This window comes from Ranitomeya variabilis, chromosome 7 (assembly GCF_051348905.1).
Source record: "Ranitomeya variabilis isolate aRanVar5 chromosome 7, aRanVar5.hap1, whole genome shotgun sequence".
In the NCBI taxonomy this organism is placed as follows: Eukaryota; Metazoa; Chordata; class Amphibia; order Anura; family Dendrobatidae; genus Ranitomeya; species Ranitomeya variabilis.
In genome coordinates, this window is record NC_135238.1 from 165,782,160 (window position 1) to 165,926,338 (window position 144,179).

The 144,179-nt window shown below is 46.0% G+C and overlaps 2 long non-coding RNA genes across 3 annotated transcripts in view; both read left to right on the top strand.

The window, feature by feature from the left end:
- The first annotated feature begins 32,025 nt into the window (after nt 1-32,025).
- On the top strand, nt 32,026-96,237 carry LOC143784235 (uncharacterized). Its single transcript, XR_013217745.1, has 3 exons — nt 32,026-32,119; nt 84,168-84,300; nt 92,561-96,237. It is a non-coding gene; the product is annotated as an uncharacterized LOC143784235 (long non-coding RNA).
- A 42,216-nt stretch (nt 96,238-138,453) lies between these two features.
- LOC143784236 (uncharacterized) overlaps nt 138,454-144,179 on the top strand; it is a 15,460-nt gene continuing 9,734 nt past the window's right edge. The window contains exon 1 of one of the 2 annotated variants that reach the window (XR_013217746.1): nt 138,454-138,550. This is a non-coding gene — a long non-coding RNA (uncharacterized LOC143784236). Of the gene's footprint in view, nt 138,551-140,763; nt 140,887-144,179 lie in introns of those variants that run through there. The other variant, XR_013217747.1, reaches the window with a different exon arrangement.

A 144,179-nucleotide genomic window follows, 5' to 3' on the forward strand; every position in this document is an offset into this window, starting at 1 on the left:
GGGTGAGTGATCCAACGTCTATTGTAATCCCACCAAAAACAGAAATGCTGGTATGGTGTAGAGCGGCCATTGGTACTAAAGGACGAGACTATCAAGCCTTAATAGAACCAGCGTACACCGACAGCAGGCCCACTATACTCACGGCACGAGGGGTGGTCGAGGTACACCGGGGACGGGTGCCGGTACGACTTTTGAACTGTGGAGAGGAAGAGGTCACTTTGCCAAGGTATGCTACAGTGGCAAAGTTATATACTGTTGACAACAATGCCATCACAACCGTTGAACCCTTAGAATCGACCTGTCAGGTGGAAAATAACGGCTCAGATGGAGAATCGGAGGATTGGTGCCAACAGCTAGATGTGGGTGTAGATTCAACACCTACCCATCAAAGACAAGGGGTGTATAGATTAGTGACGGAATATGAACAGGTCTTCAGTAAACACCCATTAGACTTCGGACGGATAGAAGGGGTGGAACATACAATCCCCACCGGTGACCATCCCCCGATAAAAGAAAGATATAGACCCATACCGCCCGCTCACTATCAATGCGCGAAGGACATGCTGAGAGAGATGAAACAGGCCGGGGTAATAAGAGATAGTTGTAGCCCTTGGGCGGCCCCTCTGGTGATTGTCAAAAAAAAGGACAGAACCATGAGAATGTGCGTAGACTACCGGCGGATTAATAATATCACCCATAAAGACGCCTATCCCTTGCCTAGGATAGAAGAGTCCTTGACTGCTTTGAAATCTGCTAATTATTTTTCCACCTTAGAATTAACAAGCGGGTATTGGCAAGTCCCTGTGGCTGAGAGAGATAAAGAAAAAACGGCATTCACCACACCAATGGGTCTAAGCGAATTTAATCGCATGCTGTTCGGACTCTGCAACGCATCCGGTACTTTCCAGCGACTGATGGAATGTTGCCTCGGACACAAGAACTTCGAGACCGTCCTCCTGTACCTAGATGACGTGATCGTCTACTCAAAGACTTACGAACAGCACTTAACAGACCTGGCAGAGGTGTTCGAAGCCTTATCCAAGTATGGTATGAAAATCAAACCATCCAAATGTCACCTTCTCAAGCCAAAGGTACAATACTTAGGGCACATCGTGAGTTCGGAGGGAGGAGCACCGGATCCCGAGAAAATAACTGCCATAAGGGATTGGCCAAGACCTACCAACGTAAAAGAAGTGAGGCAATTCTTGGGATTAGTGGGTTACTATCGTAGATTTATAAAAGGATTTACCAAATTGGCAGCGCCCTTGCAAGATACTTTGATAGGGCAGACGAAGAAACCTTCAAACCGAAACCCTCCTTTTCAGTGGAACGACGAAAGAGAAGACTCCTTTGAACAACTAAAGAAGGCACTAACCGGAGAAGAAGTTCTGGCGTACCCGGATTACCATCATCCTTTCATCCTCTACACCGATGCCAGTAATGTGGGATTGGGAGCGGTGTTGTCACAAAAGCAAGAAGGTCGGGAGAAAGTCATCGCCTTTGCAAGTAGAAAACTCCGGCCTACTGAAAGAAATTCTGAAAATTATAGCCCTTTCAAATTGGAGCTACTGGCAGTAGTTTGGGCTGTGACTGAACGTTTCAAACACTATTTGACCGGTGCAGAATTTATTGTCTATACTGACAACAATCCACTGACCCACTTAGACACGGCTAAATTAGGTGCGTTAGAACAGCGATGGATAGCCCGGTTATCTAATTACAACTTCGTGATCAAGTATCGAGCAGGTCGCAAAAATGGAAATGCCGATGCCCTATCCCGGATGCCACACTTGAGAGATGTAGAAGAAGAAACGGGGGAGCTTGAAGAAATTGAACTACCAGCCTTTCATTAGCCCAAGGTAAAACATTGTCAGTCAAATACCTATCAGAAACAACAAGAAGTGAATTTTAATCCGTTAGCACACCATAGATGGGCGGACACCCAAGATAGCAATCCGGCTGTGAAGCTAGTGAAGGAAATATTGACTGAGCAAAGTGCATATCCCGATGAGGATGCCCCAGAAGAGACGCATCAACTCTGGAAAGAGAGAGGCAAAATGTTCCTGTATCAAGGGAAACTCTGTAGAAGATACACCAATCCGAAAACACATGAATTGGTTTGGCAGATTATCGTACCTAAACAAGATGTGAGGATGGTCCTCGAGGCTTACCACAATGGTGCTGGTCACTTTGGTTGGAAAAAGCTAGAAGTACTTCTGAGAGAAAGATTTTATTGAGTCGGGATGAGAAAATCAATCGAACAGTGGTGTAGAAACTGTGGCCCGTGCAACCTCAGAAGGAACGATCAAAAGAGCACCACTGCAGCCCATAATCACCAAACAACCACTTGAACTGGTAGCCATGGACCACGTGAAGTTGACACCGAGCCGGTCACGTCTATGCCTTGACCATTGTGGATCATTATTCGCGCTTCTTGGTAGTAGTACCTGTAAAAGATCTGACTGCAAAAACAGCAGCCAAAGCGTTCCAAACGTACTTTTGTAGACCCCATGGATATCCGGAACAGGTTCTCACTGACCAGGGTACAGCCTTTGAATCAAAGATCTTCAGAGAATTCTGTAATATGTATGGTTGCAAAAAGATCCGGACGACGGCCTATCATCCGCAAACAAACGGCTTATGTGAGAAGATGAACCATATTGTGATAGACCTACTAAAGACTTTACCTGAAACGGAAAGGAATCAATGGCCAGAGAAATTGCCTGACTTGGTGGATCTGTATAATCATGTCCCGGTGAGCTCTACCAACTGCACCTCAGCTTATCTTATGCGTGCAAGACCCGGCCAATTGCCAATCGATCTAGAAATGGGAATTCTGAAACCAGACGCAGAAGTTCAAGACTCCAATTGGGATGTCGTACGGCAAAAGCAGTATCGCCAAGTACAAGAGAGTGTGGAAAGAAGCCTCCAGCAAACCAGAGAAAGACAAGAGCGAACTTTCAACCAGAATGCTCTAGCAACTCCATTAAGACCGGGTGACCAAGTACTCAAGAGGAATCGTCGAACCAATAAACTGGATAATCAGTGGGAAGCCGTACCCTACACAGTTTTACCAACAAGAATGGATAATCCTAAAATGTGTCTCATTAGCAAAAATGGAGGTTTAACATCTGTACTAGTGTCAAGAGACAATCTTAAATTATGTCCGGAAACGTTGAAAGAGCCAGAAGTTGTCCAGCCAGAATCAGAAGTTATTCAACCTATACAGGTTCAACCAGTAAAGGAAAAAGAAGAGGAAATGTATCACACCTGTATAGGAGACTTTCCCAAAACCCTACTAACATACCATGGTGCAGTAGTGGTTCCCATGGTGGCCTTTTATCCAACACCGAATCCAATATTAGAAGTCCCAAGACAGGAAGAGGCTGACCCCGTACTACAAGAGGTTCCAGGTCAGGAAGAACAGATTCCTGATCAGAGTGATCCCATTCACGGTGGACTTGCCAACCCCATAGTGGTGGAATTATCTTTAGCAGAGAGGGCAGATACTATATCCGCAGTAGACAGTAGTACACCACATAAAGAGACACCGCTATTACGTAGATCCCAGCGTAGTACCCAGGGTCAATTGCCGGCCAGGTATGCGGATTACCAACTATAAGACTATAGTCATTGTTATCGTTTTGGAACGTTTAAGCCCAGTACCTACAGAGACTTACCTGTATGAACTTCTTGCATATTCTTGAACTTTTATCAGCCCGGAAACACTAAATCAAAGCTCCGGAAAGACTGCTTTGTGAAATTTGCTTCCTAATACCTTCAAGGATAAAACTGTATTAATGGACGCTATTTGAAGTGACTTTTTACAGAATTCCATTTTTTTTTTTTCTTTGAGTTGTTTTTGTAACTTTTCATTTTTAAGACTCTGTACATATCAATTGTTATTTCAAAATGTTATCATCCCACAGTCCCGGAGTACTGTTCTTAACTAAGGGGGGATGTGGCGCCCCTAGGGGTATTTGCCACAAAAATAGTTATTGATACCAAATACAAATACTAGAATAGCAAGACTGCACTACCATCTCCGGCCAGAAGGGGGAGATCCAGAGACTCCCCTTGATCTATTCTGGTCTGAGAAAAAGACTGACAGTTGGGTTAAGGAGCTGAAAGTGAGAGGTCGTATAACTGAACTCCTAACAGCCCTATGACGGATTATAGGCCCGTAATACCCATAGTAGGAAAAGAGGAATAGAGAAAAAGGACATTGTGAGAACCGGGTAGCAATAACCTCTACCCAGAATAGGCGCAGAGACGGATACCGGATCCGTGGCTATATTCATTACATATAATACAGCAACCGGAAGGAAGTGAGGTGATATCAGCTTCACCAGGGTAAGACGCAGCAACAGACACAGAGTTCAGCGGTACTCCCAGAGGGGGTAAGCCGACAAAAAGGACTCGGGTTGTCCGTCGAACCAGAGCATAGAGACAGATTGGGTCGGCAGCCAGTTCACAAACAGCAGCAGGGCCATACAGAAACTGCGCATAATAAGAGGTGGAAATCCTAACAGGGTCAAAGTAATTTCAGAGTTCTTATACAGACTCCGGTGACAGTGTTGGTCACAAATCCCTTTTTGTTGAAGTAAACTGGTTAAATGTTTCAGCGCCTCAGTCTTTCATTTGGACAATAGCCATCAATCCAGGATCGGGGTCATCACAGCTGAGAGGACCTGCTGCTGATCAAGTAAGTGTCTGTTCCTTCATGATACCCCTTATACTGTGCATCGCCTGAGGCCACAACACCTGGTCAAGCCACTAGTGACATCCCCCTCAAGAGACGGACCTCATTGATCTGGTGCTGGGTACCTCGGTCTCCTGGGCGTCACACGTTATATAGGTATACATATATTATATTCTTAAACTGATCTCGATGTATAGCCTATCAAAAAAATAAAATAGAAAATATGCAAAAATAGTCTCTCCGGGTTCAATAAAGTAGCAAGCTGAAATTCTTCTTCTCCTCCTTCGCGGATCACGGGGTATGGCTGGCCAAAGCGGTGTGACAAGACCCAATTAAATAAGACCTGCTGAGTTGGTGTGAATTGCAGGAAGTCACACATGTTGCCCAAGTGCCACCAAAACACCTACACAAGCACAGCAACAAAATGGCCATATGGGAGAGTTTCAGCTGTTGTAGAGGCCTTAAATAGGATTATGCTGAAGATTCAAATTCTGTTCAGGCCTCAAAACCGTTAAAATGTCCATTTTGTTAGGTTGCGTGAAAAAAATGCAATATGGATGCCATACGGAGGTTAACATGTGTAAAATACGCAGACACACCCTGCCTACGGATGACATACGGAACACTGTTTTGGGATCATTTCTGCGTATTACGCCTGTAAAATATGGACCGTATTTCCCTACGCTGAGTGTGAAACTGGCCTAAAGCTGTTTCATGCCTATGTGTTTGCTTGTGAGCAACAAAGAAATAGAGAAAGACAGAAAAGAACACGGCTTCAGCGTTATTGGAGACACCCCATTATTGAAGTCTGGGAGAGCCATGGAGCCTACCATACCCTATACAGTGAGCTTAATGCCAACCCGGAGAAATTTCCGAAATATACCAGGATGACTCAAGAGTCAAAAGACCTTTCGGGATTTGCTTGGTTGTGTCCAAGGAGCCTGCAGAGGAACGTCTCATGGTCACATTAAGGTATGTAATAATTCTAACCAAACGCCTGTCATAATTATTATTGTTCTGCCTTGTATTAATTTTTTTTCTCCTTTATCTGTTTAGCTTCTTAATTTTTTTCTTTCTCTGTTTGGCAGATTCCTGGCTACCAGAGAGACCCTATCATAGCTCCATTTTTAGTACCGGCTAGGAATTTCCACCCTGGAATTGTTGCGGACACCTGCCGGCTTTGCGGAACGTTCTCCGGGATGAATTTATCCCCCTACCCACCGCGGAAATGTGGCTGGAAATTGCCGACAAATTCTGGTGAGTGTGTAATTTCCCCAACTGTTTGGGAGCAGTGGATGGAAAGCACATACGGATTACCAAACCCGCCAGATCTGGATCGGAGTACCTTAACTATAAGAAATATTTTTGTAGTGCTCATGGCAATAGCAGATGCGGACTGTCGCTTTAATCGCCATGGACATTGGAGTTTTTGGCCGTGGCAATGACTCCTCTCCTAGACTTTTAAGAACTCGGATATGGGCCGAAGTTTGTATGGAAAAAAATTTAATTTACCCCTGCCACGACCTCTCCCCAACACTCAAGGCTCACCGATGCAATTTGTTATGGTTGGGATGAGGCCTTTTAGATGTGTGAAAACCTGAAGCCATATTCCAGTCGGGACTTGAACCACACTGACCACCCCTCAGGGGGTGGCGTGTGGAGCGTGGTGAGACATCCAGACTGATGGGTAAGCTGCGATACATGGCAATAGCTGATTAGCCTAGTTGGTACTGTGGCACTTTAGTTATTGATGTAGTTTGCACTGTTGCACCTTAACCAGCGATGTAGCTATGAGGATTAGGGTAATTGCCATATAGTGTCCCTAAACTATGGACCTTATAGTAGCAGCCCCTGTGATGTGATAGGTTCTCCACCTGATCTGCCACTATCATTTGTTTCCTCCTTCACTTATCCTGTCATATATGTATTTGTATTTACTACTGTTAATTTATTTGAGATATACTTTTTGATAATATAAGTAAAATTATATATATTTTAAAGTAAAATGTGTATTGGGATTTATATACTCCGTTCTTTGGTTTCTTATATATTGGGGAGTTTCCTATACTGTCCCGGTGGTGTGGACAGAAATATTGGGAGAGACATAATAATTCTTTGCTCTCGGCCACAAGTGTATAATAATAATTTTTGTGAGTTTTGTGTTGAGTCACATAGATTAAGCAGACTGAAGAGATTCTGGAGAAAATACAAGTCATATTAGTTTTTGACAACTCATAGCTCCATACCAAACACAAGAAGCAAAGCTGCAGTGTTCTACTTGTCTCACTCCTGGAGCTATGAGGTGGCAAAAACACAAAGTGTACGCCGCAGTGTGTGTAGTCGGCGCACGGTGTGTGTTGCCGGCGGCGAAATACTCAAAGAACCAAACAGTATTAGGGGGAAAAAAATAATAATTTATTTTATACACAAATAAAAAATTAACTGCAGCGGCTTGAGGTACAGTGACGGAACTGGGGGGTGTTGAGCTGTGACGCCTGGCTGGCTAAAGACGACACAGGGGGTGCAAGATAAGGGGCGATTAAACTAGTGGGGTCAGGGAGTTCAGGGATGGTACTGGAGGCATGGGATGGGAGAGACACACTGGAAGGGCGAGACAAACCTGACATCACAGACACATTGAGAGGTGAGGGGGAGGAAGTGCGCGGTTTTTTTCCCCATTGTTGGGATCTGCGATGCTGTCTGGGGAGCCTCCGTGGTGGTGTGTTCCTGCGGCCCGGTGATGGTGGCCGGCCTGTCATGGTCCGGGTGCTGCTGCATGCTGGTGGTGAAGGGCATGCCAGGATCCGGGTGCTGCTGCTGCTGCTGCAGCTGGGACCTGGTGATGGTGGCCGGCATGTCAAGGTCCGGGTGCTGCTGCTGCATGCTGGTGGCAGTAGAGGATGTCCAAGCAGGAGCAGCACTTGGCATTGTATTGGCGCTGTAATGGTGTCCAGCAGGGCTTGGAATGGTGATGGCCGTGCAGCGGTATGTAGCAGAGCTCGGCATTGAGGTCAAGCATGCCAGTGTTGGCACTGTTGGAAATGCCACCACTGGCTGCTGAAAATACCGAGTCTGCTGCATAGCCTGCACGTAAGCAGCATTCCAGGCCTGCATGACATTCAGCTGGAGATCAGGAGTAAGGTGTTCCAACATACTCTGTTCAATTTGATTGAAAAAAATGATGTGCTGGCCTCTGGAGGTCAGCTTTCACTTGGTCAAGGCTTTGGGTGACATCCTGGATAAGTGTTCATAAGGATGAAGCCACTATCCAGTCTGTCTCCCATCGCCTTGAGTCCATCATGAAAGATCAAGCGCAAGTGCAAAAGTTTGGGCATAAGTGACCTGTCCGAGGCCTTCTGCCCTTGACAGGAAGAGCCCCCAAAAAAGGCAGAGGACTGGGACAGGGGAACACCTGATGGAGCTGGTCTCCAGTCTGTGTTGCAGGCCCACTTGCTGCTGCGCTGGTGGATGGCTGGGATGGGTCCGTGGTTGTTCGATGAAGGACCGCTCCAGAACCAGGCTCAAGGGTGCTGCACCAGGTGCTGTGAAAAGAAAAACATTAGTACCAAACATTTACAGTAGTAAAAGCGCCACCTCCTGTGGAATAAAAAAATAAGATTAGGCAATTCAACACAATTCAATACACCACAAAAATCCTTACATTCTCTGGGCAAGGACTGGTCTCAAAAATGCCAGCATGCTGTGATGTTTATATTTTCTGATCCTTATTCCAGAACCACTGGGAACCCGGCTATCTTGACGAAGGTCCTTGCTGAAGCGATCCTTCATCGAACGCCAACGTGTTCTGACTTTGAGCACTGTTTAAAAAAAACCTGGTTACACAATGCACTTTTGGCTGGGATCATACAACTGTGTGTGATGACAGAAACTCTCAGGGAAAATAAAAAAACAACAATATCCCATACCTGTCCGCCATACAGTCATGTCCCACGATGTAAATCCATCTGAAGGGGTTAAATAATTTTACAACCAGGAGCCTGCTAATGCAGCTGCCCCTGGCTGTAAAAACTGGGGAATGAATGGAATGCTGGAGAACGTAGCTTCGTAGACTTGCGGTGATGCGCCCCCTGGTGGCATAAACTCATATGAACTCTAGCGTGGGAATTTTTCTGAATATTTTCCCACGCTAGAGTTCATATGAGTTTATGCCACCAGGGGGCGCATGCACCGCTTATGTGAAACCAGCCTAAGAATGTTAATCCAAATTTTGGTTCCTTAGTGATGCCAACGTTTTAATATAGTTATTTTATTCTGGGAATTGCAATCATATGTAGAAATAGATGATAACCTCTGTCCTATCTTTTTCGTTTCAACTATTCTGGCGTCCCCATTTTACTTGAATAAACAGCAGACTCTCTGAAAGGGGTTTTCCAATTTCAGGAAAAGCCTTGTATCCTGGCTGCAGTGTGGTCCAGTGATGAGACTCTGGTGCTGCTCCCACTGTTCATTATTGTCTGCAACTCTGATGTCTCTTCGACAGCGCAGCAGCCAAACTGTCAGCTCAGTGGCTCATCTTAAGTTGCTGGCACAAGCTGTTTGGAGTCATAAAGGTGTATTCCCATCTTCAAGACACTATCCCAATATGTAGTTGATGTAATAATAATAATAGAAAATCTCTTCTATTTCATTATGTAGTATTGTTCTACTAATAACTTTTGGCGCTTACCTCATGTGCAAGCCATTGTAGTGGCTTAGATATCCATGATTACAACCACTTATATACTGACAGCTACTAGTGCTTGTAACCATGAATAACTAAGCTACAGCAATGTCTGCACATGGAATAAGTGGAATAGCAAATCAGAAGAACTATATTACATTTCTAATTAGAGGTATTTGCTAATATTATTTTTATTACACTTACTACATACTGTATTGGGATAGAATGTTGGAGATGGGAATACCCCTTTAAAGGGAATCTGTCACCCTCTGGGACGTATATGACCTATCAATATGGGCATACAGGTAATAGAAATGTTACACTAATCCTACCTGTCTGCCTCATATTAGCCTTCTTGTTGTTGAGAAATGTTATATTCTTTTATGTTAATGATTTCTTCTAGGGTCGGGGGTGTGTGGTGCCTGGAAGAAATCCCTGCCACCTGTTTTCATTATAATACTATCCCTACCCCGCCCCAATGCATGGGAATCCTGCGCCTTCACTCCCTCCACAATACGTACCTCTTCCTCCCTTCTGTGGGCACTCCATTCTGAGATCTTCCGCTCCACTGACCTCTGGTGTGCGCGCCCATAAGGTGCTCTCCCCACTTCCTCCCTGCATAGTTATCAGCATGTACACATGGTTCCTAGCAATGACTGTGTAGGGAGGAAGTGGGGAGAGCATATTATCGGGGCGCACACCGGAGGTCACAGTGACTCTCCGGCACCTGCACAGAAGATCCCTGAATGCAGTGCCCACAAAAGGGAGGAAGAGGTATGTATTGTTGAGAGGGCGCAGGCGCAGGATTCCTTGGCTGTAACTGGCGCTGATGGGAGGGGGTAAGAATTACAATGAAGACAGGAGGCAGGGATTTCTACAGGCAACGCACGCTTAAGAGCCTGGAAGAAATCATTAACATAAGGAAAGAATATAACATTTCTCCACAACAAGACTGCTAATACGAAGCCTACAGGTAGGTCTAGTGTAACATTTTATTACCTGTATGCCCATATTAATAGGTCGTATACATCTCCAAGAGTGACAGATTCCCTTTAATGCAAGAAAAGATTTTCCTGCAGGGTAGACCTGGTCAAAATGCATTCTGTGGGCCTCATGTGCCCCCTTGTCATCCTCAGAACTCATATACTGGTGAATACAGTGATAGAACATCTGTGAGAGCAGCAGGCGCTAAGAAGTCACTATATCGCGTGGCGTGCTCTGTGCCTGAGTGCAGTGCGCAAATTGGAGCAGTGCATTTGAGAGGACGCGATGAGTAGTTTTATTTTATTTTTTTTTTAATGATCAGCCGCTATGTAACGCTTGCGCCCAGACTGGTTGGCACGGGCGTGCGGGGGTGTGGGCCCACTGGACCACAAACCAGACTTCCCTGGAAGGGGCATAACTAAGTAGCTTCCTAGGTGTTCGCTGGAGCCTCTGATGGTGAGGTCAGACTTGTGCAATAGGTAGCTACCAGGTACCACTCAATGGTTGAAGTCGACTCCAGGGTGGAGTCTGACTGTGGATGCTGATCCCACCGGGGGACAAGATGCAGGCAGGCACGGCTGTGACAGTGGCTGACAGATGGGTACGGCAGAGGCCCTGATGGGCCGACTGGCTTGACGGAGATACAGGCAGAGGCGGGCATGGCTGGAACTCTGGCGGACAGACAGGTGTATGGAGACTGGTAAGATCCTGTACGGCAAGTTGCAGAACAGAGATAGAGCAAGGCCACAAGAGCGGATGCTAAGCAGAACCACAGGAGGTGGAGTTAGGAGCAGAAGGTGGAGCCAAGAACAGAAACGCAGGAAAGAGCAGAGAAAGAGAAGACTGAGCTAGGAGCAGAGAAGAGGAAGGCGGAGCTAAAAGTAAAGAGGAAGAAGGCAGAGACATAGAGAGAGGAGCTAAGGACAGAGACGCTAGCGGTGGAGCCAAGAGCGGAGACGCTGGAAGCAGAGCCAAGAGCGAAGATGCTGGAGGCGGAGCCAAGAGCGGAGACGGGAAGGCATAGAGCCACAGGTTGTGGTGAGCAAAACAAAGAGGCACAGAGCCACAGGTAGTGGTGAGCAAAGCAGAGAGACAGCGCAGAGATACACACAGCCGAGTGGGAATAGCAACAACCAAAGCAGTAAAAGGAACAGACATAAACCAGAGTTTAGACAGGAATGGACATGGACCGGAGTTCAGACACAGAAGTAACAGAACACAGATTCAGACCAGGGTACGACACCCCACTGGAAGGTGAACACAGACCAGGGTACTACGCCACTCTGGGTGGCGGACACAGAGACCGAACCTGACACCTCAGCAGCAAAGTACTGACTGAGGAAGTAAGTTTGCTCCGGCGTCCTCCAATGGGTGAGGACGCCTTAAGAATCAGAGGCCTCTAGGCTCTTGGCCAGAGACACCTTAAGGAGGTGCACACAGACTGAATAAGAAACAGGAGTTGCTGGCGCCACCCCCCTATGCACACAGACAGAAGTGTACACAGAGCAAGTGGCCATGAAGCACACGGCATGGAGCCGGCAGCAGACAGATCTCACAGCATGGCACAGGATGAGTGAGTTGATGTAACAGGCAGATGGAGGATGGAAGGCCATGCAGTGACACCGGCAGGGTTGTTTCACTCTACTTATGTAAAGGGCATAATACAGTGTGAGGGACCACATACTGATTTGCTGTGGGGACGTCATAATTGTATGAGGGACTGTAGGGACATCATTCTGTGTGAGGGGCTGTAGGGACATCATACTGTGTGAGGGGCTGTAGGGACATCATACTGTGTGAGGGTCTGTAGGGACATCCTACTGTGTGAGGGGCTGTAGGGATATCATACTGTGTGATTTGCTGTGGGGACATCATAATTGTATGAGGGCTGTAGGGACATCATACTGTGATTTGCTGTGGGGACATCATAATTGTGTGAGGGGCTGTAGGGACATCATACTGTATGATTGGCTGCGGGGACATACTGTCGGAGTTGCTGTGACGACGTCATACTTGTATGAAGGGCTGTAGGGACATCATACTGTGTGAGGGGCTGTAGGGATATCATATTCGTATGATTGGCTGCAGGCACATCATACTGTGTGAGGTGCTGTGAGTGAGGGGATGTCGGGACATCATAGTTGCCTGTGGTGACATCATACTGCGACAGAGACTGTATCAACATCATACTATGTGATTGGGAACATCATATTGTATAATTGCTATGGAGACATCATAGTGCATCTTTGGCAGTGGAGACATACTGTGCGATTGGCTCTGGGGACATCATACTGTGTGTGAGGTTGCTGTGATGGATCATACTGCCTGTGTGAGGGCTGTGAAGACTTCATACTGCATGTTTGGGGGCTGTGGAGACATCATACTATGTGGGGGGATGTGGAGAAATCATAGTGCTTGTGACATTGCTGTTGACCAAGATACATCTATACTTATTATATATACATAACATGGGGGTTAATAGTCGCAGAAGGTGCGACCGGGCTCGCTTTTGAGGGGGGTCCGCTGATGCCTTCCTCAGCTGGATTTGCCTCACACACATTCAGCTTAAGTGTAGACCCTCTGGCTCCTTGTGCTGCAATACAAGCTGCCAGCCAATCAAAGGCCGGCAGCTGACATCAGTGTGCCAGTTACGAGCTGCGCATGTCAGTGACATCATCAGTGGCGTATCCAGGGAGGGGCAGCTGGGGCATGTGCCCCGGGCGCAGCCGACAGGGGGGCGCCAGCGGGCCGCCTGATGATGCGGCGGTCCAAGGAGGCTCCTCGTCGAGTCATACCTGTTATGATCTGGTGGCCTAGGAGCAGCATGAGACGTAGTCTGGAGAAGGTGGTACCTGTACTGACCGCAGACCCTGAACTTAACACCGCAACTAGAAGTAGCCGTGGGATGTACCTAACACTCCCTAGACATCTCAACACAGCCGGAGGACTAAATACCCCTAGAGATAGAAAAGGGAAAACTATCTTGCCTCAGAGAAAATCCCCAAAGGATAGACATCCCCCCATAAATATTGACTGTGAGAGGAGAGGAAAATAACATACGCAGACTTTAGGATTTAGCAAAGGAGGCCACTCTAGCTAAATAGAAAGGATAGGACAGAGTACTATGCGGTCAGTATTAAAACACTAGAAAATATCCACCACAGTAAATACAAAATCTCCACATCTAACTAAAGATATGGAGGGTATATCTGCATCTCCAGAGATACCAGCTTGGCTGAACAAATCCATATACAGACCAAGCTGGACAAGACAAAACATGGAAATGAACTGAACTATAAGGCCCACAGCATGTGGACAGCAAAAAACAAAGACAGAACTTATCTTTGTTGAAATGAACAGCAAAGCAGGAGAGACCAAGCAGGGATGTGAATCCTCCAGGAACAATGGACAACTGGCACTGACTAAAGGGTCAAGCAAGACTAAATAGCCCAGTCAGGATTGCAATAAGTGGACACAGCTGATGAATGCTGCGATCCAAAGACAGCAGCGCTACCACTTATAACCACCGGAGGGAGCCCAAGAGCAGAATTCACAACACATACCCAGGGGTGAGCAGGGCCAGGGAGGGGGAGCGGGGGCTGTCTAATAATACTCACCTGCTCCTGGCGCGGTCCCTGCTGGTCCCCGGCTCCCCAGCTTCTTCCTGTACTGAGCGGTCACATGGTACCGCTCATTACAGTAATGAATATGCGGCTCCACCTCCCATAGGGCTATTTTTAACAGCACTACCTGTGCCTCCGAATAGAGTCCTCCCATTGGGCTGCTTCTGTGAAGGAGCATACTACATAGATCGCTGTTTGCCCATGGGGTGCTCCATATCATGCTCACTATTTGAGGCATTTAGTTGCTTCCTCGAATGTGTCGTCATGGACGTTTGTAAGGCGGCACATATTATCCATTACCTCGACGACTTCTTATGCCTGGGCCCAAAAGATTCGCCACAGTGAGAAAACACGTGGTAGTTCACCTGTGAGAAGGAGAGAGCTGGAGGGAGAGTGGACACCCCAGAGCCGAGGGGTTAGATTGAGAAAGAAAGAAGGCGGTGTAGCTTGCTTCATGGGTGGGGTACTCTGCTGAGTAGCAGAAATTGCTACTAGGCCCAAAAGCATTTCCTTGGCCAAATGCCATTAAAAAATAGTAGTTAGGTAAACAGGCGGTATAGCTTGCTTCATAGGTGGGGTACTCTGCTGAGTAGCACAAAATGCTATTAGGTACAAAACGATTTCCTGGGCTAGATCAGTTAAAAATTAGTAATTAGATCAACAGGTGATGTAGCTTGCTTCATGGGTGGGGTACGCTGCTGAGTAGCACTAAATTCTACTAGGCCCAAAAGGATTTCCTGGGCTAGATGCCGTTACAAAATAGTAGTTAGGTAAACAGTTGGTGTAGCTTGCTTCATGGGTGGGGTACGTTGCTGAGTTGCACCAAATTCTACTAGGCCCAAAAGGATTTCCTGGGCTAGATGCCGTTACAAAATAGTAGTTAGGTAAACAGGCGGTGTAGCTTGCTTCATGGGTGGGGTACGCTGCTGAGTTGCACCAAATTCTACTAGGCCCAAAAGGATTTCCTGGGCTAGATGCCGTTACAAAATAGTAGTTAGGTAAACAGGCGGTGTAGCTTGCTTCATGGGTGGGATACGCTGCTGAGTAGCACTAAATTCTACTAGGCCCAAAAGGATTTCCTGGGCTAGATGCCGTTACAAAATAGTAGTTAGGTAAACAGGCGGTGTAGCTTGCTTCATGGGTGGGGTACGCTGCTGAGTAGCACTAATTTCTACTAGGCCCAAAAGGATTTCCTGGGCTAGATGCCGTTACAAAATAGTAGTTAGGTAAACAGGCGGTGTAGCTTGCTTCATGGGTGAAGTACGCTGCTGAGTAGCACCAAATTCTACTAGGCCCCAAAGGATTTCCTGGGCCAGATGCTGTTAAAAATTGTACTTAGGTAAACAGGCGGTGGGTGGCTTGGCTACTCTGCTGACTAGCAGACAGACACTGAAGCGCAGACCTCTGAATCCCAGGCCATAGTATGAGTAAACAACTCTGCAGATGACCCCACCCACCTGGAATTGATGATGGCAACGTCATGTAAAACTCAGCAAGGAGACTGTTATGACCCCAATGGCGAGGGTCTCAGAGGAACGTGGAAGTCTGCAGAATACAAAAATCCAGCTCATAGGGCAGTGGTAACTGGGTTGACCATATATCTACTCCTAACGCCAACACTAGAAGTAGCCGGGGATCATTCCTACGTTGATTCTAGATGACACGCGCCAGCCGGAGAATCTAGCTACCCCTAGTAGAGGAAAACAAAGACCTTTCTTGCCTCCAGAGAAGGGGACCCCAAAGCTGGATAGAAGCCCCCCACAAATAATGACGGTGAGGTAAGAGGAAATGACAAACACAGAAATGAACCAGGTTTAGCACAGAGAGGCCCGCTTACTGATAGCAGAAATAAAGAAAGGTAACTTATATGGTCAACAAAAACCCTATCAAAATCCACACTGGAAATTCAAGAACCCCCGAACCGTCTAACGGTCCGGGGGGAGAACACCAGCCCCCTAGAGCTTCCAGCAAAGGTCAGGATATAGATTTGGAACAAGCTGGACAAAAATACAAAACCAAAACAAATAGCAAAAAGCAAAAGGCAGACTTAGCTGATATAACTGGAACCAGGATCAGTAGACAAGAGCACAGCAGACTAGCTCTGATAACTACGTTGCCAGGCATAGAACTGAAGGTCCAGGGAGCTTATATAGCAACACCCCTAACTAACGACCCAGGTGCGGATAAAAGGAATGACAGAAAAACCAGAGTCAAAAAACTAGTAACCACTAGAGGGAGCAAAAAGCAAATTCACAACAGTACCCCCCCCTTAGTGAGGGGTCACCGAACCCTCACCACGACCACCAGGGCGATCAGGATGAGCGGCATGAAAGGCACGAACTAAATCGGCCGCATGAACATCAGAGGCGACCACCCAGGAATTATCCTCCTGACCATAGCCCTTCCACTTGACCAGGTACTGAAGCCTCCGCCTGGAGAGGCGAGAATCCAAGATCTTCTCCACCACGTACTCCAACTCGCCCTCAACCAACACCGGAGCAGGAGGCTCAGCAGAAGGAACTACAGGCACAATGTACCGCCGCAACAAGGACCTATGAAATACATTGTGAATAGCAAACGACACAGGAAGATCCAGACGAAAAGATACAGGATTAAGGATTTCCAATATCTTGTAAGGCCCAATAAAACGAGGTTTAAATTTGGGAGAGGAGACCTTCATAGGAACAAAGCGGGAAGAAAGCCACACCAAATCCCCAACGCGTAGTCGGGGACCCACACCGCGGCGGCGGTTGGCAAAGCGCTGAGCCTTCTCCTGTGACAACTTCAAGTTGTCCACCACATGATTCCAGATCTGCTGCAACCTATCCACCACAGAATCCACCCCAGGACAGTCAGAAGGCTCCACATGACCCGAAGAAAAGCGAGGATGGAAACCAGAGTTGCAGAAAAAAGGCGAAACCAAGGTGGCGGAACTAGCCCGATTATTAAGGGCAAACTCAGCCAACGGCAAGAATGTCACCCAATCGTCCTGATCAGCAGAGACAAAACACCTCAAATAAGCCTCCAAAGTCTGATTGGTTCGCTCCGTCTGTCCATTAGTCTGAGGATGGAAAGCAGACGAAAACGACAAATCAATGCCCATCCTACTACAAAAGGATCGCCAGAACCTGGAAACGAACTGGGATCCTCTGTCTGACACAATATTCTCAGGGATGCCGTGCAAACGAACCACGTTCTGGAAAAACACAGGAACCAGATCGGAAGAGGAAGGCAGCTTAGGCAAAGGAACCAAATGGACCATCTTGGAGAAGCGATCACATATCACCCAGATAACGGACATGCCCTGAGATAGCGGAAGATCAGAAATGAAATCCATGGAGATATGTGTCCAAGGTCTCTTCGGGACAGGCAAGGGCAAGAGCAAACCGCTGGCACGAGAACAGCAAGGCTTAGCTCGAGCACAAGTCCCACAGGACTGCACAAATGACCGCACATCCCTTGACAAGGAAGGCCACCAAAAGGACCTGGCCACCAGATCTCTGGTGCCAAAAATTCCCGGGTGACCTGCCAACACCGAGGAATGAACCTCGGAAATGACTCTGCTGGTCCACTTATCCAGGACAAACAGTCTGTCAGGTGGACAAGACTCAGGCCTATCAGCCTGAAATCTCTGCAACACACGTCGCAGATCCGGAGAAATAGCTGACAAGATAACTCCATCTTTAAGAATACCAACAGGATCAGCGACTCCAGGAGCATCAGGCACAAAGCTCCTAGAAAGAGCATCGGCCTTCACATTCTTTGAACCTGGTAAATACGAGACAACAAAATCAAAGCGGGAGAAAAACAATGACCAGCGGGCCTGTCTCGGATTAAGGCGTTTAGCAGACTCGAGATACATCAGATTTTTGTGATCAGTCAAGACCACCACACGATGCTTAGCACCCTCGAGCCAATGACGCCACTCCTCAAATGCCCATTTCATGGCCAACAACTCCCGATTGCCCACATCATAATTTCGCTCGGCAGGCGAAAACTTCCTAGAGAAAAAGGCACAAGGTTTCATAACAGAGCAACCAGGGCCTCTCTGCGACAAAACGGCCCCTGCCCCAATCTCCGAAGCATCCACCTCAACCTGAAAGGGAAGTGAGACGTCAGGCTGGCACAAAACAGGCGCCGAAGTAAACCGGCGTTTCAACTCCTGGAAAGCCTCCACGGCAGCAGGAGCCCAGTTAGCTACATCGGAGCCCTTCTTGGTCATATCCGTCAAAGGTTTCACAATGCTAGAAAAATTAGCGATAAAACGACGGTAGAAGTTAGCGAAGCCCAAGAACTTCTGAAGACTCTTAACTGACGAGGGCTGAGTCCAATCAAGAATAGCTCGGACCTTGACTGGGTCCATCTCCACAGCAGAAGGGGAAAAAATGAACCCCAAAAAGGGAACCTTCTGTACACCAAAGAGACACTTTGAGCCCTTGACAAACAAAGAATTTTCACGCAAAATTTTAAAGACCAACCTGACCTGCTCCACATGCGAATCCCAATTATCAGAAAAAAACAAAATATCATCCAGATAAACAATCAAAAATTTATCCAGATACTTCCGGAAAATGTCATGCATAAAGGACTGAAAAACTGAAGGCGCATTGGAGAGCCCAAAAGGCATCACCAAGTACTCAAAATGACCTTCGGGCGTATTGAATGCGGTTTTCCATTCATCACCTTGCTTAATGCGCACAAGGTTGTACGCACCACGAAGGTCTATCTTGGTGAACCACTTGGCACCCTTAATCCGGGCAAACAAGTCAGACAACAGCGGTAAAGGATACTGAAATTTGACAGTGATCTTATTTAAAAGCCGATAATCAATACAAGGTCTCAAAGATCCGTCCTTTTTTGCCACAAAAAAGAATCCCGCACCAAGAGGGGAAGAAGACGGACGAATATGTCCTTTTTCCAGAGACTCCTTGATATATGAACGCATAGCGGTATGTTCAGGTACCGACAGATTAAACAGTCTTCCCTTAGGAAATTTACTGCCTGGGATCAAATCTATAGCACAGTCACAGTCCCTATGAGGAGGCAGTGCACTGGACTCAGACTCACTGAAGACATCCTGATAATCAGACAAATACTCCGGAACTTCCGAAGGCGTAGAAGAAGCAATAGACACAGGCAGGGAATCCTCATGAATACCACGACAGCCCCAACTTGAGACTGACATAGCCTTCCAGTCCAGGACTGGATTATGGGTCTGTAACCATGGCAGCCCTAAAACGACCAAATCATGCATTTTATGTAAAACCAGGAAACGTATCACCTCGCGGTGTTCAGGAGTCATGCACATGGTAACCTGAGTCCAATACTGCGGTTTATTTGCTGCCAATGGTGTAGCATCAATACCCCTAAGAGGAATAGGATTTTCTAATGGTTCAAGAGTAAATCCACAGCGCTTAGCAAATGAGAGATCCATGAGACTCAGGGCAGCACCTGAATCTACAAACGCCATGACAGGATAAGATGACAGTGAGCAAATCAAAGTTACAGACAGAATAAATTTAGGTTGCAAATTACCAACGGTGACAGGACTAACAACCTTAGCTATACGTTTAGAGCATGCTGAGATAACATGTGTAGAATCACCACAGTAGTAGCACAAGCCATTCCGGCGTCTATGAATTTTCCGCTCATTTCTAGTCAGGATTCTATCACATTGCATTAAATCAGGTGTCATGATCTCTGCAGGCAGAGATCATAGCAAGCCTATAGAGGGACAAGCTCTCGGAAGATGGAACTATACTGACCATGAACTAAGCCTGCCGCGCAACTAGAAATAGCCAGGTAGCATTTCCTATTTATCGCTAGATGCCCAGCTCTGGCCTAAGACCTAAATAGCTAGCAGAGGGAAATATAAGACCTGGCTCACCTCTAGAGAAATATTCCAAAGAAGACAGTAGCCCCCCACATATAATGACGGTGAGTTCAGATGAAACAACAAACGCAGCAGGAAAATAGTCTTAGCAAATTTGAGGTCCGCTTACTAGATAGCAGAAGACAGATAGCATACTTTCATGGTCAGCAGAAAAACACTAACAAAACACCATCCAGAGATTACCTTAAACTCTGGCATTAACTCATAACGCCAGAGTAGCAATCCCTGATCAACGAGAGCTTTCCAGACACAGTAACAAAACTTCAGCTGTGAACTGGAACAAATAGGCAAAACAAAACATGGACAAAAGTCCAACTTATCTAGTAGTAGTCTAGAAGCAGGAACAAGCACTGAGAGGCATCAGATAACATTGTTGACCGGCAAGAAACCACCAGAGAAATGAGCTTAAATAGCGACACCCACTACTGATGGAATCAGGTGAAACAGGAAAGAGGATGACAAGTCCAATTCCACAAGCGGCCACCGGGGGAGCCCAGAATCCAAATTCACAACAGTACCCCCCCCTCAAGGAGGGGGCACCGAACCCTCACCAGATCCACCAGGGCGACCAGGATGAGCCCTATGGAAGGCACGAACAAGATCAGAAGCATGAACATCAGATGCATTGACCCAAGAATTATCCTCCTGGCCGTAACCCTTCCAGTTGACCAGATACTGGAGTTTCCGTCTGGAAACACGAGAGTCCAAAATTTTCTCCACAACGTACTCCAACTCACCCTCAACCAACACCGGAGCAGGAGGCTCAACTGAAGGTACAACAGGTACCTCATACCTGCGCAATAACGACCGATGAAAAACGTTATGAATGGAAAAGGACGCAGGGAGGTCCAAACGGAAAGAAACAGGATTAAGAATCTCCAATATTCTATAAGGGCCGATGAACCGAGGTTTAAACTTAGGAGAAGAGACCCTCATAGGGACAAAACGAGAAGACAACCACACTAAATCTCCAACACAAAGCCGAGAACCAACACGACGATGACGGTTGGCAAAACGCTGAGTCTTCTCCTGGGACAACTTCAAATTGTCCATAACCTGCCCCCAAATGTGATGCAATCTCTCTACCACCGCATCCACTCCAGGACAATCCGAGGATTCCACCTGACCGGAGGAAAATCGAGGGTGAAACCCCGAATTACAGAAAAACGGGGACACCAAGGTGGAAGAACTGGCCCGATTATTGAGGGCGAACTCTGCCAATGGCAAAAAGGCAACCCAATCATCCTGGTCAGCAGAGACAAAACACCTCAGATATGTCTCAAGGGTCTGATTAGTCCGCTCGGTCTGGCCATTAGTCTGAGGGTGAAAAGCAGACGAAAAAGACAAATCTATGCCCATCCTAGCACAGAATGCCCGCCAAAATCTAGACACAAATTGGGTACCTCTGTCAGAAACAATATTCTCAGGAATACCGTGCAATCGGACAACATTCTGAAAAAACAGAGGAACCAACTCAGAAGAAGAAGGCAACTTGGGCAGAGGAACCAAATGGACCATTTTAGAAAAACGGTCACAGACCACCCAGATGACAGACATCTTCTGGGAAACAGGCAGATCTGAAATAAAATCCATCGAGATGTGTGTCCAAGGCCTCTTAGGAATAGGCAAGGGCAACAGCAGTCCGCTAGCCCGAGAACTACAAGACTTGGCCCGAGCACAAACGTCACATGACTGCACAAAGACTCGCACATCTCGTGACAGAGAAGGCCACCAGAAGGATCTTGCCACCAAATCCCTGGTACCAAAAATTCCGGGATGACCTGCCAATGCAGAAGAATGTACCTCAGAGATGACTCTGCTGGTCCAATCATCCGGAACAAACAGTCTATCAGGCGGACAACGATCCGGTCTATCCGCCTGAAACTCTTGCAAGGACCGCCGCAGATCAGGAGAAACGGCCGACAAAATTACTCCCTCCCTAAGGATACCTGTGGGTTCAGAATTACCAGGAGAGTCCGGGTCAAAACTCCTAGAAAGGGCATCTGCCTTAACATTCTTAGAACCCGGTAGGTATGACACCACAAAATTAAAGCGAGAAAAAAATAAAGACCAGCGCGCCTGTCTAGGATTCAGGCGTCTGGCAGTCTCAAGATAAATCAAATTTTTGTGGTCAGTCAATACCACCACCTGATGTCTAGCCCCCTCGAGCCAATGGCGCCACTCCTCAAACGCCCACTTCATGGCCAAAAGCTCCCGATTCCCAACATCATAATTCCGCTCTGCGGGCGAAAATTTGCGAGAAAAGAAGGCACAAGGCCTAATGACGGAGCAGTCGGAACCTTTCTGCGACAACACTGCCCCAGCTCCGATCTCCGAAGCGTCAACCTCAACCTGAAAAGGCAGATTCACATCAGGCTGACGCAACACAGGGGCAGAGGCAAAACGGCGCTTAAGCTCCTGAAAGGCCTCTACAGCATGAGGGGACCAATTAGCAACATCAGCGCCTTGTCTGGTCAAATCAGTCAGTGGTTTAACGACATCCGAAAAACCAGCAATAAATCGGCGGTAAAAGTTGGCAAAGCCCAAAAATCTCTGAAGACCCTTAAGAGAGGAGGGCTGAGTCCAGTCACAAATAGCTTGCACCTTGACGGGATCCATCTCAATGGAAGAGGGAGAAAAAATATACCCCAAAAAGGAAATTTTCTGGACCCCAAAAACGCACTTAGACCCCTTCACACATAAAGAATTAGACCGCAGAACCTGAAAAACTCTCCTGACCTGCTGGACATGAGAGTCCCAGTCATCAGAAAAAATCAGAATATCATCCAGATATATTATCATAAATTTATCCAGAAAATCGCGGAAAATATCATGCATAAAAGACTGGAAAACTGAAGGGGCATTAGAAAGACCAAAAGGCATGACCAAATACTCAAAGTGGCCCTCGGGCGTATTAAATGCGGTCTTCCACTCATCCCCCTGCCTGATCCGCACCAAATTATACGCCCCACGAAGATCAATTTTAGAGAACCACTTAGCACCCTCTATACGAGCAAACAAATCAGTAAGCAATGGCAATGGGTATTGATACTTAACAGTGATCTTATTCAGAAGCCGATAATCAATACATGGTCTCAAAGAGCCGTCTTTTTTTGAGACAAAGAAAAACCCAGCTCCCAAGGGAGAAGAGGATGGACGAATATGTCCCTTTTCCAAAGACTCCTTTATATATTCCCGCATAGCAGCATGTTCCGGCACAGACAAATTAAACAAACGACCCTTTGGATATTTACAACCCGGTATCAAATCTATGGCACAATCGCACTCACGGTGCGGAGGTAACGACCCAAGCTTGGGTTCGTCAAAGACGTCTTGATAATCAGAGAGGAACTCAGGGACTTCAGAGGGAATGGACGACGAAATAGAAACCAAAGGTACGTCCCCATGAATACCCTTACATCCCCAGCTCAACACAGACATTGCTCTCCAGTCCAAGACTGGGTTGTGAGACTGCAACCATGGCAATCCCAGTACCAAATCGTCATGTAAATTATACAGCACCAGGAAACGAATAATCTCCTGGTGATCCGGATTGATACGCATGGTTACTTGTGTCCAGTATTGTGGTTTATTATTAGCCAATGGGGTGGAGTCAATCCCCTTCAGAGGAATAAGAGTCTCCAAAGGCTCTAAATCAAAACCACAACGATTGGCAAAGGACCAATCCATAAGACTCAGAGCGGCGCCAGAGTCAACATAGGCGTCCGTGGCAATGGATGACAAAGAGCAAATCAGGGTTACAGACAAAATAAACTTAGACTGAATGGTGCTAATGGAAACAGACTTATCAAGCTTCTTTGTACGCCTAGAGCATGCTGATATAACATGAGTAGAATCCCCACAATAGAAACACAATCCATTCTTCCGTCTAAAATTCTGTCGCTCGCTCCTGGACAGAATTCTATCACACTGCATACTTTCTGGCGTCTTTTCCATAGACACCGCCAGATGGTGCACCGGTTTGCGCTCCCGCAGACGCCTATCAATCTGAATAGCCATTGTCATGGACTCATTCAGACCTGCAGGCAAAGGGAACCCCACCATAACATCCTTAACGGCATCAGAGAGACCTTCTCTGAAAGTTGCCGCCAAGGCGCACTCATTCCACTGAGTAAGCACAGACCATTTACGGAATTTTTGGCAGAAAACTTCAGCTTCGTCTTGTCCCTGAGATAGTGCCATCAAAGTTTTTTCTGCCTGAAGTTCCAAATGAGGTTCCTCATAAAGCAAGCCCAAGGCCAGAAAAAACGCATCCACATCGCGTAACGCAGGATCCCCTGCTGGCAATGAGAAGGCCCAATCTTGAGGGTCACCCCTGAGCAAGGAAATCACAATCCTAACCTGCTGAGCAGGGTCTCCAGCTGAACGAGACTTCAGGGACAAATAAAGCTTACAATTATTTCGGAAATTCTGGAAGCTAGCTCTATTCCCTGTGAAGAACTCCGGCAAAGGAATTCTCGGCTCAGATACCGGAGCATGTACCACAAAATCTTGTAAATTTTGTACTTTCGTGATGAGATTATTCAAACCCGCAGTTACACTCTGGAGATCCATTATTGTCAGGTGCACACAGAGCATACAGAGATTAGGAGGAGAGAGAGAGAAAAGACTGCAGCAAGGCAGACTGGAGGAAAAAAAAAAAAAAAAAAAAAAAAATTTCAGCAGACTTCTTATAACTCTCCTTTCTCAACCTGGGTCTTTAACACTTTACTGGCCGGTCAAACTGTCATGATCTCTGCAGGCAGAGATCATAGCAAGCCTATAGAGGGACAAGCTCTCGGAAGATGGAACTATACTGACCATGAACTAAGCCTGCCGCGCAACTAGAAATAGCCAGGTAGCATTTCCTATTTATCGCTAGATGCCCAGCTCTGGCCTAAGACCTAAATAGCTAGCAGAGGGAAATATAAGACCTGGCTCACCTCTAGAGAAATATTCCAAAGAAGACAGTAGCCCCCCACATATAATGACGGTGAGTTCAGATGAAACAACAAACGCAGCAGGAAAATAGTCTTAGCAAATTTGAGGTCCGCTTACTAGATAGCAGAAGACAGATAGCATACTTTCATGGTCAGCAGAAAAACACTAACAAAACACCATCCAGAGATTACCTTAAACTCTGGCATTAACTCATAACGCCAGAGTAGCAATCCCTGATCAACGAGAGCTTTCCAGACACAGTAACAAAACTTCAGCTGTGAACTGGAACAAATAGGCAAAACAAAACATGGACAAAAGTCCAACTTATCTAGTAGTAGTCTAGAAGCAGGAACAAGCACTGAGAGGCATCAGATAACATTGTTGACCGGCAAGAAACCACCAGAGAAATGAGCTTAAATAGCGACACCCACTACTGATGGAATCAGGTGAAACAGGAAAGAGGATGACAAGTCCAATTCCACAAGCGGCCACCGGGGGAGCCCAGAATCCAAATTCACAACAATCAGGTGTCTGTTCAGACAACACCATGAGGGAATTTGCGGTTTTTCTATCACATTGCACCGAATTAGGTGTCTGTTCAGACAACACTATGAGGGAATTTGCGGTTTTGCGCTCCCGCAACCGCCGGTCAATTTGAATAGCCAGTGCCATAGTATCATTCAGACCTGTGGGAATGGGAAAACCCACCATAACATTCTTAATGGCTTCAGAAAGGCCATTTCTAAAATTAGCGGCCAGTGCACACTCGTTCCAATGTGTCAGCACGGACCATTTCCGAAATTTTTGGCAATACACTTCAGCCTCATCCTGCCCCTGAGACATAGACAGCAAGGCCTTTTCTGCCTGAATCTCAAGATTGGGTTCCTCATAAAGTAAACCGAGCGCCAGAAAAAACGCATCAAGATCAGCCAATGCCGGATCTCCTGGCGCCAGCGAAAAAGCCCAATCCTGAGGGTCGCCCCGTAAGAACGAAATAACAATTTTTACTTGCTGAGCAGAATCTCCTGATGAACAGGGTCTCAGGGACAAAAACAATTTACAATTATTCACGAAATTCCTAAACTTAAACCTGTCTCCGGAAAACAGTTCAGGAATCGGTATTTTAGGTTCTGACCTAGGATTTCTGATAACATAGTCTTGTATGCCCTGCACACGAGTAGCCAGCTGGTCCACACTTGTAATCAAGGTCTGGACATTCATGTCTGCAGCAAGCATAGCCACTCTGAGGTAAAGGGGAAGGAGAAGAAAAAAAAAAAAACTCAGAATCTTCTTTCTTATAATCCCTCTTCTGCAATGCATTAAACATTTAATACGGGCCTGGCAAACTGTTATGACCCCAATGGCGAGGGTCTCAGAGGAACGTGGAAGTCTGCAGAATACAAAAATCCAGCTCATAGGGCAGTGGTAACTGGGTTGACCATATATCTACTCCTAACGCCAACACTAGAAGTAGCCGGGGATCATTCCTACGTTGATTCTAGATGACACGCGCCAGCCGGAGAATCTAGCTACCCCTAGTAGAGGAAAACAAAGACCTTTCTTGCCTCCAGAGAAGGGGACCCCAAAGCTGGATAGAAGCCCCCCACAAATAATGACGGTGAGGTAAGAGGAAATGACAAACACAGAAATGAACCAGGTTTAGCACAGAGAGGCCCGCTTACTGATAGCAGAAATAAAGAAAGGTAACTTATATGGTCAACAAAAACCCTATCAAAATCCACACTGGAAATTCAAGAACCCCCGAACCGTCTAACGGTCTGGGGGGAGAACACCAGCCCCCTAGAGCTTCCAGCAAAGGTCAGGATATAGATTTGGAACAAGCTGGACAAAAATACAAAACCAAAACAAATAGCAAGAAGCAAAAGGCAGACTTAGCTGATATAACTGGAACCAGGATCAGTAGACAAGAGCACAGCAGACTAGCTCTGATAACTACGTTGCCAGGCATAGAACTGAAGGTCCAGGGAGCTTATATAGCAACACCCCTAACTAACGACCCAGGTGCGGATAAAAGGAATGACAGAAAAACCAGAGTCAAAAAACTAGTAACCACTAGAGGGAGCAAAAAGCAAATTCACAACAGGAGACTAAATCAAAGAGTCTCCATCTTTTCCAAAAATTCGGCCACAGACACCACTTAAGTGGCATCAATTTCGCCAGAGTTTTTTTAAAACGGTTGGTGAGGTGATTTTCAAAAATCATCAAGCTTTTAGTCTCCCCAAGATGACAAAGGGGTAGAAAAGTCCTTGCGGATCCAGGATTTGTTCATCTTGATGAACGTTACTCTGTCTACATTGTCACTGGACAGCCGCGTGTGCTTATCTGTACACCACCAGCAGCGCTGAACACACGTTCAGAGAGAACGCTGGCTGCGGGGCACGACAAGATCTCCAAGGCGTGAGTGGCGAGCTCAGGCCATTTTTCAAGATTGGAAGCCCAAAATGAGCAAGGGTCCAGTTCCACAGTCATGGCATCGATGTTATCTTGGAGATACTCTTGTACCATCCTCTCTAGGCATTGGCTGTGCGTCAGACTTCTTGTCTCCTGTGGCCTTGCAAAGGATGGTCTAAAAAAATCTTGAAACGATTGGAAAAAATTGCTGTTACCACTAGATACGATGTTACTGTTACGGTTTGAGTGATGACTCGATAGTCCTACGGTTGGCAAGTTAGAACTCAGAGATTCACTACGTGCACCACTGGTGTTTTGTGGAAAAGCAGATGTTAGATTCTGTAACAGTCTCTGCTGATACTCCTGCATGCGTGAATCCCTTTCTATGGCAGGAATTATTTCGCCACATTTGCTTTTGTACCGGGGATCTAAGAGTGTGGCAACCCAGTAGTCGGCATTACTTCGGATTCTGACAATCCGAGGGTCATGTTGTAGGTAGTGCAGCAAGAAGGCACTCATGTGCGCATCCAGGAGGACCAAGTCCTTGTTGTCTTGGTGGTGGCGAGGTGAGAATCATGCTTCCATCGTCTGCCCTCTCCCCCCAACCTCGCACAACAGAAATTTGATCAAGGTCTCCCTCATCTGATGAGTCTTCCATGCCCAGCGCGAGTTCGTCCTCCACTTCTTCCTCGCCTCCTGCACCTTCCTCAACAGTTTGGCTGCTACCATGCGCCCTCGGTAATCCCTCTCCCCCAGCCTCCAATGCCAGCCGCCTTGGTGCTGCCAGCCTTCTTGACCTTGGAGATATGATCCCTTCCGCATACGACTTCTCCTGTTCCTCCTCCTCTTGTTCCACCACCTGACTCCGAACACTGTGTAAGGTGTGCTCCAGCATGTAAATCACCGGAATGGTCATGCTGATAATGGCATCGTCAGCACTAAACATCTTCGTTGCTATTTCAAAACTGTGCAGAAGGGTGCATAGGTCCCTGATCTGAGACCACTCCTGCAGCGTGATTTGCCCCACCTCTTGATCTCGTTGGCCCAGGCTATACGTCATAACGTATTGCACCAGGGCTCATCGGACAGTGCAGACACTGCTCCTAGGCCAAAACTATTAACTGGATTAGATGCAGTGAAAATAGAGATACACAGGCGGTGTAGTTAGTTTCACAGGCGGGCCACTCTGCTGACGTGCAGACACTGCTACTAAGCCCAAAGCCCCAAAACGATTTACTGGGTTAGATGCCGTAAAAATTGAGATACATAGGCGGTGTAGCTAGCTTCACAGGCGGGCTACTCTGCTGACGTGCAGACAATGCTACTAGGCCCAAAACTATCAACTGGATTAGATGCAGTGAAAATAGAGATACACAGGCGGTATAGTTTGTTTCATAGGCGGGCTACTCTGCTGACATGCAGACAATGCTACTAGGCCCAAAACTATCAACTGGTTTAGATGCAGTGAAAATAGAGAAACACAGGCGGTATAGTTTGTTTCACAGGCGGGCTACTCTGCTGACGTGCAGACACTGCTCCTAGGCCCAAAACTATTAACTGGATTAGATGCAGTGAAAATAGAGATACACAGGCGGTATAGTTAGTTTAGCAGGCGGGCTACTCTGCTGACGTGCAGACACTGCTCCTAGGCCCAAAACTATTAACTGGATTAGATGCAGTGAAAATAGAGATACACAGGCGGTATAGTTAGTTTTGCAGGCGGGCTACTCTGCTGACGTGCAGACACTGCTCCTAGGCCCAAAACTATTAACTGGATTAGATGCAGTGAAAATAGAGATACACAGGCGGTATAGTTAGTTTCACAGGCGGGCTACTCTGCTGACGTGCAGACACTGCTCCTAGGCCCAAAACCCCAAAACGATTTACTGGGTTAGATGCAGTAAAAATTGAGATACACAGGTGGTATAGCTAGCTTCACAGGCGGGCTACTCTGCTGACGTGCAGACACTGCTACTAAGCCCCAAACCCCAAAATGATTTACTGGGTTAGATGCCGTAAAAATTGAGATACACTGGCGGTGTAGCTAGCTTCACAGGCGGGCTACTCAGATGACTATCAGACAATGCTACTAGCCCAAAAGGATTGGCTGAGCTAGATTACACCAAATGCTGTGACTAAGGGTACCGTCACACAGTGAAATTTCCATCGCTACGACGGCACGATTCGTGACGTTCTAGCGATATCGTTACGATATCGCAGTGTCTGACACGCAGCAGCGATCAGGGATCCTGCTGAGAATCGTACGTCGTAGCAGATCGTTTGGAACTTTCTTTCATTGCTTGATCACCCGCTGACATCGCTGGATCGTTGTGTGTGACAGTGATCCAGCGATGTGTTTGCTTGTAACCAGGGTAAACATCGGGTAACTAAGCGCAGGGCCGCGCTTAGTAACCCGATGTTTACCCTGGTTACAAGCGTAAACGTAAAAAAAACAAACAGTACATACTTACATTCCGGTGTCTGTCCTCCGGCATCTCAGCTTCTCTGCACTGTGAGCGCCTGCCGGCCGGAAAGCGAGCACAGCGGTGACGTCACCGCTCTGCTTTCCGGCTATGGCGCTTACACAGTGGAGAGAAGCAGAACGCCGGGGACAGACACCGGAATGTGAGTATGTACTGTTTGTTTTTTTTACGTTAACGCTGGTAACCAGGGTAAACATCGGGTTACTAAGCGCGGCCCTGCGCTTAGTAACCCGATGTTTACCCTGGTTACCCGGGGACTTCGGCATCGCTCCAGCGCCCTGATTGCAAAGTGTGACCGCAGTCTACGACGCTGGAGCGATATTCATACGACGCTGCGACGTCACGAATCGTGCCGTCGCAGCGATGGAAATTTCACTGTGTGACGGTACCCTAACACTTGCACAGCACTGGCTCAGACCTGCCTGGCAAACAGTGCTATGAACTGCTGTAACCTACCCTGAAAAGGGCTGATATTACAACTAGTCCTAACTCCCGACTCCCTAAACCTATCTCTCAGAAAATTCGCTGGCAAAAAAAGACTCCTTGACTGTATAGCGCCCACATCAGCAGCGGTGCCGTCTAACACTAAGCTGCAGCAGAGAGGAAATGGTGACGACGGGGCAAATCGCTGGTTCTCATTGGGCAAGGAGTGACATGTGACATACACAGCCAATGACACATGCCCTTGCTTGTCTGCATCACATGCACATTGCTGTGTGTGTGCGCACTGCTGATAGGCTGAGAGACTGCACCGCCCCTCTGTAAATGTGGGAAAGAAAAAAAAAATGGAGATCGGCATTATTTCAACCCACTATACACTGAAACAGTCCATTAACAATGCTAAACAGTTTTAATGTGCAAATCAAGCTAGGCTTTTGGTGAACGAACAGTTATCGGACAGAAACTCGAACAGCCGAATTTTAAGCAAATTGTTCGGGTTCGTCGAACGACTCGAACACCGCCCAAAACAGCTCGAATTTGAAACTTGAACACCGCTCATCTCTACTAGTGACTTACAAGTGACACCAGCAGTGTTACAGGACAGCGCAAACGCTGCTATGTTCGCCTCGATCGAAAGACAAAAAGACGAGATTTGTTTGCAATGACTGCAAGAAGTTCATTTGTGAAGAACATGGCACCATGACGTGCAGTGAATGCAAGGGCTAAATGTACTGCCAGATCATTCGTTGTCATTATGTTTTTACTAAAATCCACACAGTTGCAGTTATTGTGCTTTTTTTTTTAATTGAATTTGAATACTTTTAGTTATTAGTAAACCATTTTGGTATACATTTCAGTTTGTGTTTGATGATGATAAATAAATCACTTCAAAGTTTGATTTCATAACTGTGTTCTGAAATGATGACAGAATAAAACCTGATTATTCTGAACAGCCAGCACATTCATTTTAGTGAAATATGATGATTTTGAGCCTGGGTTCATTTAGACCCCATGGTACCAAAGCAGTGATCTTTTTCATGGTTCCACAGCAGGGTTAAGGCAGAATTACAGGAGCAGTATGATTTGCTAATTATTATAAACTTTATAAGCAGTAAATTTCTTGATTTTAATTAGCTGCTACAGGAAAGAATAGCGTTACAATAAGCCCTATTGTGGCCTGTATTAGCAGTAGCAGCTGGTCAATAGACTTAATTCTGCTCAATAAAAAGTGATAAAAATACTAATAACAATAATGATAAGCAAAATTTTGTTCAGCCATTTAGTTCTGCTCTCCACAACAATCAGGATCCCTAAGGTGGCTGTATAGGAAAATGAATTGCCCATTCCTGCTGTAGGGTATGTGCACACAATGTATTTTAGGTGCTGGCGTACTCGTTGAGTTTTTCAAGCCAAAAATGCTTAAAAAAACATTGCTGTTCACTTTCCTTAAAGGGGTTGTCCAGTCAAAACCGATAAGTCTGCAGTTTCTCTGCGTGACTGCAGACTTATGAATCCCCCCCTTTAAGTGTCTTTTTTGGCGAATTTGCTTTCGTACTTTGTAGTTGCTTTGCTGCTGACATTTTCATTGTAAATCCCTAATGAGATGACTGCTGAAAAGTGATCTCTATAGAACAAGAGTTGTCAGATTACTATGAGGCTCATTGGTAAAAGTAACATGGTAAATTAAAGAAAAATAATCCCAAAAATATGCATTTAGCATAAATCCCAGGTTTAAACTTTGTCCTTAGCTGATGGCGCCTTCTCTTTAAGTGTCTTTTGTACAATGCACTGCCTTCTTTGAAGAGTCAGCCTGTACTATAGGAAACCTTTTGTAATGTTTACCTTTATTTCCTTCCCATTTTCAAGCAATTGAACTATGACCATGAAGATTACTACTTGCTTTCTGCAGAGCAGCTCAGCAGTGTGACTCTGAAGAAAGTAAAGTCCTTGTAAGACCCGGTAAGTGTTGTATTCACTTATGTTATTGTGCTATAATCTATTCTTATTTCAATGTAGATTTTTTTTCCCTAAAATCTAATATACTTGGTGTGCAGAAACACAGTTGAATTGAAGCTGCAGCAGCAAATCATGACCTCTCTATAGAACCTGATCAAAAAAGGCTTATTCTCCAGTCTTATTTATAACACTGGTCAACAGCATTTTTGGTGCCAAAGATATTTCATCGAATTTAGGGTATTTTTGGGGTGCTGATTCTGAATATGTCATCAGTTTTGCCAGATTGGCTCAAGTTTTTGAGATTTTTGGTATCTTATTTATAGCACTTGTTGGTAAATGCGACGCATCATCTCATTAATTTCTTTGGATTAGTACTTGAACTGAGCAGTTCTCAATATAGTTTTGTGTTAATTAGTGTTCTAAAAGTTTGTTCATAGCTTGATTTTTGCACTAACTTTATGTTGTTGTCTGTTTTCCAGTGAAAAGCATGAACTCATCAAGAAGAAGTTGTCTTAACGATCCAGACTCATTCTGTTACATTTGTGGTGAATACACACTGCCAAAACATAGAAGAAACATAACAGACTTCGTAAAAAAAGTGTATTTTGCCTATTTTGGGGTTATGCTTGGGGACCAAGACAAGTTTTGGGCACCACACATAGTGTGCAAAGCATGTATCGAATTATTACGAAAATGGAGCAAAGGACAAAGAAAAAGCTTCAAATTTGGTGTTCCAATGGTGTGGAGAGAGCCAAAAAATCATCATGATGACTGTTATTTATGGTAAACACAGGTACAGGCACATCTTCACAATGAGGGACAGGCCTTCTTGCAGATTCCATGTTACTCCCATTTTCGTTTCTTATGCTTATTGAATCCTTGCACTTGCACTGCACAGAAATAACAGTCATCATGATGATTTTTTGGCTCTCTCCACACCATTGGAACACCAAATTTGAAGCTTTTTCTTTGTCCTTTGCCCCATTTTCGTAATAATTCGATACATGCTTTGCACACTATGTGTGGTGCCCAAAACTTGTCTTGGTCCCCAAGCATAACCCCAAAATTGGCAAAATACACTTTTTTTACGAAGTCTGTTATGTTTCTTCTATGTTTTGGCAGTGTGTATTCACCACAAATGTAACAGAATGAGTCTGGATCGTTAAGACAACTTCTTCTTGATGAGTTCATGCTTTTCACTGGAAAACAGACAACAACATAAAGTTAGTGCAAAAATCAAGCTATGAACAAACTTTTAGAACACTAATTAACACAAAACTATATTGAGAACTGCTCAGTTCAAGTACTAATCCAAAGAAATTAATGAGATGATGCGTCGCATTTACCAACAAGTGCTATAAATAAGATACCAAAAATCTCAAAAACTTGAGCCAATCTGGCAAAACTGATAGCATATTCAGAATCAGCACCCCAAAAATACCCCAAATTCATTAAAATATTTTGGACACCAGAAAAAAAATTTTTTTTTGTTGACCTGTGTAATCATCCAGATGGTTTTTTTTACAGATGGTGTCAGTAATCCCTGGATGCCAGACAGGATTACTGTAGACCATCTCCACAATGCTGGAATCCCCAGCACATCTTCTGATCTGTAGGGTCAGAGTGATATTGTTGCAGCCGAACCTACTAATCAGTAAATAAACAAATAAACAAAAACAGCCGCACAAGTTATGCTTTGCAGAAGTAGCAGTGTATTTATTCACATGTGTTGAAAAATGTATCATACAGCAGGATAATATTAGCGAAGTAACGTTTCGACCCAGCTTAGGGTCTTTCTCAAACTTCGCTGAAAAATAAATATACAAAAAAAAATTAGTGTTCTGTTCAAAATTTCACATGTTCAAAAAAACATAAAACATATATGTACACATGTACAGGAAAAAGTCAAATAGAAATCCCAAGGCAAGCAATTTTGCAGAGTATAACAAATTCGGTCGGATCCTGACTGCGGTCTTACATAGGCTAGACATTGTAATAAAAATGTTTATTTGGGTAAGGAATAGTGTTGAGCATTCCGATGCTGCAAGTATCGGGTATCGGCCGATACTTGCTGTATCGGAATTCCGATACCGGGATTCCGATACTCTTGTGGTATCGGGTATCGGGTATCGCAACAACATTAATGTTAAAATGTGTAAAAGAGAGAATTAAAATAAAAAATATCGCTATACTCACCTCTCCGACGCAGCCGGGACTTCAGCGAGGGAACCGGCAGCGTTGTTTGTTTAAAATTCGCGCTATTACTTGGTTACGTGAATTCCCGGCTTGTGATTGGTCAGGTCGGCCACGTTGCCGGGACGCGGACCAATCACAGCAAGCCGTGACGAAATTACGTCACGGCTTGCTGTGATTGGTCCGCGTCCCGGCAATATGGCCGCCCTGACCAATCACAAGCCGTGACGTCACGGGAGGCTGGACACGCGCCCATTTTAAAATGAGCGCGTCCAGCCTCCCGGCTTGTGATTGGTTGACCGCGGCGCAACCAATCACAAGCCGTGACGTCACGGGAGGCTGGACACGCGCCCATTTTAAAATGAGCGCGTCCAGCCTCCCGGCTTGTGATTGGTTGACCGCGGCGCAACCAATCACAAGCCGTGACGTCACGGGAGGCTGGACACGCGCCCATTTTAAAATGAGCGCGTCCAGCCTCCCGGCTTGTGATTGGTTGACCGCGGCGCAACCAATCACAAGCCGTGACGTCACGGGAGGCTGGACACGCGCCCATTTTAAAATGAGCGCGTCCAGCCTCCCGGCTTGTGATTGGTTGACCGCGGCGCAACCAATCACAAGCCGTGACGTCACGGGAGGCTGGACACGCGCCCATTTTAAAATGAGCGCGTGTCCAGCCTCCCGTGACGTCACGGCTTGTGATTGGTCAGGGCGGCCATATTGCCGGGACGCGGACCAATCACAGCAAGCCGTGACGTAATTTCGTCACGGCTTGCTGTGATTGGTCCGCGTCCCGGCAACATGGCCGACCTGACCAATCACAAGCCGGGAATTCACGTAACCAAGTAATAGCGCGAATTTTAAACAAACAACGCTGCCGGTTCCCTCGCTGAAGTCCCGGCTGCGTCGGAGAGGTGAGTATAGCGATATTTTTTATTTTAATTCTTTCTTTTACACATTTATATGGTTCCCAGGGCCTGAAGGAGAGTTTCCTCTCCTTCAGACCCTGGGAACCATCAGGAATACCGTCCGATACATGAGTCCCATTGACTTGTATTGGTATCGGGTATCGGTATCGGATTGGATCCGATATTTTGCCGGTATCGGCCGATACTTTCCGATACCGATACTTTCAAGTATCGGACGGTATCGCTCAACACTAGTAAGGAACGAATACATGGACAGAACCTAAGTCCATATACTGTGGTGGATAGTGCGAGCCTTAATAGTGATATATATAATATATATACAGTAAATAGTAACCTGACCTGAGGTGTTGTGTAGGTAAAAAGTGGGTATGGTCCCTTTAAGGGCTGTAGAGAGAAAGGTCCCTGTTAAAGTGTGTGCAAACCAAGGAAGAAGCAATATAGCAAGGGGTGCAAGTAAATCCTAAGGTAAGGTACGGACCTCCGTATAGTGCAGTGGTAGGGTATCCTGCTTCTGGACTTGTGTCTGCCTCTATTGGTGACAGTGATTATTTTATAGCGCACAGTCACAGTGAGGCTGGGGCTGTCAAAGCGAGGTGTGGAGAGCGGGGTGGCAGCGTGTGCGCAGTGCAGTTACTAAGGATGAGGTTTGGAGTCTTATGTGTCATAGCTTCTAAGCCGTGCCACTGCGCATGCGCGGTGCGCACTATAGAGAGCTGTGTATAACGGTATGTTTCCACGTTCAGGATTGCATCAGGATTTGATCAGGAATTGACGCAGGTAAAATCTGCACCAAATCTGCACCTGAGGTCACCTGCGTTTTTCATGCGTTTTTGATGCGGATTTGTGTGTGTTTTTGTAAGCTCAATAAAGATATACCAAAAAAAAAGGGTGATGTCATTTCTTGTCCAACCTCTTCATTTACATACTCCATTGAAGAATAATGTTTACACACACAGACAGATAGATGATAGATAACAGATAGATCGATAGATATCGTATCGTATCTGTCATATCTATCATATCTATTATCTATCTATAAATATACCTATCGATAGATATATCTATAGATAGCTAGATAGATATATCGATAGATAGATAATAGATAAATACAGTAGATGATAGATAGACAATAGATAGATACGATAGATAGATAGATAGATAATACCAAGCACGATGTTTAGTATATCTATGTATCTATTGATATATCTATCTATAAATATATAAGTAAAAAAAGAAAAGCGCACAAAAAATAGAAAAAAAGTGGACTTTATTGCCTATTGGCGTGGCAACGTTTCGGATATAAAATCCTTTCTTTATTGCCGTTCAGGCAATAAAGTCCACTTTTTTTCTATTTTTTGTGCTGCTTTTCTTTTTTTGCTTATATTGTTGGAGGCCATTGGACTACTGGCTGGAAGAGCTTTGCACTGCGGTTGAGGTATTTCTGGATGCTGTTCCAATTTTTGCTCTTATCTATAAATATATCTATAGATAGATTATCCATCTATCTTTATAGTCATCTAAGGCCTCTTTCACACTTCCGTTTTTTGCCATCCGTCGCAATCCGTCATTTTGGTAAAAAAACAGATCTTGCAAATGTGCCCGCAGGATGCGTTTTTTTGCCATAGACTTTTATTGACGACGGATTGCGACGGATGACCACACGTCGCATCCGTCGTACAAAGGATGCAACGTGTTTTTGCGGACCGTCATGGTGAAAAAACGATCAAGGGAAAGTTTTTTCGTCTGTCGGATCCGTCATTTCCGACCGCGCATGCGTGGCCAGAACTCCGCCCCCTCCTACCCGGCTTCATAATGGGCAGCGGATGCGTCGGAAAACAGCATCCGTCGCCCACATTGTGCACAATTTTGCACAATGTCCGTCGGTACGTCGGGCCGACGGTTTGCGACTGCCCCGTACCGACGGAAATGTGAAAGAGGCCTAAGGGGTACTTCCGTCTGTTTGTCTGTCTGTAACAGAAATCCCGAGTCGCTGATTGGTCGCGGCCGACAGGCTTAGTCCGGCCGTGAATTGGCCCCTCCCTACTCCCCTCCAGTCAGTTCCAGTGTGTCACCCTATCCAGGACCAACTTTTTACTATTGATGCTGGCTATGCAGCATCAATAGTAAAAACATATAATGTTAAAAATAATTAAAAAAATAAAAAATCATGCTATTCTGACCTTCCATAGCCTCCGCAGCTTTCCCGCTCCTCCCGTTGCTCTCAACAGCTTCCGTTCCCAGAGATGCATTGCGAAATTACCCAGATGAGTTAGCGGTCTCGCGAGACCGCTAAGTCATCTGGGTAATTTTGTAATGCATCTCTGGGAACGGAAGCTGCCGGCCACATCGCGAGGAGCCGGACAGCTTCGGTGGACGACGGAAGGTGAGTATATAACTATTTTTTATTTTAATTCTTTTTTTCACAGGGATATGGTGCCCACACTGCTGTATACTACGTGGGCTGTGTTATATACTACATGGGCTGTTATATACTGCATGGGCTGTGCTATATACTACGTGGCCTGTGTTATATACTACATGGGCTGTGTTATATACTACGTGGCTGCTATATACTACGTGGCTGCTATATATAACGTGGCTGCTATATACTACGTGGCTGTACTATCTACTGCGTGGGCTGTGCTATATACTACGTGGCTGTGTTATATACTACGTGGGCTGTGCTATATACTACATCGCTGTGCTATATACTACGTGGCTGCTATATACTACGTGGCTGTCCTATATACTACGCGGCTGGCCGCAACAAATCAGCGATATTGGCGCGGAATTTAACCCCCACTCACAGCGCGATGTACATACATATTCTAGAATACCCAATGCGTTAGAATTAGTGTTGAGCATTCCGATACCGCAAGTATCGGGTATCGGCCGATACTTGCGGGTATCGGAATTCCGATACCGAGATCCGATACTTTTGTGGTATCGGGTATCGGTATCGAAACAACATTAATGTGTAAAAGAAAGAATTAAAATAAAAAATATTGCTATACTCACCTCTCCGACGCAGCCTGGACCTCACCGAGGGAACCGGCAGCGTTCTTTGCTTAAAATGCGCGCATTTACTTCCTTCCGTGACGTCACGGCTTGTGATTGGTCGCGTGCCGCCCATGTGGCCGTGACGCGACCAATCACAGCAAGCCGTGACATAATTTTCAGGTCCTCAATGCCTAATTCTAGGTATTCAGGATTTTAAAATTATGTTCCGGCTTGTGATTGGTCGCGTCGCGGTCACATGGGCGACGCGACCAATCACAAGCCATGACGTCACGGGAGGCAGGAAACGCGCGCATTTTAAAATTACGTCACGGCTTGTGATTGGTTGCGTGCCGCCCATGTGACCGCGACGCGACCAATCACAGCAAGCCGTGACGTAATTTCAGGTCCTGAATGCCTAATTCTGCCGTGACGTAATTTTAAAATGCGCGCGTTTCCTGCCTCCCGTGACGTCACGGCTTGTGATTGGTCGCGTCGCCCATGTGACCGCGACGCGACCAATCACAAGCCGGAACGTAATTTTAAAATCCTGAATGCCTAGAATTAGGCATTGAGGACCTGAAAATTACGTCACGGCTTGCTGTGATTGGTCGCGTCGCGGCCACATGGGCGGCACGCGACCAATCACAAGCCGTGACGTCACGGAAGGAAGTAAACGCGCGCATTTTAAGCAAAGAACGCTGCCGGTTCCCTCGGTGAGGTCCAGGCTGCGTCGGAGAGGTGAGTATAGCAATATTTTTTATTTTAATTCTTTCTTTTACACATTAATATGGATCCCAGGGCCTGAAGGAGAGTTTCCTCTCCTTCAGACCCTGGGAACCATCAGGGATACCGTCCGATACTTGAGTCCCATTGACTTGTATTGGTATCGGGTATCGGTATCGGATTAGATCCGATACTTTGCCGGTATCGGCCGATACTTTCCGATACCGATACTTTCAAGTATCGGACGGTATCGCTCAACACTAGTTAGAATCAGGCCACCATCTAGTAGATATGTAATAGCAAGGCCAATGTTTATGAATGAACAATAAAAAAAAAAAAAAACGGGAAAAAAAATGACGTGGGCTCACGCGCAATTTTCTGCGCCAGAGGGGGAAAGCCGACGGCTGGGGGCCAATATTTGTAGCCTGGGAAGGGGGTAATACCCATGGCTCCTCTCTAGGCTATGAATATCAGCCCGCAGCTGTCTGCGTAGCCTTTACTGGCTATTAAATTAAGGGGACCCCCCAAAAAAATGACGTGGGGTCCCCATATATGTTATAGCCAGAAAGGCTATGCAAACATCTGCGGGCTGATATTCATAGCCTAGAGAGGGGCCATGGTTATTGCCCCCCCCCACGGCTTCAAATAGCAGCCCGCAGCTGCCCCAGAAATGGCGCGTCTGTAAGATGCGCCAATTCTGGCACTTAGCCCCTCTCTTCCCACTCCCCTGTAGAGGTGGGATATGGGGTAATAAGGGGTTAATGTCACCTTGCTATTGTAAGGTGACATTAAGCCTGGTTAATAATGGAGAGGCATCAATGTGATGGTGCCGCTCAGTGCCGCCGCTCCTGCTGCTCCGCCCCCCCGCTCGCCGACATACTTACCTGTTGTGAATTCCGTTCTCGGACTCCCTCCTGTGGTCATGAATGGTACTTTGGTGAGTTCTGTTCTTGAACTCCCTCTGGTGGCTTTGAGTGGAACTGCTGGTCCTTGAGGTTGGCTTTCTCAGCTGCCCTCGTTTATTGCTAGGCTGGCTTCCCTATTTAACTCCACTCAGATCATTACTTCATGCCAGCTGTCAATGTCTCAGTATTGGTTCAGATCTCTCTTGGATTTCTCTGATGACCTGTCTACTCCAGCAGAAGCGAAGTCCTTGCGAGTTCATTTGTTGTTACTGCTGCTTGAATATATTTCTTAGTACTGCTAAATTCTAGTCCAGCTTACTATCATATTTCCTTGCTAGCTGGAAGCTCTGGGGGTGCAGAGTTGCACCTCCATACCGTGAGTCGGTGTGGAGGTCTTTTTGCATACTCTGCGTGGTTTTTGTAGTTTTTTGTGCTGACCGCATAGTTCCCTTTTCTATCCTCTGACTATTTAGTGAAGACTGGCCTCCTTTGCTAAAACCTGTTTCATTCCTGTGTTTGTGACTTTCCTCTTAACTCACAGTCAATATATGTGGGGGCTGCCTTTTCCTTTGGGGAATTTCTCTGAGGCAAGGTAAGGCTTCTATTTCTATCTTAAGGGGTAGTTAGCTCTTAGGCTGTGAAGAGGCGTCTAGGGAGAGTTAGGTACGTTCCACGGCTATTTCTAGTGTGTGTGATAGGAGTAGGGTTTGCGGTCAGCAGAGTTCCCACTTCCCCAGAGCTTGTCCTTATTGCTTGTTTAACCATCAGGTCATTCCGGATGCTCCTAACCACCAGGTCCATAACAGTACAGCTGGACCAAAAGTGTTAATGCATCTCAAAAGAGGGATAAGAGAAGTTCTGAACCCATTTTTTTTTCTTTGTACTGTGTTTTGTTTCTCTTTTCCCCTTAATCTCTGGGTGGTTCAGGACTCAGGTGTAGATATGGATATTCAAGGTCTGTCCTCTTGTGTGGATCAACTCGCTGCAAGGGTGCAAAGCATTCAAGATTATGTAGTTCAGAATCCTATGTTGGAACCTAGAATTCCAATTCCTGATTTGTTTTCTGGAAATAGATCTAAGTTTCTGAATTTCAAAAATAATTGTAGACTGTTTCTTGCTTTGAAACCCTGCTCCTCTGGTGACCCCATTCAGCAAGTAAAAATTATTATTTCTTTGTTGCGTGGCGACCCTCAAGACTGGGCATTCTCCCTTGCGCCAGGAGATCCTGCATTGCTTAATGTGGATGCGTTTTTTCTGGTGCTTAGATTGCTTTATGACGAACCGGATTCAGTGGATCAGGCAGAGAAAATCTTGCTGGCTTTGTGTCAGGGTCAGGATGAAGCAGAGGTATATTGCCAGAAGTTTAGAAAATGGTCTGTGCTTATTCAATGGAATGAGTGTGCCCTGGCAGCAATTTTTAGAAAGGGTCTTTCTGAAGCCCTTAAGGATGTTATGGTGGTGTTCCCTGCGCCTGCTGGTCTGAATGAATCAATGTTCTTGGCCATTCAAATTGATCGGCGTTTGCGCGAGCGCAAAGTTGTGCACCATTTGGCGGTGTCCTCTGAGCAGAGGCATGAGCTTATGCAATGTAATAGGACTTTGACAGAACTGAACGGCAAAAACACAGATGTCAGAATGGGCTGTGTTTCTACTGTGGTGACTCCACTCATGCTATCTCTGATTGTCCTAAGCGCACTAAGCGGTTCGCTAGGTCTGTCACCATTGGTACTGTACAGCCTAAATTTCTTTTGTCTGTTACTCTGATTTGCTCTTTGTCCTCCTACTCTGTTATGGCATTTGTGGACTCAGGCGCTGCCCTGAATTTGATGGACTTGGAGTTTGCCAGGCGCTGTGGTTTTTCCTTGGAGCCTTTGCAGTATCCTATTCCATTAAGGGGAATTGATGCTACGCCTTTGGCCAAGAATAAACCTCAGTACTGGACTCAGTTGACCATGTGCATGGCTCCTGCACATCAGGAAGATATTCGCTTTTTGGTGTTGCATAAATTGCATGATGTGGTCGTATTGGGTTTGCCATGGCTACAGGTTCATAATCCAGTATTGGATTGGAAATCAATGTCTGTGTCAAGTTGGGGTTGTCAAGGGGTACATGGCGATGTTCCGTTGATGTCAATTTCTTCTTCCACTCCTTCTGAAGTCCCTGAGTTTTTGTCAGATTACCGGGATGTATTTGATGAAACCAAATCCAGTGTTCTACCTCCTCATAGGGATTGTGATTGTGCTATTAATTTGATTCCTGGTAGTAAGTTTCCTAAGGGCCAACTTTTCAATTTATCTGTGCCAGAGCACGCTGCTATGCGGAGTTATATAAAGGAGTCCTTGGAGAAAGGGCATATTCGCCCGTCTTCGTCACCGTTGGGAGCAGGGTTCTTTTTTGTGGCCAAGAAGGATGGTTCTCTGAGACCCTGTATAGATTACTGTCTTCTTAATAAAATCACGGTCAAATTTCAGTACCCTTTGCCTCTGCTGTCTGATTTGTTTGCTCGGATTAAGGGGGCTAGTTGGTTCACCAAGATAGATCTTCGAGGGGCGTATAATCTTGTGCGTATTAAACAGGGCAATGAATGGAAAACAGCATTTAATACGCCCGAGGGCCATTTTGAGTATCTGGTGATGCCATTCGGGCTTTCTAATGCTCCACATGTGTTTCAATCCTTTATGCATGACATCTTCCGAAAGTATCTGGATAGATTCATGATTGTATATTTGGATGATATTTTGGTCTTTTCGGATGATTGGCAGTCTCATGTGAAACAGGTCAGAATGGTATTCCAGGTCCTTCGTGCTAATTCCTTGTTTGTGAAGGGGTCTAAATGTCTCTTCGGAGTTCAGAAGGTTTCCTTTTTGGGCTTCATTTTTTCCCCTTCTACTATTGAGATGGATCCTGTTAACGTTCAGGCCATTTATGATTGGACTCAACCTACATCTGTGAAGAGCCTTCAGAAATTCCTGGGCTTTGCTAATTTTTACCGTCGCTTCATCGCTAATTTTTCTTGTGTGGTTAAACCTTTGACTGATTTGACAAAGAAAGGTGCTGATGTGGTGAATTGGTCCCCTGCGGCCGTTGAGGCTTTTCAAGAGCTGAAACGTCGTTTTTCTTTGGCCCCTGTGCTGCGTCAGCCAGATGTTTCGCTCCCTTTTCGGGTCGAGGTGGATGCTTCTGAGATTGGAGCAGGGGCTGTTTTGTCTCAAAGAAGTTCTGATGGCTCTGTGATGAAGCCATGTGCTTTCTTTTCTAGAAAGTTTTCACCTGCTGAGCGTAATTATGATGTTGGCAATCGGGAGTTGCTGGCTATGAAGTGGGCATTCGAGGAATGGCGACATTGGCTTGAGGGAGCCAAGCACCGCGTGGTGGTCTTGACGGATCACAAGAATCTGACTTATCTCGAGTCTGCCAAGCGGTTGAATCCTAGGCAGGCTCGATGGTCGCTGTTTTTCTCCTGTTTCGATTTTGTGGTCTCATACCTTCCTGGTTTTAAGAATGTGAAGGCTGATGCCCTTTCTAGGAGTTTTGTGCCTGATTCTCCGGGAGTCCCTGAGCCGGCTGGTATTCTCAAAGAGGGGGTAATTCTGTCTGCCATCTCCCCTGATTTGCGGCGGGTGCTGCAGGAGTTTCAGGCTGATAGACCTGAACGATGTCCAGCGGAGAGACTGTTTGTCCCCGATAGATGGACTAGTAGAGTTATTTCTGAGGTTCATTGTTCGGTGTTGGCTGGTCATCCTGGGATTTTTGGTACCAGAGATTTGGTGGCTAGGTCCTTTTGGTGGCTTTCCTTGTCACGGGATGTGCGTTCTTTTGTGCAGTCCTGTGGGACTTGTGCTCGGGCCAAGCCCTGCTGTTCTCGTGCCAGTGGGTTGCTTTTGCCCTTGTCGGTCCCAAAAAGGCCTTGGACGCATGTTTCCATGGATTTTATTTCAGATCTTCCTGTCTCTCAAAGGATGTCTGTCATCTGTGTGGTTTGTGATCGCTTCTCTAAGATGGTCCATTTGGTACCCTTGCCTAAATTACCTTCCTCCTCTTATTTGGTTCCACTATTTTTTCAGCATGTGGTTCGTTTGCATGGCATTCCGGAGAACATTGTGTCTGACAGAGGTTCCCAGTTTGTCTCTAGGTTTTGGCGGTCCTTTTGTGCTAAGATGGGCATTGATTTTTTTTTTCTTCGGCTTTCCATCCTCAGACAAATGTCCAAACCGAACGAACCAATCAGACTTTGGAAACCTATCTGAGATGCTTTGTTTCTGCCGATCAGGATGATTGGGTGACCTTCTTGCCTTTGGCTGAGTTCGCCCTTAATAATCGGGCTAGTTCGGCTACTTTGGTTTCGCCTTTCTTTTTGCAATTCTGGTTTTCATCCTCGTTTTTCTTCGGGGCAGGTTGAGCCTTCTGACTGTCCTGGTGTGGATTCTGTGGTGGACAGGTTGCAGCAAATTTGGACTCACGTAGTGGACAATTTGACGTTGTCCCAGGAGAAGGCTCAACATTTCGCTAACCGCCGTCGCTGTGTTGGTCCCCGACTTCGTGTTGGGGATTTGGTTTGGTTGTCTTCTCGTTATGTCCCTATGAAGGTTTCTTCTCCTAAGTTTAAGCCTCGTTTCATTGGTCCTTATAAGATTTCTGAAATTCTCAATCCTGTGTCATTTCGTTTGGACCTTCCAGCCTCTTTTGCCATCCATAATGTGTTCCATAGGTCCTTGTTGCGGAGATATGTGGCGCCTATGGTTCCCTCCGTTGATCCTCCTGCTCCGGTGTTGGTCGAGGGGGAGTTGGAGTATGTGGTGGAAAAAATTTTGGATTCTCGTATTTCGAGACGGAAGCTTCTGTACCTGGTTAAATGGAAGGGCTATGGTCAGGAGGATAATTCCTGGGTTGTTGCCTCCGATGTCCATGCTGCCGATTTAGTTCGTGCCTTTCATTTGGCTCATCCTGATCGGCCTGGGGGCCCTGGTGAGGGTTCGGTGACCCCTCCTCAAGGGGGGGGGTACTGTTGTGAATTCCGTTCTCGGACTCCCTCCTGTGGTCATGAATGGTACTTTGGTGAGTTCTGTTCTTGAACTCCCTCTGGTGGCTTTGTGTGGAACTGCTGGTCCTTGAGGTTGGCTTTCTCAGCTGCCCTCGTTTATTGCTAGGCTAGCTTCCCTATTTAACTCCACTCAGATCGTTACTTCATGCCAGCTGTCAATGTCTCAGTATTGGTTCAGATCTCTCTTGGATTTCTCTGATGACCTGTCTACTCCAGCAGAAGCTAAGTCCTTGCGAGTTCATTTGTTGTTACTGCTGCTTGAATATATTTCTTAGTACTGCTAAATTCTAGTCCAGCTTGCTATCATGATATTTCCTTGCTAGCTGGAAGCTCTGGGGGTGCAGAGTTGCACCTCCACACCGTGAGTCAGTGTGGAGGTCTTTTTGCATACTCTGCGTGGTTTTTGTAGTTTTTTGTGCTGACCGCATAGTTCCCTTTTCTATCCTCTGACTATTTAGTGAAGACTGGCCTCCTTTGCTAAAACCTGTTTCATTCCTGTGTTTGTGACTTTCCTCTTAACTCACAATCAATATATGTGGGGGCTGCCTTTTCCTTTGGGGAATTTCTCTGAGGCAAGGTAAGGCTTCTATTTCTATCTTAAGGGGTAGTTAGCTCTTAGGCTGTGAAGAGGCGTCTAGGGAGAGTTAGGTACGCTCCACGGCTATTTCTAGTGTGTGTGATAGGAGTAGGGTTTGCGGTCAGCAGAGTTCCCACTTCCCCAGAGCTTGTCCTTATTGCTTGTTTAACCATCAGGTCATTCCGGGTGCTCCTAACCACCAGGTCCATAACACTTACCCTCTCCGGCGCGCTCCTCCTGCAGGCATGCGTTCTTCCTTCTTCTCCTCCTGATTCACCAAAGCTTCCTGGTGTCCGTCGGGTGCGCGTGTGCACTCCATCTCCCTCTGCGCACGCGCACTTCCTCTTTGATATACTGGCGCGTCGCTTCTCCTCTCTTTGACCCTGGAGGACTCTGACTCGGAAGTCCTTCTGTGTTTCTTCTATTTAAGGTAACTCTTCCTCTGCCTCCTTGCCTGATTGTCATTTGTCCTCATTTGATCCAGGTCCCTTCATACCTTGCTCTGTCCTGTGTTTCCGCCATACCCTGCCTGCCCTGTGCTTCCACCATAACTTGCTCTGTCCTGTGCGTCCGTCATACCCTGCCTGTCCTGTGTTTCCGCCATATCCTGCCTGTCCTGTGTTTCCACCATACCTTGCTCTGTCCTGTGCATCCGTCATACCCTGCTTGTCCTGTGTTTCCACCATACCCCGCCTGTCCTGTGTTTCCACCATACCCTGCCTGACCTGTGTTTCCGCCATATCCAGTCCGTCTTGGGCGTCCACCATATCCAGTCTGTCCTGGGCATCCGCCATATCCTGTCTATTCTTTGTCTCAGTCATTGTCAGTCTGTCCTGTGTCTCCGTCATAGCCAGTTCAGCGTCTTTTCCGCTCCTACTTCCTGTCCCCGGGTATCAGCTTCTGTGGCAATATTCTCCCTAGGGCCTGCCCCTAACAGTCCCTGTATTGGGGGTGGTCCACCAGGCCAGCTCACCCTTGGGAGGTTCATTGTCCTGGATCTGCGGGTTCAGTTTAGTAGTTCCAAAAGATCTGACAGTCAATAAGACGCCTATCCATTATTAATCCTAGAGTAGTGAAATGGTTAAAAAAAACTAAAGACACAGCCAGAAAAAAGTATTTTAATATTCTTAATATTACCATACTTACTATACTCAATCGCCTGCATAAAAAATTAAAATAATAAGCCAACCGTATACTACCTCGCATGGTGCATGTCATATGTTGTATGTTGCATGTTGTATGTTGCATGTCGCATGGTACATGTTGTATGTCGCATGCTGCATGTTGTATGGTGCATGTTGCATGTCTCATGGTGCATGTTGCATTGTGTATGTTGTATGTTGCATGTCACATGTTGTATGTCGCATGGTGCATGTTGTATGTCGTATGGTGCATGTCGCATGGTACATGTTGTATGTCGCATTGTGCATGTTGTATGTCACATGGTACATGTTGTATGTCGCATGGTGCATGTCGCATGGTGCATGTTGTATGTCGCATGTTGCATGTCACATGTTGCATGTCGCATGGTATATGTATGTCACATGTTGCATGTTGCATGTTGTATGTCGCATGGTACATGTTGTATGTCGCATGGTGCATGTCACATGGTGCATGTTGCATGGTGCATGTCGCATGGTGCATGTTGTATGTCGCATGTTGCATGTCGCATGTTGCATGTCGCATGGTACATGTATGTCACATGTTGCATGTCGCATGTTGTATGTCGCATGGTACATGTTGTATGTCGCATGGTGCATGTCACATGGTGCATGTTGCATGGTGCATGTCGTATGTCGCATGGTGCATGTTGTATGTCGCATGGTACATGTTGTATGTCGTATGTTGCATGGTGTATGGTGTATATTGCATGGTGTATGTTGTATGGTGTATGTTGTATGGTGTATGGTATATGTTGTGTGTTGTATGTGCACACAGTGTAGACGAGTCCAGCTCTGCTACATCTGGATGCCTGACATCCAGATCTAGCAGAGCCTGTAGATGATCACCGGAGATAACTCTCCAGCGATCACCTACACTGCAGTGTTCTCACAATCAGCTGATCAGTTGTTTGTGAGAACCAGACTAGTGACCGGAGATAAGTCCCGATCACGTACACGGCAGTTCTCGCGATAAGATAAGCTATCGCGAGAACTGCAGTGGACGAGGGACTTCCGGCGGCGGGACAGGTGAGCTGGCAGACATGCGTAGTAAGCTGCATTTACGCAGTTTCTACGCATGTGACTAATCATTAGATGTGGTTTTACCGCATCTAATGATAGTCTATGGTAAACAGACATGCTGCGTTCTGAAAAGACGCGCCACATGTCCGTTTACACGGGTCTGCCGCCTGCGTGTTTTACCGCATAGTGGAGACGGGATTTCATGAAATCCCCTCCACTAAGCTGTAACATCTGGATGCTGCATGTTTCACGCTGCAGCTCTAAGCAGCGTCAAACACGCAGCGTTTCCTGAACATGGAAACATACCCTAACAGCACAGAAATAAGCTTATCAGTGCTGCCAACTACCTACAATAATGTAGAATGGATAATGGGGACAGAGTGATAATGTTATGGTAGTACAGTGATAAGAATAATGAGCCGAAAGGGAAGTAATTGCTGCAAACCCAAGAAAGGGGGGGAGGGAAAATGTCACTGGAAAAAATAGGAGAAAATATAGGAAAACAGGAAAAAAGGAAAGAAAAAAGGAAAAAAAGGGGGGGGGGAAAGGGGGAAAACAAAGGGGGGAAAATTGAAAAAAAAAATAAGAATAAATGGAAAAAATAGTAATAAATAATACATGGAAAATTTAAACAAAAATAAATATAAATATAAAAGTAAAAATGTGTTATCTGTCAATGGTATGAGAAACCCATGGTTTCTTGGGGTCAAAGAAGGGAAATGCAATGACAAAAGGTGAATGCAGGCCCAGACAAATCTAGGTAAGAGTACATTTAAATAATGGTTCAAAATAATGTAAAAAATGGTAAAAAAAAAACCTAATCAGTACACGCACTGCAAATTCAGGCAGATATGGGGCAGCTTTGGGGCCATGGAGCACTGATGAGGCCACTGAATCAAGGCTCTGTGAATCAATTCATCCTTCTCTCCTATATGTAGCGGCTGCTCAATGCACACGATTACACAGCAGCGTGCGACCGCTATGCACATCAGAGTGAGATGAGAGCGCGCACACACTGACATTGTGCATGTTCTCATCCCTCCTCCTGTCAGCATCGGCTACCGCTGCAGTGTGATCCTGTGTGTAGTGGGCACTGACACTGTGTATGCAGACGCACAGTTGCTCCATTGTTAATATATGCATGGCTGGGGAGATAGATTCGACAGTGCTCCAAAGTGAGCGCTGACAGTCACCATGAGAGGAGAGGTGGAAAAGCGCATCAAGCCCTTCACATCAGAGGAGACCAAAATTAAATGGAAAATCAGCCTTTTTTTTTGCGGTCGCCGTTATAACGTTAAGGCCGGGGATACACACAACGTATAAAAAAGGTCCGTATTTTACGGCCGTAATACGCAGAAAAGTCCCCAAAATAGTGATCCGTATGTCACCCGTAGGCAGGGTGTGTCAGCGTATTTTGCGCATGGCATCCTCCGTATGTAATCCGTATGGCATCCGTACTGCGAGATTTTCTCGCAGGCTTGCAAAACCGACATCTAATGGATTTATGTGCTCAAATGTTCGGTAAAACATATATACAGCATATATATATATATACAGTTAGGTCCATATATATTTGGACAGAGACAACATTTTTCTAATTTTGGTTATAGACATTACCACAATGAATTTTAAGCAAAACCGTTCAGATGCAGTTGAAGTTCAGACTTTCAGCTTTCATTTGAGGGTATCCACAATAAAATTGGATGAAGGGTTTAGGAGTTTCAGCTCTTTAACATGTGCCACCCTGTTTTTAAAGGGACCAAAAGTAATTGGACAATTGACTCCAAGGCTATTTCATGGACAGTTGTGGGCAATCCCTTCGTCATGTCATTCTCAATTAAGCAGATAAAAGGCCTGGAGTTGATTTGAGGTGTGGTGCTTGCATTTGGAAGGTTTTGCTGTGAAGTAAACATGCGGTCAAAGGAGCTCTCCGTGCAGGTGAAACAAGCCATCCTTAAGCTGTGAAAACAGAAAAAACCCATCCGAGAAATTGCTACAGTATTAGGAGTGGCAAAATCTACAGTTTGGTACAACCTGAGAAAGAAAGAAAGCACTGGTGATCTCATCAATGCAAAAAGACCTGGGCACCCACGGAAGACAACAGTGGTGGATGATCGCAGAATAATCTTCATGGTGAAGAGAAACCCCTTCACAACAGCCAACCAAGAGAACAACACTCTCCAGGAGGTCGGCGTATCAATATCCAAATCTACCATAAAGAGAAAACTGCATGAAAGTAACTACAGAGGGTTCACTGCACGGTGCAAGCCACTCATAAGCATCAAGAATAAAAAGGCTAGACTGGGGTTTGCTAAAAAACATCTAAAAAAGCCAGCACAGTTCTGGAAGAACATTCTTTGGACAGATGAAACCAAGATCAACCTCTACCAGAATGATGGAAAGAGAAAAGTATGGCGAAGGCGTGGTGCAGCTCATGATCCAAAGCATACCACATCATCTGTAAAACACGGCGGAGGCAGTGTGATGGTTTGGGCATGCATGGCTGCCAGTGGCACTGGGTCACTAGTGTTTATTGATGATGTGACACAGGACAGAAGCACCCGAATGAATTCTGAGGTATTCAGAGCCATACTGTGTGCTCAGATCCAGCCAAATGCAGCCAAACTGATTGGTCGTCGTTTCATACTACAGATGGACAATGACCCAAAGCATAAAGCCAAAGCAACCCAGGAGTTTATTAAAGCAAAGAAGTGGAATATTCTTCAATGGCCAAGTCAGTCACCTGATCTCAACCCAATTGAGCATGCATTTCACTTGTTAAAGACTAAACTTCAGACAGAAAGGCCCACAAACAAACAGCAACTGAAGACCACCGCAGTGAAGGCCTGGCAGAGCATCAAAAAGGAGGAAACACAGAGACTGATGATGTCCATGAGTTCAAGACTTCCGGCAGTTATTGCCAACAAAGGGTTTTCAACCAAGTACTAAAAATGAACATTTTATTTTTAATTATTGAATCTGTCCAATTACTTTTGGTCCCTTTAAAAACAGCGTGGCACATGTTAAGGAGCTGAAACTCCTAAAATCTTCATCCAATTTTAATGTGGATACCCTCAAATGAAAGCTGAAAGTCTGAACTTCAACTGTATCTGAATTGTTTTGTTTAAAATTCACTGTGGTAATGTCTATAACCAAAATTAGAAAAATGTTGTCTCTGTCCAAATATATATGGACCTAACTGTATATATATATATATATATATATATATATATATATATATATATATATATATATATATATATATATATATATGTTATTGAGACACATATATATATATATATATTCTGTATTTATATTTCATTCAGCGCGATATATGTGAAAAGCCGGTAATTCAATTGCCGGCTTTTAATTTCTCCTACCTAAACCCGACATGATATGAGACATGGTTTTCATACAGTAAACCATCTCATATCTGTTGTGAATTCCGTTCTTGGGCTCCCTCCTGTGGTTATGAATGGTACTTTTGGGAGTTCTGCTCTTGGGCTCCCTCTGGTGGTTTCGAGTGGAACTGCTGCTCCTGGAGTTTGGCCTTGCTATTTAACAGGGCTTTGGTCTGTAATTCATGCCAGTCCTCTCCTTGGATTTCCCTGATGGCCTGTCCATGTCAGCATAAGATAAGTTCTTGCTAGTTCTTGTACTTACTGTTCAGTTTAAAGTTATGTCTCTTTTTGTCCAGCTTGTCATTATGAAATATTCAGGCTAGCTGGAAGCTCTGGGGAAGCAGAATTGCCCCTCCACACCGTGAGTCGGTGTGGAGGTTATTTTTGTAATCTCTGCGTGGATTTTTAGGTTTTATATCCTGACCGCACAGTGCCCTTTCCTATTTATGTCTATCTAGTCAGAGTTGGCCTCCTTTGCTAAAATCTGTTTTCATCCCTGTGTTTGTCATTTCCCTCTTCACTCACAGTCAATATATGTGGGGGGCTATCTTTCCTTTTGGGAATTTCTCTGAGGCGAGATAGTTTTCTATTTCCATCTTCAGGGTTAGTTAGTTCTTAGGCTGTGAAGAGGCGTCTAGGGAGTGACAGGAACGTCCCAAGGCTATTTCTAGTGTTTGTGTTAGGATTAGGGATTGCGGTCAGTAAAGCTACCACCTCCTCAGAGCTTGTCCATGATCTATTTTACCCACCAGGTCATATCAGTGCTGTTCCGTACCCACCAGGTCATATCAGCCCTGCTCCGTTCCCACCTGGTCATATCAGTGCTGCTCCGTTACCACCAGGTCATAACAGTACAGCTGGCCCACAATGTGTTAAGTACATCTCTAAAGAGGAAAAAGAAAGTTCTGAGTCATTTTTTTTTTTTTTTTTGTAGCTTGTTTTGTCTTTTTTTCCCCCTTAATCTTTGGGTGGTTCAGGATTTGGGTACTGATATGGAGGTTCAGGGTTTGTCCTCCCGTGTTGATCATCTCGCTGCAAGGGTACAGAGTATCCAAGATTATGTTGTCCAGACTCCGGTTTCTGAGCCTAGAATTCCTATTCCTGATTTGTTTTCTGGGGATAGATCTAAATTTTTGAACTTCAAAAATAATTGCAGATTGTTTTTTGCTCTGAGACCCCGTTCCTCTGGTGACTCCGTTCAGCAGGTGAAGATTGTTATTTCTCTGCTCCGTGGAGACCCGCAAGACTGGGCATTCTCCCTTGAGCCAGGGAATCCTGCATTGCTCAATGTAGATGCATTTTTTCAAGCACTCGGACTGCTTTATGATGAACCTAATTCTGTGGATCAGGCAGAAAAAATCTTGCTGGCTCTATGTCAGGGTCAGGAAGCAGCAGAAATTTACTGCCAGAAATTTAGAAAGTGGTCTGTGCTTACAAAATGGAATGAGGATGCCCTGGCAGCTATTTACAGAAAGGGTCTTTCTGAAGCCCTTAAGGATGTTATGGTGGGGTTCCCCACACCTGCTGGTTTGAACGAATCAATGTCTCTGGCCATTCAGATTGATCGGCGCCTGCGTGAGCGTAAGGCTGTGCACCATATGGCGGTGTCCTCTGGGCAGAGTTCTGAGCCTATGCAATGTGATGGGACTTTGACTGGAGCAGAACGGCAGGAATTCAGACATCAGAATGGGCTATGTTTTTACTGTGGTGATTGAAGGCCATTTTGAATATCTGGTGATGCCTTTCGGGCTCTCTAATGCCCCATCTGTGTTTCAGTCCTTTATGCATGATATTTTCCGGGAGTATCTGGATAAATTTATGATTGTATATTTGGATGATATCTTGGTTTTCTCCGATGATTGGGAGTCTCATGTGAATCAGGTCAAGATGGTATTTCAGATCCTTCGTGCTAATGCACTGTTTGTGAAGGGGTCTAAGTGCCTTTTTGGAATTCAGAAGGTTTCTTTTTTGGGTTTCATTTTTTCACCATCGGCTATTGAAATGGACCCTGTTAAGGTCCAGGCCATCTATGATTGGACTCAACCTACATCTGTGAAGAGCCTTCAGAAATTTTTGGGCTTTGCTAATTTTTATCGCCGCTTCATTGCTAATTTTTCTACTGTGGTTAAACCTCTGACCGATTTGACCAAGAAAGGTGCTGATGTGGTGAATTGGTCCTCTGCGGCTGTGGAGGCCTTTCAGGAGCTTAAGCGTCGTTTTACTTCTGCCCCTGTGTTGCGTCAGCCAGATGTTTCTCTCCCTTTTCAGGTTGAGGTTGACGCTTCTGAGATTGGTGCAGGAGCCGTTTTGTCTCAGAGAAGTTCTGATGGCTCTTTGATGAAACCGTGTGCTTTCTTTTCTAGAAAGTTTTCGCCTGCTGAGCGTAATTATGATGTCGGCAATCAAGAGTTGTTGGCTATGAAGTGGGCATTTGAGGAGTGGCGTCATTGGCTTGAGGGAGCTAAGCATCGCATTGTGGTCTTGACCAATCACAAGAATCTGATTTACCTCGAGTCTGCCAAGCGGTTGAATCCTAGACAGGCTCGATGGTCTTTGTTTTTCTCCCGTTTTGATTTTGTGGTCTCGTATCTTCCGGGATCTAAGAATGTGAAGGCGGATGCCCTTTCTAGGAGTTTTTTGCCTGATTCTCCGGGAGTCCTTGAGCCGGCTGGTATTCTCAAGGAGGGGGTGATTCTTTCTGCCATCTCCCCTGATTTGCGGCGGGTGCTTCAGGAGTTTCAGGCTGATAGACCTGACCGCTGTCCTGTGGGGAAACTGTTTGTTCCTGATAGATGGACTAGTAAGGTAATTTCTGAGATTCATTGTTCTGTATTGGCTGGTCATCCGGGGATTTTTGGTACCAGAGATTTGGTTGCCAAGTCCTTTTGGTGGCCTTCCTTGTCGCGGGATGTGTGTTCTTTTGTGCAGTCCTGTGGGACCTGTGCCCGGGCCAAGCCCTGCTGTTCTCGTGCTAGTGGGTTGCTTTTGCCTTTGCCGGTTCCTGAGAGGCCCTGGACGCATATTTCCATGGATTTTATTTCTGATCTTCCTGTCTCTCAGAAGATGTCTGTCATCTGGGTGGTTTGTGACCGGTTTTCTAAAATGGTCCATTTGGTACCTTTGCCTAAGTTGCCTTCCTCCTCTGATTTGGTTCCATTATTTTTCCAGCATGTGGTTCGTTTGCATGGCATTCCGGAGAATATTGTGTCTGATAGAGGTTCCCAGTTTGTGTCTAGGTTTTGGCGGTCCTTTTGTGCTAGAATGGGCATTGAGTTGTCTTTTTCTTCGGCATTTCATCCTCAGACAAATGGCCAAACTGAGCGAACCAATCAGACCTTGGAGACCTATTTGAGATGCTTTGTGTCTGCGGATCAGGATGATTGGGTGGCCTTCTTGCCGTTGGCCGAGTTTGCCCTTAATAATCGGGCCAGTTCGGCTACCTTGGTTTCGCCTTTTTTTGTAACTTCGGTTTTCATCCTCATTTTTCTTCCCCTAAGTTCAAGCCTCGTTTTATTGGTCCTTATAAGATTTCTGAAATTATTAATCCGGTGTCTTTTCGTTTGGCCCTTCCTGCTTCTTTTTCCATTCATAATGTGTTCCATAGATCTTTGTTGCGGAGATATGTGGTGCCCATGGTTCCCTCCGATGACCCTCCTGCTCCGGTGTTGGTTGACGGGGAGTTGGAATATGTGGTGGAGAAGATTTTGGATTCTCGTCTTTCGAGGCGGAAACTTCAGTATCTGGTCAAGTGGAAGGGTTATGGCCAGGAGGATAATTCTTGGGTTTTGGCCTCCGATGTCCATGCGGCCGATTTGGTTCGTGCTTTTCATCTGGCTCGTCCTGATCGGCCTGGGGGCTCTGGTGAGGGTTCGGTGACCCCTCCTCAAGGGGAGGGGTACTGTTGTGAATTCCGTTCTTGGGCTCCCTCCTGTGGTTATGAATGGTACTTTTGGGAGTTCTGCCCTTGGGCTCCCTCTGGTGGTTTCGAGTGGAACTGCTGCTCCTGGAGTTTGGCCTGGCAGCTGACTTCATTAATCGGCTCCCTTGGCCTTGCTATTTAACAGGGCTCTGGTCTGTAATTCATGCCAGCTGTCAATGTTTTTCTAGGTTAGATTCAGTCCTCTCCTTGGATTTCCCTGATGGCCTGTCCATGTCAGCATAAGATAAGTTCTTGCTAGTTCTTGTACTTACTGTTCAGTTTAAAGTTATGTCTCTTTTTGTCCAGCTTGTCATTATGAAATATTCAGGCTAGCTGGAAGCTCTGGGGAAGCAGAATTGCCCCTCTACACCGTGAGTCGGTGTGGAGGTTATTTTTGTAATCTCTGCGTGGATTTTTAGGTTTTATATACTGACCGCACAGTGCCCTTTCCTATTTCTGTCTATATAGTCAGAGTTGGCCTCCTTTGCTAAAATCTGTTTTCATCCCTGCGTTTGTCATTTCCCTCTTCACTCACAGTCAATATATGTGGGGGGCTATCTTTCCTTTTGGGAATTTCTCTGAGGCAAGATAGTTTTCTATTTCCATCTTCAGGGGTAGTTAGTTCTTAGGCTGTGAAGAGGCATCTAGGGAGTGACAGGAACGTCCCACGGCTATTTCTAGTGTTTGTGTTAGGATTAGGGATTGCGGTCAGTAAAGCTACCACCTCCTCAGAGCTTGTCCATGATCTATTTTACCCACCAGGTCATATCAGTGCTGTTCCGTACCCACCAGGTCATATCAGCGCTGCTCCATTCCCACCAGGTCATATCAGTGCTGCTCCGTTACCACCAGGTCATAACACATATCCCCTTTTTTTTGCATATTCCACACTACTAATGTTAGTAGTGTGTATGTGCAATATTTGGGCGCTGTAGCTGCTAAAATAAAGAGTTAAATGGCGGAAACAATTGGCGTGGGCTCCCGCGCAATTTTCTCCACCAGAGTGGTAAAGCAAGTGACTGAGGGCAGATATTAATAGCCAGGAGAGGGTCCATGGTTATTGGCCCCCCTGGCTACAAACATCTGCCCCCAGCCACCCCAGAAAAGGCACATCTGGAAGATGCGCCTATTCTGGCACTTGGCCACTCTCTTCCCACTCCCGTGTAGTGGTGGGATATGGGGTAATGATGAAGAGTTAATGTCACCTTGCTATTGTAAGATGACATTAAGCCAGATTAATAATGGAGAGGCGTCAATTATGACACCTATCCATTATTAATCCAATTGTCTGAAAGGGTTAAAAAACACACACACATTATTAAAAATTATTTTAATGAAATAAACACACAGGTTGTTTTAGTATTTTATTGTTCTCTCAATCCATCAGAAGACCGTCGCTTGGCAAAATAATAAACCCACAAGATACATACCCTCTGATGACCTGTCACGTCCAACGAGGTAATCCATCTGAAGGGGTTAATTATTTTACAGCCAGGAGCAGTGCTAAAGCACTCGCTCGTGTCTGTAATCCCCCGGGTGCTGAAAGGAAATCTGAGTGATCTTTACTTACATTGAGTTGCAGTGAGGCGCCCTCTGGTGGATGAACTCATATGAACTCGAGCGTGGGAACTTTTCCAAGGCTCAAGTTCATGAGAACATCCACCAGAGGGCGCCTCAGCGCAACTCAATGTAAGTAAAGATCACTCAGCTTTCCTTTCATTACCCGGGGGATTACAGACACGAGCGAGTGCTTTAGCGCAGCTCCTGGCTGTAAAATAATTAACCCCTTCAGATGGATTACCTCGTTGGACGTGACAGGTCATCAGAGGGTATGTATCTTGTGGGTTTATTATTTTGCCAAGCGAGGGTCTTCTGATGGATTGAGAGAACAATAAAATACTAAAACAACCTGTGTGTTTATTTCATTAAAATAATTTTTAATAATGTGTGTGTGTGTTTTTTAACCCTTTCAGACAATTGGATTAATAATAGATAGGTGTCATAATTGACGCCTCTCCATTATTAATCTGGCTTAATGTCACCTTACAATAGCAAGGTGGCATTAACCCTTCATTACCCCATATCCCACTGCTACACGGGAGTGGGAAGAGAGTGGCCAAGTGCCAGAACAGGCGCATCTTCCAGATGTGCCTTTTTTGGGGTGGCTGGGGGCAGATGTTTGTAGCCAGGGGGGGGCCAATAACCATGGACCCTCTCCTGGCTGTTAATATCTGCCCTCAGTCACTGGCTTTACCACTCTGGCGGAGAAAATTGCGCGGGAGCCCACGCCAATTTTTTCCACCATTTAACCCTTTATTTTAGCAGCTACAGCGCCCAAATTTTGCACATACACACTACTAACATTAGTAGTGTGGAATATGCAAAAAAAGGGGGATATGAGATGGTTTACTGTATGTAAACCATGTCTCATATCCTGTCGGGTTTGTGAAGGAGAAATGAAAAGCCGGCAATTGAATTACCGGCTTTTCTATAGAACACCGCTGCGTATTTCTCGCAATGCACACGCATGGTCCGTGTGTAATCCGATTTATTCTCGCCCCCATAGACTTTCATTGGCGATTCTCGGCCGAGATACGCTGACAATCGCAGCATGCTGCGATTTCACTCGGATCCTGAATACGGTGGAGAAAATATCGGATGATGGGAGCTGCACCATAGGTTAACATTGGGCCGAGTGCTATGCGATTTTTTTATCGCATAGCACTCGTCCGTATTACGGTCTAGTGTGACCCCGGCCTAATAACGGCGATCGCAACACTGGGGTCAGTAAAAGCCAAGCTGAATCATGTTCTCTGGGGTCTCAGATACCCCAGGTAGCCAAGCCCCCGAGAAATTCCAACTCTGGGGGGTGGTATACACTAATTTCTCCGCACCATTAAAAAGCGGCGCTGAGGCATAAGTACCCTTAATTGCTGCCGTTGAATGGCGTGTTGGCGGTCGTTAAAGGGTTAAGTTAACAGCCGAAAAAAATAAAAATCAAAACTCAAGGATTGCAGTTTTTGGATTACTGCACTGCCAGTAGAAATGCAATAAAAAAGGTAAAATGGTATGAATAAAAAATCCATAAAACAATAGTTTTGCTTTTTTGTCTTCTTCACCATTTTACTTCACATATGCTGACAAGAAAAGATGTAATGAGATTTATTATTACCCATGACAGCACCATGGAGAAAATTACAGAGAAAGGGGGGTGACCACAGCCTGCAGAACCCCTCTCCCATATGTGTGGTCAGAAGAGGAAGTCAGATCCAGCCTATAAGGTATATAGAAAGTAGAGGTAGAGGACCCGTTTGACCTCTCTGCCCAGGAGGTTGCTAGTGCTGTTGTAGAGCGAGTCTCTAACCCTTCCAGAACAAAACTACCACTCACAGAATAAGCTAAACTGATGGCCTCCCTAATCCATCTAGCTAATGTACACTTTTTTGCTTTAAGCCCCTTCCTAGGCCCAGGGCCGATTTTAGACAAAGTCGGGCCTTGGGCAAAAGTTTAAAGTGAGGCCCCAAATGCTCACATATTGCACGTTCACACAAACATTTCGGCTGTCTTTACATGCGCTGATTTTAGGCCATTAAATGAGCATGATCAACATTATTTAATTTGTTCGACACTTGTTTCCTGGCCTCTTTTTTTGAGGAACAATGATGGGGACAGAGTGATCCCTAATAGATCGATCTGTCCACATAGAATATCATGTTATGAGCAGCACATCTCCAGTTTTCATCGGGCGATGTGCTGCTGAGAACAATGATTTTTGTTCCAGCATGAATAATCCAATTACTTGATGAATAGGCAGAATTTTGCTTGTTTAGTATAATGCACACCCCATAATGGTTCCTATAGTACAATGCATACCGCATAGTCCTCCATACAGTACAATGCATACCCCATAGTCCTCCGTATAGTACATTTTACACCCCATAGTTCTCCATATAGTACAATGCACACCCTTTAGTCATCCATATAGTACAATGTACACCATAGTCCTCCATATTAGTACAATGCAGCCCACACAGGAGTATAATGCAGCCCCAATACAATACTCATCTCACCTCGTTCCTCCGCTGCAGCGCATCTCGCCACCTCAACAGTTCTACTGCCCATCACAGCATGAAGCGCATTAAAGTGACGTCATCGATCGCACCTGCTGTGTCAGAGACAGAGGGGGGATAATGGGAGAGGGAGTATCACTTGATGCTCTCTTTAGTGGCATGCCACTGGCTGGGGACCCCTGGGATAGTGGGGGCTCTTGGGGGATGCCAAGTCTGGATGGCCCAACGCTGGCCCTGCCTAGGCCCCTGAAAGGAAACAAATAATGAACTATCCTTTCTCAAGGCCTCTGTAACTGGCAAGTTATTTAATCAGATATCTCCTAATCTCTAATCTATGAAGTTTTTCCTCTTTGAAATTCTTGGGATTAGCACAAAAAGATGGAAGAAATACTTCTTGAGACCTACAGAAAAGAGAAGCTACTTTAGGCAGATAGGGTCATTTTAAAGACAGACCCGGAGTATCTTCCAGTATTTGTCTGAAAGGAGGAATTACTGACAGGGTTTGGATGTCGCTAGCCTTGCAAGCTGATGTTAAAGTTTCCAGGATAATCTTTATCAAGAGAATCTTAACCGATACTGATGCTAAAGGTTTAAAGACCAAATCTGTTAGGGCCATTAGGACCAGATTCGGATCTCACGGAGGTAAATTTTGCCTAGGAATTGGTCTTGATCTAGAGCAAGCCTTGATAAAACGGGAAGCCCCACGATTACCTGCCAGGGCCCAATTGTATCGAGCCTCAATTGCCGACATTTTAACCATAAAGATGCTGGTGGAAAGACCCTACTCAAGATCCCTTTGCAGGAACTCTAAAATAGAACTAACTGGTAGTCTGTCTTTCAGCTGTGCTCCTGAATTGGGCAGAAATTTCCTGCAGGTCCTACTATAAATTTTCATGGTGACTGTCTTCGTACTCTGGAGCATGGTATAAATTAAGTTAAAACACAAAGATTGAGCTTGAATTAAGTTGATATACATGCAGCACATAAACGCATGTTCACATTGACCATAATGTGTTATGACCTGGTGGTTAAGGAGCAACACTGATATGACCTGGTAGTTAAAAGGAAACATGGGACAAGCTCTGAGGAGGTGGTAGCTTTACTGACCGCAGTTCCTAATCCTAACACCAACACTAGAAATAGCCGTGGGATGTTCCTGTCACTCCCTAGACACCTCGTCACAGCCTGAGAACTAACTACCCCTAAAGATGGAAACAGAAAGCTATCTTGCCTCAGAGAAAACCCCAAAGGAAAGATAGCCCCCCACAAATATTGACTGTGAGTGGAGAGGGAAATGACATACACAGAAATGAAAACAGATTTTAGCAAAGGAGGCCAATTCTAATCTAGATAGACAGAAATAGAAAAGGATACTGTGCGGTCAGTATTAAAAAATAAAAATCCATGCAGAGTTTACAAAAATGATCTCCACACCGACTCATGGTGTGGAGGGGCAAATCTGCTTCCCCAGAGCTTCCAGCTAGCCTGAATATATCATAATGACAAGCTGGACAAAAAGAAACATAACATGAGCTGAGCAATAAAGTCCAAAGCAAATGGACAACCCAAAGAACTAGCAAGAACTTATCTTTTGCTGAAATGGATAGGCCATCAGAGAAATCCAAGGAGAGATCTGAATCCAACCCAGAAAACATTGACAGCTGGCATGAACTGAAGACCAGAGCCAGGTTAAATAGCAAAGCCATGAGAGGCGATCAGTGAAAGCAGCTGCTACAGCCAAACTCAAGGAGCAGCAGTTCCACTCGAAACCACCAGAGGGAGTCCAAGAGCAGAACTCCCAAAAGTACCATTCACAACCACAGGAGGGAGCCCAAAAACGGAATTCACAACAGTACCCCCCCCCTTGAGGAGGGGTCACCGAACCCTCACCAGAGCCCCCAGGCCGATCAGGACGAGCCAAATGAAAAGCACGAACCAAATCGGCAGCATGGACATCGGAGGCAACAACCCAAGAATTATCCTCCTGGCCATAACCCTTCCACTTGACCAGATACTGAAGCTTCCGCCTCGAAAAATGAGAATCCAAAATCTTCTCCACCACATATTCCAACTCCCCCTCAACCAACACCGGAGCAGGAGGATCAACACAGGGAACCATGGGCACCACATATCTCCGCAACAACGATCTATGGAAAACATTATGGATGGAAAAAGAAGCTGGAAGGGCCAAACGAAAAGACACCGAATTGATAATTTCAGAAATCTTATAAGGACCAATAAAGCGAGGCTTGAACTTAGGGGAAGAAACCTTCATAGGAACATGACGACAAGACAACCAGACCAAATCCCCAACACGAAGCCGGGGACCAACACACCGACGACGGTTAGCAAAACGTTGAGCCTTTTCCTGAGACAACGTTAAATTGTCCACCACATGAGTCCAAATATGCTGCAACCTGTCCACCACAGAATCCACACCAGGACAGTCAGAAGGCTCAACCTGCCCCGAAGAAAAACGAGGATGAAAACCAAAGTTACAAAAGAAAGGCGAAACCAAGGAAGCCGAACTAGCCCGATTATTAAGGGCAAACTCGGCCAACGGCAAGAAGGTCACCCAATCATCCTGATCAGCAGACACAAAGCATCTCAAATAGGTTTCCAAGGTCTGATTGGTTCGCTCCGTTTGGCCATTTGTCTGAGGATGAAATGCCGAAGAAAAAGACAAATCAATGCCCATTCTAGAACAAAAGGACCGCCAAAACCTAGAAACAAACTGGGAACCTCTGTCAGACACAATATTCTCCGGAATGCCATGCAAACGAACCACATGCTGAAAAAATAATGGAACCAAATCAGAGGAGGAAGGCAACTTAGGCAAAGGTACCAAATGGACCATCTTAGAAAACCGGTCACAAACCACCCAGATAACAGACATCTTCTGGGAAACAGGAAGATCCGAAATAAAATCCATGGAAATATGCGTCCAGGGCCTCTCAGGGACCGGCAAAGGCAAAAGCAACACACTAGCACGGGAACAGCAAGGCTTGGCCCGGGCAAAAGTCCCACAGGACTGCACAAAAGAACACACATCCCGCGACAAGGAAGGCCACCAAAAGGACCTAGCAACCAACTCTCTGGTACCAAAAATCCCAGGATGACCAGCCAATACTGAACAATGAACCTCAGAAATTACCTTACTAGTCCATCTATCAGGAACAAACAGTTTCCCCACTGGACAGCGGTCAGGTTTATCAGCCTGAAACTCCCGAAGCACCCGCCGTAAATCAGGAGAGATGGCAGAAAGAATCACCCCCTCCTTGAGAATACCAGCCGGCTCAAGGACTCCCGGAGAATCAGGCAAAAAACTCCTAGAAAGGGCATCAGCCTTCACATTCTTAGATCCCGGAAGATACGAGACCACAAAATCAAAACGGGAGAAAAACAGAGACCATCGAGCTTGTCTAGGATTCAACCGCTTGGCAGACTCAAGGTAAATCAGATTCTTATGATCAGTCAAGACCACAATGCGATGTTTGGCTCCCTCAAGCCAATGTCGCCACTCCTCAAATGCCCACTTCATAGCCAACAACTCCCGATTGCCGACATCATAATTACGCTCAGCAGGCGAAAACTTTCTGGAGAAGAAAGCACACGGTTTCATCAAAGAGCCATCAGAACTTCTCTGCGACAAAACGGCCCCTGCCCCTATCTCAGAAGCGAAAATCTCAACCTGAAAAGGGAGAGAAACATCTGGCTGACGCAACACAGGGGCAGAAGTAAAATGACGTTTAAGCTCCTGAAAGGCCTCCACAGCCACAGAGGACCAATTCATCACATCAGCGCCTTTCTTCGTCAAATCGGTCAGAGGCTTAACCACACTGGAAAAATTAGCAATGAAGCGGCGATAAAAATTAGCAAAGCCCAAAAATTTCTGAAGGCTCTTCACAGATGTGGGTTGAGTCCAATCATGAATGGCCTGGACCTTAACAGGGTCCATTTCAATAGCCGAGGGAGAAAAAATGAAACCCAAAAAAGAAACCTTCTGAACTCCAAAGAGGCACTTAGACCCCTTCACAAACAACGCATTAGCACGAAGGATCTGAAATACCATCCTGACCTGCTTCACATGAGACTCCCAATGATCGGAAAAAACAAAATATCATCCAAATATACAATCATGAATTTATCCAGATAATTCTGGAAGATATCATGCATAAAGGACTGAAACACAGATGGAGCATTAGAGAGCCCGAATGGCATCACAAGGTATTCAAAATGGCCTTCGGTCGTATTAAATGCTGTTTTCCATTCATCACCCTGTTTAATACGAACAAGATTATACGCCCCTCGAAGGTCGATCTTGGTGAACCAACTAGCCCCCTTATTCCGAGCAAACAAATCAGAAAGCAAAGGTAAAGGGTACTGGAACTTGACCGTGATTTTATTGAGAAGGCGATAATCTATACAGGGCCTCAAGGAGCCATCCTTCTTGGCAACAAAAAAGAACCCCGCTCCCAATGGTGACAAAGACGGGCGAATATGCCCCTTCTCCAAAGACTCCTTTACATAACTCCGCATAGCGGCATGCTCTGGCACAGACAGATTGAAAAGTCGGCCCTTAGGGAACTTACAGCCAGGAATCAAGTTAATAGAACAATCGCAGTCCCTATGAGGAAGTAGGGAACTGGACTTGGGCTCATCAAATATATCCTGGAAATCCGACAAAAACTCAGGAACTTCAGAAGAGGGGGAAGAGGAAATTCACATCAAAGGAACATCACTATGTATCCCTTGACAACCCCAACTAGTCACAGACATAGATTTCCAATCCAGCACTGGATTATGTACCTGTAACCATGGAAAACCCAGCACAACAACATCATGCAAATTATGCAACACCAAAAAGCATATATTTTCCTGATGTGCTGGAGCCATGTACATGGTCAACTGTGTCCAGTACTGAGGTTTATTCTTGGCCAATGGCGTAGCATCAATCCCCCTTAAGGGAATAGGGCTCTGCAAAGGCTCCAAGGAAAAACCACAGCGTTTGGCAAATTCTAAGTCCATTAAGTTCAGGGCTGCGCCTGAATCCACAAATGCCATAACAGAAAAGGACGACAATGAGCAAATCAGGGTAATAGACAAGAGAAATTTAGGCTGTACAGTACTAATGGTAACAGGCCTAGCGACCCTCTTACTACGCTTAGGGCAATCAGAAATAGCATGAGTAGAGTCACCACAGTAAAAACACAGCCCATTCTGACGTCTGAATTCCTGCCGTTCTGCTCTAGTCAAAATCCTATCACATTGCATAGGCTCAGGACTCTGCCCAGAGGACACCGCCATATGGTGCACCACCTTGCGCTCGCACAGGCGCCGATCAATCTGAATGGCCAAAGACATTGAATCATTCAAACCAGCAGGTGTGGGGAACCCCACCATAACATCTTTAAGGGCTTCAGAAAGACCCTTTCTGAAAATTGCTGCCAGGGCATACTCATTCCATTTTGTGAGCACAGACCATCTTCTAAATTTCTGGCAGTACACCTCTGCCGCTTCCTGACCCTGACACAGAGCCAGCAAGGTTTTTTCTGCCTGATCCACAGAATTAGGTTCATCATACAGCAATCCGAGCGCTTGAAAAAATGCGTCTACATTGAGCAATGCAGGATTCCCTGGCTCAAGAGAGAATGCCCAGTCCTGCGGGTCTCCAGAGGAACGGGGTCACGGAGCAAAAAACAATCTGCAGTTATTTTTAAAGTTCAAAAATTTAGATCTATCCCCAGAAAACAAATCAGGAATAGGAATTCTAGGCTCTAAAACTGGAGTCTGAACAACATAATCTTGGATACTCTGTACCCTTGCAGCGAGTTGATCCACACGCGAGAACAGACCCTGAACCTCCATGTCTGCACCAGAATCCTGAACCACCCAGAGAAAAAGGGGAAAAAAAAGACAAAACAAGCTGCAAAGGAAAAAAAATGGCTCAGAACTTTTTTTTCCCTCTTTTGAGATGCATTCAACACATTGCGGGCCAGCTGTACTGTTATGACCTGGTGGATAAGGAGCAACACTGATATGACCTGGTGGTTAAAAGGAAACATGGGACAAACTCTGAGGAGGTGGTAGCTTTACTGACCGCAGTTCCTAATCCTAACACCAACACTAGAAATAGCCGTGGGATGTTCCTGTCACTCCCTAGACACCTCGTCACAGCCTGAGAACTAACTACCCCTAAAGATGGAAACAGAAAGCTATCTTGCCTCAGAGAAAACCCCAAAGGAAAGATAGCCCCCCACAAATATTGACTGTGAGTGGAGAGGGAAATAACATACACAGAAATGTAAACAGATTTTAGCAAAGGAGGCCAATTCTAATCTAGATAGACAGAAATAGAAAAGGATACTGTGCGGTCAGTATTAAAAAATAAAAATCCACGCAGAGTTTACAAAAATGATCTCCACACCGACTCACGGTGTGGAGGGGCAAATCTGCTTCCCCAGAGCTTCCAGCTAGCCTGAATATATCATAATGACAAGCTGGACAAAAAGAAACATAACATGAGCTGAGCAATAAAGTCCAAAGCAAATGGACAACCCAAAGAACTAGCAAGAACTTATCTTTTGCTGAAATGGACAGGCCATCAGAGAAATCCAAGGAGAGATCTGAATCCAACCCAGAAAACATTGACAGCTGGCATGAACTGAAGACCAGAGCCAGGTTAAATAGCAAAGCCATGAGAGGCGATCAGTGAAAGCAGCTGCTACAGCCAAACTCAAGGAGCATGTAAACCAATAGAGAACAACAGAAGGTACACATGTATAAATAAATGTATAAATTTATTAAATACCCATCTGAAATATGCAACATATAAAAATATCAACATACAACATGAAAGATAACAATACCCTATACCTAGGGGAGGAAATGGGATCGGCTATGTACTATAGAGAAAACCGATGGGGCCACAATAGACCACCCAAACACCAGACACCACGTCCGCAGTTAGAGCACAATAAGCAAGCTATAGTACTAAAAAGTCCCAGGGTTTGTGTGTTATAGAGCGGTAAAAAATTGTGGCACACCCAAAGATATGGGAGCCCACATAAAGTGCATATGAGAATAACAATGTGGGTAAATGCCACCAGTAATTATATGCCATCCACATAAAATACCGCCAAAAAATGCAAAGCCAATTGCTAGAAAAACTCACCCTGAAATATATATAGCACTATTTGCCTGATGGTAAGATAATAGTGATGTCCCCAAGTGAAATAATAAACATAAATGGGGGATATCATAATACATGCATCATATACCTGCAGCCATGGTGAAGTATGGGCGGTATCAGTGGTCCCGTAGCGCACCTCAAGGAGCAGCAAACTCAAGGAGCAGCAGTTCCACTCGAAACCACCAGAGGGAGCCCAAGAGCAGAACTCCCAAAAGTACCATTCACAACCACAGGAGGGAGCCCAAAAACGGAATTCACAACAATAATGTATTCAAAGGGGATTCGTGGTCAAAAATACTCCGAACTGCAGCCAGGATACATTTCAGGAGAATGTCGTAGATTCACAGTGGTTTTATTCAACGCGTTTCAGGGGTCTCATGCCCCCTTCATCAGGAAACACCACCTGTGGTTGGCTCTGCCAAAGAGCGTTCTGATCGAAACGCGTTGCCTCTGTCTGTGTTTTGGCAATTGTCTGGGGAGAGCATGCACAACATGTGTATTTTAATATGATCGAATAAAGAGGAATTTATTCTAAGGAGCTGGAACCGTCTACTTTTCTCAGAGATTTTTCTAAATTAAATTCTCACTGCACAATCAGTATCAAACTCGAAAAGAAGGAATAAATGGGAGCATTTAAAGAGACCAGGATGGATAAACACAGAACTTAAACACTTGCTAAAAAGGAAAAAAGAAAATGTATGTTAAATGGAAAGGGGGGTGCATATCTAAAGAAGAATATAATGCAATTTGCAGGGAATGGAAACAAAAAAAAACGGAGTATAGGGTCCACAATCATTGTAAAAAGTATAATTTTAATGACAATACAATAAATACAACAAACATTAAATTACAAAAGTATGCAAAATCACAAAATTAAAGCAAAGAGACACAGACAATGAAGGATCAGGTAGAAAAATGGCTAGTGTGTCCTGACCAAAAACCAATTGGGGTATAATGTAAAGTGCTAGTGCATGACCGCACCTTGATAAAGCTCATGCGAAATACGTGTCGGTGGCGGAGAGGCGTGTGTTCCTGCCCGATCACCAGTATGGGTAACTACTTTGGGGAGAGGGCACAGTAGTTTTAAGCATAATATATGCATTGAGCAATAGGATGAGCTGCTTCATACATTGATTTTTACCCCCTTGATTCCCTTGTGGGAAGTATAAAGCACTAGCACTTTACATTATACCCCTATTGGTTTTTGGTCAGGACACACTAGCCATTTTTATACCTGATCCTTCATTGTCTGTGTCTCTTTAATTTAATTTTGTTATTTTGCATACTTTTGTAATTTAATGTTTGTTGTATTGAATGCAGGCCAAACATTAAAGGAAAGGTGCCGCATTTTATTTTTTGTATTAAAAATTATTGTTTATATAAACAATTATTTTTAATACAAATTTACATTTTTTAACTTTAACATTTTTTTTATTATTAATTTTTTTTTCAGCCACTGGGCGCCGCCATTTTGCTTTGCAGGAGTGTAAGTGTAGCTGCACGGCACTTTCACTCTGCATTTACGGCAGCCCAGGGCATAGAGATCTGCAGTCGGGAGCCGACTCTATACCTACCATTCTAAGCTGCTTTCTGCTGTGTCTGGCCACGCCCCCTGAGCCGTCCACAGCACGGCAGAGGCAGGAGACCAGCGCCATCTTCCTGGAGCTCACACTGCCTCTGTGGGCTCCATGCCAGCTTTCCAGGATGATCGCAGGAGCCCTGCAGTCATAGGAGGAGGAGGAGACCATGGACGGGAGGGAGAAGGACTCAGCAGGCAGCCGTGAGTATCAGTGGGGAGGGGGAGAGGGAATCTAATCCTCTCCTTTGTGGTGCTGACTCTGAGCAGTTATCTCCTCCCATGTATGTTACTGAGCTGTGTATCTACTCCTCTCCTGTGTGATACTGTCTGCTTAGCCATGCATCTAATCATCTCCTGTGTGATACTAACTGAGCTGTGTACCTAATCCTCTACTGTGTGCTGAGCCATGCATCTAATCCTATACTGTGTGATACTATGCTGAGCCATGCATCTAATCCTATACTGTGTGATACTATGCTGAGCCATGCATCTAATCCTATACTGTGTGATACTATGCTGAGCCATGCATCTAATCCTATACTGTGTGATACTTTGCTGAGCTGTGTACCTAATCCTATCCTGTGTGATACTGTGTGTTGAGCCATGTATCTAATCCTATACTATGTGATACTGTATGCTGACCTGTGTATCTAATCCTATCCTGTGTGATACTATGTTGAGCTGTATATCTAATCCTATACTGTGTGATACTGTCTGCTGAGCCGTGTATCTAATCCTATCCTGTGTGATACTGTCTGCTGCGCCGTGTATCTAATCCTGTGTGATACTGTGTTGAGCCATGCATCTAATCCTATACTGTGTGATACTATGCTGAGCCGTGCATCTAATCCTCTCCTGTGTGATACTAACTGAGCCGTGTATCTAATCCTATCCTGTATGATACTGTCTGCTGCGCAGTGTATCTAATCCTCTCCTGTGTGATACTATGTTGAGCCGTGCATCTAATCCTATACTGTGTGATACTGTGTGCTGAGCCATGCATCTAATCCTATACTGTGTGATACTATGCTGAGCCGTGTATCTAATCCTATCCTGTGTGATACTGTGTTGAGCCATGTATCTAATCCTATACTGTGTGATACTGTATGCTGACCTGTGTATCTAATCCTATCCTGTGTGATACTATGTTGAGCTGTATATCTAATCCTATAGTGTGTGATACTGTCTGCTGAGCCATGCATCTAATCCTATACTGTGTGATACTATGTTGAGCCGTGTATCTAATCCTATCGTGTGTGATACTATGTTGAGCCGTTTATCTAATCCTCTCCTGTGTCATACTGTCTGCTGAGCCGTGTATCTAATCCTATCCTGTGTGATACTATGCTGAGCCACTATGCTGAGCCGTGTATCTAATCCTATCCTGTGTGATACTGTGTTGAGCCATGTATCTAATCCTATACTGTGTGATACTGTATGCTGACCTGTGTATCTAATCCTATCCTGTGTGATACTATGTTGAGCTGTATATCTAATCCTATACTGTGTGATACTGTCTGCTGAGCCGTGTATCTAATCCTATCCTGTGTGATACTGTCTGCTGCGCCGTGTATCTAATCCTGTGTGATACTGTGTTGAGCCATGCATCTAATCCTATACTGTGTGATACTATGCTGAGCCGTGTATCTAATCCTATCCTGTGATACTATGTTGAGCCGTGTATCTAATCCTCTCCTGTGTCATACTGTCTGCTGAGCCGTGTATCTAATCCTATCCTGTGTGATACTATGTTGAGCCGTGTATCTAATCCTATCCTGTATGATACTGTTTGCTGAGCCGTGTATCTAATCCTGTCCTGTGTGATACTGACTGCTGAGCTGTGTATCTAATCCTCTCCTGTGTGATACTCTCTGCTGAGCCGTGTATCTTATCCTATCCTGTGTGATACTATTACAGAGCCGTGTATCTAATCCTATCCTGTATGATACTGGCTGCTGAGCTGTATATCTAATCCTATCCTGTGTGATACTGTCTGGTGAACAGTGTATCTAATCCTCTCCTATGCATTCCTTTCCCCCCTGCATGTCTTTCCCCATTGCACACACAACTCTATGCGTGCGATAACAGGAGCTGCAGGGGTCATGCTGTATTATGGCATTATGTGAGATCTATATGACGGTATTATGTGATCTGTATGGTGGTATTATGCTTGATCAGAATTGTGAGAATTATATGGTGGTATTGTGTGTGATCTATATGGCGGTATTATGTGAGATCTATATGGCGGCATTGTGAGAAGTATGTGGCGGTATTGTGTGATCTATATGGCGGTATGCGAGAACACTGGCGGTATGTGTGATCTATATGGTGGTATTATGTGAACTGTATGACAGTATTGTGTGATCTATTTGATAGTATTGTGTGTGATCTATATGGCGGTATTATGTGTGATCTATATGGCGGTATTATGTGAGAACACTATGGCAGTATTATCTTCAGAAAGCGGACCCATTCTATGGTGGTTCTGGCTGAGCACCTGCACGCGGGTCTGGGGTAATAGAGGGGGCAGCATGACCTCCAGTTAGGTGCAGTCAGGGCTGGTGAGGCAGCTTTAGAGAGGGGTCTCATTTTTATCGTTACTATATGGCTACATTTCCCCCCAGCGTCACCCCAGACTGCGCCTGTCGTCTCACTTTCACACATCGCCAAGACAGGATCTGAGGAGCCCGACGTACCGACGCATGCTGTGAAAGAAATGCCCGACGTGGGCAGCGGAAGCAGTCTTACAACGCTTCCGCTGCCCCATTGTAAGGTCTGGGTAGGAGGGGGCGGAGTTTCGGCCGTGCATGCGCGGTCGAAAATGGTGGGACTCGACAAACAAAAAAAGTTACATGTAACTTTTTTTGTGGCGGCGGTCGCACGACTGTTGCGACATGTGGCAATACATCGCAATGCGTCGGTAATGTTAGTCTATGGGGAAAAAACGCATCCTGCAGACAACTTTGCAGGATGCGGTTTTTCTCCTAAACGACGCATTGCGACGTATTGCAAACAACGCTAGTGTGAAAGTAGCCTAAGGCTGCAGTCCCACTATCAGTATTTGGTCAGTATTTTACCTCAGTATTTGTAAGCCAAAACCAGGAGTGGGTGATAAATACAGAAGTGGTGCATATGTTTCTATTATACTTCTCTAAGTGTTCCACTCCTGGTTTTGGCTTACAAATACTGAGGTAAAATACTGACCAAATACTGCTAGTGTGACGGCAGCCTTACTCTGCAGTCACCAACAAAATGGCTGCTCACTGGGTTCCTAAATATCATCCTCATCCCTTAGCAGACACCCAGAAGGGAAGGAGAGGAGTGACATCACACACATGTCAGCAGACTCCGCCCATAATTACTGCAGTGCAGTAATGTGAGCTAGTTGTACACGAGGTTTTTCTGAAATTTCAGCAGCTGCTCCCCCTAGTGTTTAAAAGTGGAGATTCCAAAACTTTTTAAATTATTTTTCATATTTTACTAAATTATAAACAAATGATAATATTTTTTAAGAAAATGTAAACATTAATTCTTTACATTTTTACAATTGCTGTAAAAAAATTTTTTTTGATGGCACCTTCCCTTTAAAAGAGCCGAAGCCAGTACTGAAGTGAGGCTTGCAAGGGAGACCAAAAGCAATAGAAAAGATTTGGGGGTACGTCAAAAGAAAAAGAAAAGTCAAAGATGCTATAGGATTTTTACAGGATAAAATGGGTGAAGTGGTTAAAAATGATGTTGAGAAGGCTGAACTTTTAAATTGCTTTTTTGCATCTGTGTTCTTTAAACCCTTTACCCCCAAGGGTGGTTTGCACGTTTATGACATGGCCAATTTTTACCATTCTGACCACTGTCCCTTTATGAGGTTATAACTCTGGAACGCTTCAACAGATCCTGATGATTCTGACAATGTTTTCTTGTGACATATTGTACTTCATGGTAATGGTAAAATTTCTTTGATATTACCTGCGTTTACTTGTGAAAAAAAACAGAAACTTGGTGAAAATTTTGAACATTTCTCAATTTTCCAACTTTGAATTTTTATGCCCTTAAATCACAGAGATATGTCACACAAAATACTTAATAAGTAACATTTTCCACATATCTACTTTACATCTGAATAATTTTGGAAACAAAATTTGTTTTTGTTAGGGAGTTATAAGGGTTAAAAGTTGACCAGCAATTTCTCATTTTTACAACACCTTTTTTTAGGGACCACATCACATTTGAAGTCATTTTGAGGGGTCTATATGATAGAAAATACCCAAGTGTGACGCCATTCTAAAAACTGCACATCTCAAGGTTCTCAAAACCACATTCAAGAAGTTTATTAACCCTTCAGGTGTTTCACAGGAATTTTTGGAATGTTTAAAAAAAAATGAACATTTCACTTTTTTTCACAAAAAATTTACTTCAGCTCCAATTTGTTTTATTTTACCAAGGGTAACAGGAGAAATTGGACCACAAAAGTTGTTGTCCAATTTGTCCTGAGTGCGCTGATGCCTTATAGGTGGGGTACACCACTGTTTGGGCGCATGGCAGAGCACGGAAGGGAAGGAGCGCCATTTGACTTTTCAATGCAAAATTGACTGGAATTAAGATGGGACGCCATGTCGCGTTTGGAGAGCCCCTGATATGCCTAAACATTGAAACCCCCCACAAGTGACACCATTTTGGAAAGAAGACCCCATAAGGAACTTATCTAGATGTGTTGTAAAAACTTTGAACCTCCAAGTGTTTCACTACAGTTTATAACGCAGAGCCGTAAAAATAAAAATTCCTTTTTTTTCCGCAAAAATTATTTTTTAGCCCCCAGTTTTGTATTTTCCCAAGGGTAACAGGAGAAATTGGACCCCAAATAATAATAATAATAACCTTTATTTTTATATAGCGCTAACATATTCCGCAGCGCTTTACAGTTTGCACACATTGCACAAATTGTTGTCCAATTTGTCCTGAGTACGCTGATACCCCATATGTGGGGGGGAACCACCGTTTGGGTGCATGGCAGAGCTTGGAAGGGAAGACGCGCCGTTTGGAATGCAGACTTAGATGGATTGGTCTGCAGGCGTCACGTTGCATTTGCAGAGCCCCTGATGAACCTAAACAGTAGAAACCCCCGACAATTGACCCCATATTGGATACTAGACCCCCCAAGGAACTTATCTAGATGTGTTGTGAGAACTTTGCACCCCCAATTGTTTCACTACAGTTTATAACGCAGAGCCGTGAAAATAAAAATCCTTTTTTTTCCACAAAAATTATTTTTTAGCCCCCGGTTTTGTATTTTCCCAAGGGTAGCAGGAGAAATTGGACCACAAACCTTGTTGTCCAATTTGTCCTGAGTACGCTGATACCCCATATGTTGGGGTAAACCCCTGTTTGGGCACACGGGAGAGCTTGGAAGGGAAGGAGCACTGTTTTACTTTTTCAACGCAGAATTGGCTGGAATCGAGATCGGACGCCATGTCACGTTTGGAGAGCCCCTGATGTGCCTAAACAGTGGAAACCCCCCAATTCTAACTGAAACCCTAACCCAAACACACCCCTAACCCTAATCCCAACTATAACCCTAACCACACCCCAGTAGGGTAGCTACTGGGGGGGCAGAGGGGGCCATTGCCCCGGGCCCTGTCCTATGAAGGGGCCCACCTGGAGCCAGGGCCACTTCTGTGACGAGGCAGAACTCAGCATAGGAGCAGAGCAGTATAATGTCTGCTCCCGTCTGAGGAAGACTCTGCAAGCTGCTAGCACAGTGGCGGCTGCAGTCTCCCTCCTGCAGTGAATGGTTTCGCCTGTCTGACCTGATCTTGAAGCTTTTCCTGGCTGCAGTTTTCTTCACTCTGTGCACGCTGGGATTGGCTCAGGCACGCTGGGTCCTAGTGCCCACATCTTGAATTTCACCTAGACACTAGTGATGGGCAGTCCGGCTCTTTTTGGTGATCCGGCTCTTTCGGCTCCGCTCACTATAAAGAGCCGGCTCTTTCGGCTCGTGAACCGGCTCTTTTTTTAAATAAAACTAGATTTTACACTGTCATCGTTCCCAGTCTTTGCCTGTAAAGTGACAGCCTCATGATACACCTGTATAAGTATGTAGTGGAGCAGTAAAGACTGTTTTTTAGCATTGCTGTTTCTGCAGATTGTTGGCTCTTGTGAACAGAGCCCGCGCTACTCGGTTGTAGTCCTAAGGCCGGGTTCACACTGCGTTAGCAGCAGCCTGTTCAGCACATACGCTAACGGGCTGCTGTTAACGCAAGTGCCGACGTTTACATTGCGCTAGCGCAGATAGATCATCTTCTAGCTCTATCTGCGCTAGCAGTGACGGACCCGGAAACGCTGCAGCCCTCGTCCCAGGGTCCGTCACTCAATGACGGCATATCCCTAGTGCACGCCCATTGTGGGTGTGCGCTACTGATGCGTCTGACATTGGAGTCAATGGCGGCCATAACGGACTGCGTTACACCGCGTTTATGCCGCTGTGTAACGTAGTTCGTCTAACAGATGCCACTAACGCAATGTGAACCCAGCCTAACCTGTATTACTGTGTAATATGTGCCGTTTTTTGTACACGTCCTTTCTGAATTAGTAAGTGCTGTGCTATATGTTGGTGCTGTATAAGATTGTAATTCATAAAAATAACGGCGTGCTGCAAGCACTGTGCTAAGGCTACTTTCACACTAGCGTCGGTACGGGGCCGTCGCCATGCGTCAGCCCGATGTACCGACGCACGTTGTGAAAGAAATGAACAACGAGGGCAGCGGATGCAGTTTTTCAACGCATCCGCTGCCCCATTGTAAGGTCCGGGGAGGAGGGGGCGCGGTCGAAAATGGCGGACGTGACGCACAAAAAAAGTTACATGGAACTTTTTTTGTGCCGACGGTCCACCAAAACAACGCATCCATCGCACGACGGATGCGACGTGTGGCCATACATCGCAATGCGTCGCTAATGAAAGTCTATGGAGAAAAAAAGCATCATATGCAGATAATTCTGCAGGATGCGTTTTTTCTCCAAAAGAATGCATTGCGACGTGCACCAAACAACGCTAGTGTGAAAGTAGCCTTACACGCACACTGTATACGCACACTGTACACACACATACACTGTGCAAAGCATACGGAATAGTAAACTCAGTTTATTTCAACACAAAGTGGAACAGAAATGTATAAATGCTACTATACCATGGTATCAACTTCTCCTGCTGGTGGTGCACAGCACTACAAATCCCAGCAAGTCAAACAGAATATGGCACTGCAACCCTAGTTACATACCAACTTTATTAACAGTTAAGTTACAGTAAATATGATTGAGGTAGTATTACAGATAGAACAAGTTTAAAGAGATTGTCCATGACTAACATTGATGGCCTGGCCTTAGGGTACCGTTACACTAAATGATTTACCAACGATCACGACCAGCGATACGACCTGGCTGTGATCGTTGGTAAGTCGTTGTGTGGTCGCTGGGGAGCTGTCACACAGACCGCTCTCCAGCGACCAACGATGCCGAGGTCCCCGGGTAACCAGGGTAAACATCGGGTTACTAAGCGCAGGGCCGCACTTAGTAACCCGATATTTACCCTGGTTACCATTGTAAATGTAAAAAAAACAAATACTACATACTCACATTCTGATGTCTGTCACGTCCCCCACCGGCGGCTTCCCGCACTGACTGTGTCAGTGCCGGCCGTAAAGCACAGCACAGCGGTGACGTCACCGCTGTGCTCTGCTTTTACTTTACGGCCGGCGCTCACAGTCAGAGCGGGAAGCAGACGCCGGGGGACGTGACAGACACCGGAATCTGAGTATGTACGGTTTTGGTTTTTTTTAACTTTTACGCTGGTAACCAGGGTAAACATCGGGTTACTAAGCGCGGCCTTGCGCTTAGTAACCCGATGTTTACCCTGGTTACAAGCGAACGCATCGCTGGATCGGTGTCACACACAACGATCCAGCGATGACAGCGGGAGATCCAGCGACGAAAGAAAGTTCCAAACGATCTGCTACGACGTACGATTCTCAGCGGGGTCCCTGATCGCTGCTGCGTGTCAGACACAGCGATATCGTATGGATATCGCTGGAACGTCACGGATCGTACCGTCGTAGCGATCAAAGTGCCACTGTGAGACGGTACCCTTACTGTAGGTGATCAATGTGGCGAGACGCTGTAGAGATGCGAGTGCAGCCCCAGCCTCCTGTGATGCCACGTGTGAGACCACCTCAAATGAAACCGCGCACTCTGAACTATGCAAAACAAATTCCCCAAACTATACGGTGGAATTGCTTCCCCACCTTCATTTTACCTCACTGTGAACTTTTTTTTTCCTGGTTTTTCAGGACATTATATGGTAAAATGGGCTCATTCAGAACTAAAACTTGTCCTGCAAAAAAAGAAACACAAAACCCCAAGCCCTTACAAAGGCTCCTGAAAGGTGTGGCAGAAAAAGAACAATAGCTGCAACATGAAGGGGTTAATCACCATGATTTGCAGATATTTTGGGTGCATTAAAAAGGTTGCAAAAGTGTAAAGACAAGAAGAGCTGCAGAGTGTCAGATAATTGGAGATGGCACAGAACTGCAGCCGTTATTAGAGGGAGGCAGGGAGCTGATACTAACAGCATGGCCACCTCTCCAGCACAAGCCTGGCCTGACGGGAGGCTACAGGCTGCACAGCTGCGGTACCTGTGTGAGGGGAATGCCCGGGTGCTGAGGGGAACAATACAGCGACACTTCAACCGCACCGGCTGTGCCTTCCTGGGGACTGATTTTGTGATCACATCACTGGACTCACAGGCATTTCTTTACACTCTCCACAGACTCACATCTCCCTCTCTGCTGTCTGCTCCTCCCACATGAGTCACAGTCACACTCACTGAGCTGCTGAATCTGATAAGCTGCAGGCGCCAGACAAGGAAGGAAAGAAAAAAAAAGAGTCGGTTCACTCAGGCTGCAGAGCCGGCTCCCATCGTTCACAGCAGGGAGCCGGCTCTTTGTGTCCGCTCGTTCACGAACGACACATCACTACTAGACACTTCCTGGTCCTGCCTGCAGTCAGTGCAAACTTTATCAGTAAGTGGGGATGGAACATTTTAGGTTTATTAAATTCAGGTGTGTCACTGTGATGTGAATGTGAGACCATTGGGGTATTGTGGGGGCTGAAAGTGGGTGAGGGGGGACAGGGGGGGGTGGATGTGAGACCATGGGGGTGTTGTGGGGGCCAAAGGTGGGTGAAGTGGGACAGGGCCCTGAGGGGGTGGATGTGAGATGATGGGGGTGTTGGGGCTGAAGTGGGGGAGGGGGGACAGGGCACTGGGGGCTGAATATAATGTTTTGTTATGATATATGTACTCCATCATGTAATATTTGCTGTCTGGGGAGGCTGGAGATTGGGGGTGGGGGCCTTTGATACGTACCACCTGGGTCTTTTATGAGTATTGGTATATGAAGCCCCCATACAGTAACCAAGAGCTGCACCACATTTACAGCACCACTCCAGTATTTTCTTTTCTTTCATTGCTGGAGCAGTGCTCACAATCCACGTCCCCTGCCCCCTGTCTGATACTCACCTTCTGGCGTTTTCATCTGTTTTTGTCTCCGCTCGTCTCCGTCTCCTGCAGTTTGTGGCCTGTCCGCTGCTCCAGTGTTTCATGTGAGTCTGTGGGAGCCTCGTTCTGGCCTCTCTCTCACTCTCAGGCTATGTGCACACGGCGCAGATTTGGCTGCGGATTCACAGCAGTTTTCCATGCATTGTACAGTACCATGTAAACCTATGGAAAACCAAATCCGCAGTGCCCATGGTGCGGAAAATACCGCGCGGAAAAGCTGCATTGTATTTTCCGCAGCATGTCGGTTCTTTGTGCGGATTTCATAGCGTTTTACACCTGTTCCTGTATAGGAATCCGCAGGTGAAATCCGCACAAAAAACACTGGAAATCCATGGTAAATCCACAGGTAAAACGCAGCATGTTTTACCTGTGGATTTTGCAAAAATGGTGCGGAAAAATCCGCACACGAATCCGCAACCTGGTCACATATCCTCATAGTCTTACATTGAGCGCTGGCGACATAGCTTCTCACTTCTGGTCTGTCAGAAGCTGCGCTCACAAGTTTGAGCCGTGAGACTGCAGCAGTGCCACAAAATAGTGAATACGCCGGAGGATGAGTAAATGACCGGGGCAGGGGACTTGCGCTTAAAACACCACTCCAGCGGTGGAAAAAAAAAAACCCTGCTAGAGTGGTGCTTTAATAAATTAATAATAAGCAATTTAATACTATAAAGTTGATAAAGGCTTGGAATAAATGTCTGCAGTCACTTTATGTGACTGCAGACTGCCAAATCATGACAGGGAGCTGCGGGCCCATGATACTGTGATAAGGGAGCTGCGGGCCCATCATACTGTGTATAAGGGAGCTGCGGGCCCATCATACTGTGTATAAGGGAGCTGCGGGCCCATCATACTGTGTATAAGGGAGCTGCGGGCCCATCATACTGTGTATAAGGGAGCTGCGGGCCCATCATACTGTGTATAAGGGAGCTGCGGGTCCATCATACTGTGTATAAGGGAGCTGCGGGCCCATCATACTGTGTATAAGGGAGCTGTGGGCTCATACTGTGTATAAGGGAGCTGCTTGCCCATCATGCTGTGTATAAGGGAGCTGCGGGCCCACCATACTGTGTATAAGGGAGCTGCGGGTCCATCATACTGTGTATAAGGGAGCTGCGGGCCCATCATACTGTGTATAAGGGAGCTGTGGGCTCATACTGTGTATAAGGGAGGTGCTTGCCCATCATGCTGTGTATAAGGGAGCTGCGGGCCCATCATGCTGTGTATAAGGGAGCTGCGGGCCCATCATACTGTGTATAAGGGAGCTGCGGGCCCATCATACTGTGTATAAGGGAGCTGCGGGCCCATCATACTGTGTATAAGGGAGCTGCGGGCCCATCATACTGTGTATAAGGGAGCTGCGGGCCCATCATACTGTGTATAAGGGAGCTGTGGGCTCATACTGTGTATAAGGGAGCTGCTTGCCCATCATGCTGTGTATAAGGGAGCTGCTTGCCCATCATGCTGTGTATAAGGGAGCTGCTTGCCCATCATGCTGTGTATAAGGGAGCTGCGGGCCCACCATACTGTGTATAAGGGAGCTGTGGGCCCATCATACTGTGTATAAGGGAGCTGTGGGCTCATCATACTGTGTATAAGGGAGCTGTGGGCCCATCATACTGTGATAAGGGAGCTGTGGGCTCATACTGTGTATAGGGGAGCTGTGGGCTCATACTGTGTATAAGGGAGCTGCGGGCCCATCATACTGTGTATAAGGGAGCTGCGGGCCCATCATACTGTGTATAAGGGAGCTGTGGGCTCATACTGTGTATAAGGGAGCTGCTTGCCCATCATGCTGTGTATAAGGGAGCTGCGGGCCCACCATACTGTGTATAAGGGAGCTGTGGGCCCATCATACTGTGTATAAGGGAGCTGTGGGCTCATCATACTGTGTATAAGGGAGCTGTGGGCCCATCATACTGTGATAAGGGAGCTGTGGGCTCATACTGTGTATAGGGGAGCTGTGGGCTCATACTGTGTATAAGGGAGCTGCGGGCCCATCATACTGTGTATAAGGGAGCTGTGGGCCCATCATACTGTGATAAGTGAGCTGTGGGCTCATATTGTGTATAAGGGATCTGTGGGCTCATCATACTGTGTATAAGGGAGCTGTGGGCTCATACTGTGTATAAGGGAGCTGTGGGCTCATACTGTGTATAAGGGAGCTGCGGGCCCATCATACTGTGCATAAGGGAGCTGCGGGCCCATCATACTGTGCATAAGGGAGCTGTGGGCTCATACTGTGTATAGGGGAGCTGCGGGCCCATCATACTGTGATAAGGGAGCTGTGGGTCCATCATACTGTGTATAGGGGAGCTGTGGGGGCCTTATACTGTGTATAGGGAAGCTTTGAGCTCACCATACTGTGTATAATAAAGCAGTACATGAGGGAACTTAGGGGACATTATTAAATGTAAAGTGGGCACTTAAGCATTACTGTGTTGTTATAGGGGCACTCAGAGTATTGCGACCATCAAAGTTGCATATTGTCACAATATGGCGGTAAAATCAATGTTCGTTTTTGTATATAGATTTATTTTCAATAACAGAGAGGTCATATCCTGAGGTTCCCCTATATTTACAGTTACGGTTGCACACTCTAATTGTGATCAGGGTTAGCTGGTTAGGGGCCCACTCAGATGTTTCGCCCCCCCAAGTTGAAACCCTAGCTACGCCTCTGCCACACCCCTAACCCTAATCCCAACCCTAATCCCAACCGTAAATGTAATCCAAACCCTAACTTTAGCCCCAACCCTAACCCTGACTTTAGCCCCAACCCTAACTTTAGCCCCAACCTTTTTTGGCAGATTTTTATGATTGGCAGCCGTCACACACTAAAAAAAATAGTTTTTGTGTCTCAACATTTTGAGAGCTATAATTTTTCCATATTTTGGTTCACAGAGTCATGTGAGGTCTTGTTTTTTGCAGGACGAGTTGACGTTTTTATTGGTTCCATTTTCGGGCACGTGACATTTTTTGATCACTTTTTATTCCTATTTTTGTGATGTAGAATGAACAAAAACCAGCTATTCATGAATTTCTTTTGGGGGGGGGGGAATGCTAATACCGTTCCACGTTTGGTAAAATTGATAAACTAGTTTTATTCTTCAGGTCGGTACAATTACAGCGATACCTTATTTATATTATTTTTTTATGTTTTGGCGCTTTTATATGATAAGAACTATTTTATATGTAAAATAATTATTTTTGCATCGCATTATTCTGAGGACTATAACTTTTTTTTTTCGTTGATGACGCTGTGTGGTGACTCGTTTTCAGCGGTACCATGGTTATTTATATCCATCTTTTTGATCGCGTGTTATTCCACATTTTGTTTGGCGGTATGATAATAAAGCGTCTTTTTTTGTTTTTTGCCTCTTTTTTTTAATGGTGATCACTGAAGGGGTTAACTAGGGGAATAGTTTTATAGGTCGGGTCGTTACGGACGCGGCGATACTAAATTTGGGTACTTTTATTGTTTGTTTTTTTTATATTTAGATTAAGAAATGTATTTATTGGAACAATATATATATATTTTTTCTTTATTTAGGATTTTTTTTTTTTTTACACATGTAAATATTTTTTTAAACTTTTTTACTTTGTCCCAGGGGGGGACATCACATTATAGTGACAGATCGCTGATCTGACACTTTGCTGTGCACTGTGTCAGATCAGCGATCTGACAGGCACTGCATGGAGGCTTCCCGGCGCCTGCTCTGAGCAGCGCTTGAAAGCCACCTCCCTGCAGGACCCGGAAGGCCCTCCGTGGCCATTTTGGCTCCGGGCCTGCATGGAGGAGGAGGTAAGAGACTCTCGGAGCAACGCGATCACTTCGCGTTGCTCAGAGGGTCTCAGGGAAGCACGCAGGGAGCCCCCTCCCTGCGCGATGCTACCCTATGCTGCCGGAACGCTGCGATCATGTTTGACCACTCCTGGCACATAGTGCCGGATGTCAGCTGCGATAGTGAGCGCGGCTGATCAGTGATGACGTACTATCCCGGCGGTGGTCATTCTGACCATACCACCTCGACGAGATAGTATGTCCGATGTCAGAAAGGGGTTAAGAAAGCAGAGGAAATTGCAAAACCACTAGCCAGAATCTTTGAAAAATCCTGGAGAACAGGAGAAGTCTCAGAACATTGGAGAAGGGCAAATGTCCCTATCTTCAAAAATTGAAAGAAGATAGAGCCAGGAAATTAAAGGCCAGTGAGCCTTACTTCCATACCAGGAAAGATCTTTGAACAAATTATTAAACAGCATGTATGTAAGTACTTGGATACAAATACAGTAATTAACCAGAGCCAGCGTGGGTTTGTAGCAAATAAGTTATGCCAGACTATTCTAATTTTCTTATATGATGGAATCACTGACTGGGTGCATCAGGGAAATGCAGTAGATATAGTATATAAAAGAATATATATAGTATATATAAGAATCTCATACTATCCTTATTGAAAAAATGACCAACTATGGGATTGACAAGGCTACAGTTAGGTTCATAACAAACTCAGTGACCGTACTCAAAGATTGGTAATAAATGTTTACACATCCAAATGGAAGAGTGTTTCAAGTGGAGTACCACAAGGCTCTTTTTTGGCCCTAGTGTTGTTCAACATTTTTATCAATGGTCTAGATAAGGGAACTGAAAATAAACTAATCAAATTTGTAGACAATGCAAAGCTAAGAGGGATAGCTAACATTAGAGAAGACAGAGAAAGGGTTCAGAAGGTTCTAGATAAGCTTGAACAATGGGCAGCGATTAAAAGACTTAAGGGTACTGTCACACAGTGGCACTTTGATCGCTCCGACGGCACGATCCGTGACGTTGCAGCGTCGCTTGATTATCGCTCCAGCGTCGTAGACTGCGGTCACACTTTGCAATGCACGGCGCTGGAGCGATAATTTCATGATGTAGTTGCGATGTAGAAGTCATACGGGACATTGGGAATATCGTGCACACCTTTGTTACACGCTGCGATCATGCCGCCACAGCGAGACACTTGACGACGAAATAAAGTTTCAAACGATCTGCTACGACGTACGATTCTCAGCGGGGTCCCTGATCGCAGTAGCGTGTCAGACACAGCGATATCGTAACTATATCGCTGGAACGTCACGGATTGTGCCGTTGTAGCGACCAAAGTGCCACTGTGTGACAGTACCCTAAGGCTTCTTTCACACCTCCGTTGGCAGGCGGCTATCAGAATGTGTTGATGCGATGTATCGACGGATGTCTTAAAAATAGTGCAAAACGGATGCAACGCATCCTGTGTCCTGACGGATGCGTTGAAGTTGGTGCTGCCTGAATTTCAATGTATAAAATTCTGGAGAGAGAAAGAGAGAGAGTCCCCTGACTAGAAACTAGAAAATCCTTCCATGCTCAGAAGAGAAAAACGGGATATGTCACTGGGTTCCTGTTTTTGACGGTCAGCGATGGATCCTGCGCCCATAGGCTTGCATTACAGCCGCCGACGGACAGCTCAGGACCCGTTGCTGAGAGATTTTCCGACGTGCAGGAAAAACGTTCCTCTGAACGTTTTCTTCGCCCGACGGACAGTTATTTGTTATGACCCCAGTGGACAGGGTCTCAGAGGAACGTGTAAGTCTGCAAGATACAAAAATCCAGCTCATAGGGCTGTGGTAACTGGGTTGACCAAATAGCTACTCCTAACGCCAACACTAGAAGTAGCCGGGGATCATGCCTACGGTGATCGCTAGATGACACGCGCCAGCCGGAGAATCTAACTACCCCTAGGAGAAGAAAACAAAGACCTCTCTTGCCTCCAGAGAAAGGGACCCCAAAGCAAGATACAAGCCCCCCACAAATAATAACGGTGAGGTAAGAGGAAATGACAAACACAGAAATGAACTAGGTTCAGCAAAGAGAGGCCAGCTTACTAATAGCAGAATATAGCAAGATAACTTATCTGGTCAACAAAAACCCTATAAAAATCCACGCTGGAGATTCAAGAACCCCCGAACCGTCTAACGGTCCGGGGGGAGAACACCAGCCCCCTAGAGCTTCCAGCAAAGGTCAGGATACAGATAGGAACAAGCTGGACAAAAATACCAAACAAAACAAAAGCAAAAAGCAAAGAAGCAGACTTAGCTTGGAAAACAGGAACCAGGATCAGAGGACAAGAGCACAACAGATTAGCTCTGATTTCAACGATGCCAGGCATTGAACTGAAGGTCCAGGGAGCTTATATAGCAACGCCCCTGAACTAACGGCCCAGGTGAGGATATAGAAAAAGACAGACGCTCCAGAGTCAAATCACTAATGACCACTAGAGGGAGCAAAAAGCAAAATCACAACAGTTATTGTCCAACGGATCCAGTGCACGACGGATGAAACGGATGGCCATCCGTCACAATCCGTCGCTAATACAAGTCTATGGGAAAAAACATGATCCTGCAGAAAAATTAGCAGGATCCTGTTTTTTCAAAAATCGACGGATTATGACAGGAGGTAAAAGACGGAAGTGTGAAAGAGGCCTAACAGGGAGAGATGTAAGATTCTACATGTGGACAAAAAAGAAAAATACATCTACAGAATGGGAGGAATAGAATTAAGCAGCAGCACATGTGAAAATGACTTGGGTATACTAATAGATCACAGACTTCGCATAAGTCAACAGTGTGATGGAGCAGCAAAAAAGGCAAACACAGTTCTAGGATGTATTAAGAGAAGCATAGAGTCTAGATTACGTTAAGTAATTATGCCCCTCTACTGTTCCTTAGTCAGGCCTCATGTGGAATACTGTGACCAGTTCTGGGCACCACATTTTAAAAAAGACATTGAAAACTGGAGCAAGTTCAGAGAAGAGCTACCAGGCATCTGAGTGGACTGCAAAGTATGTCCTACAAGGAACGGGTAAAGGCTATGGGAATGTTCAGATTGTAAAAAAGAAGGTTAAGAGGAGACTTAATAGCTGTCTACAAATATCTGAAAGGATGTCACACTGTAGAGGGATCATCCTTATTGTCATTTGCACATGGAAAACGAGAAGCAATGGAATAAAACTAAAAGCGAGGAAATACAGATTCGATATTAGAAAACACTTTTTGACAGGGAGATCAATGAGTGGAACAGTCTGCCACAAGAGGTGGTGAGTACTTCTAGAATGGAGTTCTTCAAACAGAGACTGGACAGAAATCTGTCTCAGATGGTTTAGTGAATCCTGTATTGAGCAGGGGGTTGGACACGATGACCCTGAAGGTCCCTTCCAACTCTAACATTCTATGATCTCATACTTTGCACTGACGAGAGCAATGCCCTGAAACATCCTGTTTGTAAGTAGAGATTCTGGTTTGGCTTTTATCCTAAAGGCCCCGTCTCACATAGCGAGATCGCTAGCGAGATCGCTGCTGAGTCACAAGTTTTGTGACGCAACAGCGACCTCAGTACCGATCTCGCTATGTGTGACACGTACCAGCGACCAGGCCCCTGCTGCGAGATCGCTGGCCGTGTCGGAATGGCCTGGACCTTTTTTTGGTCGTTGAGGTCCCGCTGACATCGCTGAATCGGTGTGTGTGACACGGATTCAGCGATGTCTTCACTGGTAACCAGGGTAAACATCGGGTTACTAAGCGCAGGGCCGCGCTTAGTAACCCGATGTTTACCCTGGTTACCAGCGTAAAAGTAAAAAAAAAAAACACTACATACTTACATTCCGGTGTCTGTCCCCCGGCGCTGTGCTTCTCTGCACTGTGAGCGCCGGTCAGCCGGAAAACACAGCACAGCGGTGACATCACCGCTCTGCTTTCCGGCCCCTGTGCTTACACAGTGCAGAGAAGCAGAACGCCGGGGGACAGACAGCGGAATGTAAGTATGTACTGTTTGTTTTTTTTTACTTTTACGCTGGTAACCAGGGTAAACATCGGGTTACTAAGCGCGGCCCTGCGCTTAGTAACCCGATGTTTAACCTGGTTACCTGGGAACTCGGCATCGTTGGTCGCTGGAGAGCTGTCTGTGTGACAACTCCCCAGCGACCACACAGCGACAAAACAGCGACTGTAACAACTCTGCTGGCATCACGGCATGGCCTCGCATTTCTCACACTATCTTACCAGGGTGGATTGATTTAAATCACGCCGATTTAAATCATGATTTAAATCACGATTTAAATCAAAAGATTTTTTTCTATTTAAATCGGATCGATTTAAATCATGATTTTAATCATGATTTAAATCACTGATTTAAATCAAAAGGTTTTTTTTAATATAAATCACGATTAAAATGAGAAGTGAGAGCAGTGCGCATGTGCGCCCATAGTTTCACGGACGAAACTAGGGGCAACGATCTAACGCCAGGGTGAGGGGGGGACCCCAAAGTAAGTAAAAATCTTTTTTGTTTTACTATATGGCAATAGGTAGGTGTTTAAAAGCAGCATGTCTTAATTGTATAAACTATTAATAGCCTCCACATTTTGTTCATACTGCCCCTTTAATTCCACACTTCTAGCTTGGTTTCACTTTTGGTTTAGTTTCTTTTTCCATTCAGTTGACATGCCCAAACTTGTTGGATAGTCAGCATCCTACAGAAACCTCTGGAAGAGCATGGCATTGTGAATGTTACACATATACAGCCTTTATTCTACTGAGTTAAACAACTCAGCTTTATCTCATGATGGAAGAACCTTTGGATGGTAAAATATTTTCCTCAAAAAGCAGTTTATTGAAAAAAATCTGATTTAAATCAAAAAAATCCGATTTAAATCAAAAAAATCCGATTTTTTTGATTTTTTTTAAAAAAACATTGATTTTTATCCACCCTGTATCTTACCCACTGCTCCAGGCCATGATGTGGTTTCTGTTTCTTGCCAGCTCCATGTTCTGTGTCTCTGCTCTCTGCATGCTTCATAGTTCTGTGTATAGAGGGGCGGCGCCTGAACTCTCTGGTTCTTATAGGAATCAGGTGCATCTGTCTAATCTGTCCCTGACCAATTGCCAGGAGACCTCCAGTATTTAGTTCAGCTCCACCCAGTGGTCTGGGCCTGTGCAATGTGTTAGCTCAGTTAGTGTCTTGCTTCTGAGTTTGCCTGGCCTTTCTCTGAGTTACTCCCTCTCTGGAGGATTCTCTGTGTTATTTCCTTGGTCTTGTTGTCCGCCCACCAGGAGGCAGTATATCCTGGTCCCAGTGTCTTTGTCCTTGTGTCTTGTTCCATTGCCTTGTCTGTACTTAGTCTTATCTCTGTCTCCTAGTCTTTGGCTTCCTTCCCTGTTGTCTTTCCTTGTATTCTCAGTCTGCTTTCACTCCGCACTCTTGCAGCACTGCCTGCTCTGAACCTTTGTGACTTTACCTCTGCTCCTCACTTCTGCGTTTCTGCTCCTTTCTACTCAGCTTATTTTCTGCTGTTGCAGTTATCCCTTGCTGCAGCTTCTCTCCACATTCTTTGTGGCTCTGCTCAGCTTTGCTGCAGAGACCCCTCCCGCAGCACCTCTCCGCTCCTTGCGGTTCTACCTGGCTCCGCTCCTTGCGGTTCTACCTGGCTCCGCTCCTTGCGGTTCTACCTGGCTCCGCTCCTTGCGGTTCTACCTGGCTCCGCTCCTTGCGGTTCTACCTGGCTCCGCTCCTTGCGGTTCTACCTGGCTCCGCTCCTTGCGGTTCTACCTGGCTCCGCTCCTTGCGGTTCTACCTGGCTCCGCTCCTTGCGGTTCTACCTGGCTCCGCTCCTTGCGGTTCTACCTGGCTCCGCTCCTTGCGGTTCTACCTGGCTCCGCTCCTTGCGGTTCTACCTGGCTCCGCTCCTTGCGGTTCTACCTGGCTCCGCTCCTTGCGGTTCTACCTGGCTCCGCTCCTTGCGGTTCTACCTGGCTCCGCTCCTTGCGGTTCTACCTGGCTCCGCTCCTTGCGGTTCTACCTGGCTCCGCTCCTTGCGGTTCTACCTGGCTCCGCTCCTTGCGGTTCTACCTGGCTCCGCTCCTTGCGGTTCTACCTGGCTCCGCTCTTTGCAGATCTACTTCTCCTGCACTTGGCTCCGCCGCCAGCTCTTGGCTCCGTCTCCTGCCTGTCTGCACTTGGCTCCGCCTCCAGCTATTGGCTCCGCCTCCTGCTGTTTTGCACTTGGCTCCGCCTCCTGCTCTTGGCTCCGCCTCCTGCATTTCTGTTCTTGGCTCTAGCTCCTGTGCTTTCGCTCTGCATCCGCTCTTGCGGTCTTTATCTACTTATTCCTAGGTCCTCGTGTCTGAACAGGTTCTTACCCGTTCTACATACCTGCCTGCAGACCGTCTCTTCAAGCAACTTCAGGCCTATGAGGAGGAGCACTACCCAGCTGACCCACCTAGGTTCTATGGGAATCCTGAAGAATGCCAGGGGTTCCTGAAGCAATGCTTACGCTACATCCTGCAGAATGCAGCTTGTTTCCCCTCTGACTGGGTCAAGGTGGGTTACATCATGTCCTACCTGGCCGAAGATGCTCTAATATGGATAACTCCCCTCTGGGAAGCAGGGGATCCTATTGTCATGAACCTGGGGGCCTTCCTGGTGGCCTTCCGTAAAGTCTTTGACAAGCCTTGTCCTGCTGCTCCTGTTAAGTCTTCCCCATCTAGATCCGAGAGGCGCTCCAGACGGGCGAAACCCGTGAAGAAACCCCCACGTCAAGCCATGACCATCTGTGACCCTCCTGTTCCTCTACCCGTTAAAGCAGCAACCTGTGTGAAGCCTAAGAAGGTTGATGAGAGTGGGCTGGCAAAGCAGCAGCCTGAAATCAGCCATAAGAAGGGCATACAATGTCGCTGCTGTTGTGAGGAACACCTGGATGGCCTCTGTCCAGGGGATCTTAAGCTCCAAAACCTCGGGCCAGTTGGAGAGGCTGCCCCTGGTGAGAGTACTTCCTCTCCATCTAAGTTAATGACTGTTTCTCTGCCTTCTGGGAGCTTTGGTGTGTCTAAGCCGCCTGTCATACGGAGTCGGTGTATGGTCTCCGTTCTTCAGCTCCAGAACCCAGTGTGGGCGTTGCCTGATAATGGCCGAACCCTGCTAAAGAGCAGTCTAGTCCTGCAAGGACAACTACAGCTCCAAGTTGGAGCCTTATACACGAAGAAGTTTGTTTTCCGTATGCTGTCTGTTATGCCCATGGGTCATTCTAAGCCAAGGACTCTACCACCCGCTCTGGTCAAGAGTTGCAGTAAGGTGCTTCGTTTGAACTTACCCAGTCTTGAGAAGTGTCTGGTTCCCATGCGTCAAAGACACTCAGCAGTGACATCTTCTGCTGGTCTGCTAGTCGTCGAGTCAAGCTGTGCTGACGTCACCGAAGATGGGGAAACGGTGACTATGTCTCCACACATCTCCAGCGACTATACCAGTAAACACTTAGTCGTCGAGTCAAGATGTGCTAATGTCACCGAAGATGGGGAAGCGGTGACTATCTCTCCACACATCTCCAACGACTTTACCTGTATTCCGTTCCTAGGAACATCCCCGCCGCTTGGACGATTTCTTCTGGATAACGGGCAGAAGATGGTTCCTATGTTTATACCTTCTGCGTCCTTGTGGCCGGCTGGTGAAGATTTCAAAACAGAAGTTTGTTCACCTCAAATTTTCTCTGACCCGGTGAGCTGATGCTCTCCACACTCATCTCTAGTGACTTTTCCTGTGTTCAGTATCCGGGAGCTTCTCTACTACCTGTTGGGCAAAATTTGAATCCTATGAGACGGTTTCCAGTTTCCAAGTGTCTGGCTGGTGAAGATATTAAGACGGCAGCATTCAAGTCCCTGTTACCTATGTACCTGGAGGTGAAGATGTCATGTTGGCCTGGACTATGTGTGCTCCCATCCTTCTTCTACAAGTTATTCTGGCGGGCTTGAAGAAGAGGGGCCGTAAAGGGGGGGTACTGTAACAACTCTGCTGGCATCACGGCATGGCCTCGCATTTCTCACACTATCTTACCCACTGCTCCAGGCCATGATGTGGTTTCTGTTTCTTGCCAGCTCCATGTTCTGTGTCTCTGCTCTCTGCATGCTTCATAGTTCTGTGTATAGAGGGGCGGCGCCTGAACTCTCTGGTTCTTATAGGAATCAGGTGCATCTGTCTAATCTGTCCCTGACCAATTGCCAGGAGACCTCCAGTATTTAGTTCAGCTCCACCCAGTGGTCTGGGCCTGTGCAATGTGTTAGCTCAGTTAGTGTCTTGCTTCTGAGTTTGCCTGGCCTTTCTCTGAGTTACTCCCTCTCTGGAGGATTCTCTGTGTTATTTCCTTGGTCTTGTTGTCCGCCCACCAGGAGGCAGTATATCCTGGTCCCAGTGTCTTTGTCCTTGTGTCTTGTTCCGTTGCCTTGTCTGTACTTAGTCTTATCTCTGTCTCCTAGTCTTTGGCTTCCTTCCCTGTTGTCTTTCCTTGTATTCTCAGTCTGCTTTCACTCCGCACTCTTGCAGCACTGCCTGCTCTGAACCTTTGTGACTTTACCTCTGCTCCTCACTTCTGCGTTTCTGCTCCTTTCTACTCAGCTTATCTTCTGCTGTTGCAGTTATCCCTTGCTGCAGCTTCTCTCCACATTCTTTGTGGCTCTGCTCAGCTTTGCTGCAGAGACCCCTCCCGCAGCACCTCTCCGCTCCTTGCGGTTCTACCTGGCTCCGCTCCTTGCGGTTCTACCTGGCTCCGCTCCTTGCGGTTCTACCTGGCTCCGCTCCTTGCGGTTCTACCTGGCTCCGCTCCTTGCGGTTCTACCTGGCTCCGCTCCTTGCGGTTCTACCTGGCTCCGCTCCTTGCGGTTCTACCTGGCTCCGCTCCTTGCGGTTCTACCTGGCTCCGCTCCTTGCGGTTCTACCTGGCTCCGCTCCTTGCGGTTCTACCTGGCTCCGCTCCTTGCGGTTCTACCTGGCTCAGCTCCTTGCGGTTCTACCTGGCTCTGCTCTTTGCAGTTCTACTTCTCCTGCACTTGGCTCCGCCGCCAGCTCTTGGCCCCGCCTCCTGCCTGTCTGCACTTGGCCCCGCCTCCAGCTCTTGGCTCCGCCTCCTGCGGTTTGCACTTGGCTCCGCCTCCTGCTCTTGGCTCCGCCTCCTGCATTTCTGTTCTTGGCTCTAGCTCCTATGCTTTCGCTCTGCATCCGCTCTTGCGGTCTTTATCTACTTATTCCTAGGTCCTCGTGTCTGAACAGGTTCTTACCCGTTCTACATACCTGCCTGCAGACCGGTCCCTACCGGTTCTTCCAGTGTACCAGTCTTGTCCACCAGTCCTGCCAGAGAGCCAGCCGTGCCCGCCTGCCTACCAGAGAGCCAGCCGTGCCCGCCTGCCTGACAGTGTTCCTGTTGTACCCGTCTGCCTGCCTATGTGCCAGCCGTGCCCGCTTGCTTGTCTATGTTCCGTTCCCCGGTGGGATCAGCAGCCACAACCAGACTCCACTCTGGAGTGGTACCTGGTAGCTTCCTATTGCACAAGTCTGACCTCACCATCAGAGGCTCCAGCGAACACCTAGGAAGCTACTTAGTTACGCCCCTTCCAGGGAGGTTTGGTCTGTGGTCCAGTGGGGCCACTCCCCCGCACGCCCGCGCCAACCAGTCTGGGCGCGAGCATGACAGCGACGCTGCAGTGATCAGCATCGTTGTCTGTATCGCTGCAGCGTCGCTGTGTGTGACGGGGCCTTAAGTCACATGGCAAGGCACGTTCTACACAAGGAGAAACGTTACCCCTTAGATCATGTTCAAATAGGGAATAATAAATAAATACACATGGCCTAATTTACATTTAAATAATCCCTTCCCTGCCTCTTTCTCTTGCAAGATGCAAAATAAGATCGCAGTAATTTAATTCCAATGATAACCCCACAATAGAAGTATGATATGGTAAAATAATTCAAGCTTAACACATGAAGAATGTAAGCACTCAAATATATATATATATATATATATATATATATATATATATATATATATATATATATATATATATATATATATATATATATATATATATATATATATATTGTAGTGTGGCTAAAGGTTGTATAGTCGACGGGAGGTATGTATCACAGAGAAGGCTTGTCGCTGTGATGTAACCCGGAGTGTTTTCTTTAATGCACATAAAGCAATAAGGAATTGTTTAGTATATTTGGGTCCGGGTTACGGGTAGCTATGAGAGATGGGAGGGTCTGGCTACCCATATACCTCACCCCTGGGTAAGGGGCATAACCATGCCTATCTATGTGTGTGTTCAGGACCTGTGGTGATGTCATAACCACATGTCTAATCATGTGATGTTACCTCACCAATGGGTGTGGTTTCAGGCTACATAATGGAGGTGTGTTTGGCACATGGGAGTGAGTGTTTGGGAGTCTGTCAGTGTGGACAGATTTCCATGTGCCCAGGGTGGACACTACAGACAGGAATCTGTGTGTGTGGAGGAGAAAGCCTCCACAGTGTGTTAAGGCTTCAGGACTGAGCCTGAAGGACTGGACATTTGTATTTTCCTTTCCTGAGCTAAAGGCTATTTGTTTTCTCTGCTTACTATGTGGCTTATGGAGCAGTAGGCCTGTGAACTTTTAATGAAACGTGCCTCCAGAGTGTCACCCGCCGCACCTGAGCGAGTATAACCCCTACGATATATATATATATATATATATATATATATATATATATATATATATATATATATATATATATATATATATATATATATATATATATATATATGTATATATATATATATATATATATATATATATATATATATATATTTAAATACACTTATAAACCTGGTCCTATAGGTTCACTTTCCAGACTTCTCATACTTACTGCACTCTTATGGGGTAATCATGCTTCCTGAATGACAGCTTCTCATGGAAACCATTGACTAAGATCTTAATCTATTTGGCACCAGTGCATGAGCTATTTACTACTTTTGATTTAGGTAATATTGTATACTTTAGTGCAATGCCCACATGTTTGCCTTTTCAGGAGCACTTTCCTTTATGATGAAACAACAAAGATTGTACCACACACATTCTCTACTAGGGGAACACAGAAGTTCTTATAATAGCTACTGATGATGACTAGACAGCTCCTACTTTATATATCTTGTTTGAAAGAACTGCAGAATGTGATAGTCAATCATGTAGTGGTGCAAGTATGGAAAAAATAGCTGGAATGCTTAATTAATTTTTTTTTCCCACACATGCTTTATCCATTCCAATTTAGAATTTTGATACTGTACTTCTTAAGACTTTCCTGAAAGAAGACATCAGTAATCAATTCAGAGATGGATTTGACACTGTTGGCGTCACCTGAGGCATGTTGGCCAATGATGTTGATATGGGAGAGAATTAACCAAGCGTTTACATCGGATTCTCCCCCAAAGACCTCTGGGTTTCGAAAAGGGGACTATGGATACCAAATATGGATTTTTAACTCCTGTAATGAAAAATATTCTGTGTTCTGGGACACTTATTTCTCCTACTGGAAAATAGTTACTCCATTCGGCCCTGTTTTATATTTTGTTGGGCCTTTGTTTATTGATAAAACAAATACAGGATTACATGTACCGCCATCACTTACTGTCATTTCACCAGATGCAAATATTTTAATGCCAGCCCAAGCTTCAATAGTGGTTAAGCAAATAATAAAAATTGCCAGCTTTGTTCTAAACGCTACAGTGCTTTAAATAAAAAAAAAAACAAATTTGATGTGTAAAAATAATTTGTTGTGATTCACAATTTCTCTGAATGTCTGTGTATTCTTATCTCTTATGTAGGTTTTCATGTTTGAAAAAAATAAATAGTTACTAGGATTTATATACATTTACATGTTGCTAAAGAGGCATTTACTTCATTTATATTTTATGGCATTGTCTTATGTTCAAAGTTTATGTCAATGTGCAGGTCCATCTAACGTGCTGAGTGATGGTCATCACGTATGCTCTGTCTCTTTCCTCTGTTTACTGTAGAGAAGCCAATGACTTTCTGCAATGCTTGTAAGGGAAAAATGAGAGCTTCCATAGTATCATTACACTATAACTGATAAAACTCCATGTACAAGGGAAGCAAAATAGGCCAATACTGTCTGCTGTCAGAAGGGGACGGAGACTGATTCTCTCTCTAAAAAGCCTCCTGCAGCACAGATTAGCAGCAGCAAAGCTACAGTGACATTGAAACAAAAAATTTTATTAAAAGATTATTATGTTATTCTAGAAAAGTTCTAAGTTACTTTAAAACAGCTATAAATGGCATTTCAGGGCTATTGGTATGAAAATGATTTTACCACGTAGAAGAGTAAAGAGGCACCAACTTTTTGATCTGCAAATATTAGTATGGATAGCCATACAACTTCTTATAGGACATATCTGGGTGGTGCACAGCTCAACGTATAGCATGAATTCAAAAAGTAGGAATATATATGCAGCACTCACCCATATCCTTTGCATTAAAAGTCCTTTATGCCACACTTATGGACATCATTCTTTGCAGCGAGCTGGTAAAAACGGGTTAAAGCAGAGGAGAGTAGAAACAATGGACTATGGCCGTTTCGCCTCTTCAATAAAGCAAAGAATTAATTAAAAGAACGACTGACAGAAAATCAACAAAAGACATTTCTTAATAAATTAAATACAAAATTGATGCCATTACAAGGTGAAATAAAACAAAAAAAAGAAAGAAAATTTCCTGAGTGCCAAAAGGGACTATAAAACGAAAAATGTATTCAATTGAAACAGAATTCAAAAGAAAAAATACAGAAACAATGGAGAATAAGTGGAAAAAAAATCATCCTGCTAATAATTACAGAAAGAAAAGATGCACAAACAAGGAAGGATGGACTACAGATTTGGAGTCTAGTTGTTCTGAAGACTCCAAGGAAAATTCTGTTTCAATTAGAGAAAATTAAATGAACCTCATCCCTTTAGAAAACTAACATCAACGACTCATTGCGACGCAGTACCACATGTTGTAACCGTCGTGCGACGGTTGCATCGTGTTTTGGCGCACTGCCGCCACAAAAAAAGTTTCATGTAACTTTTTTTGTGCGTTGGGACCGCCATTTTCGACCGCGCATGCGCGGCTGAAACTCCGCCCCCTCCTCCCCGGACCTTACAATGAAGCAGCGGAAGTGTCTTAAGACAGCTTTCGCTGCCAACGTCGGGCATTTTCTTCACAGTATGCGTCGGTACGTCGGGCCGACACCGCGCAACGGCCCCGTACCAACGCTAGTGTGAAAGCAGTCTAACCTGGACGTAATAGCAGGGGTTACACCAAAGTCAGCTGAGTCTCCTCAGTAAAGGACTGATTTTTTGTCTGCCGGAGGAGTTTCATTTGACCGAGTTCAAGATGGACTTAATTAAGGCCAATTGGAAATTACATCTTCATAAAATCTTTAATAAAAGTGAAACTGAACAAGAGATAAGTAATAAAGAAAATGAACCAGAAAAAAATCCACCGTTTAGGTTTTATAACATCAATCCCAGGTGATAAGACAGCTATATCTAATGCAGGGCTTCTATTAACCCCTTAGTGACGAAGCCAAATTTTTGAAATCTGACCAGTGTCCCTTTATGTGGTAATAACTCTGGAATGCTTCAACAAATCCCAGTGATTTTGAAACTGTTTTTTCTTGGCACATTGTAATTTATGGTAATGGTAAATTTAGATCTGTATGTTTTGTGTTTATTTATAAAAAATATCAGAAATTTGAGACAAATGTTAAAAAATTAGAAATTTTCAAACTTTGAATGAGTATCCCTTTAATCTAGATAGTCATACCACAGTAAAACATTAATAAATAACATTTCCCACATGTCTGCTTTACATCAGCACTATTTGTAAAATGTTCTTTTATTTTCTTAGCATTTTAGGAGGTTTACAAATGTAGTAGCAATTTTTCATTTTTTCAAGGAAATTTACTAAATTTATTTTTTACGGACCTATCCATGTTTGAAGTGCCTTTAGGGGTCCCATATATTGGGAAACCCCCAAAACTTATACCATTTTATAAACAGCACCCCCTGACATATTGAAAACTGCTGTAAGGTAGTTTATTAACCCTTCAGGTGCTTTTCAGGAATTAATGCAAAGTGGTATGACAGAAATGAAAATGTGTATTTTTACCACCTAAATGTCTCTAACTTCTGAACAGATTACAACAGCCGACAGACTCTTAGGCCACTATTTGGTCATGAATTGCCAATCGCAAACATCAGGACCACAAAATCATGATCTGAGGGCACCAATTGGGATTAGGAGGAAGCCCCCACAGTCTGTTAACCATTTATAATGATGTAGTCACTATTGACAGCAGCATCTAAGACAGAACAGATATGGATGGTGCAAACACCGATCGTGGCTGATGCAGCAAGTTGTCAGCTATAGTGTACAGCCAACATCTGCTGGATTGTCACCTGTATGGGGAGGCTATTCTCTTTTATCTCAGGTCAGTTAAAACCTGCATTACCTAGGTTAATACGATTAATCCCCAATCCCCACAGTTTTAAGCGTGCCCTAAAAACTCATTTGTTCAGACTGGCCTACCGCCTCAATACATTAACCTAACCATCCCTGTGTGGCCCATTCAAAAAAAAACTAATTAAAGAAAAAAAAAAACATAATCAGGTTCCTCGCATCGTGTTCTCATACACTTTATGCAGTTAATAGCACTCTTTGTCTGTACTGCTACATACTTAGGCAGTTAACTGGTTCATGCAGCTTTACATGAACACCCGAGCCTTACACTATGGCTGGTCCAAATAACTAAAGCAATTGTTACCATCCACCTCTCGTGTCTCCCCTTTTCCTCATAGTTTGCAAGCTTGCGAGCAGGGCCCTCATTCCTCCTGGTATCTGTTTTGAACTGTGATTTCTGTTATGCTGTAATGTCTATTGTCTGTACTAGTCCCCTCTATAATTTGTAAAGCAATATGTTGGCGCTATATAAATAAAAATTATTATTATTATTATTATTATTATTAAAAGACGTATCGGCGGTCATTAAGGGGTTAAGCATTAATGACAAGACAACTGAGTTATTAAGTGAGTTTAATAACATTGAAACATCTACTCCTTTCACAAGAGGAATAAAATCTACATACATGCCACCTGTAAATCTAGAGAATATAGTAGATCTGTAGTTACAGAAATCTCAGATATACGATAAAACAGGGGATAACTTGACTAGTAGAGAACAAGCAGCCCTGGATGAAATGAGAAACTGGAAAGACTCTGAAGTGCGTAAATGAGAAAAGGGAAATAATATAGCTTTATTATCCACAGATTATTATAAAGAGTCATTAAGACAACTTTCAGATGTGCATACCTACAAAGAATTATAACAAGATCCAACGCGTAAATATGTGGAACAATTGAGAACATTATTAAGAACATGAGTAGAAAATGGCATCATGCCTAAAAGACATCAGAAAAATTATTGTTCTAATGTGTCTGGAATAGGGTCAGTCACAGAACCACTTTCTAAATATTTAGACTGGCGATTAAAACCTTTTTTAAAAACAATTCCAGCATATGTGAAAGAGACTGGTGATTTCCTAACAATGGTGGCAGGAATAGAAAGGAATAGAATGGCAGCAAGGTTTCCACCTAGCCTGAGTAGATGGGGAGAGCTTATACACCCACATCCCACAATGCAAGTGTGGAAGCCATAAAAAATCTATTAGAAAAAACTAACACCAGTGTAAAAGAAATACACTTTCTAACATAGGGTTTAAAATTCATACTAACACATAATGCATTCACTTTTGATGGTAAATGGTTTGTCCGGACCACTGGAACAGCTATGGGGACGCCAGTAGCTTGTACCTTTGCAAATTTATTTTTAGCAGACTTTGAAAATCGATTTATTTACAGTATCGGCAATCCATGCATTTAATATCTCTGTACTGTGAGGCAGATTTAAGAAAACCTGCTCTGGGCTTTTATTTTTGAAATGGACTACAGGATGGTAGTGGGGCAGTCCATTTCCTTTCCGGATGGGTTTTCTATGTGGCCTATGGCCACAGGTTCCTTGTAAAAACCCCTGTAGCAGAGGGTTGGGTAGGGTTGGGTGTGTCAGTTTGGTTTTGCAAGTGTGCAGAGCAGATGGCTCTGCAGAGCTCCACCTGTGTGAGGCAACACAGGCAAGCAGAGCTGAAAAGCCTGGCACCCACAGCGTACACGGCAGTGCAGTTGCACACGGCAACCGGTCTCGGAGGTGGACTGTCATCTTTCCCGGCTGCAATCCGGAGGATATTGTGTGCTGGGAATTTCTGTCAGTTGGACATTAAAACATGTTTTGCTTTGAACTTTGCTGGGTCACTGCCTCACAGTGTGGATACCACTGCACTACAGTACATACCTTTGGTACTTGGATGATATATTTGTTGTGTGGATTGGTAGTAAGGAAGAGTTTGATGAATTTGTAACATATCTGAATGCGACCAATAAAATGAACATGAAGTTCATATAACAATTTCTAATTGACACCCTGCAATTTTTAGATGTAAAAATGAGGATAGAAGAAGGGAAAATTATTACAGAAACATTAAAAAAAATGACAGCTAATAACACAGTACTGCTGTTACGCCGCTTCCTCATACTTACCTGTCCGGCTGGCGCGCTCCCGATGCTCCCTCCTGCTCTCCGTCTTCCAGCTTCTCCGGCGCTCATCCCTCCTGTGGTCCGCGCATGCGCAGACGCACTCCTTTTGTCGCTGGGGCTTCTGGGAGGTCGTGACCTGGCGGCTCCACCCATGCTATTGGTCAGTACTTAGTCCTTGCTGCCTCCATCTGTCCAGTTCCTCTGCCATTCTAGTCTCTTCAGTAGCTCCGTCTTTCCCCATCTTCCGTTGTCTCTTTGTTCTTTCTTCAGTCGTCTCTTTGGCTCTGGCAGTTGCGGCTTCACCCTCCTTGGGCCTGTCCCTAACTCTCCCTGTATACGGGGTGGCATCATCTGGTTCACTCGTCCTCGGGGGCTTTGAAGCCGTGACCCAGAGGGTCCACTTCCTTAGTCCTAATAACTGCATTATAATAGTGCACACCCAGGGTACACATAAAGAGGCATAACATACAGCCAATATTTAAGGTTAAGGAAAACTAACAATAGCATTAAAGGACTGTCACGGGTGTGTCAGAGGCTGCAGACCGTCGCTCTGCATTTGACTGCAGAAGGTCTCAGCAGTTTGCTTTGCAGACTTCTTCCTGGTCTTTCCTCTAGTTGAGACACCTGGACCAGAGTATTTCCATTTTCCTGTTGAGACTTGGAGCTATAGCAGTCGGCTATTTTCATCTTTGGTGTTTGGAGGATGTCTGTGTTCCTCTCTGAGTCTACTCAAGCTAAGTGTTCCCCTTGTTTTTGTATCCCATCTGTCTTTAGTGGTATTGGGGATTGACAAGTGCTCAACCTGTCCTTCCCTATGCAGGGCTTATCGCCAGGGTTAGGCAGGAGTTAGGTATTCTGCTCAGCGATATGTGTGGAACCTATGTAGGGATGCTTAGGGCAGACAGGGAGATGTTAGAGCTGCCTAGGGGTCTCTACTTCCCCCTTACCTAGTGTTGGGTTCCCTCCCCCTTATCCCTTCGTGTTGCACTTAGTCTTTCCTACACTGTGGGTGACAAGGACTTCAAAAACAAGCTGAAGAATTAACAGATCGTTTCCTAAAACGAGGGTATCCTCTCCCTATCCTAAAGGAAGCCTAAAGTAAAGAAGAAATTAAAACACAATAAGAGCTACTTAAAAAAACGCCCTAAAAAGGAATGGAAAAATTGAAAGTAATAGAAAACAAAAGATTAATTTTTAGCTTCAAACAAAATTCCATCGTGCAGCTGATCCAGAATTCAATTAGACGTAATTGGCATCTTATTGAAAGTGACAAAGATTTTATGGATGTAGCACAAAATAAACCTCGTTTCTCCTACCAAAGGAGTAAAAATTTGGGAGATGTGTTGGTACGCAGAAGATGTTTTTCAGATAAAAAAATAACCTGGTTGGACCAAAATAATCCAACAGGGAACTATAAATGCAGCAGTTGTTTCTTTTGCTAAGTACAGCTCACTGGATAAACAATTAAAATTGGGACAATAAATCATAAAATAAAAAAAGAATTTATAATATGGTGTTCTAAATATATGGTGTGTCATTTTTTGCCCATGCCAGTTCATTTATATTGGTGAGACGATACGACCATTATTTATTACATTTAGAGAACACTATCATTAAATGTTAATAGTGATAAGCGAGTATACTCTTTACTCAGGTTTTCCCGAGCATGCTCAGGTGGTCTCCAAGTATTTTGGTGTGCTCGGAGATTTAGTTTATGTCGACGCAGCTGCATGATTTGCGGCTGTTAGATAGCTTGAATACATGTTGGGGTTCCTGAACAAACATGGAACCCCCCCCCGCTGTCTACCAGCCTCAAATCATGCAGCTCCGTCGACATAAACTAAGTCTCCGAGCATGTCAAAATACTCGGAGATCACCCGAGCGTGCTCGGAGAAACTCGAGTAATGAGTATACGCACTCACCACTAAATATTAACAAAAAAGGCTCTCCTAAACTCATAAAACACATACATGAGCACCACAATGCTGATCCAGACACACTCAGATTTGCAGGTATTAAACAGGTGTAATATCCCCCACAAGGAGGAGACCACCACAGATTATTTTTAAAGAAAGAGGCAAAGTGGATATTAGACACAAATGCCCTAGGTCCTCGAGGTTTGAATGAAAAACTTGTCATGTCTATAATGTTATGAAGCTGTGAACACTAAACTTATTTTATGGGTTTTTTTTTAACTTTTTTTTAAATAAAATGATGGTCTCCCCCACCTTAGAAGAAAGTGGATACATGTCAGCTGAAAACATAGACCCATGGAAGCGTCAATTAAGAATCTAAATGGCTATAGTCCGTTGTTCCTCCTCTCCCCCGTTTTCACCTGCTCGTTGCGAAGAATGATGTCCATGTGTGTGAAATAAATGACTTTCAATTCAAAGGATATGAGTGAGTGCTGCATTTTTATTCCTGCTTTTTGAAAGTGATTCTAACCTCCTTAGGTTTCTGGTTTAGGTGGAAAATAAATGTAGATAATAAAAAAATTCAGATTCATTTTGACTGTCAGAGACTGTTTTTCACAAAAGGGTCAATTCATGACAGTTATGATACGTTCTTGGGTTATGTATAAATGGGTTGACAGCTTTCAGATAATATCTGCCACGGCAGCAGATTGTTAGAAAATATCAAACCTTGCCGTACTCTCTTTCCCTTGGGTCCACCAGTGAATTTCCTCTGCTGCTCCTGGTGTCTGGCATTAGCTGCTGTGTTCACGTGATGGCACCACGGCAGGAAATCAGTGAGTTAAGCGGCTCTGGAGCAGGCGTCCATTCTACATTTGTAGTACAGCTCTAGCTCACGGATTGGCTGCCTTGCTGTCGACGTCAGTACCGCAGCCAATGCCAGATTCTTGTAGCAGCGCTGGTAACTCTCCGTTGGACCCAGGAAGTTGAGTACAGTGTGGTTTGTTATTTTTTAACAAATTAGGATCATGGCAGAACATTGCTATCGATTTTCAAACTATCAAGGAAGCAAATGGATACAAACTGCACATTTGTATGCACCTCTTCATTCACCGCTGTGAAGGATGGGGCCCAATTCTTACAATAGAGGTGGGATGTGTCAATCACTCAGACTGCAGAGACCCGTGTGTCGTAACCAGTGCCTTCCCCCGTCCCACCATTCCGTAATAAAAGACACCAACAATCCTGGATGGGTTGAACAGGTCGGTCACAGTTTTATTATTTGCAAAGTAGAGAAGGGCAATTACACATCGCGACGCACTCATTGCTGAAGGCCCCAGCCGACGACCGCTGGGCCAGCAAGCCGATGAGAGGTTATGAACCTTTGCCCCCCTCTACCTATCGCTGTGACGTATATAAACAAAACAATGAAACTTTTTTTTTTTTTTTTTTTTTAATTTAAAATTCAAAACATTTTAACAGTAACTGCACAGTACATTTACCAGTTTATAAGGGAGGGAGGGTGGGACAACAGCTTCCAAGGGTCAGCCGGGGAGAAAGAGGGAGAACCTGGCCCGGTCACTAGAATTTAACCCCTGAGGGTGTGGCCTGACTCACCTCTTCTCCCCGGTTGGTCCGCTGGGCGTCCCAATCATAACCTCACCTGGGGAGGTAGTGGGAGGGGGGAATTGGGCACTGCACAGATTTCCCCTCTAACTGTCCCTTAGGGGCTCTGCAGTCAGAGGCACGTTCCTTATACAGTGCCGTGCCTACCAGACTGCAGAGACCCGTGTGTCGTAACCAGTGCCTTCCCCCGTCCCACCATTCCGTAATAAAAGACACCAACAATCCTGGATGGGTTGAACAGGTCGGTCACAGTTTTATTATTTGCAAAGTAGAGAAGGGCAATTACACATCGCGACGCACTCATTGCTGAAGGCCCCAGCCGACGACCGCTGGGCCAGCAAGCCGATGAGAGGTTACGAACCTTTGCCCCCCTCTACCTATCGCCACGGAGGATCATGTGTATGACCTACACAAGACTCCGACCCCCACACAACATCATTAGAGCCTGTTCAACACCATCCCGCAAACCCTCCAAAAATATGTCGAGCCCGATGTCTGTGAGGTGGATGCCATCCGTTCTCAGCAAAGCAAAATTGTTCCCTTCTAACTCTTGGTGTCGAACCACAATGCCGTACTTTTCTCTCACAAACTTCGACATCTTTGTGTTAATCCTTTTTCTTGCGTTTTCGATGGCTTTTACGTCCTTATCTCCGTGCCAGACCGCTCGAGGTATTATCTCGGACCACACCACCACCATATCTGGTAATAAACAGACAAACCGATCGATGTCTGTTGACATTACTGTGTACAGCTCGGCCCCTTTCCGCTTGCCCAAATCATTGCCTCCGGCATGTAGCACCAGAACCACCGGCCCCTTGGCCTTCTTAGCGATGTCCACCAGCTCCGGGAAGATCTGACGCCACCGGAGCCCTCTGATGCCTCTCCAGTTGACTTCCAAATTCGGGAAGCCAAAATTGGTTCCACCCGTCCTGAGTTTGGCCCTTTTGCATGCCCAGTGGACAAAAGAATGCCCCACTACCCAGACTGTGGGCCTACAGCTGCCTGTAATAGACAAAAAATTGTTAAAGCAGGTCTGGTCTTATGTATCTTGCAAAGCATGCGGATTTCCAGCGGCCCATTCTCTGCACCTCGACTTCCGATACCCCCGCTCTGGCTGCTTCGGTAGCCGCCCCTATTCGGAAGGAATGTGTCCCGTATTCCTTTGGAGCCACGCCGACTGCCTCTAGGCACTGTCTAAAGATCGCTTGAAATTGATATTTAGTAAGAGGGGACCCGTCGGTGTGTGAAAGATAGAATCTACCCGAATGTCTTACTACCGCATAGTTTTTAACTATTTTTACGGGGCATATAGGCCCGTCTGACGCCTTGACCAATACCCATGTCCCCCTCCCGGTGGGGTCGCATTTGGATCTCCGTACTCTAATGCGCAGCGCTTCGCTGCATATGACGAGGTCTTCATTGATTAAGCCGCCTATTGATGCTGTTTTTGACTGCGGCACTAGTTCGCTGATGCGAAGTGCCCCGAAGAAGGCGATTGCGAACGCTGCAGATATCAGTGTTGCCTCGTATTGTGATTTGCAAACCGATGAAGATATTGCAATTATGTCGTCCAGTAGCCTTAGGGAAACTGGGCGACGGCATTCCTGGCTAGGTTGCAGCCTTCTCCAGCCTTTAACGGCTTGTTTGATGAAAAAATATTTGGTTACGTCCACCCACCCCAGCAGCTGAAAGAAGAAGGCTATTCCCGACAGATGACGCTGCGCTAATGTCCCTGACGCCCCTCTCCGCCTGAGCTTTTCTAAGAGTTCTACTAAGACGTCGCATCTCGCCTGGTCGCACCTATCGACTGGTCTTCCTTGCGTTAGCGAGCACCACTCCTCCCACGCCTTACCGTAAACCTGCCAAGTCGCCGGTGTCACTGAAGCCCGGATCAAGGGCATCAGTGATTGGCCACCATGTCCAAGAGGGAAGGAGGAATCCGCAGGCCCGACGTTCGCTGTCATGATTCCCAATGGCAGGGAAACATCAGAACACAAAAATAACGGACGAGCTCTGGGTGATGGAATCTCGAGCTGACCGTGAGCTAAATCTACCACACAACTAATAGTAGCCAGGGAGCATACCTACGACTTCCTAAATGCCACGCGCCAGCCGGAGGACTAACTACGCCTGGTAGAGGAAGGAACAGACCTGGCTTACCTCTAGGGAAATACCCCAAAAGATGATAGCAGCCCCCCACATGTAATAACGGTGAGTTAAGAGGAAAAGACATACACAGTATGAAAGTAGATTTAGCAGAGAGAGGTCCACTTACTAGATAGCAGAAGGATACAAAAGAGGACTTCACGGTCAACTGAAAACCCTTTCAAAAACCATCCTGAAATTACTTTAAGACTCCTGTGTCAACTCATGACACAGGAGTGGCAATTTCAGCCCGCAAGAGCTTCCAGCTACAGAGAATAACAAAAACTGCAAACTGGACAAAAGATACAAAACAAAAGGACAAAGTCCACTTAGCTGATCAGCAGACTAGTAGCAGGAACATGCAACCGAAGGCTCTGGTTACAATGATGACCGGCAAGGAAATGACTGGAGAGCAAGGCTAAATAGGAAACTCCCAAACACTGATGGGAGCAGGTGAACTGAGACAGCAAAGCACACACAAGTCACCAGTACCACCAGCAACCACCAGGGGAGCCCAAAAAGCGGATTCACAACAGTACCCCCCCCCCTTAAGGAGGGGGCACCGAACCCTCACGAGAACCGCCAGGGCGATCTGGATGAGCCCTATGAAAGGCACGAACCAAATCCGAGGCATGAACATCAGAGGCAGTTACCCAAGAATTATCTTCCTGACCATAGCCCTTCCATTTAACCAGATATTGAAGTCTCCGTCTGGAAATACGGGAATCCAAGATCTTCTCTACAACGTACTCCAATTCACCCTCCACCAGCACAGGAGCAGGAGGTTCAGTAGAAGGAACCACCGGTACCTCATATCTCTGCAACAACGACCGATGGAATACATTATGGATAGCGAAAGATGCCGGGAGGTCCAAACGAAAGGACACAGGGTTAAGTATCTCCAAAATCCTATAAGGACCGATGAACCGAGGCTTAAACTTAGGAGAAGAAACCCTCATAGGGACAAAACGGGAAGACAACCACACCAAGTCCCCAACACGAAGGCGAGGACCAACACGACGACGGCGGTTAGCAAACTGCTGAGTCCTCTCCTGGGACAACTTCAAATTGTCCACCACTTGTCCCCAAATCTGATGCAACCGATCCACCACCGCATCCACTCCAGGACAATCCGAAGATTCCACCTGACCAGATGAAAAACGAGGATGAAACCCTGAATTGCAAAAGAAAGGAGAAACCAAAGTGGCAGAACTAGCCCGATTATTAAGAGCAAATTCTGCCAACGGCAAAAAGGCAACCCAGTCATCCTGATCAGCAGACACAAAACACCTCAAATAAGTCTCCAAGGTTTGATTAGTTCGCTCCGTCTGGCCATTAGTCTGAGGATGGAATGCAGACGAAAAAGACAAATCAATGCCCAACCTGGCACAGAATGCCCGCCAAAATCTAGACACGAACTGGGATCCCCTGTCAGAAACGATGTTTTCCGGAATACCATGCAAGCGAACCACATTTTGAAAAAATAGAGGGACCAACTCAGATGAGGAAGGCAACTTAGGCAATGGTACCAAATGAACCATTTTAGAAAAACGGTCACACACCACCCAGATGACAGACATCTTCTGAGAAACAGGGAGATCAGAAATAAAGTCCATAGAGATGTGCGTCCAAGGCCTCTTCGGAACAGGCAAGGGCAACAATAACCCACTAGCCCTAGAACAACAAGGCTTGGCCCGAGCACACACATCACAAGACTGCACAAAAACACGCACATCCCGAGACAGGGAAGACCACCAGAAGGATCTAGCCACCAAATCTCTGGTACCAAAAATTCCAGGATGACCTGCCAGCGAAGAAGAATGAACTTCCGAGATGACTCTACTGGTCCAATCATCAGGAACAAACAGTCTACCAGGCGGACAACGATCAGGTCTATCCGCCTGAAATTCTTGCAAAGCACGTCGCAGATCTGGGGAGACAGCAGACAAAACCACCCCATCCTTAAGGACACCAGCAGGTTCAGAATCCCCAGGAGAGTCAGGCTCAAAACTCCTAGAAAGAGCATCTGCCTTAACATTTTTAGAACCCGGTAAGTATGAAACCACAAAATTAAACCGAGAAAAAAACAACGACCATCGTGCCTGTCTAGGATTCAGGCGCCTGGCAGACTCTAGATAAATCAGATTCTTGTGATCCGTCAAAACTACCACCTGATGTCTGGCACCCTCAAGCCAATGACGCCACTCCTCAAATGCCCACTTCATGGCCAAAAGCTCCCGATTACCAACATCATAGTTTCGCTCGGCGGCCGAAAATTTTCGAGAAAAGAACGCACAAGGTCTCATCACTGAGCAGTCGGAACTTTTCTGCGACAAAACCGCCCCCGCTCCGATCTCGGAAGCATCGACCTCAACCTGAAAGGGAAGAGAAACATCAGGCTGGCGCAACACAGGGGCAGACAAAAAGCGGCGCTTAAGCTCCCGAAAGGCCTCCACAGCAGCAGGGGACCAATTGGCAACATCAGCACCCTTTTTGGTCAAATCCGTCAGAGGTTTAGCAACGCCAGAAAAACCAGTTATAAATCGACGATAAAAATTAGCAAAGCCCAAGAATTTCTGAAGACTCTTAAGAGAAGTAGGCTGCGTCCAGTCACAAATAGCCCGAACCTTGACAGGGTCCATCTCAATAGAAGAAGGGGAAAAAATGTACCCCAAAAAGGAAATCTTTTGAACCCCAAAAACACACTTTGAACCCTTTACACACAAAGAATTCTCCCGCAAAACCTGAAAAACCCTCCTGACCTGTTGAACATGAGACTCCCAGTCATCAGAAAAAATCAAAATATCATCCAAATACACAATCATAAATTTATCCAAATATTCACGGAAAATATCATGCATTAAGGACTGAAAGACTGAAGGTGCATTAGAAAGGCCGAAAGGCATTACTAAATACTCAAAATGGCCCTCAGGCGTATTAAATGCGGTTTTCCACTCATCCCCCTGCTTAATTCGCACCAAATTATACGCCCCACGAAGATCAATCTTAGAGAACCACTTAGCCCCCCTTATGCGAGCAAACAAATCAGTCAGCAAAGGCAACGGATACTGATATTTGACTGTAATTTTATTCAGGAGTCGATAATCAATACAAGGCCTCAGAGAGCCATCCTTTTAAATACAAAGAAAAAACCAGCTCCTAAAGGAGATGAAGAAGGACGAATGTGTCCCTTTTCCAGGGACTCCTTAATATACTCTCGCATAGCAGCATGTTCAGGTACAGATAAGTTAAACAAACGACCCTTTGGAAATTTACTGCCAGGAATCAGATCTATGGCGCAATCACAATCTCTGTGGGGAGGGAGTGAACCAATTTTTGGCTCCTCAAAAATATCACGATAATCAGACAAAAATGCCGGAATCTCAGAGGGAATAGATGACGAAATGGAAACCAAAGGTATGTCCCCATGAGCCCCCCGACATCCCCAGCTTAACACAGACATTGTTTTCCAGTCAAGGACTGGGTTATGAGATTGTAACCATGGTAATCCAAGCACCAAAACATCATGCAAATTGTACAACACAAGGAAGCGAATCACCTCCTGATGGTCTGGAGTCATACGCATAGTCACTTGCGTCCAGAATTGTGGTTTATTACAAGCCAAAGGCGTAGAATCAATACCCTTCAGAGGTATAGGGACTTCCAGAGGCTCTAAATCAAACCCACAGCGCCAGGCAAAGGACCAATCCATAAGACTCAGAGCGGCGCCAGAGTCCACATAGGCATCCACGGTAATAACTGATAATGAACAAATCAAGGTCACAGACAGAATAAATTTAGACTGTAAAGTGCCAATTGAAATAGACTTGTCAACCTTCCTTGTACGTTTAGAGCATGCTGATATAACATGAGCAGAATCACCACAATAGAAGCATAACCCATTTTTACGCCTATAATTCTGCCGCTCGCTTCTGGACAGAATTCTGTCACATTGCATTTTCTCTGGCGTCTCTTCAGAAAATACCGCCAAATGGTGCACGGGTTTGCGCTCCCGCAAACGCCGATCAATCTGAATAGCCATTGTCATGGACTCATTCAGACCTGTGGGCGCAGGGAACCCGACCATAAAATCTTTAACGGCATCAGAAAGGCCCTCTCTGAAATTTGCCACTAGGGCGCACTCATTCCACTGAGTAAGCACAGACCATCTACGAAATTTTTGGCAGTATATCTCAGCTTCATCTTGCCCTTGAGATAGGGCTATCAAAGCTTTTTCAGCTTGAATCTCCAAATTAGGTTCCTCATAAAGCAACCCTAAAGCCAGAAAAAACGCATCCACATTGAGCAACGCAGGATCCCCTGGTGTCAATGAAAATGCCCAATTTTGAAGGTCACCTTGCAGCAAAGAGATTACAATCTTAACCTGCTGGACAGGATCTCCAGAGGAGTGAGGTCTGAGAGAAAGGAACAATTTACAATTATATTTGAAATTCAGGAACCGAGATCTATCTCCGGAAAACACCTCTGGTGTAGGAATTTTAGGTTCAGACATCGGAGTATGTATAACAAAATCTTGTAAATTTTGAACCTTGGTAGCAAGATTATTTAAACCTACAGCCAAACTCTGAGGGTCCATCTTTAAACAGGTGAGATCAGAGCCATTCAAGGATTAGAAGGAGAGAAAGGCAAAGGCTGTAATTAGAGCTGAAATACAACTGATCCAACTATGGAGCAAGCATAGGGGGAAAAAAAAAATCTACAGACTTCTTTTTTCTCTCCTTTCTTCTGCCAATAACTTTAAGAGCGGCCGGTCATACTGTCATGATTCCCAATGGCAGGGAAACATCAGAACACAAAAATAACGGACGAGCTCTGGGTGATAGAATCTCGAGCTGACCATGAGCTAAATCTACCACACAACTAATAGTAGCCAGGGAGCATACCTACGACTTCCTAAATGCCACGCGCCAGCCGGAGGACTAACTACGCCTGGTAGAGGAAGGAACAGACCTGGCTTACCTCTAGGGAAATACCCCAAAAGATGATAGCAGCCCCCCACATGTAATAACGGTGAGTTAAGAGGAAAAGACATACACAGTATGAAAGTAGATTTAGCAAAGAGAGGTCCACTTACTAGATAGCAGAAGGATACAAAAGAGGACTTCACGGTCAACTGAAAACCCTTTCAAAAACCATCCTGAAATTACTTTAAGACTCCTGTGTCAACTCATGACACAGGAGTGGCAATTTCAGCCCGCAAGAGCTTCCAGCTACAGAGAATAACAAAAACTGCAAACTGGACAAAAGATACAAAACAAAAGGACAAAGTCCACTTAGCTGATCAGCAGACTAGTAGCAGGAACATGCAACCGAAGGCTCTGGTTACAATGATGACCGGCAAGGAAATGACTGGAGAGCAAGGCTAAATAGGAAACTCCCAAACACTGATGGGAGCAGGTGAACTGAGACAGCAAAGCACACACAAGTCACCAGTACCACCAGCAACCACCAGGGGAGCCCAAAAAGCGGATTCACAACAGTTCGCGCCCTGGGGAGGAAGAGTTTGAATGCCTGCCAATCGGAAGATAACAAAGAGTTAACAATTTTGTCATCTACAGTTGCCGTAAATCTGGCCCGGCACCAGATATTGTGCTTCAGGCATAGTAGTGCTAGGCGGAAGAAGAAGACATGCTGTTTAGGGCTTTTGCTGTTCTCAGCTGTTTTGTTGTAAATCTGATGTTCGTATTTTCCAATTGGGCACCCCATAGCTCGACTGATGTTACTATTGCCAGAATTTCCACCAGTGATGGGTCACGGCCCCATGCGGCCGTGGTCCATAGTTTAGGCCATTGGCCTTTGCACCACTGGTCTTTGTAGATTGCTGCAAAACCATCTGTAATATTTCCACCGACCATTAGGCCTAAATCTTTGCTTGGCGTCTCCTGCGCCATAACGCATGTATGCCCATTGTAGGACTCCAGGAATGTCCTCCAGACCAGCAAGTCTGCCTTCAGGGCGCGGTTGAGTCTAATTCTGTGGCTCGGCTGGGCTATGCCCTTGGTTGCTAGTGATAGTCGGCGTGAAAAGACTCTGCCCACCGGCATTACACGACAGGCAAAGTTGAGCAATCCTAGTAGGGACTGCATCTGTTGTAGGGTGACTTTTTTTGCTTCGTAGCAATTTTTAACCATTTGCAGAGTTTTTTGCAGTTTATCAGCTGGTAGTCGAAACACCATTGCATTGGTGTCTATTTCAATACCGAGAAAAGGCAGAACATTACAAGGGCCAACTGTTTTATCCGGTGAGAGTGGTACTCCGAATTTTCCGGCTAAAAACTTAAACTTTTGGAGAAGAAAGGAGCAGAGTCTGGAGTCCCCGGGACCGACGAACAAAAAATCGTCGAGGTAGTGAATCGTTGAGTTGCTAGCGGTTTCGTACCGCAATACCCAGTCTAGGAAGGTACTGAAAAGCTCGAAGTAATGACAGGAAATGGAGCAGCCCATTGGTAGGCACATATCGAAGTAAAATAGCCTGTCCACCTCACAGCCTAATAAATGAAAACATTCCGGGTGAACGGGCAAAAGGCGGAAGGCTGACTCTATGTCGGATTTTGCCAGCAGGGCACCGGGCCCAGCTGCGCGCACGAGCTCGACAGCCCTGTCAAAAGAAGAATAGGTTACCGATGACTCTTCCGCGGTTATCGCGTCGTTAACCGATTCGCCTTTTGGGTAGGAAAGGTGATGTATTAGCCGATATTTTCCTGGCTCTTTTTTGGGAACAATACCTAAAGGCGAGATTCTGAGATTCTTAAATGGCAAGGATCTAAAAGGTCCCGCCATCCTGCCCAGTGCAACTTCTTTCTGGATTTTCTGCTGTAGAATATCGGGGAATTCGCGTGCCGATTTTAAATTATTTGCAGTAGTTGGTGAGGGGCTGGGTTTGAAAGGGATATAAAAGCCGTTTTTAAAACCGAAATATAGTTGTTCCGCCGCTTCTTTATTGGGATAAAGGCTTAGCCAAGGGCCCATTGCGGTTACGTTCACTGGGGTTAAACCTCGCAGGTGCTCTGTTTGGCTGTCGGGTACATCTGGCCACAGGGTGTCCACCTCCGCAGGAGGAGCATTCGTGTCTATATTTACAGGACCCTTGGAAACGGCAGTATCCATCGTTAAACAGTAAGCAGGCCCCAGGTCCGCGTACGACCACTGTATTCTGGCCTGCTGCTGTTGAGCGATAAGTGGTCGCTGCCGAAAAGGGGGGCTGTTTTTGGGACAGCATCAGTCGTAGCCAAACGTCCGTCGCTTTTACCCCCCAGCCCAAATCAGGCTGCATGGCCAACCGCCTGCGGAACTCCTCGTCGTACCGTTTCCATGCAGACCCGCTGTGACACTTATATGAATTATAGTTTAGATCTTGGTAAATAAATAATTCAGAACAGCGCTCTGGGTGCTTTTGGCCCATGATGCAGCCAAGAACCGCGAAGGCCTGGAGCCAGTTATTCATCGTTTGAGCTATTTTTGGTTTGCTCCTATCTTGAAACCGCTCGCCTATTCTCCTTTCCTTGTCCACGGACTGTTGGTCGGCCGATAACAGTGACCATATATCTACGTAAGCATTATCCCAAATTTTCTGCTTTGTCTCTAACTCAACGTGCGCTCCTAGCGGGCTAACTCCACAGAAAAATGCATCCTTGTGCAGACTAGCTGCTTGGGTGGTGCTAGTGTCAGTTGGTACGCCTGGGCGTGTCAACTGCTGAACTAGGGTCTTAATAGCGGCTGCCAGCTCGCTTTCTCCCACATTTTGTATTGTAGAGTGCTCACCGATATCAAAGAACTCACCACTGTCAGATGCAGGCCGAGTGTCTCCGGACGGAGGTACTCTGGCTCCTGCCGTGGCACTGTCCTGATACTGGCCGCCCGCCCAGGAGGATGAAGATGGCGTGCCAGCGGCCAGCGCCGTGGCACGGGGATGTCTTCTGCTGCATTGTGTCTGGTGCCGAGAGTCCCCTGGAGAGGGAGGTGCTCCGGCTTCTATTGTTTCGATGGTTCGGTGCTGGCTGGTGGACCGGGGAGGTACGTATGTCATGTCTCCCCGTGCGTCAGCCCAGGATGGAGCACGTGACGGATGACCTCTGTCGTGTGCTCGAGGATGAGAGGCTATTGGGGCTCCGATCTCTGCCTGGTTCGTAACGGGGGGTGTCAGTGTCTGTTCCCACCGGGTACCCGCTCTGGGTGTCTGGTGAGACCGCCATCTTTCGGCATGCGATCGGTACCGCCCGTTGTAACTCCCCGATGTCTCTGAGCCGGTTGTGGATGGTGAGCGCCATCCGGAGGAGCGGGATCTATAGTGGCTCCTGCGGCTCCTGTGTGAGTGGTGTCGGCATCTGGAGTGGGAATGCCGACAGCTAGAGGGACAGCGGGAACGGTGGTAGGAGTCTACTGATGAGGGTGAGGACGATCTGCGGCATCTATGCCTGTGATCGCCCTGTCTAGGGGTTGCGTTAGATGCGTTTACCTCGGGAGTGGGGGGGACGTTACCTTGGCCATGGGGCGTGAGTGGCGGTGCAGGGGGTAGGGCCGGGGAAGGTGCGGAGACTATTAGGCTGGCACCGCAGGGTGAGCGCAGAAGGGCGGGGACTGATAGGAAACTGTCTGCGATTTGCGTTTGGGAGCATGGGGGTGTTGGCGGCGCGCAATTTATTGCAGCTGTGTTAGTGTTTGGTGCGTACATTCCTGGCTGCGGAGCGTGCTGGCTGGTCTGGATAGATCAGTCATCACGCTCCGCGGCCGTGTTCGTGGCTCTGGCCCCCGACTGCCCGCTCCCCCGCACAGGCAATGCCGATATGCCTGCTGGGGGGACATGGCGGGCTGGGGGTGGGCTGGCCAGAGGACCACGGTGGTGCCGTCCTGTTCTGGTAGGGGCCGGTCCAGCGCTCTGTGGTGGGTACCGGCACGGGGGGCTAGTGAGCGCTGTCTGTGAGGCGCCCCCCCGACCGATTTGGCGGGTTGGGGCCCCACAGGCTAACGCTGCGCTGCTGCTTCCCAGGGAGTAAGTGGGCTGGGCTTGGCGGTCACATGCCGGCATCAGGGAGGGGAAACTCCCTGACGCTGCAGGGGACTCGCGGTGTGCCTGAGCTGGCTGCCCCCGCTGCCCCCCGGTCCTCTTGAGTGGCTGGCGCACCGCCGAGGACCCCGAGACCCCTGCCTGCCTCCGCAGCTCTGAATGTCTGCCGGGAGGAAGTGAGGCCGGAAGTAGGCGTGTCCCACAGGGCCCGCGCTGCACTCTGGGAGGCAGGGCGGCCTGTGTAAGAGGGGGAGGCTGCCACTATGTGCGCGCTTGTAGTTAGGAGCGGGCGCTTGGCACCGGCGGGCAGCGGAGCCCGAAGATGACGCGACGCCCGCCGCGCCCCCCGGAGCCGCACGTGGGGCAGAAGCGCGGCGGCTAGTCAGCACCGGCTCTGCTCCAACAAGCAGGCGCTCGGGAGGACGGGAGGAACGCCCCGAGCGTCTACCTGGCGTCGCAGCTGCACCATGATCAGCGGGAGCGCCGGGAGCTGAGAGAGGAGGCCCAGGGGGACCGGGGTCTGCGATGGACAATCAGGGCAGGTGAGTGGGGGTTAGCTGCGCTGGGGAGACAGGAGAGAAAGAGACCCCAGGAGAGGGGGTGTGCGGGGACGGAGCCCTAGGGGAGGCTAGGGGGTGAGGAGAGGGCACAGGAAGGTGAGCACCCAGGCCAGAATTAGGGGATCGCGACCATTGCTCACCTTCCTGTGTAGCTCCTCGCTGAAGGGCCTCGGTCGTAGGGGCAGCCATGGTGGTCAGGAGATCAGGGAGACAACAGCTTCCAAGGGTCAGCCGGGGAGAAAGAGGGAGAACCTGGCCCGGTCACTAGAATTTAACCCCTGAGGGTGTGGCCTGACTCACCTCTTCTCCCCGGTTGGTCCGCTGGGTGTCCCAATCATAACCTCACCTGGGGAGGTAGTGGGAGGGGGGAATTGGGCACTGCACAGATTTCCCCTCTAACTGTCCCTTAGGGGCTCTGCAGTCAGAGGCACGTTCCTTATACAGTGCCGTGCCTACCATTACGGCATATCCCATTCAACTGTGGAGGCAATTTTTACAGAAATAACTGCTGGCTATATAAATCCTTTCTCTGGCTCCAGCTACCTTTGATTTATGCCGCATTCAGACATCCGTTCGTCATGGTCCAAATATGAACTGTGATGTCTAGACTGTCCACGCATCTCCTGGCCTGAACATGACAGCCTCAGAGGCTTATATATAGGCATGTAATCAAGTTCTCAGACAGTCCATCCATCACGGTTCAAATTTGATCGGTTTAAAAAAACTCTTTCAAAATGCTTCAACGCCATTTCAGGAAATGAAAAACTCCTACAGAATTCACCAAGGATGTTTTCTAAAGTGATTACATTAGGGAATGTGCACCTGATGAGGAACGTGTTTCAGAATAAGCAAACCCATCAAGTTTTTTCAAGAGGAAGACGTTTTAGGAAAGGCAGATATGTCAAGGTTTTTCAAGAAGATGCTTCTGTGTTTTTTTTCCTGAAGATTCTTTTTTAGTTTGTTTTTGGTAGTTTCCTGAGTGCCTTTTGTCCATTTTACAATCTGGGAACAGGCAAAACTATTGTGGTTATATCCTGATTTGAACCGTTACATAAAGGGGTTTTCTAGTTTCGGAAATACCTTGCTCTCCAAGCTGCAGTTTTGTTAAAAAAAAAAACCCTCTGCGTTACTCACTGTCCCCAAGTCCAGCTGTGTTCCCAATGTTTACAGCGCTGTTGCCAATCAGTGAACTCAGTGGCTCTGAGCTACTCTTACTGATAACTTGGGCAGAGCCTCTGAGTTCACTGATTGGCTCTAGCGTTGATGTGACGCGATGTCAGAGCTGCAGACAATGAGAGACACCAGGAGCGGTTGCAGAGACTTAGTGCTGGACCCTGGGAGGGTGAGTAAAACTCAGATTATTTTTCTAAACAAACTGCAGCCAGGGAGAGTGGGATTTTACAAAACTGGAAGACCCTTTTAACCTTTTTTGTGCACTAATACTGGCATTGAAACCTTAGCAGCGGCAATGTTTTCCATTGTTTGGTTTTTGCTTGACTTAAAGAGGATCTGACCAGTTTTTGCTCTTTTTTTATTCTCTTTGCTCCCCGGTTGCATGAACAGTAGAACCTTTGTCTTAGACTGAGTGCTGTGCAAGCTCAAAATGCGCTGACCCGATGCTACCATGCTATTTTAATTGTACATTTTTCTTTTTTTTAAACAGTTCAAAAAAATGTGATATTTTATTTATTTTTTTGGTTGCTGGATTTTTTCCTCCTTTCTAAGACTCTTTGAATCAGGAGCTGTCACGGATTTACCGCAATAGAAAGGAGCCAGAAGACTGCAGGGTCTGATTTCTCCAACTCCTGCACTGATTAGAAGCACTTCACTTTCATATTAAATGGTCCAGGTTTCTTCTAGCAGTGCAGGGGTTAATCTGCTCTGTTGAGAGTTGTTGGAAGGTTTCCTGCATTAAGGGTCTCAGCTGTTCACTGTTAGCCAATCCTATTTCCTATATAATCTAGGCCCTGGCAAGTACTCATTGCCAGAGTAGCTTTTGCTGCATGGTTGAAGGTTGTTGGTTGTTATTTGAGATGTTTGGTGGATTTATCTGTGACTGTTGCAAGGCTTTGCTTGTGTGCTAATTCTCCTTTTTCTCCTACTTTGGTTTAACCCATCCTCCATTCCCCGGTGCATCCCTTTGTTGTTTGTGTGAGTATATTTGTATGATTGGTATTTTCCTTTATCCCTGTTTGTATTTACCTTGTTAGTCTGGTTGGTGTATTACGATACACTACTACTCCCGTCTTCCCTGGGTGGGGGAAGGGTGTTAAGGATATGTATTTGATTTGAAGATATCCAAAATAGACGCTTGCCATAAATGGATGCTTTGCTTAATATATATATATAAGAATCAAAGATACTAAATAATGTTGGAATGGCCTCTGCTTGTAACAGGTTGTACCAGTCACCTCATATCGATCAAAGATCGACATGCTATGTAAATGGAAAAACCCTAATGATTCTTCCATTAATAAACTTTATTGCTGTGAGGGAGGAACAGGATAATAAAGATAGCTGACCATATTGATTGACTTTGAAGATTATATGTAAGACAGATGTCAGCTTGACCTAATTGATTAACTATTAGAGTAATATACAGTAGATAATGACATGTGTGTGACAGACATCAGCAATGACTAGCAATAATTATGCGATAAAGCAATGAGGTGATATGTGGCAAAGTCCCTATAAATTGATGTACATTTCAACCAATAAAGCAGAATTCATTTGAGACACAACTCACTGTCCATGTTTTGAGGTTTCTTCGGCCGTAAACCTCCAATATACAATTTGGCGGCAGACAACTAAGACAAGAACGCAGGCATTTCGTGTGCCGTAACAAGGGCACTGACTGAGGGCAGATTCAGGAGCTAAAGCAAGGTATGTGGTCCCAGCGTCTTCACCATCAGAAATAATCCAGGGAACACAGCGAGCTAAGGTGCCCCTAGCATTAGGGACAGGGAAGGAGCCCCTGATCCTGGGACATCGAACAACAGAGCGGTGACAGTAGCCAGCCTGAAGCTGTTGTGCACCACACCCTCATCATAGCACATGTAGCATCCACATCTCTACTTGCAGTCCCTCTCTCCCTGCATAGACATCAGCGTACTCACTGCCAAGGCTCCCGTTACGCCCCTTCCGGGTTTGCTGCTGCCCTGGGTGCATGCACTCCTAGCAGATCTCCAAGCGCTGTGCTTAGAGCGCGCCTGCACCCTCCCCCTTTCTTAAAGGGGCCGGGTGCGTTCCTCTAAAGTGTCCGCAGCCAACAGCTGGAGGTCTCTTTCTATTTAAACTGCCTCCTCCAACATGGAGGTGCTTGTGCAATGTTGTGAGTTTGTTCCTAACACACTTGTCAGTTCTCAGGTCCCTGTACTTACATCCGGGTCTGCCGCACCCACCAGTACTTCCGTCAACGGTAGCTGAGTCTGCTACACCCATCAGTGCTTCCTTCAACGGTTGCCGAGTCTGTTGCACCCGCCAGTGCTCACCTCAATGGCAGCCAAGCCAGCTGCACCCGCCAGTGCTCACCTCAATGGCAGCAGAGCCAGCTGCACCCACCAGTGCTCACCTCAACTGCAGCCAAGCCAGCTGCACCAGCCAGTGCTCACCTCAATGGCAGCTGAACCAGCTGCACCCACCAGTGCTCACCTCAATGGCAGAAGAGCCAGCTGCACCCGCCAGTGCTCCCCTCAACGGCAGCTGAGCCAGCTACACCCACCAGTGCTCATCTCTCTGTTTGACTGTCCTTTCTGCACCTGCGGTTCCTGTCATCTTCTCTGCCTGCCTGCACCTGTTGGACATTCCCCCCAGGCCATTCCAGTTATCTGCTCCTAGGGGTCAGCCACCATCTACCAGGCGGACAACGATCAGGTCTATCCGCCTGAAATTCTTGCAAAGCACGTCGCAGATCTGGGGAGACAGCAGACAAAACCACCCCATCCTTAAGGACACCAGCAGGTTCAGAATCCCCAGGAGAGTCAGGCTCAAAACTCCTAGAAAGAGCATCTGCCTTAACATTTTTAGAACCCGGTAAGTATGAAACCACAAAATTAAACCGAGAAAAAAACAACGACCATCGTGCCTGTCTAGGATTCAGGCGCCTGGCAGACTCTAGATAAATCAGATTCTTGTGATCCGTCAAAACTACCACCTGATGTCTGGCACCCTCAAGCCAATGACGCCACTCCTCAAATGCCCACTTCATGGCCAAAAGCTCCCGATTACCAACATCATAGTTTCGCTCGGCGGCCGAAAATTTTCGAGAAAAGAACGCACAAGGTCTCATCACTGAGCAGTCGGAACTTTTCTGCGACAAAACCGCCCCCGCTCCGATCTCGGAAGCATCGACCTCAACCTGAAAGGGAAGAGAAACATCAGGCTGGCGCAACACAGGGGCAGACAAAAAGCGGCGCTTAAGCTCCCGAAAGGCCTCCACAGCAGCAGGGGACCAATTGGCAACATCAGCACCCTTTTTGGTCAAATCCGTCAGAGGTTTAGCAACGCCAGAAAAACCAGTTATAAATCGACGATAAAAATTAGCAAAGCCCAAGAATTTCTGAAGACTCTTAAGAGAAGTAGGCTGCGTCCAGTCACAAATAGCCCGAACCTTGACAGGGTCCATCTCAATAGAAGAAGGGGAAAAAATGTACCCCAAAAAGGAAATCTTTTGAACCCCAAAAACACACTTTGAACCCTTTACACACAAAGAATTCTCCCGCAAAACCTGAAAAACCCTCCTGACCTGTTGAACATGAGACTCCCAGTCATCAGAAAAAATCAAAATATCATCCAAATACACAATCATAAATTTATCCAAATATTCACGGAAAATATCATGCATTAAGGACTGAAAGACTGAAGGTGCATTAGAAAGGCCGAAAGGCATTACTAAATACTCAAAATGGCCCTCAGGCGTATTAAATGCGGTTTTCCACTCATCCCCCTGCTTAATTCGCACCAAATTATACGCCCCACGAAGATCAATCTTAGAGAACCACTTAGCCCCCCTTATGCGAGCAAACAAATCAGTCAGCAAAGGCAACGGATACTGATATTTGACTGTAATTTTATTCAGGAGTCGATAATCAATACAAGGCCTCAGAGAGCCATCCTTTTAAATACAAAGAAAAAACCAGCTCCTAAAGGAGATGAAGAAGGACGAATGTGTCCCTTTTCCAGGGACTCCTTAATATACTCTCGCATAGCAGCATGTTCAGGTACAGATAAGTTAAACAAACGACCCTTTGGAAATTTACTGCCAGGAATCAGATCTATGGCGCAATCACAATCTCTGTGGGGAGGGAGTGAACCAATTTTTGGCTCCTCAAAAATATCACGATAATCAGACAAAAATGCCGGAATCTCAGAGGGAATAGATGACGAAATGGAAACCAAAGGTATGTCCCCATGAGCCCCCTGACATCCCCAGCTTAACACAGACATTGTTTTCCAGTCAAGGACTGGGTTATGAGATTGTAACCATGGTAATCCAAGCACCAAAACATCATGCAAATTGTACAACACAAGGAAGCGAATCACCTCCTGATGGTCTGGAGTCATACGCATAGTCACTTGCGTCCAGAATTGTGGTTTATTACAAGCCAAAGGCGTAGAATCAATACCCTTCAGAGGTATAGGGACTTCCAGAGGCTCTAAATCAAACCCACAGCGCCTGGCAAAGGACCAATCCATAAGACTCAGAGCGGCGCCAGAGTCCACATAGGCATCCACGGTAATAACTGATAATGAACAAATCAAGGTCACAGACAGAATAAATTTAGACTGTAAAGTGCCAATTGAAATAGACTTGTCAACCTTCCTTGTACGTTTAGAGCATGCTGATATAACATGAGCAGAATCACCACAATAGAAGCATAACCCATTTTTACGCCTATAATTCTGCCGCTCGCTTCTGGACAGAATTCTGTCACATTGCATTTTCTCTGGCGTCTCTTCAGAAGATACCGCCAAATGGTGCACGGGTTTGCGCTCCCGCAAACGCCGATCAATCTGAATAGCCATTGTCATGGACTCATTCAGACCTGTGGGCGCAGGGAACCCGACCATAACATCTTTAACGGCATCAGAAAGGCCCTCTCTGAAATTTGCCACTAGGGCGCACTCATTCCACTGAGTAAGCACAGACCATCTACGAAATTTTTGGCAGTATATCTCAGCTTCATCTTGCCCTTGAGATAGGGCTATCAAAGCTTTTTCAGCTTGAATCTCCAAATTAGGTTCCTCATAAAGCAACCCTAAAGCCAGAAAAAACGCATCCACATTGAGCAACGCAGGATCCCCTGGTGTCAATGAAAATGCCCAATTTTGAGGGTCACCTCGCAGCAAAGAGATTACAATCTTAACCTGCTGGACAGGATCTCCAGAGGAGTGAGGTCTGAGAGAAAGGAACAATTTACAATTATATTTGAAATTCAGGAACCGAGATCTATCTCCGGAAAACACCTCTGGTGTAGGAATTTTAGGTTCAGACATCGGAGTATGTATAACAAAATCTTGTAAATTTTGAACCTTGGTAGCAAGATTATTTAAACCTACAGCCAAACTCTGAGGGTCCATCTTTAAACAGGTGAGATCAGAGCCATTCAAGGATTAGAAGGAGAGAAAGGCAAAGGCTGTAATTAGAGCTGAAATACAACTGATCCAACTATGGAGCAAGCATAGGGGGAAAAAAAAAATCTACAGACTTCTTTTTTCTCTCCTTTCTTCTGCCAATAACTTTAAGAGCGGCCGGTCATACTGTCATGATTCCCAATGGCAGGGAAACATCAGAACACAAAAATAACGGACGAGCTCTGGGTGATGGAATCTCGAGCTGACCATGAGCTAAATCTACCACACAACTAATAGTAGCCAGGGAGCATACCTACGACTTCCTAAATGCCACGCGCCAGCCGGAGGACTAACTACGCCTGGTAGAGGAAGGAACAGACCTGGCTTACCTCTAGGGAAATACCCCAAAAGATGATAGCAGCCCCCCACATGTAATAACGGTGAGTTAAGAGGAAAAGACATACACAGTATGAAAGTAGATTTAGCAAAGAGAGGTCCACTTACTAGATAGCAGAAGGATACAAAAGAGGACTTCACGGTCAACTGAAAACCCTTTCAAAAACCATCCTGAAATTACTTTAAGACTCCTGTGTCAACTCATGACACAGGAGTGGCAATTTCAGCCCGCAAGAGCTTCCAGCTACAGAGAATAACAAAAACTGCAAACTGGACAAAAGATACAAAACAAAAGGACAAAGTCCACTTAGCTGATCAGCAGACTAGTAGCAGGAACATGCAACCGAAGGCTCTGGTTACAATGATGACCGGCAAGGAAATGACTGGAGAGCAAGGCTAAATAGGAAACTCCCAAACACTGATGGGAGCAGGTGAACTGAGACAGCAAAGCACACACAAGTCACCAGTACCACCAGCAACCACCAGGGGAGCCCAAAAAGCGGATTCACAACAGTTCGCGCCCTGGGGAGGAAGAGTTTGAATGCCTGCCAATCGGAAGATAACAAAGAGTTAACAATTTTGTCATCTACAGTTGCCGTAAATCTGGCCCGGCACCAGATATTGTGCTTCAGGCATAGTAGTGCTAGGCGGAAGAAGAAGACATGCTGTTTAGGGCTTTTGCTGTTCTCAGCTGTTTTGTTGTAAATCTGATGTTTGTATTTTCCAATTGGGCACCCCATAGCTCGACTGATGTTACTATTGCCAGAATTTCCACCAGTGATGGGTCACGGCCCCATGCGGCCGTGGTCCATAGTTTAGGCCATTGGCCTTTGCACCACTGGTCTTTGTAGATTGCTGCAAAACCATCTGTAATATTTCCACCGACCATTAGGCCTAAATCTTTGCTTGGCGTCTCCTGCGCCATAACGCATGTATGCCCATTGTAGGACTCCAGGAATGTCCTCCAGACCAGCAAGTCTGCCTTCAGGGCGCGGTTGAGTCTAATTCTGTGGCTCGGCTGGGCTATGCCCTTGGTTGCTAGTGATAGTCGGCGTGAAAAGACTCTGCCCACCGGCATTACACGACAGGCAAAGTTGAGCAATCCTAGTAGGGACTGCATCTGTTGTAGGGTGACTTTTTTTGCTTCGTAGCAATTTTTAACCATTTGCAGAGTTTTTTGCAGTTTATCAGCTGGTAGTCGAAACACCATTGCATTGGTGTCTATTTCAATACCGAGAAAAGGCAGAACATTACAAGGGCCAACTGTTTTATCCGGTGAGAGTGGTACTCCGAATTTTCCGGCTAAAAACTTAAACTTTTGGAGAAGAAAGGAGCAGAGTCTGGAGTCCCCGGGACCGACGAACAAAAAATCGTCGAGGTAGTGAATCGTTGAGTTGCTAGCGGTTTCGTACCGCAATACCCAGTCTAGGAAGGTACTGAAAAGCTCGAAGTAATGACAGGAAATGGAGCAGCCCATTGGTAGGCACATATCGAAGTAAAATAGCCTGTCCACCTCACAGCCTAATAAATGAAAACATTCCGGGTGAACGGGCAAAAGGCGGAAGGCTGACTCTATGTCGGATTTTGCCAGCAGGGCACCGGGCCCAGCTGCGTGCACGAGCTCGACAGCCCTGTCAAAAGAAGAATAGGTTACCGATGACTCTTCCGCGGTTATCGCGTCGTTAACCGATTCGCCTTTTGGGTAGGAAAGGTGATGTATTAGCCGATATTTTCCTGGCTCTTTTTTGGGAACAATACCTAAAGGCGAGATTCTGAGATTCTTAAATGGCAAGGATCTAAAATGTCCCGCCATCCTGCCCAGTGCAACTTCTTTCTGGATTTTCTGCTGTAGAATATCGGGGAATTCGCGTGCCGATTTTAAATTATTTGCAGTAGTTGGTGAGGGGCTGGGTTTGAAAGGGATATAAAAGCCGTTTTTAAAACCGAAATATAGTTGTTCCGCCGCTTCTTTATTGGGATAAAGGCTTAGCCAAGGGCCCATTGCGGTTACGTTCACTGGGGTTAAACCTCGCAGGTGCTCTGTTTGGCTGTCGGGTACATCTGGCCGCAGGGTGTCCACCTCCGCAGGAGGAGCATTCGTGTCTATATTTACAGGACCCTTGGAAACGGCAGTATCCATCGTTAAACAGTAAGCAGGCCCCAGGTCCGCGTACGACCACTGTATTCTGGCCTGCTGCTGTTGAGCGATAAGTGGTCGCTGCCGAAAAGGGGGGCTGTTTTTGGGACAGCATCAGTCGTAGCCAAACGTCCGTCGCTTTTACCCCCCAGCCCAAATCAGGCTGCATGGCCAACCGCCTGCGGAACTCCTCGTCATACCGTTTCCATGCAGACCCGCTGTGACACTTATATGAATTATAGATTAGATCTTGGTAAATAAATAATTCAGAACAGCGCTCTGGGTGCTTTTGGCCCATGATGCAGCCGAGAACCGCGAAGGCCTGGAGCCAGTTATTCATCGTTTGAGCTATTTTTGGTTTGCTCCTATCTTGAAACCGCTCGCCTATTCTCCTTTCCTTGTCCACGGACTGTTGGTCGGCCGATAACAGTGACCATATATCTACGTAAGCATTATCCCAAATTTTCTGCTTTGTCTCTAACTCAACGTGCGCTCCTAGCGGGCTAACTCCACAGAAAAATGCATCCTTGTGCAGACTAGCTGCTTGGGTGGTGCTAGTGTCAGTTGGTACGCCTGGGCGTGTCAACTGCTGAACTAGGGTCTTAATAGCGGCTGCCAGCTCGCTTTCTCCCACATTTTGTATTGTAGAGTGCTCACCGATATCAAAGAACTCACCACTGTCAGATGCAGGCCGAGTGTCTCCGGACGGAGGTACTCTGGCTCCTGCCGTGGCACTGTCCTGATACTGGCCGCCCGCCCAGGAGGATGAAGATGGCGTGCCAGCGGCCAGCGTCGTGGCACGGGGATGTCTTCTGCTGCATTGTGTCTGGTGCCGAGAGTCCCCTGGAGAGGGAGGTGCTCCGGCTTCTATTGTTTCGATGGTTCGGTGCTGGCTGGTGGACCGGGGAGGTACGTATGGCATGTCTCCCCGTGCGTCAGCCCAGGATGGAGCACGTGACGGATGACCTCTGTCGTGTGCTCGAGGATGAGAGGCTATTGGGGCTCCGATCTCTGCCTGGTTCGTAACGGGGGGTGTCAGTGTCTGTTCCCACCGGGTACCCGCTCTGGGTGTCTGGTGAGACCGCCGTCTTTCGGCATGCGACCGGTACCGCCCGTTGTAACTCCCCGATGTCTCTGAGCCGGTTGTGGATGGTGAGCGCCATCCGGAGGAGCGGGATCTATAGTGGCTCCTGCGGCTCCTGTGTGAGTGGTGTCGGCATCTGGAGTGGGAATGCCGACAGCTAGAGGGACAGCGGGAACGGTGGTAGGAGTCTACTGATGAGGGTGAGGACGATCTGCGGCATCTATGCCTGTGATCGCCCTGTCTAGGGGTTGCGTTAGATGCGTTTACCTCGGGAGTGGGGGGGACGTTACCTTGGCCATGGGGCGTGAGTGGCGGTGCAGGGGGTAGGGCCGGGGAAGGTGCGGAGACTATTAGGCTGGCACCGCAGGGTGAGCGCAGAAGGGCGGGGACTGATAGGAAACTGTCTGCGATTTGCGTTTGGGAGCATGGGGATGTTGGCGGCGCGCAATTTATTGCAGCTGTGTTAGTGTTTGGTGCGTACATTCCTGGCTGCGGAGCGTGCTGGCTGGTCTGGATAGATCATTCATCACGCTCCGCGGCCGTGTTCGTGGCTCTGGCCCCCGACTGCCCGCTCCCCCGCACAGGCAATGCCGATATGCCTGCTGGGGGGACATGGCGGGCTGGGGGTGGGCTGGCCAGAGGACCACGGTGGTGCCGTCCTGTTCTGGTAGGGGCCGGTCCAGCGCTCTGTGGTGGGTACCGGCACGGGGGGCTAGTGAGCGCTGTCTGTGAGGCGCCCCCCCGACCGATTTGGCGGGTTGGGGCCCCACAGGCTAACGCTGCGCTGCTGCTTCCCGGGGAGTAAGTGGGCTGGGCTTGGCGGTCACATGCCGGCATCAGGGAGGGGAAACTCCCTGACGCTGCAGGGGACTCGCGGTGTGCCTGAGCTGGCTGCCCCCGCTGCCCCCCGGTCCTCTTGAGCGGCTGGCGCACCGCCGAGGACCCCGAGACCCCTGCCTGCCTCCGCAGCTCTGAATGTCTGCCGGGAGGAAGTGAGGCCGGAAGTAGGCGTGTCCCACAGGGCCCGCGCTGCACTCTGGGAGGCAGGGCGGCCTGTGTAAGAGGGGGAGGCTGCCACTATGTGCGCGCTTGTAGTTAGGAGCGGGCGCTTGGCACCGGCGGGCAGCGGAGCCCGAAGACGACGCGACACCCGCCGCGCCCCCCGGAGCCGCACGTGGGGCAGAAGCGCGGCGGCTAGTCAGCACCGGCTCTGCTCCAACAAGCAGGCGCTCGGGAGGACGGGAGGAACGCCCCGAGCGTCTACCTGGCGTCGCAGCTGCACCATGATCAGCGGGAGCGCCGGGAGCTGAGAGAGGAGGCCCAGGGGGACCCGGGTCTGCGATGGACAATGAGGGCAGGTGAGTGGGGGTTAGCTGCGCTGGGGAGACAGGAGAGAAAGAGACCCCAGGAGAGGGGGTGTGCGGGGACGGAGCCCTAGGGGAGGCTAGGGGGTGAGGAGAGGGCACAGGAAGGTGAGCACCCAGGCCAGAATTAGGGGATCGCGACCATTGCTCACCTTCCTGTGTAGCTCCTCGCTGAAGGGCCTCAGTCGTAGGGGCAGCCATGGTGGTCAGGAGATCAGGGAGACAACAGCTTCCAAGGGTCAGCCGGGGAGAAAGAGGGAGAACCTGGCCCGGTCACTAGAATTTAACCCCTGAGGGTGTGGCCTGACTCACCTCTTCTCCCCGGTTGGTCCGCTGGGTGTCCCAATCATAACCTCACCTGGGGAGGTAGTGGGAGGGGGGAATTGGGCACTGCACAGATTTCCCCTCTAACTGTCCCTTAGGGGCTCTGCAGTCAGAGGCACGTTCCTTATACAGTGCCGTGCCTACCATTACGGCATATCCTATTCAACTGTGGAGGCAATTTTTACAGAAATAACTGCTGGCTATATAAATCCTTTCTCTGGCTCCAGCTACCTTTGATTTATGCCGCATTCAGACATCCGTTCGTCATGGTCCAAATATGAACTGTGATGTCTAGACTGTCCACGCATCTCCTGGCCTGAACATGACAGCCTCAGAGGCTTATATATAGGCATGTAATCAAGTTCTCAGACAGTCCATCCATCACGGTTCAAATTTGATCGGTTTAAAAAAACTCTTTCAAAATGCTTCAACGCCATTTCAGGAAATGAAAAACTCCTACAGAATTCACCAAGGATGTTTTCTAAAGTGATTACATTAGGGAATGTGCACCTGATGAGGAACGTGTTTCAGAATAAGCAAACCCATCAAGTTTTTTCAAGAGGAAGACGTTTTAGGAAAGGCAGATATGTCAAGGTTTTTCAAGAAGATGCTTCTGTGTTTTTTTTCCTGAAGATTCTTTTTTAGTTTGTTTTTGGTAGTTTCCTGAGTGCCTTTTGTCCATTTTACAATCTGGGAACAGGCAAAACTATTGTGGTTATATCCTGATTTGAACCGTTACATAAAGGGGTTTTCTAGTTTCGGAAATACCTTGCTCTCCAAGCTGCAGTTTTGTTAAAAAAAAAAACCCTCTGCGTTACTCACTGTCCCCAAGTCCAGCTGTGTTCCCAATGTTTACAGCGCTGTTGCCAATCAGTGAACTCAGTGGCTCTGAGCTACTCTTACTGATAACTTGGGCAGAGCCTCTGAGTTCACTGATTGGCTCTAGCGTTGATGTGACGCGATGTCAGAGCTGCAGACAATGAGAGACACCAGGAGCGGTTGCAGAGACTTAGTGCTGGACCCTGGGAGGGTGAGTAAAACTCAGATTATTTTTCTAAACAAACTGCAGCCAGGGAGAGTGGGATTTTACAAAACTGGAAGACCCTTTTAACCTTTTTTGTGCACTAATACTGGCATTGAAACCTTAGCAGCGGCAATGTTTTCCATTGTTTGGTTTTTGCTTGACTTAAAGAGGATCTGACCAGTTTTTGCTCTTTTTTTATTCTCTTTGCTCCCCGGTTGCATGAACAGTAGAACCTTTGTCTTAGACTGAGTGCTGTGCAAGCTCAAAATGCGCTGACCCGATGCTACCATGCTATTTTAATTGTACATTTTTCTTTTTTTTAAACAGTTCAAAAAAATGTGATATTTTATTTATTTTTTTGGTTGCTGGATTTTTTCCTCCTTTCTAAGACTCTTTGAATCAGGAGCTGTCACGGATTTACCGCAATAGAAAGGAGCCAGAAGACTGCAGGGTCTGATTTCTCCAACTCCTGCACTGATTAGAAGCACTTCACTTTCATATTAAATGGTCCAGGTTTCTTCTAGCAGTGCAGGGGTTAATCTGCTCTGTTGAGAGTTGTTGGAAGGTTTCCTGCATTAAGGGTCTCAGCTGTTCACTGTTAGCCAATCCTATTTCCTATATAATCTAGGCCCTGGCAAGTACTCATTGCCAGAGTAGCTTTTGCTGCATGGTTGAAGGTTGTTGGTTGTTATTTGAGATGTTTGGTGGATTTATCTGTGACTGTTGCAAGGCTTTGCTTGTGTGCTAATTCTCCTTTTTCTCCTACTTTGGTTTAACCCATCCTCCATTCCCCGGTGCATCCCTTTGTTGTTTGTGTGAGTATATTTGTATGATTGGTATTTTCCTTTATCCCTGTTTGTATTTACCTTGTTAGTCTGGTTGGTGTATTACGATACACTACTACTCCCGTCTTCCCTGGGTGGGGGAAGGGTGTTAAGGATATGTATTTGATTTGAAGATATCCAAAATAGACGCTTGCCATAAATGGATGCTTTGCTTAATATATATATATAAGAATCAAAGATACTAAATAATGTTGGAATGGCCTCTGCTTGTAACAGGTTGTACCAGTCACCTCATATCGATCAAAGATCGACATGCTATGTAAATGGAAAAACCCTAATGATTCTTCCATTAATAAACTTTATTGCTGTGAGGGAGGAACAGGATAATAAAGATAGCTGACCATATTGATTGACTTTGAAGATTATATGTAAGACAGATGTCAGCTTGACCTAATTGATTAACTATTAGAGTAATATACAGTAGATAATGACATGTGTGTGACAGACATCAGCAATGACTAGCAATAATTATGCGATAAAGCAATGAGGTGATATGTGGCAAAGTCCCTATAAATTGATGTACATTTCAACCAATAAAGCAGAATTCATTTGAGACACAACTCACTGTCCATGTTTTGAGGTTTCTTCGGCCGTAAACCTCCAATATACAATTTGGCGGCAGACAACTAAGACAAGAACGCAGGCATTTCGTGTGCCGTAACAAGGGCACTGACTGAGGGCAGATTCAGGAGCTAAAGCAAGGTATGTGGTCCCAGCATCTTCACCATCAGAAATAATCCAGGGAACACAGCGAGCTAAGGTGCCCCTAGCATTAGGGACAGGGAAGGAGCCCCTGATCCTGGGACATCGAACAACAGAGCGGTGACAGTAGCCAGCCTGAAGCTGTTGTGCACCACACCCTCATCATAGCACATGTAGCATCCACATCTCTACTTGCAGTCCCTCTCTCCCTGCATAGACATCAGCGTACTCACTGCCAAGGCTCCCGTTACGCCCCTTCCGGGTTTGCTGCTGCCCTGGGTGCATGCACTCCTAGCAGATCTCCAAGCGCTGTGCTTAGAGCGCGCCTGCACCCTCCCCCTTTCTTAAAGGGGCCGGGTGCGTTCCTCTAAAGTGTCCGCAGCCAACAGCTGGAGGTCTCTTTCTATTTAAACTGCCTCCTCCAACATGGAGGTGCTTGTGCAATGTTGTGAGTTTGTTCCTAACACACTTGTCAGTTCTCAGGTCCCTGTACTTACATCCGGGTCTGCCGCACCCACCAGTACTTCCGTCAACGGTAGCTGAGTCTGCTGCACCCACCAGTGCTTCCTTCAACGGTTGCCGAGTCTGTTGCACCCGCCAGTGCTCACCTCAATGGCAGCCAAGCCAGCTGCACCCGCCAGTGCTCACCTCAATGGCAGCAGAGCCAGCTGCACCCACCAGTGCTCACCTCAACTGCAGCCAAGCCAGCTGCACCAGCCAGTGCTCACCTCAATGGCAGCTGAACCAGCTGCACCCACCAGTGCTCACCTCAATGGCAGAAGAGCCAGCTGCACCCGCCAGTGCTCCCCTCAACGGCAGCTGAGCCAGCTACACCCACCAGTGCTCATCTCTCTGTCTGACTGTCCTTTCTGCACCTGCGGTTCCTGTCATCTTCTCTGCCTGCCTGCACCTGTTGGACATTCCCCCCAGGCCATTCCAGTTATCTGCTCCTAGGGGTCAGCCACCATCTACCAAAGGTCAGTCCTGGAGTAGCACCTGGATCACCTCCCTTGTCTCTCCACGGACTGCGGTGTCGTTAGCTGCTGCATGTCAGTGGTCGGATTGGGTGAGGCTCCTAGTCATAGTCCTCCAGGTCTTCCTTGAGCTTTGGCACAGTGGGTCCACCACCCAGCCCGTTACAGCACACTTCATACTGATGTTTATTCTCCTTACTTGCATGTGTTTTCTTTTATAAGTGTCCCTAGTTTACAAACTTCAGCCCCCAATGAATACATATTTTTATACCATTGGGCAGTGAAGAAAAAAATAATTTCATGTTTATCACTAAAATGTTGTTTTAGTCCCAGATTTTACATTCTCACAAGGGGAAATGGGTAAAAGTGGCCCCATAATTTTTTCACAATTTCTTCTTAATGTGGCAATACTCCACATGTGACCACATACAGTACTGTTTGGCAACATGGCAGTGCTCGGGAGGGAAGGAGCGCTGTTTGACTTTTGGAGTGCAGATATTCCTAGATTAGTTTCCAAATTCAAATTGCAGAGCACCAAAATGCTAGACCAGCAGACACTTCTCTCAAGTTACCCCATTTTGGAAATTAAACCCCCTGTGAATCCATCTACAGCTGTAAGGATGATTTTGACTCCACAGGTGTTTTCCAGAAACAAGCAGCAATGGATGTTACAGAGTTAAAATTGTACATTTGCCCAATACAATGTAGTGCCCTATTGGGCAGTGAAGAAAAAATAATTACATTTTTTACCACAAAAAATTTGTTTTAGCCCCAGATTTTAAAATGGTAGTAAAATTTGTAGCACAATTTTTTGTGTTGAACGTAGACATACCCCATATGTGACTGTACAGTACTGCTTAGTCATACGGTGAGACTTGAGACAGATGGAGCGCTATTTGCCTCCTGGAGCTCAGATTTTCCTAGAATAGTTTGCAGACTCAATATACAGAGCCCCTAAATGCTAGAAGAGCAGAATCCCCCTCAAGTGATCCCATTTTGGAAATTCTACCTCTTTGGGAATTTATCTACAGGTGTAGTGATTATTTTTACTGCATAGGTGTTTTCCAGAAGCAATCGATGTTGATAAATGAAAATTTCAAACTGCCTTTGTAGTGCCCAATACACTTTAGTGTCCAGCTCATGCTTCTGGAGACACTCACCCATAAATTTGGCAGGCTCTCATTGTTACAGAAACTCCAAACATGTGGATGCTACATGTGGTTTCGGTACACTGGGGTTAGAAAGCAGTGGTATATTTGCATTTAGCAGCACAAAATGTGATGAATTTATTTTGAGGGGCGACGAGCCATTTAGCTTTTCCAGAGCCTTTGTACTACCAGTAACATGGTAGCTCCTATATTTCCGATAACAGATGACGGACCTGAGTGAGGACTTGCTTTTTTTGTGGATTTTGTTGAACCTTTTGTTAGCAACATCATTTTAAATTATATTTGGGATCACATTTATTCCGCGCTCTACGCTGAGCACTTACAGTGGGTACGGAAAGTATTCAGACCCCTTTAAATTTTTCATTTTTTGTTTCATTGCAGCCATTTGGTAAACTCAAAAAAGTTCATTTTTTCACATTAATGTACATTCTGCACCCCATCTTGACCAAAAAAAAACAGAAATGTCAAATTTTTTGCAAATTTTATAAAAAGAAAACCTGAAATATCACATGGCCATAAGTATTCAGACCCTTTGCTCAGACACTCATATTTAACCCCTTAATCCCATCTGACGTACTATACCGTCGAGGTGGGGTGGGCCTTAATTCCCACCGACGGTATAGTACGTCATAGCGATCGGCCGCGCTCACGGGGGGAGCGCGGCCGATCGCGGCCGGGTGTCAGCTGCCTATCGCAGCTGACATCCGGCACTATGTGCCAGGAGCGGTCACGGACCGCCCCCGGCACATTAACCCCCGGCACACCGCGATCAAACATGATCGCAGTGTACCGGCGGTATAGGGAAGCATCGCGCAGGGAGGGGGCTCCCTGCGGGCTTCCCTGAGACCCCCAGAGCAACGCGATGTGATCGCGTTGCTGTGAGGGTCTCCTACCTCCTTCCTGGCTGCAGGTCCCGGATCCAAGATGGCCGCGGCATCCGGGTCCTGCAGGGAAGGAGGTGGCTTACCGAGTGTCTGCTCAGTGCAGACGCTGGTAAGCCTGCACCGATGTAAGTGAGATCGGTGATCTGATAGAGTGCTGTGCACACTATCAGATCAATGATCTGTGATGTCCCCCCCTGGGACAAAGTAAAAAAGTTAAAAAAAAAAATTTTCCACATGTGTAAAAAAAAGAAAAAAAAATTCCTAAATAAATAATAAAAAAAAATATATATTATTCCCATAAATACATTTCTTTATCTAAATAAAAAAAACAAAACAATAAAAGTACACATATTTAGTATCGCCGCGTCCGTAACGACCCAACCTATAAAACTGCCCCACTAGTTAACCCCTTCAGTAAACACCGTAAGAAAAAAAAAAAAAAAACGAGGCAAAAAACAATGCTTTATTACCATACCGCCGAACAAAAAGTGGAATAACACGCGATCAAAAAGACTGATATAAATATCCATGGTACCGCTGAAAACGTCATCTTGTCCCGCAAAAAAACAAGCCGCCATACAGCGTCATCAGCAAAAAAATAAAAAAGTTATAGTCCTGAGAATAAAGCGATACCAAAATAATTATTTTTTCTATAAAATAGTTTTTATCGTATAAAAGCGCCAAAACATAAAAAAAATGATATAAATGAGATATCGCTGTAATCGTACTGACCCGACGAATAAAACTGCTTTATCAATTTTACCAAACGCGGAACGGTATAAACGCCTCTCCCAAAAGAAATTCATGAATAGTAGGTTTTTGGTCATTCTGCCTCACAAAAATCGGAATAAAAAGTGATCAAAAATGGTCACGTGTCCGAAAATGTTACCAATAAAAACGTCAACTCATCCCGCAAAAAACAAGACCTCACATGACTCTGTGGAGCAAAATGTGGAAAAATTATAGGTCTCAAAATGTGGAGACGCAAAAACTTTTTTGCTATAAAAACCGTCGCTGGTTTCACACTTGCGTTTTTGTCTGCAGCGTTTTTTGCACAAAAAAACGCATGCGTTTTTTCCCTATATTTAACATTGAAAACGCATGCGTTTTTTGTACGCGTTTGGTCACGTTTTCAAACGCATGCGTTTTTTTTCTGCATGCGTTCATTTTCAGAAATACAACCTGCAGTATTTTCTTGCGTTTTTAAGCACATGCGTTTGTTTGTGTTAAAAACGCATGCGTTTTTATCGAAAAAAAACAGAAAACACTGAAAAGCCACCCACCACCATCAAGGTGATAAAGGGATCCAAACCCTAACCCTAACTCTACCCCTAACCTCACCCCTAACCGTTTAATGAACATTTTCTGACAGTCATAGTGCCACGTATTTAAGTGCCACGTATTTAAGTGCCACGTATTTAAGTGCCACGTATTTAAGTGCCACGTATTAAAGTGCCACGTATTTCAGTGCCACGTATTTCAGTGCCACGTATTTCAGTGCCACGTATCACGTATTTCAGTGCCACATATTTTAGTGCCACGTATTTCAGTGCCACGTATTTCAGTGCCACGTATTTCAGTGCCAAGTATTAAAGTGCCACGTATTAAAGTGCCACGTATTTCAGTGCCACGTATTTCAGTGCCACGTATTTCAGTGCCACGTATTTCAGTGCCACGTATTTCAGTGCCACGTATTTAAGTGCCACGTATCACGTATTTCAGTGCCACGTATTTCAGTGCCACGTATTTCAGTCACGTTTAGGGTTAGGGTTAGGGGTAGGGTTAGGGCTAGGGTTGGAGGTAAAGTTAGGGTTAGGGTTGGGGCTAAAGTTAGGGTTGGGGCTAAAGTTAGGGTTAGGGTTTGGATTACATTTACGGTTTGGATTAGGGTTGGGATTAGAATTATGGGTGTGTCAGGGCTAGGGGTGTGGTTAGGGTTACCGTTGGGATTAGGGTTAGGGGTGTGTTTGGGTTAGGGTTTCAGGTAGAATTGGGGAGTTTCCACTGTCCAGGCACATCAGGGGCTCTCCAAGCGCGACATGGCGTCCAATCTCAATTCCAGCCAATTCTGCGTTGAAAAAGTAAAACAGTGCTCCTTCCCTTCCGAGCTCTCCCGTGCGCCCAAAAAGGGGTTTACCCCAACATATGTGTTATCAGCGTACTCGGGACAAATTGAACAACAAATTCTGGGGTCCAAGTTCTCTTGTTATCTCTGGGAAAATAAAAATTTGGGGGGCTAAAAATCATTTTTGTGGGGAAAAAAAGATGTTTTATTTTCACGGCTCTGCGTTATAAACTGTAGTGAAACACTTAGGGGTTCAAAGTTCTCACAACACATCTAGATAAGTTCCTTGGGAGGTCTAGTTTCCAATATGGGGTCACTTGTGGGGGGTTTGTACTGTTTGGGTACATCAGGGGCTCTGCAAATGCAACGTGACGCCTGCAGACCAATCCATTTAAGGCTGCATTCCAAATGGCGCTCCTTCCCTTCCGAGCTCTGTCATGCACCCAAACAGTGGTTCCCCCCCACATATGGGGTATCAGCGTACTCAGGACAAATTGGACAACAACTTTTGGGGTCTAATTTATCCTGTTACCCTTGTGAAAATACAAAACTGGGGGCTAAAAAATCATTTTTGTGAAAAAAAATAATAATTTTTATTTTCACGGCTTTGCGCTATAAACTTTAGTGAAACACTTGGGGGTTCAAAGTTCTCAAAACACATCTAGATAAGTTCCTTGGGAGGTCTAGTTTCCAATATGGGGTCACTTGTGGGGGGTTTGTACTGTTTGGGTACATCAGGGGCTCTGCAAATGCAACGTGACGCCTGCAGACCAATCCATTTAAGGCTGCATTCCAAATGGCGCTCCTTCCCTTCCGAGCTCTGTCATGCACCCAAACAGTGGTTCCCCCCCACATATGGGGTATCAGCGTACTCAGGACAAATTGGACAACAACTTTTGGGGTCTAATTTATCCTGTTACCCTTGTGAAAATACAAAACTGGGGGCTAAAAAATCATTTTTGTGAAAAAAAATAATAATTTTTATTTTCACGGCTTTGCGCTATAAACTTTAGTGAAACACTTGGGGGTTCAAAGTTCTCAAAACACATCTAGATAAGTTCCTTGGGAGGTCTAGTTTCCAATATGGGGTCACTTGTGGGGGGTTTGTACTGTTTGGGTACATCAGGGGCTCTGCAAATGCAACGTGACGGCTGCTGACCTATCCATTTAAGTCTGCATTCCAAATGGCGCTCCTTCCCTTCCGAGCTCTGTCATGCGCCCAAACAGTGGTTCCCCCCCACATATGGGGTATCAGCGTACTCAGGACAAATTGGAAAACAAATTTTGGGGTCCAATTTATTCTGTTACCCTTGTAAAAATACAAAGCTGGGGGCTAAAAAAATCATTTTTGAGAAAAAAAAAAATAATTATTTTCACGGCTCTGCGTTATAATCTGTAGTGAAACACTTTGGGGTTCAAAGCTCTCAAAACACATCTAGATAAGTTCCTTAGGGGGTCTACTTTCCAAAATGGTGTCACTTGTGGGGGGTTTCAATGTTTAGGCACATCAGGGGCTCTCCAAATGCAACATGGCGTCCCATCTCAATTCCAGTCAATTTTGCATTGAAAAGTCAAATGGCGCTCCTTCCCTTCCAAGCTCTGCCATGCGCCCAAACAATGGTTTACACCCACATATGGGGTATCAGCGTACTCAGGACAAATTGCACAACATTTTTTGGGGTCCAATTTCTTCTCTTACCCTTGGGAAAATAAAAAATTGGGGGCGAAAAGATCATTTTTGTGAAAAAATATGATTTTTTATTTTTACGACTCTGCATTATAAACTTCTGTGAAGCACTTGGTGGGTCAAAGTGCTCACCACACATCTAGATAAGTTCCTTAGGGGGTCTACTTTCCAAAATGGTGTCACTTGTAGGGGGTTTCAGTGTTTAGGCACATCAGGGGCTCTCCAAACGCAACATGGCGTCCCATCTCAATTCCAGTCAATTTTGCATTGAAAAGTCAAATGGCGCTCCTTCCCTTCCAAGCTCTGCCATGCGCCCAAACAATGGTTTACACCCACATATGGGGTATCAGCGTACTCAGGACAAATTGCACAACATTTTTTGGGGTCCAATTTCTTCTCTTACCCTTGGGAAAATAAAAAATTGGGGGCGAAAAGATAATTTTTGTGAAAAAATATGATTTTTTATTTTTACGACTCTGCATTATAAACTTCTGTGAAGCACTTGGTGGGTCAAAGTGCTCACCACACATCTAGATAAGTTCCTTAGGGGGTCTACTTTCCAAAATGGTGTCACTTGTAGGGAGTTTCAATGTTTAGGCACATCAGGGGCTCTCCAAACGCAACATGGCGTCCCATCTCAATTCCAGTCAATTTTGCATTGAAAAGTCAAATGGCGCTCCTTCCCTTCCAAGCTCTGCCATGCGCCCAAACAATGGTTTACACCCACATATGGGGTATCAGCGTACTCAGGACAAATTGCACAACATTTTTTGGGGTCCAATTTCTTCTCTTACCCTTGGGGAAATAAAAAATTGGGGGCGAAAAAATCATTTTTGTGAAAAAATATGATTTTTTATTTTTACGGCTCTGCATTATAAACTTCTGTGAAGCACTTGGTGGGTCAAAGTGCTCACCACACATCTAGATAAGTTCCTTAGGGGGTCTACTTTCCAAAATGGTGTCACTTGTAGGGGGTTTCAATGTTTAGGCACATCAGGGGCTCTCCAAACGCAACATGGCGTCCCATCTCAATTCCAGTCAATTTTGCATTGAAAAGTCAAATGGCGCTCCTTCCCTTCCAAGCTCTGCCATGCGCCCAAACAATGGTTTACACCCACGTATGGGGTATCAGCGTACTCAGGACAAATTGCACAACATTTTTTGGGGTCCAATTTCTTCTCTTACCCTTGGGAAAATAAAAAATTGGGGGCGAAAAGATCATTTTTGTGAAAAAATATGATTTTTTATTTTTACGGCTCTGCATTATAAACTTCTGTGAAGCACTTGGTGGGTCAAAGTGCTCACCACACCTTTAGATAAGTTCCTTAGGGGGTCTACTTTCCAAAATGGTGTCACTTGTAGGGGGTTTCAGTGTTTAGGCACATCAGGGGCTCTCCAAACGCAACATGGCGTCCCATCTCAATTCCAGTCAATTTTGCATTGAAAAGTCAAATGGCGCTCCTTTCCTTCCGAGCTCTGCCATGCGCCCAAACAGTGGTTTACCCCCACATATGGGGTATCAGCGTACTCAGGACAAATTATACAACAACTTTTGGGGTCCATTTTCTCCTGTTACCCTTGGTAAAATAAAACAAATTGGAGCTGAAATAAATTTTGTGTGAAAAAAAGTTAAATGTTCATTTTTATTTAAACATTCCAAAAATTCCTGTGAAACACCTGAAGGGTTAATAAACTTCTTGAATGTGGTTTTGAGCACCTTGAGGGGTGTAGTTTTTAGAATGGTGTCACACTTGGGTATTTTCTATCATATAGACCCCTCAAAATGACTTCAAATGAGATGTGGTCCCTAAAAAAAAATGGTGTTGTAAAAATGAGAAATTGCTGGTCAACTTTTAACCCTTATAACTCCGTCACAAAAAAAAATTTTGGTTCCAAAATTGTACTGATGTAAAGTAGACATGTGGGAAATGTTACTTATTAAGTATTTTGCGTGACATATGTCTGTGAATTAAGGGCATAAAAAATCAAAGTTGGAAAATTGCGAAATTTTCAAAATTTTTGCCAAATTTCCATTTTTTTCACAAATAAACGCAAGTTATATCGAATAAATTTTACCACTAACATGAAGTACAATATGTCACGAGAAAACAATGTCAGAATCGCCAAGATCCGTCAAAGCGTTCCAGAGTTATAGCCTCATAAAGGGACAGTGGTCAGAATTGTAAAAATTGGCCCGGTCATTAACGTGCAAACCACCCTCGGGGCTTAAGGGGTTAAGTCACTTGCTGTCCATTTCCTAGTGATCCTCCTTGAGATGGTTCTATTTCTTCATTGGAGTCCAGCTGTGTTTAATTAAATTAATAGGGCTTGATTAGGAAAGGCACACACCTGTCTATATAAGACCTCACAGCTCACAGTGCATGTCAGACCAAATGAGAATCATGAGGTCAAAGGAACTGGCCAAGGAGCTCAGAGACAGAATTTTGGCAAGGCACAGATATGGCCAAGGTTACAACAGAATTTCTGCAGTACTCAAGGTTTCTAAGAGCACAGTGGCCTCCATAATCCTTAAATGGAAGAAGTTTGGGACCACCAGACGTCTTTCTAGACCTGGCTGTACAGCCAAACTGAGCAATCGTGGGAGAAGAGCCTTGGTGAGAGAGGTAAAGAAGAACCCCAAGATCACTGTGGCTGATCTCCAGAGATGCAGTAGGGAGATGGGAGAAATTTCCACAAAGTCAACTATCACATCAGCCCTCCACCAGTTGGGCCTTTATGGCAGAGTGGCCCGATGGAAGTCTCTCCTCAGTGCAAAACATATGAAAGCCCACATAGAGTTTGCTAAAAAAACACATGTAGGACTCCCAGACTATGAGAACTAAGATTCTCTGGTCTGATGAGATGAAGGTAGACCTTGTTGGTGATAATTCTAAGCAGTACCTGTGGAGAAAACCAGGCACTGCTCATCATCTGCCCAATACAATCCCAACAGTGAAACATGGTGCTGGCAGCATCATACTGTGGGGGTGTTTTTCAGCTGCAGGGACATGATGACTGGTTGTCATTGAAGGAAACATGAATGCAGCCAAGTACAGAGATATCCTGATGAAAACCTCTTCCAGAGTGCTCTGGACCTCAGACTTGGCCGAAGGTTCACCATCCAACAAGACAATGACCCTAAGCACACAGCTAAAATAACAGAGGAGTGGCTTCAGAACAACTCTGTGACCATTCTTGACTGGCTCAGCCAGAGCCCTGACCTAAACCCAATTGAGCATCTCTGGAGAGACCTGAAAATGGCTGTCCACCAACGTTCACCGTCCAACCTGACGGAACAGGAGAGGATCTGCAAGGAAGAATGGCAGAGGATCCCCAAATCCAGGTGTGAAAAACTTGTTGCATCATTCCCAAGAAGACTCATTGCTGTAGTAGCTCAACAGGGTGCTTCTACTCAATACTGAGCTAAGGGTTTGAATACTTATGACCATGTGATATTTCAGGTTACTACATTTCTGTTTTTTCAGTCAAGATGGGGTGCAGAGTGTACATTAATGAGAAAAAAATGAACTTTTTTGAATTTACCAAATGGCTGCAATGAAACAAAGAGTGACAAAGTTAAAGGGGTCTGAATACTTTCAGTACCCACTGTACATTGGGGTATCCATCTAAATCTCAGAGTGACATGATTCAGATAAAACCTCCGAGGGAGTAACTCACTATAGTGAATCAGGATAAAAATATACCGTAAGTACAAAATGGGCTTCCAAAAGCTCTGCCATGGATGTACGGAGTATTTTCTTTCCTTATTTAATTATTTTTTTAATCTAAGCATTACGGAGCTGGTCTATCTTCTTCATCAGGCTAGTTAGAAATGAGGAATACATGCCATCATTTATAGTATCCATAATGACATCACAACCTTAATGATTGGATAGCTTCCAATCACATTAATTCACATGTGTTAAAAATTTACATACAATGTTAATAACATTTAAAATACCTAAGTTCACCACAAAACACACTCAAAAATTATTTGCAGATGAAAACAAAGTACAATATGTCGGAGGGAGGAGCGGAGCCACTGATTATCCAGGAGGTCACTGACCATAAGTTTGTCCTAAGTGAACAAAGCTCAAAAGTGAAGATATGAAATAGCAGGTAGGCATCAGTCGTGTAGAAGAGACTTAAATGTGATTTTCTTTTACTTAATTTATAAAACTCTTGTCATGATTCATATCTTCTATATAATACTGATTGCATCACTAGGATAGGGCCATTACACTTGGGGCTCCCTGTATATTACAGACTGTGTGGATTTTATAGGACGCAGAGCAGTTGCTCTTTCCCAATGGCAGATACCGCATGTGTTATGTTAAACTTATTGTGTGATAATGATTGTTTGCTGGACATCGTGTGGTTTACATTGCTTTTAATGTGAGGTGAGCAGGGGTCAGAGTGATCCATGGATGTTTGTAGGTCAGAAGTTAATCATCATCAGGGCCGCCATCAGGGCATTACTGCCCTTAGCATTGTATGGGGTCCAAGAGTAGAAGCAAAAAGGGGGGCCCATACACACTTGCACCCCTCCCCCCAGAAGGCCCCCCTCTCTTTGCTTTTGCTCACCAGGCCCCAGGGAAAATAGTTCAAAGCCACCGCAAGCCAGATACATTACGACCCTGTAGTGATTTAAAGATACACCTACAGTGTTGCTAATGCACCTGGTGGACAGAAATGGACGCTGTACCTTTAAGCTGCAGCCGGTCTGGGTGCATCATATTCCTTCCTCATTCTTGAGCAGAGCAGAGCAGCGTGCCACCTATGTTGTCAGCAGGCACTGGGTGGTGTGTGAGAAGACTGCATCCGGTAAGCGGAGACTGCGTCTGGTAGCCAGTGGCTGCTGAGGGGAGGCTAGAGAGGGGACTGGTGGTCTGTGTCCCACAGGGGGAGGCTGGTGAGGGGACTGGTGGGTTTGTGTCCCACAGGGGGAGGCTAGTGAGGGGACTGGTGGGCTGTGTCCCACAGGGGGAGGCTAGTGAGGGGACTGGTGGGCTGTGTCCCACAGGGGGAGGCTAGTAAAGGCACTGGGGGATTTGTGTTTCACAGGGTGAGGCTAGTGAGGGAACTTGGGGTCTGAGTCCCACAGGGGGAGGCTAGTGAGGGGACAGGGGGTCTGTGTCCCACAGGGGGAGGGGGAGTCTGCGTCCTGTGAGGGGAGGCTGCTGAATGGAGTGAGTGGAGGCTAGTAGGTGAAGGGTGCTGAGAGGAGTCTGTGTCCAGCTGGTGGAAGCTGCTGAGGGGAATCTGCATCCGGTAGGTGGAGGCTGCTGAGTGGAGTCTGCATTCCATGGGGGAAGGCTGTTAAGTGGAGTGAGGGGAGGCTAGTGAGGGGAGTGTGCATCCTGTGAGGGGTGGCTGCTGAGTGGAGTGAGTCGAGGCTAGTAGGGGGAGGTTGCTGAGTGGAGGCTAGTAGGGAAGGGTGCTGAGGGGAATCTGCATTCAGCAGGTGGAGGCTGCTGAGGGGAGTCCTCATCCAGCAGGTGGAGGCTGCTGAATGGAGTCTGCATCCAGCAGGTGTAGGCTGCTGAGGGGAGTCTGCATCCAGTAGCTGGAGGCTGCTGAGGGGATTCTGCGTCCCTCAGGTGAAGGCTACTGAGGGGTGTCTGCGTTCCGCAGGGGGAGGCTGCTGAGGGGAGTCTGCATCCCACAGGGGGAGGCTGCTGAGTGGAGTCAGGGGAGGCTAGTGAGGGGAGTCTGCATCCTGCATGGAGAGGCTGCTGAGCGGAGTGAGGAGAGGCTAATGAAGGGAGTCTACGTCCAGCAGGTGGAGGCTGCTGAGGGGAGTCTGCTTCCCACAGGTGGAGGCTCCTGAGGGGAGTCTGCATCCAACAGGTGGGGGTTGCTGAGTGGAGTCTGCATCCCACAGGAAGAGACTGCTGAGTAGAGTCTGCTTCCGGCGGGGGAGGCTGCTGAGTGGAGTGAGGGGAGGCTAGTGAGGGAGTCTGCGTCCAGCAGGTGGAGGCTGCTGAGGGGAAGCTGAGTAGGTCGTGAAGACAACCACGGCTAGTCGACAATTGTGTTTCAAGAGGGTGCCAACCTCGGCGAACAGGTAGGAACAAGAGTAGTTGACAAATGTAAAGCGCTGTGGAGTAAATGGCACTATAAAAGTGAGTAAAATAAATAAATGAGGTGATCCCCCTTTACTCTTGACTATGTGATTTTTTTTTATATTATCACTTTGAGTTATGTTTTGAGGTGTATTTATACGTTCTAGAATTTATAGGTTTTTAATGAATACCAATAAAGAGATTTTTTAGTAGTATATAATCGGTGAATACGTGCAATAATTTACACTGTTTACATTTATTTGGTGGGCAGGCTGAGGTGGCAGTGGTGGGCAGGCTGAGAAGACCATTAGATTCTTCTGGACTGGGTGGTGGGCGTGGAGGCACCACTGGCTGTTTGAGTAGCTAACTTAAGTCCATGTATTAATTTCGGTAAGTGATTGTATGATATAATCATTTTCCCCCTTCCATTCCCCAACCAGAATGTATAAGCTCCTGGATGACCCTGAGCGCTGCTGCAAAACTAAATGTCCAATTATAAAATCAGGCAGCAGCGCTCAGGATCTTCCAGTAGCTTATAAATTTTGGTTGGGGGTTGGAAGGGGGGAGGGAATGATTAATGCATATGGGTATGTATGATTGGGAAACATGTTTATTATGGCAGTGTAATTATTGAAAGGGGAAATCGGTCTGCGCTCCTCCTGCAGTGCGTGGACTGGGAGCCGATCTCCTGGCCCGCATCCTCCTACATATTGTGAGGCTGCTTGGTGACCCACAGCCATTCCATGCTCTGTGCTTCAAGTTCAGACTGATATTCACCAATGGTTCCTCTAGTTAGATACTGTCCGGAAGTCTGTATTTCACACCATTGCAGTCAATTCATTCCCAGCTCTGAGACTGGCGAATCCTCACAGGGCTGGGCAGTGGGACTGTGGAAGGTTCGAGGAGTGGGGGCGAAGCTGGGGTGGAGCCTGGGTGGAGTCTCAAGGGGGCCCCAAAATTTTGATAGTATGGGGCCCTGAAATTCCTAGTGGCAGCCCTGCCCATAGTCCTGTCTCCAGACGATATCACACACTCAAGAACAGACATCGTATTCCTCTTTAACAGTGTAACTTTACTTGATAACAAACAATCCATGGCCGTTTCAGTACAGCACAAGTTCATGAATTCAGCCTGAGCTTTCCCTCTCAATGATGGTTCCTCTAGCCTCTGAGATGCTCTTCCTGGCTCTGCAGTCCCATACTCAGCCTGAGCTTTCCCTCTCAATGCTGGCTCCTTTAGCCTCTGAGATGCTCTTCCTGGCTTTGCAGTTCCATTTTCAGCCTGAGCTTTCCCTCTCAATGCTGGCTCATTTAGCCTCTGAGATGCTAGTCCTGGCTCTGGGGTCACCATATTCCTGCGCCCACTTTCCCGTACTGGATCCCACTTCGGCTCCCCCTTCACAGGGAGATGAAAAAGATTCCTCTGTCCTAATTCGAGCCACAGGCCCCGGATTCTCTAAGGGATACAATTGTACCAAATGGCGTCTGACCGCATTCTGTTTTTCCCAAGCGTTCTGTGCCTTTCACTGTGTGGCCCTCTGGCCTGTTCTGCCTTCTAATATCACCAGTTTTGTGACATAGCAGCTAAAAATATCACCTTATTCAGTGTCTGTGCTGCATTGCCTAAATCCTTATATAACCCCCTGACTCCTCTTATATACTCCCGAAAACATTTTTATTTTCTCCCGTACTGTATGATAATCGTCTTAGTCCTTTCCAGTGGGCGTGGTTTTGGTCCTCTTAATTCCTCCCATTGGCTGTTGCTCACTATCCTACTTCATGGATGACGCCTCTTGCGCCGTGCAACATCTAGCGCCTGCTCAGAAATACTGCGTTTCGCACCTGCGCAGTATGCTTTGCCCAATTGCGGGCAAAGCCGAAAAACAGAAGTGTCATGCAGCGGCACACATACATCCGGCTTATGTACCAGAACTACAGTACAGACCAAAAGTTTGGACTCACCTTCTCATTTAAAGATTTTTCTGTATTTTCATGACTATGAAAATTGTAAATTCACACTGAATCAACACATGTGGAATTATATACTTAACAAAAAAGTGTGGAACAACTGAAAATACGTCTTATAGTTTAGGCTCTTCAAAGTAGCCACCTTTTGCTTTGATGACTGCTTTGCACACTCTTGGCATTCTCTTAATGAGCTTCAATAGGTAGTCACCGGAAAAGGTCTTCCAACAATCTAGAAGGAGTTCCCAGAGATGCCTAGCACTTGTTGGCCCTTTTGCCTTCACTCTGATGTCCAGCTCACCCCAAACCATCTCGATTGGGTTCAGGTCTGGTGACTGTGGAGGCCAGGTCATCTGGCGTAGCACCCCATCATTCTCCTTCTTGGTCAAGTAGCCCTTACACAGATAGGAGTGTTGGGCGTCATTGTCCTGTTGAAAAATAAATGATGGTCCAACTAAACGCAAACCGGATGGAATAGCATGCCGCTGCAAGATGCTGTGGTAGCCATGCTGGTTCAGTATGCCTTCAATTTTGAATAAATCCCCAACAGTGTCACCAGCAAAGCACCCCCACACCATCACACCTCCTCCTCCATGCTTTACGGTGGAAACCAGGCATGTAGAGTCCATCCGTTCACCTTTTCTGCGTCACACAAAGACACGGTGGTTGGAACAAAAGATCTCAAATTTGGACTCATCAGACCAAAGCACAGATTTCCACTGGTCTAAAGTCCATTTCTTGTGTTCTTTAGCCCAAACAAGTCTCTTATATTTGTTGACTGACTTTAGCAGTGGTTTCCTAGTAGCTATTTTACAATGAAGGCCTGCTGCACAAAGTCTCCTCTTAACAGTTGTTGTAGAGATGTGTCTGCTGCTAGAACTCTGTGTGGCATTGACCTGGTCTCTAATCTGAGCTGCTGTTAACCTGCGATTTCTGAGGCTGGTGACTCGGATAAACGTATCCTCAGAAGCAGAGGTGACTCTTGGTCTTCCTTTCCTGGGGCGGTCCTCATGTGAGCCAGTTTCGTTGTAGCGCTTGATGGTTTTTGCAACTGCACTTGGGGACACTTTCAAAGTTTTCCCAATTTTTCGGACTGACTGACCTTCATTTCTCAAAGTAATGATGGCCACTCGTTTTTCTTTACTTAGCTGCTTTTTTCTTGCCATAATACAAATTCTAAGAGTCTATTCAGTAGGACTATCAGCTGTGTATCCACCAGACTTCTGCTCAACACAACTGATGGTCCCAACCCCATTTATAAGGCAAGAAATCCCACTTATTAAACCTGACAGGGCACACCTATGAAGTGAAAACCATTTCCTGTGACTACCTCTTGAAGCTCATCAAGAGAATGCCAATAGTGTGCAAAGCAGTCATCAAAGCAAAAGGTGGCTACAATGAAGAACCTAGACTATAAGACATATTTTCAGTTGTTTCACACTTTTTTGCTAAGTATATAATTCCACATGTGTTAATTCATAGTTTTGATGCCTTCAGTGTGAATTTAAAATTTTCATAGTCATGAAAATACAGAAAAATCTTTAAATGAGAAGGTCTGTCCAAACTTTTGGTCTGTACTGTACCTTTGCCAGTGCATGCGCACTTCTGTTTTTCGGCTTTGCCTGCAGTTGGGCAAAGCATAACGCATAGGCTCAAAACGTCTTTTCCCCCCCGACACAAATGCCTCCTAGCCATCACTCAATGCTCCGTGTGCCGCCT